At 44.4% G+C, this 117537-nt stretch overlaps 1 protein-coding gene across 1 annotated transcript; it reads left to right on the top strand.

Moving 5' to 3' along the window:
* Window positions 1-10012: 10012 nt before the first annotated feature.
* Window positions 10013-108912, top strand: LOC120935696. Its single transcript, XM_040347749.1, has 13 exons — window positions 10013-10058; window positions 48152-48248; window positions 51191-51242; window positions 54516-54648; window positions 60980-61121; window positions 64375-64500; window positions 65294-65415; window positions 88805-88901; window positions 95905-95956; window positions 99822-99954; window positions 104535-104676; window positions 108105-108230; window positions 108790-108912. The coding sequence occupies exons 1-13, from the start codon at window positions 10048-10050 to the stop codon at window positions 108910-108912; spliced, it is 1356 nt and encodes a 451-aa protein (XP_040203683.1). The 5' UTR covers window positions 10013-10047.
* The last annotated feature ends 8625 nt before the right edge of the window (window positions 108913-117537 follow it).

Below are 117537 nucleotides of genomic sequence, written 5' to 3'. Positions count from 1 at the left end.
GGAAATCGACGGAAGCGCCACCTAGCGGTCAGCGTAAATATGTACCTTAGATCTGACGGCGTACTAAGACGTACGCCAGTCGGATCTAGCCCAGCTTCAGGCGTATCTTGTTTTGTGGATACAAAACAAACATCCCCCGGAGCAACCTAGCAGATACGCGGCATATCAATAGATACGCCAGCGTAACTGCTTCGTGGATCTGGCCCTATCAGTTTTCCTGCAGGTTTTCCTCTTCAGGTTTACCAAAACCATCTAATATGAGGTCAAACCTTAATGCCGCGTACACACGGTCGTTTTTTGTGATGAAATAAAACAACGTTTTTAAAAACGTTATTTAAAATGATCGTGTGTGAGCTTCACATCGTTTTTTGTCTTCTAAAAAACGACCCAAATTTTTTTCGAACATGCTTCAATTTTTTATGTCGTTTTTCAAAATGTCGTTTTTAGTATCAGGCCTCCGGATGTTAGGAGAGAGCAAGCCTGCTCTCAGCAATGATGCCAAACAATTCGTCGCCACCTGATCAGGGTGGGTAAAGTGCCTCCGGACAGGCAGTTATCTCAGGCCTGGCAACCGAAGCGTCACTTGCAAAAAATCACTGGGAGGATGCAGGCCTCTGCCACAGGCTGGACAATTTAGGATTTAGAAAAGTCAGGTTGAGTAGATCCTCCCAGTTAGTTCAATCAATGTCACCCACTGACAGTCTGAGCATACCTGTCATACGGTGCGGTGACTGGATCCCCGGTGGTTCGTCTAGGCCCTCCGGACAACCTCTGGTTCTAGGTTCTCCCGAGTCGATTCCCACCGCACAGCTCCCAGCTTGGGATCCCTCCAGCAACAGTTTGGAACCCAGCAAGACGCTGGGGTCCCTGTTTAATTAAGGTGCATGGTGCTTGACCTCGGCATGGCAGGACGCGGTGGCAGGGCCCATGGATGCGCGTACCCTGTGCGCAGACTGACCTACAGGACGATTCTGGAATTGGCAGCAGCCTAAATTCCATAATTCGTGAATGGGAGTGATTAAGCCTCTCATTCCCCACTAGTTTTAGTGTAGCGCCCGTACCAAAAGTAGGGGGGCGCTACATACAGATGATGTACAAAAAAGCCTGCAAACAGTTTACTGAAGACAAGCAGACTAAGGACCAGGATTACTAAAACCATGTCCTGTGGTCTGATGAGACCAAGATAAACATATTTGGTTCAGATGGTGTCAAGTGTGTGTGGCGGTATCCAGGTGAGGAGTACAAAGACAAGTGTGTCTTGCCTACAGTCAGGCATGGTGATGGAAGTGTCATGGTCTGAGGCAGCATGAGTGCTGCTGGCACTGAGGAGCTACAGTTCATTGAGGGAACCATGAATGCCAACATGTACTGTGACATACTGAAGCAGAGCATGATCCCCTCCATTCGGAGACTGGGCCGCAGGGCAGTATTCCAACATGATATTGACCCCAAACACACCTCCAAGGCGACCACTGACTTGCTAAAGAAGCTGATGGTAAAGGTGATGGCCTGGCCAAACATGTCTCCAGACCTAAACCCTATTGAGCATCTGTGGGGCATCCTCAAACGGAAGATGGAGGAGTGCAAGGTCTCTAACATCTACCAGCTCTGTGATGTCATTATGGAGGAGTGGAAGAGGACTCCAGTGGCAACCTGTGAAGTTCTGGTGAACTCCATGCCCAAGAGGGTTAAGGCAGTGCTGGAAAATAATGGTGGCCTCACAAAATATTGACACTTTGGGCCCAATTTGTAAATTTTCACTTAGGGGTGTGCTCACTATTGTTGCCAGCGGTTTAGACATTAATGGCTGTGTTGAGTTATTTTGAGAGGACAGCAAATGTACACTGTTAAATAAGCTGTACACTCACTACTTTACATTGTAGCAAAGTGTCATTTATTCAGTGTTGTCACATGAAAAGATATAATTTTTTTTTTCAAACATGTGAGGGGTGTACTCACTTTTGTGAGATACTGTATGTAGCGCTACCCCCGAAGGAGCCGCTGGTTAGATTTGGGACGGCATAATTAAGTTACCTCTGAGATGTGTCTAGGGGTGATGATGGTGGTGAGAGCAGTGACGGAATGTCCAAACAGTTGGTTGACGTTTTCAATGCTTTTATTTCTGGTTCAACACGACCAACAGTCAACTTGAGGTAGACAGTATAGGTTGGTGAAAGGAGAATAAACTTCGCAGATTCAGGCTATGGATAGAGAAAGCAGTCCCGCTTCCAATAATTACACTTGTCACGTCGCCACTCCTGCCGGAGTGGGTAAAGTGCCCATGGACAGACCCCTCTCACAGGCCTGGCAGCCAGAGCACCACTTAGAACTTCTGGGAAGGAACAAGTCTCTGCCACCGACTTGGCTCTAATAGAATTTGGATTGGTAGTGAGACCTCTGCCACAGGACTAGTATACAAGAACATGAGATAGTAGAGCGAATCCTCCCAGACTATAACTCGCCTGAATCTTTCTCAGGTGGACTTCTTAGCTTGGGGTTACCGACTGACAGTTTGCAGCATACAACCTGTCAGTGTCCGGTCACCCAGATCCCCGATGGTTCATTCAAGCCCTATTGGATCACCTGCCTCCGGGTTTTCCTCAGACCGATCCCCCACCAAACAGCACAACTCGCTTGGGATCTTCTCATTTGAGATGGGGGACCCAGTAAGTCACTGGGGCCCCTTAGCAGCATCAGTTGCTCCGGGCCATGAGGGCCCAGAGTCAGGAACTCCGCGTAGCATGTGCGCCCCGGCCTGGTAGGCCATATCGCCGGGGCCCGTGATGTGCGCACACCCTAAAGGTGGGTGCCGCACCTGGAACCAGGAACCCGCGAAGAACTCTGAGCAATGGCCTCCACCACAGAAATACCCCTCCTCAGCATGCTCCGCGAGGAAAAACTCCTCTAATTGGCTGCTGGGAAAAAGCGGCTCCACCTGGACCCCTCTGGCGCCACCTGCCACCCAGAGATGAAACTGCATCTCTGGAGCACAGAATGACCCACAGGACAGTTCAGGGCTGGCAACAGCCGAAATTTAGCGAATCATAATAGATGAGAGCAAGTAACTCTCTCATCCCCCAACTACATTTAATATAGCACCTGTACTGAAAAGTACACAAAAGGCGCTACATGTATATTTAGCAGACACAAAGGAAACAAATAAGAGAAATTCATTGTTAGGCTTTATATACACTTCACTTGCAACTTTACACGTGTGCAGTGCTATATGATTCAGAATGCTAAGGGCAGATACCACGTGTTAACATGCTTTGTGCTTAGGCTAGGGTGACCAGACATCCCCGACTTCCGGGGACAGTCCCCGGATTGAGAACATTGTCCCCGGACCAAGTCTGTCCCCGGATTGGATTTGAACAGGGGCTGGGGCAATTTCAAAGACTGTCAGTGCAGAATTAAAAAAAAAAAATATCTGAATTACACACCCCCTGCCGCTCCTACTAACTTGAGGGGGGTGTATTTTTTTCCATTATCTGTGCCCCTTTCTGATGATCATGTGCTGGTCGGAGCAGAGGGAATAGTTCTTCAGTTTCGGGTGCATGGCTCCGCTGCCTTGGCTCAAGTCCTGGTGAGCCGCCTACCTACCTATCTCCTTGCCTTCCGTGGCAGAATGTTCTCCCTCCGCTTCCCACCCAATAGTACCCAAGGCCGGAGAGTAAGACTTGACAGGCTGTGAGGCAGGTGGCGACAGGAAGAAAGTCGCCGATTGCCGCCATTACTATAAAAAAAAAAATATGTCCCTTGATTTCATTTTCAAAATCTGGTCAGCTTAGCTTAGGCAGACCATTTATTTTTAATTAAGCTGTCAACGTACTGCTATAATGTATGCCAAATGGGTACATTTTTATAAAACACACTGACGTTGGCTTAAGGACAAATAGACTGTGCACTTTGCAAGTGCAGTTGCTCCAGAGCTTGGTAAACAAGGTAAAGCTTCACTTTACAATTAATACCCAATCACACGCAAGTGGAGAAAAAACAGCATTTTTGCTTACACATGTGTAGCGCTACCCCCTCAGGAGCCGCTGGTTTTGTTTTGGGATCGGCGTATTAAGTTACCTTGGTGTTGTCTAGGGGTGCAGCTGGAGAACAGAGTAGTGAGCGAATGTCCAGACAGTGAATAAAGGTTTTCCAATGCTTTATTTCCAGGCCAACACGGCCAACATCAACATCAAATAGGAAGAAACGGTTGATGAAGAAAAGGGGAGAACTTTGCAGTAATAGGCCTGAATAAGAACCGAGCAATCCTGCTCTCAGTAGTACCAAATTGCAGTTCGTCGCCACTCTAGCCAGAGTGGGTGAAGTGCCCCCGGACAGATTTCTGCCACAAGTCTGGCAGCCGAAGTGTCACTTTAGATTGCTGGGAGGAACAGATCTCTCTCACAGACCCGGCTCTAGGGCCTCTGCCACAGGCCTATTACTTTGAATCAGCTAAATGGACGAATTGAGCGAATCCTCCCAGTAGGTTTTAGCGTAGGTCACCGGATGACAGCAAAGCGTACCTGTCAGCATTCCGGTCACCAGATCCCCGATGGTTCGTTCAAGTTCTGTTGGACAACCTGCCTCCAGGTTCTCCTCAAGCCGACCCCCAAATCGAACAGCATCCAGCCTGGGATCCTTTCAATAGAACTGGGGACCCAGTAAGTCACTGGGGCCCCACTCGGCAACATAGAGCTACGCTTAGCATTCGACCCCGGCCTTGAAGGCCATTGCCGGGGTCCGTTGGATGCGCGCACCCTAAAGGTGGATGCTGCACCTGGAACCTGCGGGACGAACCAATAAAGATGGCGTCTGCCACAGATATACCCCTCCCCAGCATGGTCCGCGAGGGAAAACTCCTCTAATTGGCTGCTGGGGAAAGTTGCCCTGCCAGAACCCCTATAGCGCCACCTGTTGCCCAGGGGTGGAAAAAACACCCCTGGAGCGCAGGCTGACCTACAGGACATTTCTGGAATGACAGCAGCCCAAATTTGACATTGTGAATGGAAGCAAGAATAACTCTCCCATTCCCCACTAACTTTAGCGTAGTGCCCATACTGGAAGTAAGGGGGCGCTACACATTTTTGGATGATGGAAATCAGCAGAGCTTCATCTCATTTACTAAGCTATGGAGCAACTTGCAGAGTGCACAATCTATTTGCCCAATGGTTATGTGGTATGTACACAGCTTAGGAGTGTTCAAACAAGCCCCAGACTAGAATATGTTGGGGATACTCTGACACTTAAACATTTTGCTTTTTTTTTTTCAACAGATTTCGTAGATATCCTTAAATAGCCCTGCTAAAACTGCTCCCACCCCCATACACTCAGAACCCCCAAAGCCTGACACTGCACCCCCACCCCACAACCATCACCCCCATGGCTCTGACACTCTACCCCCCCCCCCACCAACACACACACTCAGTACCCCCATAGTCCTCACACTGCACTCCCTATACCCAGTAGCCCCCACGGCCCTGACACTGCAACACCCCTATAGTACTGACATGCATCCCACCCCCCACACTCACACACAGCATCCCTCATAGCCCTGATACTGCACTCCCTCCATCCCATGGAACCCCATAATACTGACTCTGAATCCCCTGGTCACCCTGCAGCAATGACACCTCCTGTCCCTCATTAGTTCTCCCCAGACACCCCCATGATGCCATGTCATCCTGTAATGATAATTTTACACTCAGGTCTGCCCAGACGCCCTCCTGGTATATAACAGGTGTAATAGTAATTTCTGTATCCTCTTATCTGCTGAAAGGACATTCCCCGCCATCAATTTCCCCACTACATCACCCGACGCTTTCCTCACCCTCCCCCAGGGCCGGATTAACAATGGGGCTGATGGAGCTGCAGCTCCAGGCCCCTTTCTCAAGATAGGCCCATTTGCCAAAAAAAAAAAAAATTCGATCGAAAAGATCGAATTTGGGGGGTTGTAGCTCGATGACCAGAGGTCACAGAAACCCCACATTTGGGGGTAGGCATGGGAAGATCTACCCCACAACTGGTTAAAATATGGGACGGCTATCATTTATGGTTCCGGAGATACGGGCCTGCTTGCACAGCCTGTCAGAAGCTACATTCAGAGCGGCCAATATAAATACAAGCTGACACACTGCAGCAGACTGATAGGATCACAGTGCTTATAATAATTATTTGTATATTACTCATGGTAATTAACCCCTTGCCACCCAGGCCAATTCTGACACTTCTCTACTACATGTAAAAATCATCATTTGTTTTTTGCTAGAAAATTACGCTATGGTGGTCTTTGCACTTTTTATGTTGCAGGGTACAGAGCTGCACGATTCTGGCTAAAATGAGAATTGCAATTTTTTTGCTTAGAAGATAGATCACGATTCTCTCACGATTGTTGCGGCGTAACATCATCTTTCACATAAAAAAAAAAAAAAATGGGCTAACTTCACTGTTTTGTTTTTATGGTTTTTATTATTCATTGAAGTGGGAAAATGCAGTGTGACATAAAATATTGCAGCAATAGCCATTGTATTCCCTAGAGTCTCTGCTAAAATATATATAATGTTTGGCAGTTCCAAGTAATTTTCTAGCAAATAATATTGCTTTCTAACTTAAGAAACAAGTGTTGGACTTTAAGTGGTTAAATTTAGTTACAATGTTTCATTTTGTTTACAAACTTGGCAGACTGCCCAGATTTGTTCTTTACACACAGAAGTGTATCCCTTTGATCTAAGAAGGAAGTGTCAGTTACAATGTTTCCTGTTAAAAACTTGGCAGACTGCCCAGATATTTTCTTTTGACAGCTGAAAGTCTCTCCACTTGTTATATGAAAGAATCAGCAAACTCTGCATTGAAGATCGTCAGGGGGGTTGAATCGAGATCACGATTTTTTTAACGATTAATTGTGCAGCTCTAGCACGGTATTTGCGCAGCAATTTTTCAAACATGTTTTTTTGGAAAAAAATGTTTCATTCATTAAAAAAACAGTTAGTTAGTTAAGTTAGCACAATTTTTTTTGGTATCCTAAGCGATGCTTTACATTTTTTTAGGTTACATGTTTAGAGTTACAGAGGAGGTCTAGTACTAGAATTATTGTTCTCGCTCTAACGATCGTGGCGTATGTAACCTGTGTGTATCTGGCTCTGATACTACCAGTGCCTACCCAGCCACTGACTAGTATCTCTCCCCAGCCTGTCCCCACACACCCTCTCACCTGTCCCCACACACGCTCTCACCTGTCCCCACACACCCTCTCACCTGTCCCCACACACCCTCTCACCTGTCCCCACACACCCTCTCACCTGTCCCCACACACCCTCTCACCTGTCCCCACACACCCTCTCACCTGCTGACCTGTGGATGGGGGAATCACTCCTGCAGTGTTATTGTGTTCTGCCAGTGAGTACAATGATCAGTGTTGCTAACTTTAGCTGGCAGCACTGATTGTTTTAAGAAAAAAAAACAGGCTGGTTGTACTCAAGTTGATTAATAGATTGACTTGTGTAAAACCAGCTAGCCCATACATAGATTGACTATGGCTGATCTCTGCATAATTGGCGTAATTTCAATCCATGTATGACCCGCTTAACCACTACTCAGTCCCTAAATATCCTTCCACTCCTGTACATAGTGCTCACTGTCATACTCTCCACACTCCTCTCCTGTACATAGTGCCCACTGTCATACTCTCCACACTTCTCTCCTATACATAGTACCCACTGTCATACCCTACACACTCCTCTCCTGTACATAGTGCCCACTGTCATACCCTCCACACTCCTCTCCTATACATAGCGCCCACTGTCATACCCTTCACACTCCTGTACATAGTGCCCACTGTCATACACTTCTCTCCTGTACTTCGTGCCCACTGTCGCACCCTCCACACTCCTCTCCTGTACATACTGCTCACTGTCATACCCTCCCCACTCCTCTCCTATACATAGTGCCCACTGTCATACCCTCCACACTCCTCTCCTATACATAGCGTTCACTGTCATACCCTCCACACTCCTCTCCTATACATAGTGCCCACTGTCATACCCTCCACACTCCTCTCCTATACATAGTGCCCACTGTCATACCCTCCACACTCCTCTCCTATACATAGCGCCCACTGTCATACCCTTCACACTTCTGTACATAGTGCCTGCTGTCATACACTTCTCTCCTGTACTTAGTGCCCACTGTCGCACCCTCCACACTCCTCTCCTGTACATACTGCTCACTGTCATACCCTCCACACTCCTCTCCTATACATAGCGTTCACTGTCATACCCTCCACACTCCTCTCCTATACATAGTGTTCACACTGTCATACCCTCCACACTCCTCTCCTATACATAGAGCCCACTACCGTCTACACTCCTCTCCTTTACATACTGCCCCATCATACCCTCCACACTTCTCTCTGGTACGTACTACCCTCTGTCATACCCCCTCACTCTTCCTGTACATACTGCCCATTGTCATACCCTTCACACTCCTCTCCTGTACATAGTGCTTTTTTTCCGTACCCTTTGTACTCCTCTCCTGTACATAGTGCCCACTGTTAGACCCTCCACATTCCTCTCCCTCACCTGCACATACTTCCCACTTATATACCGTCCATACTCCTCCCCTATGTCGCTTACCCACAAAAACAGTTCTTTAAAATTATACTGAATATCCTCAATGTTACCAGCTCTAGAATGGACACACTTTTGTTAGTTCAACTAAAGGAAATATCAGTTCTCATATTTGTTCTGCCCCATTATTAGTACTTATTTAATTTTGTGATTACTACTATGATGTATAGAGGAACATCGGGGATCTCAGCTACTCTAAATATAGCACTTATATAAAAAAGTGGCCCTGAAAATATTTTTTAAATGTTGGCAACTGTGCACTTAGGCACTGCCCAAGGGCCACCGTCCACCGGGTCAGTAGGGGGCCCCATGAGAGGCTCCTGGGATCCTGTCATAATAAAGCGGTAGTAAACTTTCCTGACATTACTACTTTTTAGAGGCCCTGGGGTAGGTTATGCCACAACGTACAAGTATGCACAGCATATTAGCACATTAGTGTACACTTACATTTTCAGACTGAGCCCTCCAGTGCTGCGATGAATCAGGCGGGGCCTGGACACTTCCATCTTCACCCGGTCTTCCTTCTGGGTTCTGTGCCTTTGGTCACTTGCCTTGGCTGGGCTGCGTTCATGTCATTCCCACGCATTTATTTATTATTTATTACACCCCATTCACACCTCCGCGACAAAACGCCCGACGCCGGCCGCTCGTGCCGCTGGAGGGGAGAATTCCCATTGCTGTCTATGAGATGGTTCACATCTCATAGACGCCGTACACCTGCGGCATGAAAAAAAGTCCCGGACCCTTTTTTTCAGGCGGCATTGGCGTTCGGCCATACAAAGCAATAGGAAGGATTTGTAAAAAAAAAGTTACACTATTCGCGGCAAAATACGCCGCGTACGCGGCGTTACTTGTCGCGGAGGTGTGAATGCAGCCTAAAAGGCCCCACCAAAATCCTCAGCACCAGGCCCATGATGTTCTTAATCTGGCCCTGCCCTCCCCCTTCTTCATAATACCGGAACTTTTGCCCCCATTTTATGGTGTATTTCTATGTTCTGATTCCTTGGTAATACTGAAATCTGTCCTTTTTTCCCGCTTATAATGTTCACACATAAAATTCATAAGCCTCTCTTTGCTTCCTGTATCCTATATCTACTATTTCAGCTTAGTCATGATGACTGGATAGCAATAAATACCATGTGTCCCGTCTCATTTTTATCATTTCTGAAAAATAGTTTTATGTATATATTTTTCAAATTTTACTTCACCATCTTAGACTATTGCGTTCTGATCCATCACATACAACTCAGATTAAAAAAACATTGAACTAAAGGCTGTAATGTAACAAAATAGGTAAAAAGCCAAGGGGGGTGAATACTTTTGCAAGGCACTGTAGGTCAATCATTAATCATTATGGTGTCTGAGAGGGGCCAATTACTCTCTTTGAGACAACACATTACTTAAGCACTTGACACAGCACTGCAGTTCTCTCATGAGTAACAGGTATTTTTTGCACTTATTGAACAGATATAACAAATTCTTTCAATTGTATATTTAGCAGACATGAAGGGAACAAATAAGAGAAATTCATTGTTAGGCTTTATATACACTTTACTGGCACCTTTACACGTGTGCAGTGCTATATGATTCAGAATGTTATGTGCAGCTATCACGTGTTAACATGCTTTGCGCTTAGGCAGCCCATTTATTTTTATTTAAGCTGCAAACGTACTGCTATAATGTATGCCAAATGGGTAAATTTTTATAAAACACACTGACGTTGACTTAAAGGCAAATAGACTGTGCACTTTGCAAGTGCAGTTGCTCCAGAGCTTGGTAAACAAAGTAAAGCTTCACTTTACGATCAATACCCAATCACATGCAAGGGAATAAAAAAAAAAAAAACAGCATTTTTGCTTACACATGATTGGATGATGAAAACCAGCAGAGCTTCCTCTCGTTTACTAAGCTCTTGAGCAACTGCACTTGCAGAGTGCACAATCTATTTGCCCTTAGTAAATCAAACCCAATGGTTATGTGGTATGTACACAGTTTATGAGTGTTTAACCAAGCCCCACACTAGAATATGTTGGGGATACTCTGATACTCAAACCGTTAGCATTTCTTTTTCAACAGATTATGTAGATATCCTTAATTAGCATGTATTTTTTTCTCTTTTTTCCTTCCCCACCCACTCTCCCCCACACGCAGTACCCCTATAGCCCTAACACTGCACCCCCGTACACCCAGCACCCCATAGCCTTAACACTGCACCCCTTCACACTCAGCATCCTCCAAAGCCCTGACTGACTGACATTCCCCCCCACACACACACAGCACACCCCTTAGCCCTATAGCTGCATCCCCACCCTCCCTACACCCAGCTCTCCGATAGCCCTGACACTGCACCCTATACCCCACCCCCCATGGCCCTGACTCTTTACCCCCCCCCCACACACACACACACAGCACCCCCATAGTCCTCACACTGCACTCTTTATACCCAGTAGCCCCACGGCACACAGCCATGGCACTGCACCCCTCCCTTCCACACCCAGCACCCCTATAGCCCTGATACTGCACCCCCTCTATCCCATGGAACTCCATAGTCCTGACTCTGCATCCTCCATTTCTGGTCACCCTGCAGCAATGACACCTCCTGTCCCCCATTAGTTCTCCCCTGACACCCCCATGACACCATGTCATCCTGTAATGATAATATTACACTCAGGACTGCCCAGGTCCCCCTCCCGGTATATAACAGGTGTAATAGTAAATTCTGTATCCGATTATCTTCCAGAGAACATTCCCCGCCATCAATGTTCCCACTACATCACCGATACTCCCCTCACCCTCCCCCATCTTCATTATACCAGAACTCTTGCCCCCATTTTTATGGTGTATTTCTATGCTCTGATTTCTTGGTAATACTGCAACAGTGTTTCCAACCGTCCGTATTTTTACGGACAGTCTGTAAGATGGGCACTTTTTTCCCTCGTTCGGAAATGTCAGTGGTTGCGGGAATGTGCCAGTAAAAATGGCCGAGATTGGTTCGGCTTGGAACTGCGCACCGAGATTGGAGGCAGGGGGTGATTGGGGGCAGGGGGTGATGGTGGCTGCGGTGGCACTGCAGAGGGGATTGGAGGCAGGGGGTGTTGGTGGCAGCGCAGAGGGGGATGGTGGCACCGCAGAGGGTGGGGGATGGAGACAGGGGTTGTTGGTGGCACTGTAGAGGGGGATGGAGGCAGGGGGAGATTGGAGGCAGGGGGTGTTGGTAGCACCGCAGAGGGTGGGGATGGTGGCATCGCAGAGGATGGGGATGGAGGCAGGGGGTGATTGGAGGCAGGGGGAGATTGTGGCACTGCAGAGGGGGGTGAAGGCAGGCGGTGTTGCTGGCAGAGGGGGATGGAGGCAGGGGGTGATGTGACTTAATAATTTGCCCTTATTATATCTAAAATAACAAAAAAAAAAAATTTTTTTACCTTAACATCTACCCTAAATCACATTGCTATTTGCCTAGCGTACTTGTTTGTAGCCTAAATACTGAAATTTGCACCTAAAAATTTAATTTAGTAACTTTTGTGAAATGCCAGTAAAAACGTGGCTGCGCCAGTAAATTTCGGGTTTCATGCCAGTAAATTTCAATCTGGTAGGTTGGCAACACTGTACTGCAATAGGGCCTTTATTTCTGCTTATAATGTTCACACACAAAATCCATAAGCCTCTCATTTCTCCCTGTATCCTATTTCTACTATTTCAGCTTAGTCATGATGACTGGATAGCAATAAATATGATTTGTCTCATCTCTGGACTGAACATATGTGATGTTTGTATGCCTGGTTTCATTTAGTATTTCTGCCTAGCATTTACAGGCTGAGAGAGCAAAAACTATAGACCGATGCTGACCACAAATGTCCATAATAAACATCTTTTTCTAAATGCCAACTCATGCTGTATTTTCAAAATAGTAGACAATAAAGGCAGCTTTGCTGCACACCATAAAAAGTGTGCTCAGTTATGAGAAGGGAAGAAAAATGTTTTATGGACTGTAAATATAGAAACCTTTATTGGCAAATTGAAGAAATGTACTAAATCTAAAATCGAATAAATGTTTGATCTTGCAGATGTGCGTCAGTTTAGGGATTGCAGGTTGCAGTTATCTGTCTGATGGTAAGGGGGGGGGGTTGTTTTTAAGGTAATGGGGTGTGGGCAGTGCGTGGGGCGTACATGGTCAGCCACCAGAGAGGGTTGGTGGCAATTTGTCTATTGGAAGCAAGAAGTGGTTCAGTCCAGGGAATGTAGTTTGTAGTATGTGGTCTAGGTGGCTACAGGCAGTCATTGGTCTTGGGTTTATTTAACATGGCCATCAGTATGGAGACGGGGATTTCTATATCAGTCCTGCTGGTTCAACAGTGGCTTGGTGGCTGACAGTCTTAGGTGGAGGAGGTTTTGAGTACATATAGGAAGGCTGCAAATGATACCACTGTAGGGCAAGAAATTGTATTAATTGTATTGAGACTGTAATGGGTAATGTTAGGGTGGGTGGTAAAACCTTTGAGATTGGTCACAGTCCATACCAGAATGTGAGTATGTAATGAAAGTTATGCTTTGTTCTCCATTTTAGTTGATATGTCTACTAACAACAGGTGCATTTCTTAGTAATGGAAATAGTTCATATGGGCCAGCTTGGCCTGAATAAACTATTTAAAGTGAAAAGAAACCTGAAGTTAGGCTTTAATTCTCTACTTCACTTCACACTATAGAATGGAAACCCTACACATAACTCCCAGCATCAGAACTTGAGATACAGTAAAACTTTGGTTTTAGAGTAACTTGGTTTGAGAGCGTTTTGCAAGACAAGCAAAATGTTTTAATACATTTTGCCTTGATATACAAGCGATGTCTTGATATAAGAGTAGAGTCATGTCACAACTGAGTATAAAAAAAAGAGAGGAGCCTCTGAAGCCTCGTACACACGACCGAGGAACTCGATGGGCAAAACACATCGTTTTCCTCGTCAAGTTCCTTGTTAGGCTGTCGAGGAACTCGACAAGGCAAGTTTCTCCATTCCCGTTGAGGAAATAGAGAACTTGCTCTCTTTTTGGCTCGTTGAGTTTCTCGACAGTTTCCTTGACGAAAATGTACACACGACCGGTTTCCTCGGCAAAAAAATATCTCCCAGCAAGTTTCTTGCTGGTTTTTGCCGAGAAACTCGGTCGTGTGTACGAGGCCTAAGTGTAGCAAAATGGTTACATTTAATGAAGGTACAACATTCAGAAACTTATTGCTACACTTAGAGGTGCCTCTCTTCTCTTTTATACCCTGTAAAAAAATGCTTTGATATACAAGTGCTTTGGATTACAAGCATGTTTCTGGAACGAATTTCGCTCGCAAACCAAGGTTTTACTGTACTTGGAGAAGGAAATGTGGTGGAGATCCCAGGAAACAATGGACGTAACTACACTGCGTTGAATGTTGGGTGTGGCATACAAGGGCATAGGTAACTATTAACTAACTTCTCATATTAACTACCATTTGGTCAGGTAAATATATCAATATACAGTAAGTGTTTTGTTATAGCTGTTAAAGCTTAGTTCCACCCAAAAATGAAACTTAAGTGTTGGTGACCCTGTGACATGCCACATTTGGCATGTTATTTTTTTGGGGGGGGGGGGGGAGCGGCTATCCAGTTTTTACAGGCACCTAGCTCCCACTTCTTTCCCTGGCGCCGTGGCACAGTAAGGAAGTTCACCTCTCCCCCCTCCCTCCCTGCAATCTTCTGAGACACATCCCAGAAGATTGTCTGGCTATTCGCAGAGCGCCTCACACATTCGCAGTGCGTGCCCGGCTGTGAAGTCACAGCCGGCAGTTAGAATGCAGGCACCGCAGAGATGAAGAGGAGAGGAGTGAGGCTTCGTGCGCCCGCATTGCTGGACCGTGGGACAGGTGAGTGAGTGTCTGATTATTAAAAGTCAACAGCTACACTTTTTGTAGCTACTGACTTTTTAATGGGTGAAACTCCACTATAAAGCCCTGTACACACGGTAGGACTTTTGGCCAACCAACTTCAAAATCTGCAACTTTTCAAATTTGTCCGACCGTGTGTACGCTCCATCAGACCAACTTTTTCTGGTTTCATCCAACAAAAAGTTGGGTCTGCGAACGGACCAACTTTTCGGCAACAAAAGTCCGATGGTGCTTTGTGTGACTGTGTGTACAGCAATCCAACCAACTTTTGGACAAAGTGCAAATACGAATGCTCAAAACCAATGTTAAAAGCAACAAACAATAGCAGAAGTTAACCAAAGGGTGGCGGTAAAGAGCAGAAAAGAGCAAAAAAAAACACGTGATGTTAGGAAACTTTTAGAAAAGTTTGCAGAAAAGTCTGACTGTGTGTATGCTATGGGTGTGGCAGGACAAATCAATTAGGACAAAAATCCAAGGGAAATTTTGTTGGATGTCCTACCGTGTGTATGAGCCTTTAGTGCAAAAAATATCTGTTATTCATGTCAGAAAAGAGCTGTCCTGTGCACACCTACTGACTTATAGCCCTCCAAACTTTTATTTTGGTCTACAGAATAATTAGTGTCTGCACCTTCAGGTCTTTAATGGGATTAAACATGGAGAAATGTGTATGTATTGCAGAGTTGCACTGCATACGTTTTTTGCTTTATCTTTGTACCGTTATACGCTTTAACCACTATTGTCCACGTTTTTTTTAGTGCAAGCAGGCGGCACATGCACATGCGCACTGGTTCACCCCTGGGGCACCACCGGTGCGATTCTATGACCACTGTGTTCGGTGGACACAGGGTATCATGTGATCACTAATACCAATCATAGCGATCATATAATTACATGTAATCTAAACAGTCATGTAAGGCTTAAAATTGTGATTGCTGGCTTACTATTGTGATGCTGTGATTGGCCCAGATCACATGGTACCTTGCACCCTGTACCATGCTGTAGCCAGTCATAGATCACAATAGTAAGCAAGCTGTCATGATTGAAAGCCATTCATGACATAAAATGATTGTTTATATCAGTGCTCATTACTGTAATAAGCAAGAACGGTTTGGAAAAAAATCCTTGATCACTATGGTGACACTGAACTACTCTCATGAGTGTATGTAAAAAAGAAAAATTCTGAGGGAAGAAAAAAAAATGTAAGAAAAATATGTTTACATTTTTACATCCTGTCACCAACCAGTATCCCTGATCAATGCCCCACCAGTCATATGATAATGCTGTACTGCACTGGTGACATAAAAATACACCCAATCTTTACTTATTTCCTTTAATTTTCCCAAAAAAATTATGACAAAAATTATAGCTTCAAAATCTCACCATGCCTCTTACTAAATACCTTGGATTGTCTACTTTTCAAAAAAGGGGTCATTTGGGGGATATTTGTACTGTCCTGGCATTTTAGGGCCTTAAAAAATGAAATAGGCTGTCAATATATCAGGATTGATAAATTTTCAAATATATATACCATAGTGCGTGCACACCTGGCCCCTGTTGCTGTTGAGATATCGGACCATTCACTGAACATTTTAGACACACCTTATATACATAGACACACAAAAAAGCAAACAAAAAAAAACCTCTTTACAGAGCTTAGCAACTTCAGCTGGAATTTGCGCACATACATTCAATCATTAGCAAAGTGACCCACCCATTTTATCAGATAAATCATTCTAAAGCTGACCATACACTAGTAGAATTGCACTCAAAAATCCACTTTTGTAACGTTTGTTCAATTTTCTAATGGTTAATGGGGTTAGACTGATGTTAGTTTTCAACCGTAGTGAAAATTCAATGAAACAGGATAACAGGAAACAGTAAATGTGATTTTATTTCAGGAAATTCCATTCATGCCAAAATCCATTGTTTGAACCAAACGCAATTTTGAACATCTACCAGTGTATGGCCAGTGTAAAGTTCCTGTTCTGAGAATGCTTTGTATTTTAATACATGTTTATTTGAGGAGGGATAGGGGGGATGCATTTTTCTACCAAGCATTTGTGTTGGCAGCGTTTCAGGCGTACAGGACTGCAATACATTACTGTACACTGAAAACTACAAATATCCCTAAGCACTTAAAGATGAGCTCCAGTCTACCCCCAGAAAATTAGATGTCAGCAGCTACAAATACTTTTAATATAAAGGCGCTTACCTGTCCAGGGATCCAGTGATGTCCGCACCACAAGTCGATTTTCGAATCGACTTCGGGTGCAGACATCTTAGGTAAGGGAAACCAGTAGTGAAGCCTTCCGGCTGCACAGCCGATTTCCTACTGCGCATGCATGAGTCGCGCTGCGCATTCTAAATGGTCCCACAGTCTTCTGGGACCTACGTGTGTCCCAGAAGGCTGCGTGGGGATCACCGTCGCGATCTGGTCTTATAGTGGGAGTGGGTACATGTCAAAACTAGGTACCTGCTCCCCCCAAAAAGTGGCAAAAGTAGCAATGGTAGCAATGAGGAAGGGGGGGGGGGTGCAAACAAGCAGAGCTACGTCTTTTGGATGCTTTAATAGGCACATTGGTAACTTTTTGCTTCGGCATTGAATCCTGGTCTTCTTGATGATTATTATTATTATATTGCAATGCCTAGATGGGTCTCCTTATGAATACAAACCGGGATGTCTGTTTCCAAGCTTAAAGTGTATATAAATCTAAAATAAAACTTTTTATTGATTGCAGCTTACCAATTCATACATGTGGTGGCTACATTAGTTTATTTATTTTTTTCCTTTATTTTCACCTTGTTATCTGACCAGTAACACACTTCTTGTCTTAAGATTTTTCCTGTATGAAGGCGTCATGGAGACAACCTTTGACAGGAGCATTGTCTGGAGAGGGTAAATGGTCTAGTATAGAGTCTTCATGGCACCCTGGGTTGCCTTCTGGGCTCATCAGGGGTGCCACACTGCATTCCATATTTTTGCGTGTCATGTATTTCCATGGTGCAGACAGACCAACTGAGGACTCATGTGGGGGAAGGGGAAGGTGAGGGCCGAGGATTCTGATGTGAATGGGTCGGAGAATGGGGACTCTGATTTTAAAGTGGTGGATTGAACACTGTTGTGAAAGGTGGAGGATGACAGAGAACTCTGATGTTACAGCCTAATTTACAACAACGTGATTCGTTCCCACTGCACATGCGTGAGATCGGGAGGTGCATGCTGGGTAGCCAGCTGCCCCTAATTCCGGAAGAGAGTCCCAGCGGGCTTCAGATGCCCACTATCAGGATCACTGTGTGCTGGATCAGTAGTTACAAGTAAGTCCTAAGAGGCACAGAAAGACTGGAAACTGTATAATATACAAAACATGGTAATTTATACAAGTTGTAACTGTCACTGGGGTTATTCATTAAAAAAATAAAAAAATAAATGGCCAGAACTCCGCTTTAAGGGAAGGGACTGAGGACTTTGATACTATAAGGAAAGGCGAAGGACTCTGATGTTAAAGGAAGGGACTGAAGACTGATGTGGAAGGGGAGACTGAAGACTCTGATGTTAAAGGAAGGGACTGAAGACTATGATGTGGAAGGGAAGACTGAGGAATCTGATGTTAAAGAAAGGGACTGAAAACTATGATGTGGAAGGAAAGAATGAGGACTCTGATGTTAAAGGAAGGGACTGAAGACTATGATGTGGAAGGGAACACTTAGGATTCTGATGTTAAAGGAAGGGACTGAAGACTATGATGTGGAAGGGAACACTTAGGATTCTGATGTTAAAGGAAGGGACTGAAGACTATGATGTGGAAGGGAAGACTGAGGATTATGATGTTAAAGGAAGGGACTGAAGACTATGATGTGGAAGGGAACACTTAGGATTCTGATGTTAAAGGAAGGGACTGAAGACTATGATGTGGAAGGGAACACTTAGGATTCTGATGTTAAAGGAAGGGACTGAAGACTATGATGTGGAAGGGAAGACTGAGGATTCTGATGTTAAAGGAAGGGACTGAAGACTATGATGTGGAAGGGGAGACTGAGGATTTTAATGTTAAAGGGATGGACTGAAGACTCTTATGTGGCAGGGGTAGGGGAGCCTATTAAAGAAGGGACTGAAGACTGTGATGTGTAAGGGGAGACTGTGGACTCTGATGTTAAAGGGAGGACTGAAGACTCTGATATGGAATGGGAGACTAAGGACTCTGATGTTAAAGGGAGGACAGGAGACTCTGATGTTAAACAGAGAGACTGAGTGAGGACTCTCATGTTAAAGGGGGGAAGGAGTATATTAAAGGAAGGGTGGGGGTTGAGTACTCTGATGTGAAATGTGGAGAATACAGAGGGTGCTTATGTGAATGGGGGACTCAGATGTGTAAAGGGGGTCTTCTGATGCAAGGGAAGGACCCCATTTTAGGCTGGGTGCTTTGAGATTTTGCATAAGTTGAAAGGGTACTGTAACTAAAAAAGGTTGTAAAGCACTGGTCTAGTAGATTTGGATGGACCTTACATACAGTAAGTGACTAACAAATGAAACCAGACTCCTGCTAACACCTTTTTAAAGCAGTTTACTGTAAGCTTTTAACAAAATAAATAAAAGCTGACTATTGTAAGCACCCCTGCCAGTGCTATGTTTTAACTCTCTAATTGCCTCTTTTGCTGGACAGCTCTGTCTGGTAAAAATAGCAGATAAACTTTTGACGTCCAAAGTGCAACACTTGGCAGCTGAACAATAACGCAATAACGCAGTTCACTAGAGTGTAGCTTGTGAGGTAAAAAAGTAACCAATAATAAAACATAAATAACACTCTAAAACTGACAGAGTTCATGGATAACGGAACTACATTACTGTGTGTCATGGATATGTGACATTTTCAGAGTACTGTTAACCCCTTTCCTGCCAGTGTCACTGGTCCCCACAAAGTGTCCTTTGGGTCAGATTTGTCCGCCGCAATGTCTCAACCGACCATTATCAGTAAAAACAATAATAAAAAAAGTGCCTAAATCTATCCCATAGTTTGTAGACGCGATAACTTTTGCGCAATCCAATCAATATATGCTTATTGTAATTTTTTTCTTTTTTTTTTACCAAAAATATGTAGAAGAATACATATCGACCTAAACTGATTTTTTGGGATATGTATTATAGCAACATTTTTGCTTTTTGTTTGTTTATAGCGCAAAAAATTAAAACCGTAGAGGTGATCAAATACCACCAAAATAAATCTCTATTTGTGGGGAAAAAAATACATACATTTTGCTTGGGTACAGCGTCGCAGGACTGCGCAATTGTCAGTTAAAGTGATGCAGTGCCATATCGCAAAAAATGGACTGGTCATTAACCGGTTAACGCCCGCCGCATGTATATGTACGTCCACAGAATGGCACACACAGGCATATGGGCGTACATGGGACCCCCCCCCCCCCCCCCGGTACATGCAGCGGTCGGAAACCCGCGGGGAGCAATCCGGGACGAGGGCGCAGCTATTCGTTTCTAGCCGCCGGGAGACTCGATCGATGACGTCAGACCTACAGCCACACCCCCCTACAGTTGTAAACACACACTAGGTGAAACGAAACTCCTTCAGCGCCCCCTGTGGTTAACTCCCAAACTGCAACTGTTATTTTCACAATAAAGAATGCAATTTAAATGCATTTTTTGCTGTGAAAATGACAATGGTCCCAAAAATGTGTCAAAATTGTCCGAAGTGTCCGCCATAATGTTGCAGTCACGAAAAAAAATCCCTGATCGCCGCCATTAGTAGTAAAAACAAAACAAAAAACGATCCCCTATTTTGTAAACGCTATAAATGTTGCGCAAACCAATCGATAAACGCTTATTGCGATTTTTTTTACCAAAAATAGGTAGAAGAATACGTATCGGCCTAAACTGAGGAAAAAAAAAATTTATATATGTTTTTGGGGGATATTTATTATAGCAAAAAGTAAAAAATATTGCATTTTTTTCAAAATTGTCGCTCTATTTTTGTTTATAGTGCAAAAAATAAAAACCACAGAGGTGATCAAATACCACCAAAAGAAAGCTATATTTGTGGGGAAAAAAGGATGCCAATTTTGTTTGGGAGCCACGTCGCACGACCGCGCAATTGTCTGTTAAAGCGACGCAGTGCCGAATCGCAAAACCTGGCCTGGGCATTTAGCTGCCTAAAGGTCCGGGGCTTAAGTGGTTAACGGTGAAAAATCTTCTGGTCCTTAAGTGGTTAAGGAGAACTCTTTAAGATTGATAATGGACATTCATTTATGGCTGAAGCCAAATCTGTTAGTTATCATTACAAACCCAATAACTCGGTGCAAATATTGATTACACACACCAGGGGCAGACCTCCAGGGTTCGCAGGGGGGTGCCATTGCATCCTGGTCCTCAGAGGATTTATCCGCGGATACGGTCCTGCCGCATAGATGTAGTTCCCAGGAGGGGGCAAGCACGTCACTGACCACCGCAGTAAAGCCTCCCTTCACGGTGGTAAGTAACAATCAGAAAAGCAGGAAGTGAACAGAACAGAGAAGAAATAGAGCAACTTCTGAGCAAAAACGAACAATAAGGAAGTGAAAAGAGGAATGTCTGCAGGTAAAGGATGCTTATTATGAACATTTTCTTTTTCCTTTACAACCCCTTTAACCCGCTTTTCCCCAACTTGTTCATTCCCCGACTTAGTTGGGGTAGGCGGGTCAGCCATGCCCTTTGACCTTTGACCTCTGGGAAACACCTTCTGATCTTTGACCTCTGGGGGAGGTCCCTGTTCCAATTCCTGATTCCTAGCCTTATTATTCAAGGGAAAACCCTAAGGCCCAGATTCTCAAAGGACTCAGATTAGGATTTACGACGGCGTACATGGCGCTGCGCCGTCGTAAGTCCTAATCTGAGCCGTCGTATCTATGTGACTGATTCTTAGAATCAGTTACGCATAGATATCCATTAGATCCGACAGGCGTAAGTCTCTTACGCCGTCGGATCTTAAGTGCATTTTTTTTGGCCCGCTAGGTGGCGCTTCCGTCGAAATCCGCGTTGAGTATGCAAATTAGCTAGATACGCGAATTCTTGAACGTACGTGCGGCCGACGCAGTAAAGTCACAACGTTTACGTTAGGCTTTTCCCGGCGTAAAGTTGCCCATGCTATATGAGGCGCAGCCAATGTTAAGTATGGCCGTCGTTCCCGCGTCAACATTTTAAAAAGTTACGTCGTTTGCGTAAGTCGTCCGTGAATGGCTTCACATGTGGACTCTCTGACCAGAAGTGCATTCTTTGATCAAAAGTGTCTGAGTTAAAAAACAGGAGTTTGAAACAGGAGGTAAGACAGGAGTCTTCATTATTTTTTTTTTCAATCACTGATCCAGAACAAGCTTGCAGCTAATAAAGTTGGAACTCTTGCTATATAGATTCAGCGGTGCAGCAGACGCTCTCATCTTAGTCTGCTCACCCCAGGGATAGTGAGAGCAGGACGCTCTCAAACGAGTCGGCTCTCCCCAGGCATAGTGCAGCCAGGCAGGGTCCTCCCAGCTCTCGGCTGCTGCAGACACAGCACAAAAAAACAGGACTAAGACCCCCCCCACACACCCCCCTAGCCAATTGATCCAGGGTTGCACCGATCGCCGTTAAGGGGTCAGGAAGGAATTTTTTCCCCCGATCGCTGCAGATTGGCACAGCACGCCTGGGGTTTTTCGCCTTCCTCTGGACCAATCGGGGAGAGAAGACTCAACGAGTGACGGCTCACTTGGACAGTCTTCCACCCATCACGTCCGGCGTCTCGCGGCTCTTCCCGCATCCGCGCCAGACCAGGCCTCATTCGCGGCCGCCGCAATTTGGAAAGACTGACGACAATGTGACTGGCGACAATGGCTAATCTGCGATACTCTGCGGACTCTATTCGGGGTCTGAGACAATTCGCAACAGCATTACCAGCCGTCACCAAAAAGGCCTTAAAAATAGAGCAACTTTTGAGATTCGATCGACGATCGACCATCAAAAAGTTTAACTATTTAACCCAGCTCAAGCACATATCATGTGCTTTGATCAACACAAGATCGGCAGTAAAACACAGATTAGAAATCCACGATTTCTTACTACAAAACGATCTAGACTGCCTCTTTATTACAGAAAGCTGGCTCTCAGACGACTGCAACACCATTCTCGGAGAATTGGTGCCAGAAAACTATCGCATTATAACGGAAAACAGAATAGGGCAAAGAGGAGGAGGCCTGGCGGTGATCCACAAGAATCACATTACAATCACTAAGCCAGCCCTTCAAAATCCTCTTCCATTCATGGAAACCCTTACTCTTCAACTTCAAACTTCCCCCCAGGAGACTGTTCACATTCTCCTCTGCTATAGGCCACCTGGGCCAAAATCGCAGTTTTTGCCATCTTTAACGGAGTTTATATCCACTTATACCCTTAACAGCAAACACCTTTTGCTGCTTGGGGACTTTAATCTGTGGGCCAACTCCGCACAGGATCCCATTGCGGACGCCTGCATCGATCACCTGGAAGGATTAGGACTACAGCAACTTATATGCGGGCCAACACATGCTTCAGGTCACACACTCGACCTAATTTTCAGACAAAATCTGAAAATAAGCATTTTAGAAAATGAACCATTTCCATGGACAGACCACCATGCAATCAATTTCATAATCTCCAAAATTCCCCCAGTGATAAAAGCACCCAAGCCGGTGACAATACACTGGGCTAGATCTCAGAAGAAGCTCCATTCGGAACTCTTCAAATTTACCTTGGGAAACAGAATCAAAACAATCCATCCACATCAAACAGCCGCAGATACACTGGATGCCATAAACACAGCCCTGCTACAGTCAGCCGATTTAGTAGCACCGAAACGCAAAGCCTGCATCCGAAAAAGAAAGTCTGGCTGGTTCAACAACCAGCTGTCGCTTCTGAAGCAAGAGCGCAGAAGGGCGGAAGCCGCCTGGAAAAGAAGCCCTGCAGAGGATAACCTCATCATCTACAAGGCAATAACAACACGATATCATAAAGAAATCTTCAAAGCCAAGAAACATCATTTTTCTATGGCGATTAACAGCGCCCAACAAAATTGAAAGAATCCGGGAAAGCATCTTGCAAAACAATACCCCCCTCAACCCCACCGTCAATCAACCACAAAACACCCACAGAAACGCTCTACAATCAACAAAGTTCACTCTGGAACCGATCTCCATCAATACCACAAAAAATATCATTGGTGCTTTGCGGAACAGCACATCGCCCAATGATATCATCCCCACCAAACTGCTGAAGGAATGTGCCGACATCCTGGCACCACCCATCACACAGCTTATAAACCAGTCATTTAAGGAAGGCACAGTGCCATCCCTGTTGAAAGAGGGCACAATCCAGCCCATCTTGAAAAAACCTAACCTGGATCCCAAGGACCCAACTCACCGCCGCCCCATAACAGGCCTAAATGTTCTCTCCAAGATAATGGAGAAAGTAGTGGTACAACAGCTGCAACAGCATCTAGATACCCACAATCTACTGGATCCATTACAATCAGGCTTCCGTCCCGGACACGGGACAGAAACGGCCTTACTCAAAATATGGGACGATGCCCTCGAGGCCGCAGACGAAGGAGAATCTTGTCTCCTAGTTCTGCTGGACCTAAGCGCAGCCTTTGACACGGTAGACCACAAACTGTTACTGATGCGACTAGCCAAGGTAGCAGAAGTCGCAGAAGGTGATTTACCATGGTTTTCCTCCTTTCTTGAAAACCGATCACAAACAGTTAAATTGGGTTCTTTCACGTCGGAAAAGCGCACGGTGTCATGTGGAGTCCCCCAAGGATCCCCCCTGTCACCGGTGCTTTTCAACATCTATCTTCGCCCTCTCTTTGATATTATCAGTAGCCAAGAACTACTCTATCACTCTTATGCAGACGATACGCAACTGTATTTTCGCATCTGCAACAAAAAGGATCATCATCTCAGTTTAGAGAAATGTCTCTCTTCGATAGAAAACTGGATGACTAAGAGTTATCTTAAACTCAACAGTTCCAAAACAGAACTTCTTATGTTTCACGCCAGCCGAAAGAGTCAACTGGCAACAACCTGGACACCGCCGCCCATTCTGGGCCAAATCATCACCCCTAGCTCCAAAGTCAAAAGTCTCGGGGTCATCTTCGACACCTTCATGACAATGGACGCACAAATAGGGTCAGTAGTCAGCGGAGCGCACCATCTGTTGCGCCTACTACGCAGACTTATTCCATTTATCCCCAAAGAAGACGTAGCAGTCGTGGTGGGAACAATCGTGAATTCCAGACTGGACTATGCCAACGCCCTGTACCTCGGACTCCCAAAGTACCAAATCTCCCGTCTGCAAGTCGTTCAGAATACGGCCGCCAGAGTGGTGACTGGGAAAAAAACATGGGAATCAATCTCACCTTCGTTGAGAACCCTTCACTGGCTGCCAGTAAAAGGCAGAATTGCATTTAAAGCACTCTGCCTGACACATAAGTGCATCCATGGGAAGGCTCCGCAATATCTTTGCGACAAGATAGAACCTCACAATTCGAATCGCGTTCTGCGATCCACCGACCAAAATCTGGTCAGGGTACCAAAAACCAAATACAAGTCCAAAGGAGAAAGAAGGTTTGCTTTTCAGGGTCCTAGACTATGGAACGCTTTACCAACCAGCATTCGGTTGGAGGAAAACCACCTGACTTTCAGAAGGCAGATCAAAACTCTGCTCTTTTGATGTCATGAGACACGAACAACTAGCGCCCAGAAGCGATTCAGTTCGCATGCGCCGCGCTTTATAAGTTTTTCATTCATTCATTCATTCAATGGGGCTGGACGTCATTTACGTTCACGTCAAGACCAATGATGTCCTTGCGACGTCATTTGGAGCAATGCACACTGGGATATTTTACGGACAGCGCATGCGCAGTTCGTTCGGCGTGGGGACGCGCTTCATTTAAATGATACACGCCCCCTACCCGCCGAATTTGAATTCCGCCGCGTGATTTATGCTACGCCGCCGCAACTTTACAGGCAGGTGCTTTGTGAATAAAGCACTTGCCTGAAAAACTTGCGGCGGCGTAACGTAAATCGGATACGTTACGCCGCCGCATAGATACGCCATTCTACGAGAATCTGGCCCTAAGTCTCAACCCTAACACTAACCCTAACTGACCTATGACCTATAAACTTTAACCCTAAGTGCATCTCCACTTAGTAAATCTCCCCACCCTAAAACCCCTACCTTTCCCAGATCCCGCTTGGTTTGTTGGAAAAACCCTAAGTGCATCTCCACTAGTGACTCTCCCCACCTTAAACCCCTACCTTTCCCAGATCACACTTTCCCCGACTTGTTCATTCCCCGACTTAGTTGGGGTAGGCGGTACACTTTGGTGGGGGATGGTCAGCCACGCCCCGTGAACTTTGACCTCTGGGATCCCCCCTTCTGATCTTTGACCTCTGGGGGAGGTGCCTGTTCCAATTCCTGAGTCCTAGCCTTATTCTTCAAGGGAAAACCCTAAACCCTAACCCTAACCCCTAACCTAACTCTAACCCTCAACCCTCTTATGCATGGAGTTTACCAGAGCTACACAGGTTGCCACTGGAGTCCTCTTCCACTCCTCCATGACGACATCACGGAGCTGGTGGATGTTGGAGACCTTGCGCTCCTCCACCTTACGTTGGAGAATGCCCCACAGATGCTCAATAGGGTTTAGGTCTGGAGACATGCTTGGCCAGTCCATTAGTTTACCCTCAGCTTCTTAGCAAGGCAGTGGTCGTCTTGGAGGTTTGTTTGGGGTCGTTATCATGTTGGAATACTGCCCTGTGGCCCAGTCTCCAAAGGGAGGGGATCATGCTCTGCTTCAGTATGTCATAGTACATGTTGGCATTCATGGTTCCCTCAATGAACTGTAGCTCCCCAGTGCCGGCAGCACTCATGCAGCACCAGACCATGACACTCCCACCACCATGCTTGACTGTAGGCAAGACACACTTTGTAGTCCTCACCTGGTTGTCGCCACACACGCTTGACACCATCTGAACCAAATAAGTTTATCTTGGTCTCTTCAGACCATAGGACATGGTTCCAGTAATCCATTACCTTAGTCTGCTTGTGTTCAGCAAACTGTTTGCGGGATTTCTAGGCAATCTTCTTATAGCCTAGGCCATCTTTATGTAGAGCAACAATTATTTTTTTCAGATCCTTAAAGAGTTCTTTGCCATGAGGTGCCATGTTGAAATTCCAGTGACCAGTATGAGATGTTGCCCATTTAGTTGGTGGACAGTGGTTGATAAACTGTTATTTGGCTCGAGTCTTAGTGATTGGTCTGTTAATGGTTAACAGCAGTTCTGTTTGGTATTAAAGAATAAAGTTTATTTAATAACTAAAATAGATTTAAACCCAATATAGGGGCTGCAGCCTAAACTTTTCCACTATCCTTGTTCTGTGTTTTCTTTATTATTTAGGTATGTGGTTATGGCATGATGGGTGTTAATAGGGTGTACAGTCCCATGAATTTCTTGAATTAGTATGTTGTGCAATATAGGGCCAGATTCAGATACAATGGCGTATCTTTAGTTGGGCGTAGCGTATCCTATTTAAGTTGCGGCGGCGTAGTGTAAATGGGCCGGCGTAAGCCAGCATAATTCAAAGCAGGCTGGTAGGGGGCGTGTTGTATGGAAATGAATCGTGACCCCACGTAAATGACGCGCCTAACGAACGGTGCATGCGCGCGCATGCTCAGTATCACGTCAAATTCTCTCCGTAAATGACGCCGGCTCAATGCTTAGTCGACGTGAACGTAACCTACGCCCATCCCCATTCACGTACGACTTACGCAAACGACGTAAAATACGCCGCTGTTCCGACGTTTCCGACGTCCATACCTTAACATGACTTACCCCTGCTTTATGAGGGGTAAAGTGACGCCGGTCGTACGCCTTACGTAAACAGCGTATTTTAATACGCCGGGCGCAAGTACGTTCGTGAATCGGCGTATATAGCTCATTTGCATATTCGACGCGGAAATATACGGAAGCGCCCCTAGCGGCCAGCGGAAATATGCACCCCAAGATACGACGGCGTAGGAGACTTACGCCGCGCGTATCTTGGCAACAGTGAGGCGTATCTGATTCTATGAATCAGTCGCAAAGATAAGACGGCGCACATTCGGACTTACAACGGCGTACGTGGAGATACGCCGTCGTAAGTCCTTTGTGAATCTGGGCCATAGTGTTTATTCCTTTTGTTTTGAAAATGTAATGGTAAATGCTTTTACTACTTGCTCTCTGTTCTGTATTAGAATGCTAGCTTTTTTGTGCAATGCTAAAAGTATATACAATACACTGTATTCTAGGGGCCGGATTCAGAGAGATCGGCGTATCTTTAGAGCGGCGTAGCGCATCTGATATGCGCTACGCCAACGTAACATAGAGAGGCTCGTACTGTATTCACAAAGCACTTGCTCCCTTTCTTGCGCCGGCGTAACGTAAAATGGCCGGCGTAAGCCCGCCTAATTCAAAGTAGCAAGGCAGTGGGCGTGTTGTATTAAAATTAACCGTGACCCCATGTAAATGCATGGCCGTACGAACGGCGCATGCGCGCGCATGCTCAGAATCACGTCGCATATACTCCCTAAGATACGACGGCTCAATGCGTACGACGTGAACGTAACTTACGCCCAGCCCCATTCACGTACGACTTACGTAAACGACGTAAAATACGACGGCTGTTCAGACGTTTCCGACGTCCATACCTTAACATGACTTACCCCTGCTTTATGAGGGGTAAACTTACGCCAGACGTACGCCTTACGTAAACGGCGTAGCTTACTGCGACGGGCGCAAGTACGTTCGTGAATCGGCGTATCTAGGTAATTTACATATTCGACGCTTAAATCAACGGAAGTGCCCCTAGCGGCCAGCGTAAATATGCACCCAAGATACGACGGCATAAGGAGACTTACGTCGGTCGGATCAAGCTGAAATTCAGGCGTATCTGGTTTCCTGAATACAGCGCATAGATACGACGGCGCATCCTACAACTTACGCGGCGTATCAACAGATACGTAGGCGTAAATTGTCTGTGAATCCGGGCCTAGGTGTTTTTACAATGATCCTTTTTGTCTAAAATGTCTGCCTAAAGCTACCTACATTATTTTTCAGGATGACACTGCTACATGTCTGATGAGGTTTCCTGCACTGCGTCCAGTGCTCCCCCCTTCCATGGGTCTAGCCCCCTAATCTACATGCAGGGCACCGGACGCATGGATTCCAATGTTTTTTTTTGTTTGTTTTTTAGAAGCATGTGATTAGAGCCTGAGGATCTAATAGGCTTCAAAAAAGGGTGGGCTTGGGGCGCAGAGCACCACCTCCTTACACCATGTTTCTACATCCTCCCCCTTCATTAGCATCTACTTGCACTTATCCCAACACTTCCCTTCTGCAGAGCTTCCCCCCAACTACATACTGTCTCCTGTCACCTCCATCCAGGCGCTGACTGCAAGCTTTTGGACTGGGGAAGTATAACCCAAAGGCCTGTGGTGCAGTGACTCGGGCCCCCTTCTGCTCTGCCACTTTCCTGCTTCCTCCTGACCCTCATTCCAGGCTGAAGCTCCACAACCAGGTACTCTCTGCTCATCAGTCGGGTCCCGGCTGGGCAACGCCTTCTGCTCTGACTCTGGGTCCTCGAACTGGCCAGGGGGTGGCCCTCGCGGGGAGCCGGTCAGGGCTGGCCAGGGCAGGAGAGTCTACGGTGGGGCACGAAGTTGACCTCTACTCAGACATGGGGTACATCATCCATGCTGGGGGGGGGGTAGGAGCGACCTGTGCTCAGTTATCGTCCTCTTCCTGCACATGGTAGGACACCGGCAGGGACTTTATTACTCCTCTTCACCAGGAAGCCTTTAGGCATGTCTGTGGCGGAAGCAGTATGACCTTTTTACAGGGCATCGAAGCCCCCCCTTGCCTAGTCTGCCACTGCCACCATAATTTCCTTCCATCAGTACCCCCTTATCCTTACACTCTGCACCCCATCCTTCTTCACTTTCATTCTAGCCTCCCCCTCCCCCTTCCTTGTTGTCCAGCACTCCATCCAACTGATAGAGCTTGCCTATGGCTGCAGGGACAGAAACCTCATGCAGGAAAGTGGGACGAGTGCCTCACACCCATAAAGCCCTCAGTGATTTAGAATCATGGGCAGAATTGGCGTAATTCTGCCTACAATGCCAGATTGAGCAAAAATCGTGGCAAAATGTGCAACATGCGTTTGGGTTCCATTCGTTCCTACAGGCACCCCAAACGCAGTCAGTTTGATTATGCCATGATTGTCACGAACAAAACGCACATGTAAAAACACGTCTTGCACAGGGCAAAAATTTGCTCCCTGAGCTCATTTGACACAACAAATGTGCATAGGGCAGCCCGTCAAGTGAGCGGGCTGCCCTATGCGTGATATGCATGACCTTGTCCTGGAACTAATCTTGTGCTAAATAATGTTTTAAGTGGTTGTAAACCCAGATTAAAAACACAAAAAAAAAACTGCAAGGCAAAGGCATAATGAGCATCGCATACTAGCTCATTATGAAATACTTACTTTAGAACGATGCTGTTGCAGCGGTCCCAGCGCACCACTGTGACCGGCAACATGTCGTCCCGGAATTACTGCCGGGTTCGTGGGCTCTGTAATTGGTCGGAGCCGCGACAACATCACTCCCATCGGTAACGACACAGCAGCAGCACGAACGAGCCGCTTCTTCAGTGTGCATGTGCCCATGACATCAGCACATGCAAATAAAGTGAATATCTCCGAAACTGTGCAAGTTTAGGAGAAATTCAAGGTCGCTACAGGTAAGCCTTATTAAAGGCCTACCTGTAGGTAAAAGTGGTTGCATAGGCCCAGATTCTGAAAGGACTTACGACGGCGCAGCGACATGTACGCCGTCGTAAGTCCTAATCTGACCCGTCGTATCTGATTCTTAGAATCAGTTACGCATAGATCTCCATTAGATCCGACAGGTGTAAGTCTCTTACGACGTCGGTTCTTAACTGCATTTTTTTTGACCACTAGGTGGCGCTTCCGTCGAATTCCGCGTCGAGTATGAAAATTAGCTAGATACGCGAATTCCCGAACGTACGCGCGGCCGACGCAGTAAAGTTACGATGTTTACGTTAGGCTTTTCCCGGCGTAAAGTTGCCCCTGCTATATGAGGCGCAGCCAATGTTAAGTATGGCCGTCATTCCCGCATCGAAATTTGAAAAAGTTACGTCGTTTGCGTAAGTCATCCGTGAATGGGGCTGGACGTCATTTACGTTCACGTCGAAACCAATGACGTCCTTGCGGCGTACTTTGGAGCAATGCACACTGGGAAATTCCACGGACGGCGCATGCGCCGTTCCGCAAAAACGTCAATCACAGCGGGTCACAGTAGTTTTACATAAAACACGCCCCCCTGATACAAATTTGAATTAGGCGGGCTTGCGCCGGCCGATTTACGCTACGCCGCCGCAACTTACGGAGCAAGTGCTTTGAGAATACAGCACTTGCCCATGTAAGTTGCGGAGGCGTAACGTAAATCAGATACGTTACGCGGCTCTACGTGAATCCGGGCCATAGGGTTTACAACCACTTTAGGCTGGCCATACATTATTCAATTTTCTTATTACATTTAGATTTACCAAAACCATATAATACGATGTCAATCCTAAACATTTTCAATGGGGTAGATTCAGTAACATTTGCGCAGTTTTACGTACGTTTTTGCCCTGCGCCCCCGCAAATTTTCTGCGCTACCCTCGATTCACGGAGCAGTAGCTCCGTAAATTGCGTGGGCGCTCCGGCAAAATGCCCGGCGTAAGCGCGCGCAATTTAAATGATCCCGTAGGGGGCGGGAATCATTTAAATTAAGCGCGTTCCCGACGTGCATTGCGGCAAATGACGTCGCAAGGACGTCATTTGCTTCAAAGTGAACGTGAATGGCGTCCAGTGCCATTCACGATTCACTTACGCAAACGACGTAAAATGTAAACCTTGCGACGCGGGAACGACGGGTATCCTTAGCATTGGCTGCCCCTGCTTTTAGCATGTGCAGCCTTACGCGAAACCCGCCGTACGCAAACGACGTAAACTGCATACGCAGGGCTCGCGTAACGTTGTGAATTCGGCATTAGTATGCAATTTGCATACTATACGCTGACCACAACGGGAACGCCACCTAGCGGCCTGCGTAAGAATGCAGCCTAAGATATGAGGGCATAAGAGCCTTATGCCACGCATATCTTAGGCTGCAGTCTGCGTAACGAGCTCTCTGAATCAGGAGAAGTCGTTACGCCGGGGCAAGTAAGCAATTGCGCTGCGTAACTATGGTTACGCAGGCGCAATTGCTCTTTGAATCTGGGCCAATGTGTATACAGTCAAGCAGGCCCTTGCACTACATTGTTGAAGGTAAATCTAAAGAATCTAAGAAAATTGTATAGTGTATGGCCAACCTTAGTATATCAGAAAATGCTGTAGCCATTTCCTACATTATTATCTCTGTTTTCATTTGGTATACTACCCACTTATCACAAAAGAAATAGTTCATCATTCACATCAAAACTCATTAGTAACGTATTGTCGGTTTCCAAAATCCTCAGACGTTTCATTTGTGTGGGTTGCACCTTGGCCTGACGGTACTGAGGACTTTGCTTTGAATCCCAAGCACAACACTACATGCACAGAGTGTCCCTGTGGACTATAGCAGTGCAAGAATCGAACCAAGAAATAATATTAGGATAAAATCTTCAAAATGTATTAACAAAATTATTGAAAAATATAAACTTAGACCCATAAATGTAGTCCACTAACGTTTTAAAGCTAGACATATCTTCAATACATATACAATTCATGCATGCCCTGATTGAAAGGAAATCTACTGAAAGAAATATGTAGACTGCCATTGCTGACCTCTCCTTCTGAAAATGCTAGTTGCTTGGCTGTCACGACTTTCTATTATTCTAAGTTGCTCGCCTAAATCAAATGCGCACTCCTGCAGTTCCTCTGCATGATTTTTTTTCAGATTGATAACTAATTATTGAGGCCGAGGGTTCAGCAAATCAGCCAAGCAAGCAGCATTTTCAAAAGGAGATCAGCAATGGCAGCCCTCCCTCTTCTCTCACTACATATTTCCTTTAAAGGGGTTGTAAAGGTACAAAAATAGCTTCCTTTACCTTAGTGCAGTCCTCCTTCACTTACCTCATCCTTCCATTTTGCTTATTTCTTCTGAGAAATCCTCACTTCCTGTTCTTCTGTCTGTAACTCCACACCGTAATGCGAGGCTTTCTCCCTGGTGTGGAGTGTCGTGCTCGCCCCCTCCCTTGGACTACAGGAGGGTCAGGACGCTCTCTACGTTGCAGATAGAGAAAGGAGTTGTGTGTTAGTGAACGTCCTGACACTCCTGCTCGCCCCCTCAAGAGGCTTTCTCCACACCAGGGAGAAAGTGTTGCATTACGGTGTGCAGAAGAACAGGAAGTGAGGATTTCTCAGAAGAAATAAGGACATTTAAAAGCAAAATCAAAGGATGAGGTAAGTGAAGGAGGACTGCACTAAGGTAAAGGAAGCTCTTTAGGAAAAATTGTACCTTTAAAGGGGTGGTTCCCCCGAAATTCATTTTTAAAAAAAAAATCCTTTCTCCCGCTTTGTACATGTTCAATAATGTACTCACCGTCCCAGGAATCTAGGCGCCAGCATTCTTGATTCATCCAAAAGTAAACTTTTCATAATACAGCGATGGACGTTTCCATCTTAGCTCCTGGCAGTCTGAAGCCCTACGTCCGTGTCTTCCGGGATGCGGCGAATGCTGTACTCCCAGCATTCACCGCTCTATCCCGCGCATGCGCAGTGTTGACGGCGGGCGCGCCGTCAACGCTGCACAGTTACTATGACAACGGCGCAGCGTCCTGAAAAGGACTCGCCCGCCCCCTTCAAAGTAAACACAAGAGCGATCTTTTCTATCAGCTGCTCAGAAGGCACCGAGCAGGTGATAGAAAAGGTACGTGAAAGCTAGCATTCACAAAACTTTTCATATATTTAACTTATTAAAACATCTTTTTAAATCTTACAATTAAAATGTATTATTAAAAATTAAAAATGGCGCTATTGTATCCGCCCTTGTCACATGACTGGCTGCAAGAGTCATGTGACTTGCGGAAATAGCGCGATATAACACAACATGCTGTAGCGATTTCTCTCCCTGAAATCGTGACGCTGCGTGACGCTGCATTCCCAAGAAGCATAGCGGCTATGCTGGAAAGAAATAGACACGCCCAGCCCCACTCAGACAGACCAGGAAGTGCCTGCTTCACAGACCATAAAGAAAGGTAAACAAACATTTTAAAAAATTTTGTTTGGCGAACGGTTTTTAGGCTAACTGTGCCCTTGGGCCAGATTCTTGTCGTTTTCCCGCGGCGGTAGCGTAAGCCATTTACACTACGCCGCCCCAACTTACAGGAGCAAGTGCTGTGTTCCCCAAACACTTGTAGTGTAAATGGCCCGGCGTATCCCCGCGTAATTCCAAGGGGGCGGCTTGTATTTAAATTAAGCGCGCCCCCGTTTCGATCGAACTGCGCATGCGCCGGGCTAAAAATAGCCCAGTGCGCATGCTCTAGTTCTCGGCGGAAAACGTCAATGACGCCGACGTGTGCGTCATTGATGTAAAGTCGTATTCAAGAACGACTTAGTAAAACGACGTACCCGACGGGAAAAGACGACGCGGACCCGACGCCATACTTAACATGGCATATGTGGGACAGGCGTAAGGTTACCCCTCATATAGCAGGGGTAACCTTACGCTTACGCAAACGACGTTAGCGACGGTTACGCGACGCGATTTCGTTCGGGAATCGGCGTATCAGGCTCATTTGCATAAACAAATGAGACCTGAACGTAAACGCCACCGGCGGCGAATTACATTTAGGATCCGACAGTGTAAGTGACTAACACTAGTCGAATCCTAGCCTTAATCCGGCGTATCTTGTAGATACACCGGCGTAACTTGTTTGAGAATATGGCCCTGTGGGCCAGATTCACAAAGAGATACGACGGTGTATCTACAGATACACCATCGTATCTCTGACTTAAACTGGTCCTATCTATGCGCCTGATTCATAGAATCAGATACGCATAGATAGGGCTAAGATCTGACAGGTGTAACTGTGTTACACTGTCGGATCTTTTTTTCAATTTAAAAATGGCGCCGGGGGCGTTCCCGCTGATTTACGATAAATTATATGTAAATCAGCGAGATACGCAAATTCACGAACGTACGCGGACCCGACGCAGTCTTCTTACGACGTTTCCGTAGCGGCGTACCCGTCGTATACTTACCCCTGCTTTCATCAGGCGCAGCCAATGTTAAGTATAGCCGACGTTCCCGCGTCGAATTTAAATTTTTTAACGTCGTTTGCGTAAGTCGTTCTAGAATACGGATGGGCGTCGTTTACGTAAGCGTCAAAACCACTGACGTCCTAGGAAATTCCCCGGACGGCGCATGCGCATTTAAATCGGCGCGGGAACGCGCCTGATTTAAATAGTACACTCCCCTAGCCGCGGAATTTGAATTCCGCCGGGGGATTTAGGATCCGCCGTCGCAAGTTTGGAGGTAAGTGGTTTGTGAATTAGCCACTTGCCTCCTAAACTTGCGGGAGCGGATCTTAATTCACGTAGATCGAGCGGATCTATAGATCCGCTGCGCTACGTGAATCTGGCCCTGTGTGTTTAAGGTTAAGTTGTTAGATAGGTGGAACTTCCACTTTAAGCCAGCAGATGTCACTCCTGCAGTAAATGGACAAAGTTCATAGCATGAAATAAAAATGCTATGACAACACAAAGTCATACTATGTATATATAAAAAGAGGGCATAAAAATGCTATGACAACACAAAGCCTTAATATGTATATAAAAGAAGGGCATACTGCTACACGCAGCGCCACAACATGGATGTGCTTGAAGAAGGGTTACAGTTTTGCACCGTTACCCAGGATTTATCTACTCCTACAGTGAACCCCTTGCTCTACCAACTGAGCGCAGGGCTTCAGGAGAGCTATGTGGATGAGGGGGGAAAGGGACACCCGCCTAGCCAATCAGATCTGCCCATACAAACACTAGCGATCAATGAGGTGAACAGATGTCACACCAAATCACCCTCACATCCACTGTAATATACAGTCGCATGTTGTATATATAGGGTGGAAACATCTGATCTGAACAACTTATGGAGAGAACATTTTTGCACTTTTTTTTTTTTTTTTATTCACTGCCATCGCAGGCGATATCTACTAAACAATTACTAGTTATATTCTCCCCCTCCCACCATCAGTTTATCTTATCTATTACTTTGAAACTTTTAAGATTCAAGGAATCAACGTGCTTTCCTGAAACATGCAAATCCTCAAAGGAACGGGCGACAGGATTGGTAGGACGGACCCCTCCCCACATATGTTAATACTATACATAGGCTAGAACTGCAGCTGCGTCTTTAGTGTGTGAGCAGAGGGTCATTGATATCTCAATTGCTGGGCTTGCTTTTGTCTGGAGGTAGGGTAAGACTTTTACTGAAAGAACAAAGACGGGATTGTCAAAGTTTTACTTGGAATTGCAGATTGCTAATTTACTAGAGTTTGTGTATAGTTTTACTATGTGTATATAATTTAATGTGTATTTTTATATATACATTTTGTATTGGTAGCTGCCTTTAATTTGGATTGCTTTTTAAAATACACAACATTTACAGTATATCCCGAATTACAAGTGTGTCGTTACATCGAGATAAACCGTTACATGGAGATGAACCTACACGGCTCATCTGGTCTACTCCCTGCTCTGTAATTAAAGTGTCCTCTATGAAAATATAGAACATATCCCTCTGGATATATAATGTAGTTGTGTCAGAATAAAAAAAAACAACATTGATACTAAGTAGTTACTGAAGGCACTTGTTTATTAGTTTATGTTTCTCTTTGCTTGATACATTTTTGTAATTTTTTTTGTAAACATTGTTATTCTAATAATTTGCAACAACTTGTAACCAATGGGAAAAGTGTAAGTGTTAAAAATGTATAACGGTTACTAAAGTTTTGTGAGGTTGCCTATATGTTTATTGCTTTTTCTTTTTAGTCCGCTAAACTAACATTTTAATTGATTTACGAATGAATGCCCATCGTTATGTTCTTGCAATGGTCCAGGGGCGTCCATATCTTCTACACCCCCTATATGAAGTGGATAGAATCATGCATAGCATGGATCTAGCCACAGCGGCCCCCTATTCTTGTGTCCGGACCCTTTTGGGTCACCGGGCAGATAACGTTTTTTGAAGAAGAACCTGATTAGAGTCATAGGCTCTAATAGGCTTCAAAATAGGGTGGACTCGGGACACAGAGCATTGCGTCTGGAGTCCACCCAGGTGTGTTGCAACAGCGAAAGAAAATTTGCTGTTGCAACACTGATACTCCTCCTGATAATCAGGAAGCAAGTATGAAACCTGTTTCCAGATTGGCCAAAACGTCAGGCGATTCTATTGGACGCCTAGGGACGGGAGGAGGAGAGAGAAGACACTGCGGAAGCTGCTCCAGGAGAGGACACCGGTCACCGAAATGGCTTTCCCTGAGCCCACCACGCTCTCACCGCCCGAATCCAAGGTAAGGACAGCGGGTGGTGGTGGAGGGGCTGTATTAGCACCACAGGGGGGGGTAGTGTAGTTCCACCGGCGGCCCGGGGGGGGGGGTTGTTTGCCCCCCCCAAAAAAAACACCAGCTGCCACTGCAAAGGTCCATTATAGTGTTTGTAAACCCCAGAGACATGAAATATGAACAAAGCATATCCCTCTATAGTGTGTACTTGTCTCAGTTAAAGTGGAGTTCCACCCATAGATATAACATTACATCAGTAGTTTTAAAAAAATGTCATTAGTCCTTTACGAATTTTTTTTTTTTTTTTAGATGCCTTCAAAGTGTTGTTGCTAGGCAGAATAGTTAATCTTCCCACTTCCTGCACCTAGGTGCTTAATGCTTCCTAACCTACACCACACAGACTCCTGGGAATGTAGTGGGTGTAACTTTCCAGGAGTCTGTGCACTCCCCAGTCTCAAAGAATCATGTGACTTGGACAGCACAGGCGCTGAAACCTGATCTGACACTACTTGTGCAGCACTGAGCATGTGCGAGTTTTGCAAGGCTGAAATCCAGGAAGTCATACAGTCTGGCTTCATGATGCCCACACTTAAGATGGCCTTAGTCAATTTCTATTTTATAAAGTGTCTAAATGCTGTAACAACCTAACAAAATGGACCTTAGTTTACAGACTAACTTTACTAGAATACATTAAGCTTGTGTATTACAGGGGTATTTATATTTAAAATGTGAAATTGTGGCCGGAACTCTGCTTTAAGAGCACTAAAGCTGGCTACACACTATACAATTTGTACACAAGTTTCTTGTATAACGTTCCTTTAGATTTACCAAAACCATATAATATGAGGTCAAACCTTTATGCCGCGTACACACGATCGTTTTTCGGCATGAAAAAAACGAAGTTTTTAAAAACGTCATTTGAAATGATCGTGTGTGGGCTTCACATCGTTTTTCGGGTTCTGAAAAGCGACAAAAAAAATTCGAACATGCTGCATTTTTTAACGTTGTTTTTCGGGTTGTAAAAAATGATCGTGTGTGGGCTAAAACAACGTTGCCCAGAAGCGAGTTATGAGATGGGAGCGCTCGTTCTGGTAAAACTACCATTCATAATGGAGTAAGCACATTCATCACGCTGTAACAGATAAAAAAGCGCGAATCGTCTTTTACCAACAAGGAATCAGCTAAAAGCAGCCCAAAGGCGAATAGAACTTCCCCTTCAGAGTGCCGTTGTACGTGTTGTACGTCACCGCGCTTTGTTCATAATTTTTCAAAAACGATGGTGTGTGGGCAACGTCGTTTTTAATGATGAAGTTGGAAAAACGTTGCTTTTTGGACATGCTGAAAAACACCTTTTTTTTCATCCCGAAAAACGATCGTGTGTGTACGCGGCATAACACTTTTAAATTGTATGCAATCAGGTAGGCCCTGCCCCTTGCACTACATAGTTGAAGATAAATCTAAAGGAAATGTAACTATAATGTATATCCAGCTTATGTGTCATTTCTGTCTGCTGCCTCGTTCCTCTGCTATAAGAATGAGCTACTTCTAAACCAGTTTTCCTGACACCAAGAGAAAAAAGGTGACAGGGGATTGAGCTCTGTTCCTGTGCGAGGGGGGGGGTTGTCTCTCCCCTCCAATCAGCTCTCAAAGCTATACCCACTGATGTAACTTCAGCTCTCAAAGCTATACCCACTGATGTAACTTTAGCTCTCCACCCCCTGCTTTTTTTTAGAGCTGAGAGATTTTGTGTAAGTTCTGCACTTTGCATGGATGTAGGAGAAAGACTGCTGTAGATAAACAGGTACAACTTATGTAGGAGAATTAGTTTCATCTCTGTATATCAGGCCAGTCACTTCACTGGTATATGTGCGGGTTTTAAACAGGAAAAATTAGAATGTGTGTGAAAAAGTTGCGCTACTAGTGTAAAATAAATATAATAGCAACCAGCATTAACAATATAGACATATGTGAATAGAAAATAAGAAACCAACAATGCAGCGCTAAAAAGTAAATGACTCCAAAAAGTCGTGACTAGGAGTTGTTATAAACAACATATGTTATGTGCAGGTAATGTGACATAAAACTCAATCAGAATCTAAGGAAAAAATCTGACACAAACAAAATCACATAAATGTGAAAGGAGATGTGGAGTAAATAAAGTCCATATAATTATGGATGGATAATCATAACAGAGTGAGCCCCATATAAAAGTTCATGTAAGCAAAAGACAATCCTGTGATCCGTCAATATAAAATGGTAACTTTTCGAAACTTATATGGAGGCAGTCAGCAACAGCGCCACCCGGGATAGGGGGGGGGATTAAGTACGCTTACATTGTGTCGTGGATACAAACACCGGCGACGGTCGGTCAAGATAGGCAATGACAAATCCTCTCCGGAAAATGGACTGGCTGGAGCTCCTATGAAGATATCCACGTCTCACAGGCGAAGATGGAAAAAAACAGTGGTTTCACAAAGCACAGTGCAACCGGAATTGAACATCCAAATGCGAATAGCGACCATAGAAAAAAGACAGAAAAGGCCTCCACATGGTGCAGATAAATCCAGTAGTATAGTGTAAAAAAACAAATAAAAGGTACAGGCATCATCAAAATGGGCCCTCAAAATTTCCACTCGCCTGCTAGCATTTGGCGAGTGGATTTAAGCTGGGGGCAAGTGATAACAGTTCTGCATGGCCAACAGTCCAATCTGTGCCTACACTTAGAGCCACGCTGCGATTGGCGGCCGAAGAGGAAAGGTGCGTGCCCAGGAAAAGTAGTCATGGGAGCCGCACACATGCAGAGCAGTACACAGGTGCTCTCCTTACAATTCTCGTTAAGCCATGGGACCTAACAGTATGACCTCTCTGAGCCTGGCTTCCCAACCTGACCAATGTAGCTGGAGAGCAGAGAGCAGGAAGGAACAAGTGAGCTGGAGGACTGCGATTATCACCACTCTCGGTGTCCCAGGTAGGCAGTGCAGCACAGCGCTCACCAAGAGTTGCCCTGACAAGAGAGCGGCAGTATGCTGTGCAGTGTCAATGTGCGCTGTTTTGTGGTGTCAATGGCTATGCAAGTGTGTGAATCACGGTGCTGGATTGTACTCCCTCCCGCTGTGCTGCAGCTCCTCTCCTCACTGCCCGACAATGAAAGGGGGAAGTGGGGACATGCAAGTGTGGAGCCGCACACAGGGGCTCCTGATTATGAGAGTGGGTAGAATAGGAGAGGGAGAGAGAGAGGAGGATGGATGGGGGTTGCAGAGGAGACAGCAAGAGAATGGGGGGAAAGACCTGGTTCTAGAGATAAGGCAGAGGAGAAGGAGGAGGGAGTCTTGTACATAAGAAGAGGGAGAGCAATCTTTGCAGAAGTAAAAAAGTCCATGTCCCTCTGGTTTTCCCCAGTGCCATATCCCTCTGGTTTGCCCCAGTGCCATCCCTCTGGTTTGCCCCAGTGCCATGTCCCTCTGGTTTGCCCCAGTGCCATGTCTCTCTGGTTTACCCCAGTGCCATGTCCCTCTGGTCTGCCTCAGTGCCCTGTCCCTCTGGTCTGCCTCAGTGCCCTGTCCCTCTGGTCTGCCTCAGTGCCCTGTCCCATTTTGTTAAAGTTGTTGTTGGTAATATTTAATTGTAACTTGATTCGGCATAAAACATTTAACAGTGTCATTCCAAGAGATAATCTACAAGGGCGTTTTTAGGGGCGGAATTATGGGCGGGGCAGTGTATGGGTTAGGTGAGGCAACTGGTGGCGAGTAACACTTGAGGCCTGGCTAGAAGCTCAGGGCTTGAAATTTTGAGCCCTGATCAAAATGCATGTAGCGGGTGATCACAAAAAGTTCCATAAGGCGTAATGTATAGGGCCAAGAGCAGGCTATGTACGCGACATGTTTCGCACTAAAGTGCATCAGCTGGGGCTGCCCAGTCCTTCTGCCTTTAGTACCCTGTTAAAGGGTCTCCCCACTGGAGGAGATCAACTTTTATTGTTTGACCATAGCAACAACTGGATTTTTTACAATTGTCAGTGGAATGGGACTAAGGCTGGGATTCCCACGTTTGCAGTGCATTGCTTTGTTTTTAGGAAGCCCATTCATTAGGAGTGGATTTCCATTTTGCCCTACTGGAGAGTGCATTGGGGTGGCATTCCCAATAAATAGCACTACGCATAGAGCAGACTGAATGGACTGACTTCCAACAGTCCAGACCTGCTTGGTGACAACTGTCAAAAGTTGAATTTCCCAACGTATATATGTGTGTGTGTGTGTGTGTGTGTGTGTGTGTGTGTGTGTGTGTACACGCTATCTCAATAGATATGCCAAATGCATATTTATTGGTCCTGTATGATATGTTTGCATGGCTGTGCCTTATCTCAAAGCAAAGAAGTGTGACTTGCAAGTTTTAAAAGAAACATGTTTAGGAAGTAACTTGATGCTTTCTTGCCATTTTATTTCACCTGACTCATGGAAGATTGCAAAATGGGCCAATACAGGGATGCACAGTACAAATAAAATATGACAATCTGCGGCATAGCCAAACTCCTGTTTTCCTTATTGCAAAGGCCACCAAGAATTTTCTACTTCACCTCCCTTTTCTTTTTTCACCTACCATACACACAAACTTTCAGGCCTCGTACACACGACCGAGTTTCTCGGCAAAAACCAGCAAGAAACTTGCTGGGAGATATTTTTTTGCAGAGGAAACCGGTCGTGTGTACATTTTTGTCGAGGAAACTGTCAAGAAACTCGACAAGCCAAAAAGAGAGCAGGTTCTCTATTTCCTTGACACTTTGATCATGCTTCCATTTAGGCCTAGTGCCGCGTACACACGACCGTTTTTGCGATGTGAAAAATGTCATTTTTTTTTATGTCATTAAAAACGATCGTGTGGGCTCCATAGCATTTTTCGCGACGTTAAAGTGGAGTTCCACCCATAAATATAACATTACATCAGTAGTTTTAAAAAAATGTCATTAGTCCTTTAAGAAAAATTATTATTTTTTTAGATGCCTTCAAAGTGTTGTTGCTAGGCAGAATAGTTAATCTTCCCACTTCCTGCACCTAGGTGCTTAAGCTTCCTAACCTACACCGCACAGACTCCTGGGAATGTTCGCTGACACATGTCCGCTGACATCCACAGCCCCCTAGAGTACCAATGGCTGGCCCCATTAGGTCCTGCTGAGAAAAAGTTAAGCGAGACACAGGATAATGTCCGGCTGAGGAGACACCGTTTAACCCTAGAGGATCTGGAAGGCCTCCTACAGGCAATATATGCCACAGAGGAGATTCCAGAGACCCCTAAAGTAACCTCCGCTCTGTACAAAGTCTACAGGGGGCTGAGCAAGGCTCAATCCAGGGTGTTTCCACTCCATCAGTTCCTAAAGGATTTGATCCTACAGCAATGAAGGGACCCTTAAAGGATAATTGTCGGACAAAAAAACATGGAAAAGGAGATTTCCCTTTAAAGAGGGTGATGAGGAGACATTCCGTAAAGGAGTTGTAAAGGAAAACATTTTTTTTGGCTAAAATTTATGTCTGCAAGGTAGACAGACAGAATAGTGTAATGAAAAGAAAGGATATGTGGCGCATGATCCAATGGAGCAAACACAATAGGCTGAGGTATATAAGAGTCTAATAAAAAAGTCCAAAAATAATGTCCATGAAAGTCCTGGATTAAAATAATATGACTGGCTGTAAGGGACACTTGGCGGCAGCACCTAAAGCAGAAGCGATGCTCTGAAAGATTCAAAGAAAAAGGGACAAGATGCGCCAATCTAAGTGCAATAAGCCCAAATTTAATGGAGAATACAAATAAAATAAGTATACATGTGCAATGCCTACTCACAAACAGAGGTAGATAGTAGGCACAGAACCGGAATGGAGAAATGCAGATGATCGGTGGTAAGATGCGTGCCTGGAGTCATTCGGTGATCTCGACTAGCGGGTGTCCAAATCGCGGGCGGCAGCAGGCTGATATTCGATGTCCGGGGATAGGAACACAGGAAAGGCCACAGAGATTTGGCGTGCGCTTCACCATGGAGCGCAGCGTCCCGCCGTCGCACCGGAAGTGACGTGGGAGTCCAGGCCAGCCAATGGGATTACGCGTTTCACAGCGTCAGCTGTTTCTTCAGATCCATGCTGTTTAAGCTGCAGGCCAACGTCAAGGAACCGCTGTGACATTCTTGACTCCCTATCAGTGATAGGAAAAGCTATTACATACCTTGCGCACGCCACAGTTGAACCTGCAAGACCCTTGGCCAAGACGGCTGCATTAATCAATTCAGCTAGAAAAGCTGTCTGCATTAAGGCCTGGAAAGGAGATGTCACATCAAAAGAAAAACATAGTGGACTTCCCTTCCAGGGCTTATTTGCTGTTTGGTCCAGGCCTAGACAAGGTCCTGTCTAGGTCCGGAAAAGGGGAAGAAGTTCCCAGTAAAGCCCAAAAAGGAAAAATTTCAAGAAAAATAATTGTTGCCCCCTGGGACAACCACAGCATAGAGCCAAAAACAGTAAGTGGTGCACTGGCAGGAGAAGGCACAATGTATTTTCCTCCCCCAGAGGTGACGCCAAGATTATGGTGGAGGGCCGGCTGTCCCATTTTGTTCCCCAATGGTAGAAAATATCAGACAGCTCCTACATCTGCCAGATCCTGCGAAGGCTATCATCTGGAATTCACTGCAAAACTCCCTTCCATGATCACCCTCACACATCCCTCCAGGGATGCTCTGAAAAGATCAGCCCTTCTGGAATCCAGGAATTGGCAGAGCAGCAGGTGGTGGTACCTGTACCAAAAGAACAATACCAAGGATTCTACTCCCCATGCATTAATTGTTCACAAGCCGTCAGGAAAATATCGACTTATAATAAACCTAAGAAACCGGACAGGTTCCTGGATGCCTTCTGGACGACACTGGACCTCAAGAATGCCTACTTGCATGTTCCAATCCACTTAGATCATCAGGCATTCTTGAGTTTCACAGTAGTTGTCAGAGGAGATTTTTCACTGGCAGTTCAGAAATCCCCCCCCCCCCCCATTGGAAACCTTTGGCTGGATAATCGGCACAGAAAAATCCTCCCTCAGAACAGCCTAGGAAGGTCTTAACCTATCTGGTAGACACCAGACTACAGAAACTCCTCTTGCCAGAAAACAATGTGGTAAAACTAGCCTCATTAGTGGGGGACCTGATAAAAACCTAGTCACACTCCAGAAGGGAGCCTCATCATTGGGGGACCTGATAAAAACACACCAGAAGGGAGGTGCTAAAACCCTGGGCCTGATGTCAGCAAGCATACCGGCCATCGTCTGGGCACAACTCCACTCAAGAGTCCTCCATTTCTTCCTCCTGTCCTCTTGGGACCAGAAGAGAGAATTCCTGGACTAGGAGCTAGTGCTCACCCCTCAGGTCCTGTCTTCCCTAGAATGGTGGAGAGTGCTCAACAACCTAAAGGGGGGGCAGATCCAGTGAAGGTCACCACCGATGCCAGAGTATAGAAGTAGTAGATGGTTGGACCGCCTAAATTCTTTTGTTCTTTGTAAGTAGGTAAGGAGACACCTTCGTACTTCTATGCAAAGACATTTCCTTTATTTATTTTGGTTTATCACAGAAGGATGGCAATGTTATATCTTGCGTCCTATGTAATAAGGATGCTACCTTCAGTAGGTATAAGGGGGTCTGGCCTTAGGGTGACTCTGTCTGGCTGAATCAGTAAGAAGGGTTCTTTCATGAACAGCCCTTGGAGCTCCCAACCTTCCTGGCCGTAGTAATTGCTAACAAATTATTATTTTAGGGTCTGAAACTTATAACCTTGTCAGGTCCCATGGTGGGAATCCGCCTTTGGAAACCGGGGTAACAATTTCCCTGGCTACCAGAAACTGCTTAATCAGGTCGTCCTTTGCTAGTTTTGTTTCAAGGTAGACCGAGAGCAGCGATTTGTATGCTGTCCTGGAGAAAATTCAGGATCATTGGGACAGTGGTGGAGGTCACCTGTGTTTGTTTACCCCAGGAACAGATTTTTTTTCCCAAACTTTGGAATAGATTTTATTCGTAACAGGTTTTCTGCTCAGAAGTAGAGTATCTATCATTCTCTCCAAGCAGCCCTTATGCTATAAGATCTGGCACTCACTAGCCAAGCCATCAACTGGAAAAATTCTGTCCTCTGGTGTAGTACTGGACCTTGCCTGAGAAGATCCAGCCTGTTTGGGAGCTTCCGCGGCTTTTCCACTGCTATGGATCTTAGGCTTGCAAACTAGGCCCTCCTTGGCCACCAGGGCGCTATCAGGGGGAGCTGACCTGGGGATTGGTTGAGCTTCTGAAGGACGCACAGGATCAGAGCTAGGGGTAGGGAGGCATATGCCATCCTGCACTGCCAGGTCTGAGTCAGGGAGTCTAAGCCCTCTGACTCCCTCTCTTGGGAAATCGAGAACTATCTCTTCACCTTCCTGTCCTGTCGGTTGGCAAACAAGTCTATTTCCAAATTTCCGAAGCGCTGCACCAGGTTTTTAAATGACTCTGGGTTGTTCCCTATTCCCCTGAGGAAGTACGTCTCTGTGTTGCTTGTCCCCTTATGTGGACTGCTGATTTGGAGAGAACCTTCCCCTCAGCCCAGTCCAGGATCTCCTGCGTCTGGACCTGGTACCTCCCTGGTGATTCAGGTAAGCTACGACAGTGGCGTTGTCGGGGTTGACCTGAACCTCTCTGTTTAAGATGCTTACCTTGAAGGCCTTCAGGGCCTCTCCCATCTCTCTGAGCTCCCTGTAGTTGGATCACATCCGACCTAGTGAGCTGTTCCATTAGCCTTGGGCTTTGTCTAGGTGGGCCCCCCACCCCCAGGTGCTGGCATTGATGGTGACCTTCACTGGATCCCACTGAGACCATGGTCTGCCGTCCTTTTAGGTAAGTCTAACGTAGGTTTTCAGAAGAAAAATATTCAGGTAAAATAAAAAAATAAAAAATAGAAGAAAATGTATACAAGTATAGGTTTGAGGGTTTATGTAAGCATTTTTTACTTCACTGAGATGTATTACTTTCACATAACGTTCTACTTACAAGTTGTAGTACCATTGGGCTTCTGAGCCTGGTATGGGCCTGTACTTCAATCAGGTCTCTAAAGCTGAACTCTGGGTAAAATAAAAAGCTACCCCTGTAGTGGGGCTACCCCTGGATTGTGAGGGTTATATGCTCAATTTGGTCTAGGTGGAACAGTTTTTCCTACCGTATCCCTCTCTTCTTGCAGCTGGTGCTCTCCTCTCCACCTCTCCAGCATGTGGGCGGGCTACCTGTGTCCTCACTTACAATACAGGATTGTTGGTCCTGCATTGTTACATGATGATATCAACGTGCCTGCAACTGAGAATCAGTGAAGAGAAGGGGCTTTGGGGAACTTGTCATGCAGCAGTGAGGAAGCCTATTGAAGTGAGGGGTAAGGTAGGTATATTGTAACTACTTTTTATGATACCCCTAGACAAAGACACATTTTAATACCCATACAGTGCAGAGGGAGTCCCACTGCTAGGGTAACTGTTGATTTATACCTGGAGTTGATTTTGTTATATGTTGTGCTTCTGAGGCTTAGGAAGATCTCTGTATCAACAGTTTTCATGGAACTTTGTAAAAATGGCCATATGACAAGAACATTTTATCACATGTTTTTTCTTGTGCTCTCAGGCTTAGGATGACCCCAGTATGAATGAGAACCTTTGTGAGTCTTTGTAAGCTTCAACATGTGAGCAGGAAATGGCCTCCCTGGCTGTTTAGTTGGGCAATAAGTGTATTCTTTGTAAAGGAACATTTATTATTTTTTATTGCATTTCAAACCCGCAAATAAAGCATGGATTTAAATACATTTTATTAAAATCTTAAAAGCAAAGTATAATAAATTTTCAATGACAAATTCTTCTCAAATGTTGGCATATTTTTTTCCTTTCACATTTTACTGCTAATGCTGGTTCATCTATAAATGTATTATATTAAATATGGAGATTTGTATACTGGGGGCCATAGAGGTTGCAAGATTCCCAAAGGGAATTTATTTAATGCTAACTAGAGTACTATACCTAGCGAGAACTTATAGCACGACACTGGATGGCACCGGAGGTACCTACGGGAAGGCAATGGATTCTATATGTGAATTCCCTACTCCTTAGAGAAAGATTAACATATAAACGCAGGGGGGAAACCTGTAAATTTGACAAGATTTGGCAATCATGGCTGGGTGATGCCAGACTTTTGCCGCCACAACTGGTAATTGATAGACTACAGAGTTAAAGGAAGGAAGAGAGGAAGGAAAGGATAAAAACAAGACAGAAGGAGGAAAAATATGAGTAAAAAGTTTAAGTAGGAATAGAACAGGGGAAAAAAAAAATGCACAAGACGTAAAGACAAGGTGGTGTGGAAAGGGAGGGAGGGAGGGAGGTAAATAGAAATAAAGCACAAAATAATGCACAAAAGGTATATAGTTAAAGAAAAGGTAGTATGTTGGGGAACTAGAGTTTTGATATACCTTGTTTTCTTTTTTTAACTATTAAATATGTACTGTATTTTGTACCTGATAAAGCGCACAAAGTGTATTATAAATGCAAATCTTTGAATAAAAAAGAAGTGATTTAAAAGGGGAAGGGGAAAAAACAAAAAAAAAACAAAGAAGAAAAAAAAAAATATGGAGATTTGTAGATAAGCCACTAGAGGGAACTCTAAGAACCTGAGTAGTGTTCTGATATCCTAACTCAACAATAAATAGAACAGTCACATAGGGCAATGTTTTCAATGAGCTGATCCCATAGCTTTGATTTGTGGGAAGGAGCACTAAAATACAATCACTGTGTGACGCTGGCAAGCAGAGTTTTTAAACTTTAAAATGTATCTGTTGTACATGTTACTCTAAAAAAAAAACGTATTGAAAAGACTCTACATTTATTTTCATTTCATATAGATTGTGCATTACACAAATATTTGTTTAAGCGTCTTATGACTTTATATATATATTTTTTTACTCTAGAGCTGCAATCATGTCTGATAAACCGGTGCTTTACTACTTCGATGGAAGGGGGAAAATGGAGTCTATCCGCTGGGCACTTGCTGCAGTTGGTGTCGAGGTTGGTGTAATCTCAAAAGTTGTCAAAAACTTTAATTTCATAACATAATGCGGTCTATCTATAAGATGGTCACTAAAATGACTTCACTGATTGATTGATATCATAAATATTCTGTGTTTGCTGTAGTATTAAGACCAGATTATGTATTCCTATGGTGTAAATCCTTCTATCTCCTTCCATATACTACAAGTGTCATCATATTTATGATCCTTATTTCCTGACCGGAAAGCAGCACATTTCTCAGCTGAAAGGCAGGTATAGGTCTATAAGGCCTGGTTCACACCTATGCATTTTTTATTTTTTAGTGCGTTTTCATTTTTACAGAAACGCACTACAGTTCATTTAACATGGTTTTCTATGGGTCATGTTCACATCTGTGCATTTCATGGAAAGGGCCAGGGATTTTTTTTTCTGTTTTTTGGTTCCATAGACTTCAGACAGATGAAAAACGTGTATTGAAAAATGCACCTGAAGTATGCAAACTGCAAACTACATAGCTGTGAACCAGGTCTTAAGGCACATATACAGGAAGATTGTTTTCTGATATTGTACCTTTAAATATCAGTTAAGCCCTGTACACACGATCGGACATCTGATGGAATCTAGTCCGATGGATTTTTTCGTCAGATATCCGATGAAGCTGACTTTCATCAGTCTTGCCTACACACCATCAGTCAAAAATCCAACCTTGCTAAAACGCAGTGACGTAAAACACTACGACGTGCTGAAAGAAATGAAGATCAATTCTTCCAAGCATGCGTCGGCTTGATTCTGAGCATGCGTGGATTTTTGACCGATGGACTTCCACACAGACGATCGTTTTTTTTCTATCGTTTTTTTATCCATAGGAAAAACATTTTTTCACCGATGGAAAACAAACCGATGGGGCCCACACGCGATCAGTTTGTCCGATGAAAACAGTCCATCGGCCGGCTCCTGTCCCGAGTCCAGAGTCCCTCAACAGGTCGCCGTCGGGTCGCCTCCAGGTCCAGGATGACCCTGCAGGCTGCACTGCCTGCTGGTGCAGGTCCGTCCGTTGCTCCGCCTCCTGCAGCCCTCGGCCTCGCTCCTTCACATCATGCGGCTGAGCGCGCGGCAAGGGGAACCAGGGGTGGGGCCACTTACGTCACTCACTGACGTAGGACGTAGGCGCCGCTGCGTAGCCAAGGACACACACACTGAGACTGAGTGACAGTCAGAGTGACTGCACAGGTCAGCGGGGACAGGACTCGTCCTTCAGATGCCGCCTGCAGCGGCAGCCCAGCCACAGACACACACTCGTCTCTACTATCTCGATGATCGGGCGGCGACTGGTCAATTTTCCGCCCTGTTCCCTGGCGCGCCGTAAGGCAAGTGCCGATGTTGCCTTGCGGAGCATGCGCAGTTCATTTGGCGCGGGGACGCGCTTCATTTTAATGAAACACCCCTAATTGCCGATTTGAATTCCGCCGCCAGAAATGCACTACGCCGCCGTAACTTACGGCGCAAAATCTTTGAGGATTTGAAAGAACGCCAGGTAAGGTACGGCGGCGTAGCGTATCTCTGATACGCTGCGCGGGTGCAGATCTATGTGGATCTGCCCCAGTGTATTCACCGCTCCTAAAGCACTGCAAAGAAGCTAATGGCAGGACTTTTTTTGATGCCCTGTCAGCGCAGTGCCCCAGTGTGAAAGCACTCTGGCTTTCACACTGGGATTGCAGCTGAGCCTTTTTTCAGGCGCTTTACAGGTGCTATTTTAAGCGCTAGGCCTTAAGCCTTAGGCCCCGTACACACGACCGGTTTTCTCGGCAGAATTCAGCAAGAAACTCGATGGGAGACGTATTCTGCCGAGAAAACCGGTCGTGTGTACATTTTCGCAGAGAAACCCGTCGGAAAACTCGTCGAGCCAAAAAGAGAGCATGTTCTCTATTTTCTGGTTGGGCAATGGGAACATTTGGCTCGACGAGTTTTCTGACAGCCGAACAAGGAACTCGACGGGGAAAACAATGTGTTTCGCCCGTCGAGTTTCTCAGACGTGTGTACGCGGCCTCAGTGCTTCCTCCACACAACCCTTTGACACCCCCCGCCCCCCATAGAGGGCAAACAAACTCACCATATATATTTATAACTATAAATAAATTAAATAAATAAAAATATATTCACTGTCGGTGAAGGAGACTGAATGAATGTCTTGATTATAATGTTTCTAATCAGACATTTAGGAATTAAAAAATGCATACTATACACGTGTGTTTTTTTTTTTTTTTTTTTTTTATATTCATAGGAATAAAGTGTAGTTTGTTTTTCATCTTTACCTGAAATTCCACTTTAAGAGATCTGTGTCCATGAGTTAAGACAGGGGTGTCAAACTCAATTTCATTGTGGGCCGCATCAGCATTATGATTGTCCTCAAATGGGCCAGTTGTATCTGTAAGATTAGATGTCCAGCACATCCCCTCCCCTTACATTAGATGTCAAGAGCCTTCCTACCATCAGAAGCTGAGTCCCCCACTCTCCCTTTCATCACAGTGCACCCCCTTTCCTTATGCTGCTGCTGGGAAGAAGTTGGATGTGTTGCTTGAAAGCAGAAAGTAGGGGTCTGGAGTAGGACCAGAGGAGGACTGGAACTCTCATGCCGCAGAAGAGGTGGGAGGGCCACATGAAATGGCCTGGATTTTTTTCTTTTTTTTTATTCTTAATGACAAGGAGGCCTGACGGGGCAGATAATGCCCTAAAACTGCCCACAGACCTGAGAATATTATTGCTCAAATGTACAGCCTGCCCTTCAAACCAGTATTCATTTGTTCATGTATTTATTTATTTGAGGAAATTATAGAGGCCACAATTTCTAGTCTTTTTTCCATTTTGCCTTACGGGTGCTTGGGTATCAACGGACATTTCTTAGCATACTCAAAGGTTTCATTGACCAATGTTGCTGACTTGAATTTTTTTTTTCTTTACAGTTTGAAGAGAAGCTATTTGATACAAAGGAGGAGTATGAGAAATTGCTAAAGAGTACGTATTTATTATTTTTTATCCTATCAATGTGTGCACAAACCATACTTGGACGAACTGGACTCTGACCTGCGTTCTTGTTACTTAATAATATTGTAAATAGTATAAAAACTGTAAGGAGAATGACCTTCAAAGCATAGGACCCTAAACGTGGGTACCATATGGTACTGCACTTGGTCAATATGGGCACAGCGTATTTCAGTCCACCATAGACTTTAACAGGCAGCAGGACTGGATACTGCACTAAAGTGCCAGTATTGCACCCACAGGGGCTAGACACCCCATGGGGCCTTAATGTAAACACAGAGATCCACGTCCTGTCAGGGAGAGGAGACCGATGCTGTGTCCCTTGTACATAGGGACACAGATCGGTCACCTCCCCCTACAGTTAGAATCACTCACTAGGGTACACATTTAACCCCTTGATCGCCCCCTAGTGTTAACCCCCTTCCCTGCCTGTCACATTTACACAGTAATCAGTGCATATTTATAGCACTGTTCGCTGTATAAATGTGAATGGTCCCAAAATAGTGTCAAAAGTGTCCGGTGTGTTTGCCCCAATATCGCACTCACGATAAAAATCGCTGATCACCGCCTTTACTAGTAAAAAAAGAAAAAAAATGCTATAAATCTATCCCCTATTTTGTAGCCGCTATAACTTTTGCGCAAACCAATCAATATACGCTCATTGCGATTTTTTTTGTTTACCAAAAATATGTAGAAGAATAGGTATCGGCCAAAACTGAGAAAAAAAAAACGTTTTTTTTATATATTTTGGGGGATATTTATTACAGCAAAAAGTAAAAAATATGGATTTTTTCAAAATTATCGTTCATCTTTTGTTTATAGCGGAAAAAAATAAAAACCGCAAAGGTGATCAAATACCACCAAAAGAAAGCTCTATTTGTGGGGGAATACACAATTAAAATTTCATTTGGGAAAAGTGTTGCATTACCGCGCAATTGTCATTCAAATTGTGCCAGCGCTGAAAGCTGAAAAATGGCCTGGGCAGGAAGTGGATAAAAGTGCTCAGTATTGAGGTGGTTAACGTTCTTCTCAGGCAAAATTTCTAGGGTTTTAAGAATATTTATCTGTCCCATTTTAGAACTTTGAGCACACAGCTGGGTCACTGACAGCCACAGGTCTATAGAAAGGGTCAGACACCCTGATCATGTTATCACTATGACAGCCAGACAAGCCTGTTAGCTGCAGAGAGATGCACAGAAATAGCTAAAGCCAGCAGGTTGTAACTCCACTGTTTTATGAACAGTAAATTCATTAAAGTTTTTACATTTTGTTTATAAGTCGAAATGTAAAAAAAATAACATATTTATTTCTGATTTTCTATTTACTGCACAATGGCTGGTGCTCAATATATCCTTCTTTTATTATTTTTTTTGTTTTAGACACAATGTTGTGGCAATAGATGGGTGTGTTCTGCTAGGTAATCTGAACATCCACCCATCTGTAATAAATAAGTATATAACTGCTGCAGGCATTTTGGCATAGACAAATGGCGTTTTGTATTAACCTCTGTAATTAAACCGCATACCAGTAAGACCTGAATAGCCTGCATGCTGTGAGTCTTGCCCATTTTGTGTTTGTGTTTGATTCAAAGACTTGCATTGCAAGCATGCAGGTTCTTTGTTGTAGAAGCGACATGCTGGGGTTTATTTACTAAAGGCAAATCCACTGTGCATTTGAAAGTGCATTCGCTGTAGATCCGAAGGGGTAGATCTGAAATGAGGAGACGCTCTGCTGATTTTTTTATCCAATCATGTACAAGCAAAAATGCTGTTTTTTATTTTCCTTGCATGTCCCCCTCAGATCTACAGAAACTGCACTTCCAAGTGCACTTGTAGTGCAAAGTAGATTTGCCTTTAGTAAATAAACCCTGCTATGTTAATTCTGCGTTAAAACAAACCTACCTGTCTGTTCCCAATCTTCTTAAAGCGGGGGTTCACCCAAAAAAAAAAAAAAAATTTAACATTCGATTCAGGCGAGTTGTTAGAAGCACAATCGGGTGTTTTTTTTTTAATCGTTGCCGTACATACCGTTTTATAGATATATGTTCTCCGTGGCTTCCGGGTATAATCTGCGGGACTTGATTGACAGGCTTCCGACCGTCGCATACAGCGTGTCACGAGTTGCCGAAAGAAGCCGAACGTCGTGCGCAGGAGCCTTATAGAGCCGACTCGCAGTCCGGCTTCTTTCGGCAACTCGTGACGAGCTGTATGCGACGGTCGGAAGCCTGTCAATCAATTAGGAACGCCCAGTCCCGCAGATTATACCCGGAAGCCGCGGAGAACATATATCTATGAAACGGTATGTACGGCAACGATTTAAAAAAAAACACTGATTGTGCTTCTAACAACTCGCCTGAATCTAATGTTAAAACATTTTTTTTGGGTGAACCCCCGCTTTAAGGCTGGATTCACACATGTGCGGTGCGAATTCCAGCTCCGTTTTCTCTGCATGGAGAAAAAGCAATTGTAGTGAAGAGGAGGAGAGAATGCCTGTTCACAACGTATCTGCGAATCAGATGTGTTCCCATAGAAGAATATGTGCCTGAAATTCGCACCGCACTGCCTAGAAAATGAACACGGTTTTTGGGCAATGCGGAGTGCAAATGCATTGCACATATGGGAACCAGACTGAAACAAATACATTTTAAAATGTTCTGCGAATCAATTCGTATAGGTGTCCTCAAAGCCTCCCTATCAGTGTCCTCCTTATTAGAAGCTTTCCCATCAGTGTCAGCATTCGGTATAATAGCCATGCAACTAACTTTTCAGCAGTTGAAGCCTTATGTTTCTCTTTATTTAAGGGTCTACATTACAACTGCCATGATAAAAAATGAATGGGCTGCCCAATGAGCAGGCAAGTGAGAGCCAGTGACAAAGTAGCTCCTACTTCTCGGTCTTCTTTGGCAGGGGGCAGACTGAGTACTTTTAGTAATAAGGAAGCCCTGCGGGGAGGATACCTGCAAATTAAAGGTGAACATTGCGACCAATGCTGTTTTGTTATAAATACTGTATATCAAGCTTAGCCCAAGGTTGTGGTTTAAGCCAAGGCTAGCTTATTCCATGACAGTAGCTGACTGCCTGTGTTTACTTCACTGAGCAGTTGCACTTGGGCCCTGGACCCCTCAATACAAAGCATGTACCTTTTCTAGAGGCTGATTACAGCATGTTGACTGTGTGATGCAATGGATATATCAGAGTGATCGACTTTGGCTCAGCTTGACTCGTATTTACTTCTTCTACATTCTAGGTGGAGATTTGCTGTTTCAGCAAGTTCCAATGGTGGAAATGGATGGCTTGAAACTAGTACAATCAAAAGCCATCCTGAGCTACATAGCTGGAAAATACAACATATACGGAAAGGACCTAAAAGAAAGATTATTGTAAGTATTTACTGAATATAGCATACTTGTATATTCTGAATATTCAAAGTGTGTGTGTGTGTATATACACACACACACACACATATATATATATATATATATATATATATATATATATATATATATATATATATATCTTCAGAGACATCACCCTACCGACAAAGTGCCATATAGTTGAAGCTATGGTATTTCCCAGTAGTAACCTAGTAACCCATGGGTGCTCAACCTGTGGCCTTCCAGCTGCAGTGGAACTACAAGTCCCATCATTGCTTCAGCTTTTGGAAGTCATGCTTGTAACTATCAGCCTTGCAATGCCTCATGGGACTTGTAGTTCCGCAACAGCTGGAGGGCCACAGGTTGAGCACCCATGTAGTAACCTATGGCTGTGAAAGTTGAACCATTAGGAAGGCTGAATGCTGAAGAATTTATGCTTTTGAACTATGGAGTTGCAGAAGACTCTTGAAAGTCCCTTGGATGGCAAGAAGATCAAACCAATCAATCTTGAGGCAAATTAACCCTGAATATTCACTGGAAGGACAGATCCTGTAACTGAAACTCAAATACTTTGGCCACCTAATGCTAAGAGAGGACTCCTCGCAATCGGCCATCTTAGAGAAGTTTTATTATAAGCTTAATAAATGAACATGTCAGGCATGTATAAATCGTAGAAATATTGCTCTGTCACTGTTTTATGACTTGAGGTTATGTTTGTAAGTAATAAGGGGAATTTTCCAGAAACATTAAGAATGTCAATTCTGCAAAGTCATGGATCAGGGCATGCTGTTGACATGGGCATTCATGAGTCTAAATATTGCAGTAGGATGGAAATTGTTTATTTAACTGATATATAGACCAATGGTGTGTGATTTGTTTTTACAGTTGAACCTCGGATTACAAGCATAATCCGTTCCAGGAGTATGCTCGTAATCCAAAGTACTTGCATATCAAAGTGAGTTTTCCCATTGAAGTCAATGGAAACTAAAATAATTTGTTCCGCATTGACTTTAATGGAATGCAATACCGAATGCGGCCAAAGGTGGGGGGAGCCAGAGAGCGCCGAAAAGGCCCGAAGACACTTCGGCTCTTTTCCTGCGCCCCTGTACCTCAGGCCAAATGAGGTACTGCAGGCCAATGTTCGGCTTTTCTCGACTCATGCGCCCCCGTAACTCTGGCCAAATGAGGTACTGTAGGCCTATTTAGCTTGAATTCTGCTCGTCTTGCGAGTCAACACTCGCAAACCAAGTCAGAATTTAAAAAAAGTTGCTTGCAAATCAAAACGCTCTCAAACCAAATTACTCTTAAAACGAGGTTCCACTGTATCTTGATTGCAGAGTACATACATGGTATATAATTAGCATGAGCCTGCGATTGTTTTGCTTGTAAGCTGACCTGTGTAGCACCCTCTTGGTATATAGGTGCTAGAGATAGGATTTTGGAGGATAGGTACATTTAGGCAGGCCTGGCTGGCAGTCAGGCCTGTTTGTTTTGATCTGGGATGGGAGTGGCTCAGGGTAGCAGCTGGTGACCCTCAGGCAGCATCACCTCCCTCTTCTTTCTGGAGTTTGCTGGAAAGAGAGGAGGAGAGGTGGAGCTGCCTGATGTGTTTTAGGGAACCCTAACCAATCCCCAACCTGGACTAGCAAGGGGCAGGCCTCTTTAAATAACCAGGGTCAGCCCAGCTGGGGAGGAATTGTTCGGGTGGAAGAGCTGGAGATGGAGTACTAAGCTGTTGGGGCTCTTGTGGGAGCTCCCCAGTCTGGTAGGGGCGGGTGACCTTGAGCCTGGGCTTGGGTGAAGATGGGACCCTTGTACAAACCACAGGAGGAGAAAGAGGGGAGCAGGAGGAAGTCTTCAGGGATAGGAACAACTGGTTACAGCCAGGAGGGCTGGTGAGTGACATGCACAGACCTGAGAGGACTGGGGAGCCATGCCTGAGAGGACTGGGAAAAATGCAGTCTGGGATGGGTGCAGAACCAGGTGTGTGGTGTCATGGGCAGTGGAGAAGAGCAGCTGCAGCCAGGGGAGGGCTGGAAGGGCCTGAAGATAGGTTACTGGGCAGTAGCCGCATGTAAGGCAGCTAGCACCAGGAACATTTATATTTGCTACATTATAGGGGCCCGTGATCCCTGCCTGCAAAGGGCAATTGCTAAAGCCTGGCTGAGACAGTGTCAGGCCTAATCACTTTGTGCTAGCTGTGCCTCAAGATTAGAGAGGAAGCAATGTGCAGGAGAAGGAATGGAGTGTATATACCAGACTGTATATAGGTATCGCAAGCACTGGGCATCCCATACTTCCCTTACCCAATCCAAGTTTAAACCCCTCAATAAAAATACAAAAAACAAAGCGCATTGACTGTTCTATGTCTGAGCATTTGAGAGATGAATGCCGGGCTGGGCAGGGTGACAGGTGGTCCGGTGGAACACAATACTCAGCAGCTCCTACGGGGGTACCGCCCTGTATGTTTAATAAAAATCCTATCTGATTCAAAGCTGCTCACAATCTCTTGCTATGGGAAGAATTTATATAGCCGACTTCTCTTTCTATAAAGGATGATTGTCATATTGACTTTTTGCTTTCAATATGCTGTCTTTTCCCCACACCAAGTATGCTGATTAGGAGTTCTCCTGACATTATTCTGACTTTCCTGGTCTGCATACTTTTTCCAGGTCAGTGACTCGGCAGGTATTCCAGCCTAAAGCTGGCCACATAATGTCACAATCTCATTGTACAATTTACTTTTTTGTGTAGTGTGCAAAAATCCTAAACTGTATGGGCTCACATAAGTTTTAAAAATATTAAATCAGGATGAAGTTGTAGGATACATAGGTATGTTTGAGACAATTTCATTAGATCTTGACTGCACTTTATCATTCAACAAAGTAGATTTAATAACTAGAATGTGTCATTAGAATCATTAGAATTATAAAGTTACAATGTTGTGGTAGCTAGCGCTTTAAGAAATGCGGTTATTTTTTGGGCAATAATTAAACGCTTCTAATACTGCGTTTAGTATTTTTCCAAAATATGCAGTACTTATCTCATGAAACCATGTGGTTTATCTCAAGTGATATCCAGTGGGATGGATACAGTGGAAAAGAATTAGAGACCCTGTCAGTTTTATATTTTTATTTTTTGCCATCTGTGTCCCCATTGGAAGATTTCCCTCTATTACTTTTCTGGGGATATCCCAAAATTTGAGATTTCCTTTTACTTTAACCTTCAATGATAATGGTAAAGGGGACAAATGGAGAGGGTGAATCTCCCTAATAGAGAAACGGATAACAAAAACGGGACTCTATCCCAAAAAAAAATTTCCCCTTATGCCACATACATACGACCGTTTTTCATGACAAGAAAATGCTATTTTTTTAATTAAAAATGACCGTGTGTGGGCTCCAGAGCATTTTTCTAGACGTGAAAAATGGGCATTAAAAATGTAGAACATTCTCTATTTTTTTATCGTTGTTTTTCACGTCGTGAAAAACGGTTGTGTGTAGGCTTTAAGGACGGGGAAAAAAACGTGCATGCTCCGAAGCAGGTTATGAGAAGGGAAATTTAAATAATCAGCCCAAAGGGTGTCGCCAATCGAATGGAACTTCCCCCTTTATATTGCCGTCGTACATTTTTTTTTTCACGATTGTGTGTATGCAAGGCAGGCTTGACAAGAATTAAGTCGAAAAAAAAAAGGTTGTGTGTACGCGGCATTAGTTATACATAAAAAGGCAGAGACTACTCAAAATTATTATATTTTTAGATTCTTTAGATACCGCATGCCCATGCCTGAACCACTACTTAACCTACTGGGCACTTTTACGCCCTTCCTGCCCAGGCCAATTTTCAGCTTTCATCATTGTCGCACTTTAAAGCGGAGCTCCACCCTAAAGTGGAACTTGCGCTGATTGGAACCCTCCGGTGTCACATTTGACACCTTTCAGGGGGGAGGGGGGTGCAGATACCTGTCTAAAGACAGGTATTTGCACCCACTTCCGGCCCAGCATTCACGGGCAAAATATGGGCATTGCATCACATCCCGTCGCCCCCCCGTTGTGTGCTGGGAACACTCGGCTCCCAGCACACAGCGGGAGCCAATCGGCGGGTGCAGCGCGACTCACGCATGCGCCGTAGGGAACCAGGCAGTGAAGCCGGAGCGCTTCACTTCCTGGTTCCCTCACAGTGGATGGTGGGGGGGGCAGCAGAGTGACGAGCGATCGCTCGTCCTCTACTGCCGACGGCGCTGGACTCCAGGACAGGTAAGTGTCCTAATATTAAAAGTCAGCAGCTGCAGTATTTGTAGCTGCTGGCTTTTAATATTTTTTTTTGGCCGGACATCCGCTTTAAATTACAGTTGCACTGTCATGCAACACTGTACCCATATGACATTTTTATTTTATTTTTTTCACACAAATCGAGCTTTCTTTTCTTCATAATTTGTTATAACAGACGAAACAAGAAGAGAAAGAAAAGCGCACCAGCCTAGTGTGTTACAGTTGACAGTTTAATAAAATAGTATAAAAATGGAAAACTACTCACAAAAAAGATAACAAAGTAGGCTTGTCAACAACGATGTGGTAGATACCCCCCGAACCACACTCCAGAATAGGGGGGATAGAGGTGTCACTGCCGGCTTACGCGTTTCGAGGCGACAAGGACCTCTTCATCAGAGCCCAGCCTGAATTATTGTTGGACAATCCACCCATACGCAGGAGTTTGTTTTTTTTCTGTTTTTTTTGTTTTGTTATAACAGACAATTTTTCTCCTTCACTGATGTGCTCTGATGATGCCACACTAATGAGGGAGCACTGATGGGCATTGATAGGCAATAGTAGGTGGCACTGATAGGTAGCACGGATTGTCAGCACTTGTGGGACTGCACTGATATCAGTGCAGATATTCCATTAACAGAAGCTGGTTATCTGCTCCCCTCTCCTCACGCTGACAATGTGAGCAAAGGAATGCCAATAACCGGCTTCTGATTACATTGTGATCAGCTGTCATTGGTCAAAGCTGACCACGTGGTAATGGGCCGCTGTGATTGGCCCTTTACCCTGATCTGTGATCAGCTGAGTCAGAAGGACTCAGTAATCTCAGAGCGCTGAATGTTGAAACCACATAAGTGAAGACCTATGCAGTGCGGTGAGAATTGCACAGTGGTAAAAACAAAATAAGTGAATATGAACAAATGGTATTGCACCACTAAAACACACAATATTAAGAAAATGGAATAATGGGGAAAAATTACACCATTATAATACAATAAATTTGTGAAAATCAGTGCACAATATATACACTCAAATATATAAGTGAATGAGAAGTCCACTATAATTACGAAAAATGGAAAACTCCACAAGCAACAGACACCGAAGTCCAATGAGACAAAGGAGGACGTTCACTTCAGGATGCAATTGACGACCTATAACAAAATGAGCTATTCAGAGACTTCTGGTCACTCCAGCAGACTCTCAAAGAAGCTTGGGTACACTTACCGAATAAGGTGGTCACACGTACCGTACGGCAGTAAGTCTCTGGATCCTTAGTTCCTAGTGCCCCAGGGCTGCAAAGATGAAGTACGAGTTGACAGCTATGGCAAAGCCGGCAAGAGGGTCGATCCATGGGCCAGTGATGATGATAGATGTTCTCACCAACGATATCAACCGAGGATAGAATATAAAAATAGCTCCATATGATGCAGATCAACCAAAAAACGGTTTATTTAAAATACCGTACATATCATTTCACATGACCGATGTAAAAATGGGTAAAAAGTGATCACAACGTTGAATATAAAAGCAATTTTTCCCACTTTACTCTAGACTTTGTTTGAGTGTTAGCTGTTTCACCTTTTGTTTTCTGGGTTCAGCGCAGTATTTTCCCCTTTTTCACAATCTCAGAGTGTGCCACCCACATGCCGCGCGATCACGGGAGGACGTCATATGACTCCCTCCCTGCAAAGTAAGCCTCTGCTGTAGCTGTCTTTCACTATAGCATTGGTGGGAAGTGTTTTATTTATTTTTTTACTGCATGCATTTATTTATTTCCTTCTGTGAATTGAGTTTAAAACCATTTCATGTGGTATTTACCAAGTGTTTACTTTTATTGTGGCAAATACAGCAAAACATGCATGTGATATTTAGGGAAAATGTGTCCTGATACCTAAATATCGCATGAGATCTGCTTTAGTGAATCAAGCCCATAGTGAATTGACAGTTTTAGGATCGCATGCGATATTTCGGGAAAATAGGGTTCTAATGTGACTCAGTATTAAGAAAGGCTGTACTTAGAGAGGGGTACATTGGTATAAGTGATAATTACTGTGCATTTTCTTGTGTTCCAGCATTGATATGTATACCGAGGGGGCAACAGACCTAATGGGATTGGTTATACCATCATTCTTTATGGCTGAACCTGAACAGAATAAACAACTGGACCGTGTTAAACAAAGAGCTTTGAACAGATATTTTCCAGTTTATGAAAAGGTATGATTTATTTTATTTTTAACAATGGTCTAGCCTGTCCATAATGTATTATGAATCAGGATAAAACCTGTCCCCATCCCTACACACTGCCTACACCCTCATGTTCCGTGGGTTGGTAAACACTCCTATCTGTTACCATAGTCAACACAGAACCTCAAGAACGCTTCATTAACTTTGCAGCATATCCATTTTTAACAAATCGGAGGTGGTTTCGTTTTCTACCCATTTCGTAGGGGAGCACTGGCACTTTTATGCAAGTTTTGGCATCTTGCCTAGATGCACAGTAGCTCACAAAAGTGACATTTTTTGTAAATATTTTATTAGATCTTTTCATGTGACAACACTGAAGAAATGACACTTTGCTACAATGTAAAGTAGTGAGAGTACAGCTTGAATAACAGTGTACATTTTCTGTCCCTTCAAAATAACTCAACACACAGCCATTAATGTCTAAACCGCTGGCAACAAAAGTGAGTACACCCCTAGGTGAAAATTTCCAAATTGGGCCCAAAGTGTCACTATGTTCTGTGGCCACCATTATTTTCCAGCCCTGCCTTAACCCCCTTGGGCATGGAGTACATCAGAGCTCCACTGGAGTCCTCTTCTACTTCTCCATGACGACATCACAGAGCTGGTGGATGTTGGAGACCTTGCACTTCTCCACCTTCCATTTTGAGAATGCCCCACAGAGATACCCAATAGGGTTTAGGTCTGGAGACATGCCTGGCCTGTCCGTCACCTTTACCCTTTAGCTTCTTTTACCAAGGCCGTCTTGGAGGTGTGTTTGGGGTCGTTATCATGGTGGAATACTGCCCTGCGATCCAGTCTCCGAAGGCAGGGGATCATGCTCTGCTTCAGTATGTCACAGTACATGTTGGCATGTAGATCCCCAGACCATGACACTCCCACCACCATGCCTGACTGTAGGCAACACACATTTGTCTTTGTACTCCTCACATGTTTGCCGCCACACACGCTTGACACCATCTGAACCAAAAATGTTTATCTTGGTCTCATCACACCACAATACATGGTTCCAGTAATCCATGTCCTTAGTCTGCTTGTCTTCAGCAAACATTTTGAAGGCTTTCTTGTGCATCATCTTTAGAAGAGGCTTCCTTCTGGGACGACAACCACGGAGACCAATTTGATGCATTGTGCGGCGTAGGGTCTAAGCACTGATAGGCTGACCCTCCCCCCCACCCCTTCAACCGCTGTAGCAATGCTGACAGCACTCATACGTCTATTTCCCAAATACAACCTCTGGATATGACGCTGAGCACGTGCACTCAACTTCTTTGGTCAACCATGGCGAGGCCTGTTCTGAGTGGAACCTGTCCTGTTAAACCAGTGTTTGTCTGGTCTTGACCACCATGCTGCAGCTCAGTTTCAGGATCTTGGCAATCTTCTTATAGCCTAGGCCACCTTATGTAGAGCAACAATTGTTTTTTACAGATCCTCAGAGAGTTCTTAGCCATGAGGTGCTTTGTTGAACTTCCAGTGACCAGTATGAGAGAGTGAGAGTGACAACACCAAATTTAACATACCTATTGTCCATTCACACCTGAGACCTTATAACACTAATGAGTTGCATGACACCGGGGAGGGCAAAAGGCTAATTGGGATCAGTTTGGACATTTTCACTTAGGGGTGTACTCCCTTTTATTGCCAGAGGTATAGACACGAATGGCTGTGTGTTGAGTTATTTTGAGGGGACAGCAAATTTACACTGTTATACAAGCTGTACACTCACTACTTTACATTGTAGCAAAGTGTCATTTCTTCAGGGTTGTCACATGAAAATATATATATATTTTTTTTTTTAAAAGCCTATGGCGTGTGAACACACCCAAAAAACTCCACCCGGTGCAGAAAAAATGTGCACACACATAAAGAGTGTTCACAAAAACGTGCAGACGGGTGCAACGTCAAGTGGTCCTCCTGTGAAGAGGGACCCAAACCCTGATCCCCCGGGGCGTTAGGCTCCAGACGGGGACTGAGGTACTGTGGTCCGAGCAACCGAAGCCGACACGGACCCAACTTCCTCGGAGGGACTGCCGAAACAGAACCCTCCCAGTACTAGGTGGGGCTCCCCCGAAGGGAGACCCCATGAGAGCAGGCGAACTAAGCCAGAAGGCCATGTCCACCCACTCCCAAGACGTTCAGGCCGGGCAAAAAGAGAGCTGGTTCTATTTTTTATTTTTGCGGGCAGTTTTCTCGTCGGGAAAACTGCTATGGAGCATACACACGGCCGGTTTTCCCGAAAAAAGCAAACATAGCAGTTTTCCCGTCGGGAAAACCAGTCGTGTGTACGGGGCATGAGACACGGAACAGTTTTCACCCATTGATTTCATTGCACATCATGGGAAGCCTCTTCCCTTCTTTTCCAAAGTGAGAGGTGTATTGTCCTCTTTGATAGCTACTTCTCTTTGGCTGCTAAACACCTTTACTTCTTGCCCAGCTTTGATCCCCCAACTGGCACTCTATTCACTTCTCACAACATAAACTCTATATTGGAACAGCTGGATATGAGGAATGGATACACTTTGCTGAAATGTCAATGTAGTACATAGCATCTAGATCTTTGGGTCATACAAGCAGCTGAAAAAAAATGAATGTGGAACTAAACCCTCCTGTCCTTTGCAGCCAAGGAGGTTGCCATCTTGGCCTCTGTTTAATCTGCAGTTGCCTTGGTGCTGCACATATGATCAATTATGACACCAGCCATTTAATGACTTGATAGTCAAGTTGAGAGCACAAGCAACTGGGATGGTTGTCATTCACGACATGCTTTGAACGTAACTGTTTTGGAAAATGGTTCAATCAGTGGGTTTAGTTCCACTTCAAGGTAATCAACTTGGTTGATTGTTCTTAGAAATGACTGCTACATTTCCACAGATCCGTTTCTTAGGCATCCCCATAGGAATTCCCGGGGGAACTCTAACCCTGTCCAGGGTTCACGTTCTTTAGAACAGGGAAAAACTCTTTACCTCATGGCAGGTCAAGGTATAGTATATCCAGCACACAGAGAAAAAATATATATTTTAGTGACTGCCTTCAACACCTAACACTTCAACTGGTGCCCTTTTCCCTGATTATAAGAAGATGTTGTCCGATCATAGAACAGTAACTTGGTTGCTATACAGTGGGAAAATTGGGGCAACATTTTGCAAGCTCTCTTTACATGACATTCTCTGATTACATTTACATTTTTTTTTTTTTTTGTGTAACGAATCCTATTTTATTTGTTTAGGCTTTGGAAAACCAGGAATATTTAGTTGGAAAACAATTTAGTATAGCAGATGTGCAGCTCCTGGAAGTCATTTTAGCAGTGGAAGAACTACATCCTACTATCCTGCAAAACTTTCCTAATTTACAGGTAAAAAAAATGACATGCTTTATGTGTAAGTTGTGCTATTTATATTTAAAGTATAGATTACCTTATGAAAAACCCTTGTGATGGTACCCTGCCACTGTGATAATGTAGGCGATAATGACACAGGAAATGAAAGTGCCCAACTTTGCTCTTCTATTTATCTCTATAGAACATGTAGCCATACCTGCATACTGTAACACAGTCATTAGGGGGAAATGTAATGGAAAATATCTGGAGCAGGCAAACAGTGGGGCCCTACTGCATCTGAGGTTTAAAGTGATTGTAAAGTCTGTTTGTTATTTTTAGAGAGATAGAAAAAACAAACATGTTATACTTGCCTGCTCTGTGCAGTGGTTTTGCACAGAGCAGCCGAGAAACTCCTCTTCTTGGGTCCCTCTTCATAGTATGCATTAAGATAAAAACCTTCTGCCTTTACAATCACTTTATTTTAACTATAATGGCTAAGGGGAGGACGGGGGACACGAACCGTGTGATGAATCATTTTGTATTATGATTGATGAAAAATGTTCAGCTGACAGGAAAACTACGTCTTGTCAATTACACCATTCCAAAGTGGTTGTTTTCCATTATTTGTTCAATATGTACTACATGAACATCACAGCTGAATATCAACCATGCATTATGCTTCCAGTGGTCTTCAAGGAATCCCAGGATATTAACGTATTACCTTTGTGTTTACAAAGCTAATTTTTTTTTATACTTTCTTTGTTATCCTATTTAAACTATTTAATTTATATGAATGGGTTTTAATATACTTACATTGCTTCTTCTATAGGCTTTCAAAGCAAGAATATCTTCAGTCCCAACGATTGAGAAGTTTTTGTCCCCAGGAAGCAAAAGAAAGCCTATTGCTGATGCAACATATGTAAACACTGTAACCAAAATTCTTTTCAGCTGATGTGAAAAAGAAATATCAACACTCGTGTTTAAAAAAAAATACAATGATTTATAGGCATATTTATGAACTAATACGAATGTGTGCAGTTTTATATGTGTTTTAGTTTATATTCCAGAATTTTTCATTAAAGACTCTATGGAAATACTATCTAATTTATTTATTTTTTGAGACTACATTACCCACAAGGCCACTGTACTCAAAGTACAATGCACAGCCTGGGCTGAGGACACCGGCAAGGCGGGGTCTCATGTGGTGAGAAGGCACTTGCCTACCAACATAGTTAACTGGGTCGCAGGAGCGAGGGTCCCACTTTGGGTGTTTGGGGGATTGATTATCCCATAAGCTTAATAAGGAGTGAGAAGATGTTAGTTCAGAATGGTTGGGCCCAGAGGAGCTGCTCAACACGATTGGCACTGCGCTGACAAGCCATTCACCTCTGCAGCTAGGGGTTCAGATCCCGGTCTCGGCTACATGTCAATTGAGTTTGGTGGTCTCAGCCCGGCTCCCGGTGGGTGTGCTATGCGAGGTAAGCCTGCGCTTAGTATGCCCACCCCCCTCCCACAAAAACCACCACACTTACACGCACTCGAAATTGGGTTAACATGCACGCACTTTGACCATGCGGTCTCTAAAAAGAGAGGCGAAGGACTAACGGGGCTGGTTGAGCAGGCAAATCCTCTCACTCCCTTATAGGGAGTCCCTCTGCCCCGTTGGGCTTCAAAACGGAGCAGGTAGGGCCGGCTGTGTGGGAGGACCCCCTCACACACCCGCCATTGCCATTGGGCATGGAGAAAGATGTCAGATTGCCTTTGGGGGAGGCCTGCCTACTCCCAACTCCTGCAGTCCGGCTCCTCTGTCGAGTACACGCACAAAATACACTTTAAAAAAAAAAAAAAGAATGGTTGGGCCCTGGACAAGACCACCAAATATGATAAAAAGTACCTAACTGTCTGCATAAGCAGAAACACGAGGGACAATACACAGGTTCATAATGTGTAACCCTGACTCATTATATCCGTGTAGTTAGCTTCAATGGCCAATACATTACAGGAACTATACTTCTTTGTTTTTCAGATATGGCTCCATTTCTCCTCCTCTATAGATTTCCTCAAATCTTTGTGCCATTTTTGGGTATATGAGGTGTGACAATTAGATTCCTGGCATGCCCACAACATAGCACTATGATATGCCATTTACACTCGAGGGTGGTCTGACATGTTCGTTCTAACTCGCCCGGGTCGCAGACAAGTTGACTTATTCTATGGGGAGCAGTAGAAGAAATAACATGTGTGCGTTACACTGTTGGTGGAAAATAAGTGACAGTGAAAATTGGCAAAAGTGAAACTTTAGCTGTTACAACATGGTGAACATTCCTTGAAGAAATCAAGTGTTTTTGAATGGCATAGGCACAAATGACAGAAAAAAAACACAAATGACAGATGCCAATGTGGACAGACTGTGAACCCTCATATGTGCAGATCAAAGCTTGAGTGTGCGAATGATGGCATAGGAATTGAACAAGAACAGGAAAACCATGTAGCAGATTCTAATGGAAGATTTGGGAATGAGAAAGATTTCTGCAAAGATGGCGCCTTAAACAGAAGATCAGAAAAAACCTTGGGCCAGATTCACAGAAAAAGTATGCCGGAGTATCTGCTGATACTCCGGCGTACTTTCAAATTTGCGGCGTCGTATCTTTATTTGTAATTCACAAACAAAGATACGACGGCTTTTGGCTAAGATCCGACAGGCTACGGCTTCGTACGCCTTGGGAACGTAGGTGTAATTCTCCGGCACCCGCTGGGTGGAGTTCGCGCCGCTTTCCAGCATCGGGTATGCAAATTAGCTGATTACGGCGATCCACGAAGGTACGCGCGTTCGTCGCATTCTCTTACATCGTCGCTAGTCGGTTTTTCCCGTCGCAAACATAAGCCTACTTTTTCATGGCTTACATTTAGAACAGCCATGTTAAAGTATGGCCGTCGTTCCCGCGTTGAATTTCAATTTTTTTTTTTTTCCGTAAGATGTCCGGGAATACGAAACGACGTAACTCACATCGCCGTTCAAAAAATACGTCGGGGCGCCGTAATTTCACACAAAGCACGTCGGGAAATTTTCACACGGAGCATGCACAGAACGTTCGGCGCGGGAACGCGCCTAATTTAAATGGTACACGCCCCATTTGAATTAGGCGAGCTTGCGCCGGACGGCTTTACGTTACACCGCCGTAAGTTTACACGCAAGTGCTTGGTGAATCAGGCACTTGCGCAGAAAACTTGCGGCGGTGTAACGTAAAGACGATACATTACGCCGCCGCAGATATCTGTGAATCTGGCCCCTTGTGTTCAGCCGATTCTTGGAAGAATGAAGAGGTGTTTAAGGTTTCTGAGAATTAAATTGTCACACCTCATTTGTTGGAAGCTGAAAAAAGGTGAGGAAAGCTAATAGGATATACAGCATACTGCATAAGCGGGATTGGTGCTTAATCTACTCCGCTGATGGAAACTGATATGTCAGCAGTAGCTCAGGGAATGGTTAAATTCCCTTATCTAGCAACCTGTGAAAATTAGTCGCTTTGTACCTAACCCAACCATAAAGGGGGTTGTAAACCCTTGTTTTTTTTCACCTTAATGCATCCTATGCATTAACTACCGCTATTCTGGCACTTCTCTCCTTTATGTAAATAAAAATCATAATTTTTTTACTAGAAAATTACTCAGAACCCCCAAACAATATAAATATATATATATATATATATATATATATATATATATATATATAATCGGTCACCACCGTTTACGACCTTCCATCCCATCCACGACAGCTCATCTGACACACAGACAAATCAGCAGGCATCCCACTTTCCCAGAATCAAGTCTTTAGGCCCGCAGCCTAAAGACTAAAAACTACTTTATGGACATTAGACTACAAAACAGATACCTTCATCAAAGTCTGACACCTAATATTCATTTAATCTTTGATAAAATGGGACTACAGATTGCTACTGTGAAGTGCTTCTTGAGAGCTAGGGGATTTTGAAGGATTAAACTGCAGCAAAATTTCTAATAAAATACACTTATTTTATGATGTGAAGAGACAGTGGCATCCTAGAGAGATACAGTACAATTCAGAAATCACGCCAAAATCTGTAATAGATGAATAACAGCAGCGACTAACCACGTGATATAAATAAAGCGGCCTGCTACTTTTTAGCCAGCGCTACTTTAAATTTAGAGGGTAGTCTGAGAGTTAGTTGACTCAGACCGTATGATTCTTTCCAAATTTGGGCCTCTGTTCCAGCCATGGCTGTACTGTGAGTGACCACTATTGTTGTCTGGGGTGCCGTTACCACCCCAGGCCAAGGGTGGCAGCAGTCAGGTTAAGGTGTTTTGGGTGTTCCCTTCGGCAGCCAATCAGAGGGAGTTGATCGTCCCGCTTTACATGCTGGGGAGGAGTACTTAAGGGACAGACACCATTGGACCGTCGTCGATCCTGAGTCTGTCATCCCACCACCCCCCATGAGTGGCCCTCCTGGCCGTGGGTGCGTGTTCATGTGTTCCTGGCTCCGGGAACACATTGGTCGGGGGTTGTGATCTACTAAGTAGGCCCGGTAGTCAGACTGGGTCTACGTTTGCAGAGTGGTTCTATTCTATCCGTCTTGGAGGAAGGAAGCCACTTGATGAAGAACCTATCTTGGAGAGCACCGAGCAAGAGGCTGGTATATCAGGAGAGGCCTTGAACTTCATCGAAGGATGCACTATTACTGAAAGGCTGAATGATGGTCGCCTGTCAGTTCTATGTTTACAAAAAGTTAATCTGGAGAGATCCGGGTGCTGAATCCTGTGTTGAGAGGATTTTGGACCGAACATACCTCCATCTGTGGGAAAATTTGTGGCAGAGACTGTACCATATTCCGTGTGCTATCCTGGCTGCTTGGCTAGTGAGAGAGGCCTATCTGGGTGTGCAATACCCACTCTGGCTAGAGTGGCGACGAAAGCTGTGTTGCTGAAAGAACCTATTACCTGTTACCCTTCCACCTCTTCAACTACCTATTTTATTCTTTTACCAAGTTCAGCAAATAAATCACAGTTTATAAAGTATTCCACCACCAGACAATTCCACCACCAGAGTGAAGAATCCTTCTGTGGTGTTGGAAGAACAGAATAGTAACTTTTTATACTGTGAACTATATATATGCATTGTACCTGTCTAAACATGGTAATGTAATGAGAGGAAGTGTTTGTCTTTCCTCACTGTGTATTTTTTGTGTTCTCTTCCTGTTCCCTGATAAAGGCATGCTGTAAGACATGTTCTGTAATCCTCTATAAAAGCAAAGCTATTGCTGCAAACAAGACGATTCTAGCGCATGATTTCAATACTCGGCTAACATGTGGCACCCACCACCTTATTAACCACCTCAAAACCTATTCGGGCACTTCTCTCCTTCATGTAAAAATCATAATTGTTTTGCTAGAAAATTACAAATTACAAAATAGCAGACACCCTAGGGAATAAAATGGCGCTCATTGCAACTTTTTATCTCGTACGGTATTTGTGCAATAATTTTTCATGAATTAAAAATTAGCTCAATTTTTTGTAAAATCTGAAAGATGATGTTACGTCGAGTAAATAGATACCCAACTTGTCACGCTTTAAAATTGTGCACACTCATGGAATGGTGCCAAACTTCGGTACTTGAAAATCTCTATAGGCGACACTTTAAAAATGTTTACAGGTTACCAGTTTAGAGTTACAGAGAATTGTTGCACATGCTCTAACGCACGCGGCGATACCTCACATGTGTGGTTTGAATGGTGTTTACGTATGTGTGTTCACTTCTGAGCGCGAGCTACCAGGGACAGGGGCATTTTTACATTTTTTTTTTTTAGCACTTTTATTCCTATTACAAGGAATGTAAACATCCCTTGTAATAGGAATCTATTGTGACAGGTCCTCTTTATGGAGAGATGCGGGATCAATAAGACCTCACATCTTTCCTCCAGGCTGGAAAACATGAGATTGGAAAAAAAAAAATTCACTGATCTCATGCTGACAGCTTTGTTTACTTCCGGGGTACCCGGGCGTGATGTCATAATGTCACCCCTGGGCCTCTGACGGTCATAGAGATGACCGGTGACCATCTGGTCACCTGTCATCTCTATCTTTGTCATCTGGCGTCGGCCGATTTGTTTTCTGGGCCCCCGATGGCACGGTCGCCTAAAAGAACGATCAAGCGGCGGAACTGCCGCTATGATCATTCATATGGTGTGCAGAATCGCCGGCTGAAAATAAGTATTTCTGTAGCTGCAGGCATCATTCAGATATCCCCCCCTAAGGTCCATGACAACATATGACGTCCAGCGGTATTAAGGTGGTTAATAGGGGTGCTTGCCAGATATTGTGAACCCTCTATCGCTAATAAATGGAGATGTCCTCCTGCAGTTCCAGATTCCCACTAGAGGTAGGGTGGGGTCTTCCTATATTCCCAAACTCCCACTAATCATCTCCAAGATAAACGTAACAACAAACATGGGGTTTGGTATAAAGGAGAAAATTAAATATTAACATATACTATAATTAAATTAAATAGTGAACATCACAAACATGGAAAGCATGTAAATCCAAACAGCTTAGTTGATGTGCATGGTGCCAGAAAGTTCAAATTAAACACAATCCAGGTGGAGTCCCAGAAGTCCCAGAAGAGGGAAGATGTGGGACCGTAATAAGGTAAAAAAGTCAAATAACACAAATAAAGTCTTAAACCCACCACTGAGTAATCGCTAAAACCAGTGGGGGTGGGAGGTCTGTGGGTCAGTAATGGTGAACAGCAATAAGCATAAATTAGATATTAACATACACTATAATTAAATTAAATAGTGAACATCACAAACATGAGAAGCATGTAAATCCAAACAGCTTAATTGATGTGAATGGTGCCAGAAAGTTCAAATATAACACACTCCAGGTGGAGTCCCAGAAGTCCCAGAAGAGGGAAGATGTGGGACCGTAATAAGGTAAAAAATTCAAATAACACAAATAAAGTCTTAAAGTGCACTGTGAACGATAATAGAGGCCCAAGGGGGTATCCCGTGGTAGAAGAGCAGACTTCGGTGCGCACACCTCTAGTGGTGTAAAAGGCTCACCTCCAGGCCATAGCACGAACAGCCTAAAACCAATTAAACACTGTATGTTCACAGGCTCAGCAGGGTAGAGGTGACATCAAAATCTCCACATCAAATGGTCATGTTGAAAGTGAAAGACAAGGGCAGATATGGCATAATACTGTGACTGCAGGTATGGAAGATAATATATCACATGCACATGCACTCACATGGAGGACTATAGCAGTGGGCCTATCCTCCTACGAACGGCGAGTTTGTGCGATCCGTCTTGATAGGTGCACTTCCTCTATCTTTCGTTACCACCTAGGCATCCACTGGGTGTTGGGTGCTCGGAGGGGTATGTAAACAAAAAACAAGAGGAAGGCAATGGTGCAGCTCCGCATAAAAGGTTTAATATAAAAGAAAGGGTAAAACAACTCACATTTCCAGTGGTAAGGTGTTTCCAAACAAAACGAGCGCCGTGCTCGTGTTCCTCCCGTTAGGATGTGTGGGGTCTGGTACTTACTGTCCCTAACGGGAGGAACACGAGCACGGATTGTGTTATATTTGAACTTTCTGGCACTATCCACATCTACTAAGCTGTTTGGATTTACATGCTTCTCATGTTTGTGATGTTCACTATTTAATTTAATTATAGTGTATGTTAATATTTAATTTATGCCTATTGCTGTTCACCATTACTGACCCACAGACCTCCCACCCCCACTGGTTTTAGCGATTACTCAGTGGTGGGTTTTAAGACTTTATTTGTGTCATTTGCCTTTTTTACCTTACTCAGTGGTGGGTTTTTGCTTTTCACTTCCCTGTGCATCTGCTCTTTCCACTTCCTCACACAGCGCAGTCACCATCATTTATTTCATTCACTGTTCCCGACACACCTTCATTTCTCACTACAGAGTGGATTCTGCTCACTTGGCTACTGCCGACTTTGGCCGATCCGTTATTAGAGACAATTCCTCAGCGCTATAAGGAATAAATATAATTTTTTTCTTTCACCCTCCCGACTGGCAAGTTATTTCCCAGTGTGTGCTGCCATGAATGCGTCAGGAAAACGGAAAATTGTATACTCACCTTTCCGTAATTTTCCTTTCCTGACGTATCTTCATGGCAGCACACAGATGCCCACCCAAGTTTTTTATGATGATATATACAGAAAATGGTGTGGGGCGTCTGCCCTTCAAATTTATAGCTAACCAATCCTGTCAGGTTGTGGGGGCAGAGTCACAACCCAGTGTGTGCTGCCATGAAGATGCGTCAGGGAAGGAAAATTACGAAAAGGTGAGTATACAATTTTCCGTTCTTTGTCTTCAGGGTTTTTTTTTTTTTTTGTAAATCTGTTTATTGAATTTTAAAACATTCAACAAAAAAAGAAAACAAGACATTGGTCATGACAAATATTGGCTAAGGCACATACCGAAATATGATTCGAGGCAATCTGGTTACATAAAATAAGGTGGGGAGCTCAAGTCATCACAATGGTCTCAGCGGGCCATCATTCATGGGTAAAAGGACAACTCCGGAAAAAATAAATAAAAAGAAGGGGACAAAAAACCCCTGCAGCTCAGAGACACATGATATACTACAGTCGTAGAATCCTATACAGCAGGGAACAAAGAATTAAGTGGAGTTTGGGTCTGTGGCTGTGGAGGGATCCGCCAGCCATTTGGACCAAACCTTATCATATTTTTGAGGGCAACCCCTATTAGCATAGCAATCTTTGTAAAGAGGCAGGCTGTTGTTGACCAATTGCTTCCACAGGGAGAGAGGAGGGGGGGTAGGTTTACACCAGCTAAGGGCTATGGCCTTGCGGGCATAAAAGAGAAGCAACCCGACCAGAGTGCGATCTGCCACAGTGGGAATCAGTTGTTCTATGAGACCTAATATACACACTGCTATAGAGGGTTGAAGCGATATAGTGGTGATCTGCATAATGACCCGTAATATCTCCTTCCAGTAATCGACAATGGCTGGGCAGGTCCACCCCAGGCCAAGGGTGGCAGCAGTCAGGTTAAGGTGTTTTGGGTGTTCCCTTCGGCAGCCAATCAGAGGGAGTTGATCGTCCCGCTTTACATGCTGGGGAGGAGTACTTAAGGGACAGACACCATTGGACCGTCGTCGATCCTGAGTCTGTCATCCCACCACCCCCCATGAGTGGCCCTCCTGGCCGTGGGTGCGTGTTCATGTGTTCCTGGCTCCGGGAACACATTGGTCGGGGGTTGTGATCTACTAAGTAGGCCCGGTAGTCAGACTGGGTCTACGTTTGCAGAGTGGTTCTATTCTATCCGTCTTGGAGGAAGGAAGCCACTTGATGAAGAACCTATCTTGGAGAGCACCGAGCAAGAGGCTGGTATATCAGGAGAGGCCTTGAACTTCATCGAAGGATGCACTATTACTGAAAGGCTGAATGATGGTCGCCTGTCAGTTCTATGTTTACAAAAAGTTAATCTGGAGAGATCCGGGTGCTGAATCCTGTGTTGAGAGGATTTTGGACCGAACATACCTCCATCTGTGGGAAAATTTGTGGCAGAGACTGTACCATATTCCGTGTGCTATCCTGGCTGCTTGGCTAGTGAGAGAGGCCTATCTGGGTGTGCAATACCCACTCTGGCTAGAGTGGCGACGAAAGCTGTGTTGCTGAAAGAACCTATTACCTGTTACCCTTCCACCTCTTCAACTACCTATTTTATTCTTTTACCAAGTTCAGCAAATAAATCACAGTTTATAAAGTATTCCACCACCAGACAATTCCACCACCAGAGTGAAGAATCCTTCTGTGGTGTTGGAAGAACAGAATAGTAACTTTTTATACTGTGAACTATATATATGCATTGTACCTGTCTAAACATGGTAATGTAATGAGAGGAAGTGTTTGTCTTTCCTCACTGTGTATTTTTTGTGTTCTCTTCCTGTTCCCTGATAAAGGCATGCTGTAAGACATGTTCTGTAATCCTCTATAAAAGCAAAGCTATTGCTGCAAACAAGACGATTCTAGCGCATGATTTCAATACTCGGCTAACATGTGGCACCCACCACCTTATTAACCACCTCAAAACCTATTCGGGCACTTCTCTCCTTCATGTAAAAATCATAATTGTTTTGCTAGAAAATTACAAATTACAAAATAGCAGACACCCTAGGGAATAAAATGGCGCTCATTGCAACTTTTTATCTCGTACGGTATTTGTGCAATAATTTTTCATGAATTAAAAATTAGCTCAATATTTTGTAAAATCTGAAAGATGATGTTACGTCGAGTAAATAGATACCCAACTTGTCACGCTTTAAAATTGTGCACACTCATGGAATGGTGCCAAACTTCGGTACTTGAAAATCTCTATAGGCGACACTTTAAAAATGTTTACAGGTTACCAGTTTAGAGTTACAGAGAATTGTTGCACATGCTCTAACGCACGCGGCGATACCTCACATGTGTGGTTTGAATGGTGTTTACGTATGTGTGTTCACTTCTGAGCGCGAGCTACCAGGGACAGGGGCATTTTTACATTTTTTTTTTTTAGCACTTTTATTCCTATTACAAGGAATGTAAACATCCCTTGTAATAGGAATCTATTGTGACAGGTCCTCTTTATGGAGAGATGCGGGATCAATAAGACCTCACATCTTTCCTCCAGGCTGGAAAACATGAGATTGGAAAAAAAAAAATTCACTGATCTCATGCTGACAGCTTTGTTTACTTCCGGGGTACCCGGGCGTGATGTCATAATGTCACCCCTGGGCCTCTGACGGTCATAGAGATGACCGGTGACCATCTGGTCACCTGTCATCTCTATCTTTGTCATCTGGCGTCGGCCGATTTGTTTTCTGGGCCCCCGATGGCACGGTCGCCTAAAAGAACGATCAAGCGGCGGAACTGCCGCTATGATCATTCATATGGTGTGCAGAATCGCCGGCTGAAAATAAGTATTTCTGTAGCTGCAGGCATCATTCAGATATCCCCCCCTAAGGTCCATGACAACATATGACGTCCAGCGGTATTAAGGTGGTTAATAGGGGTGCTTGCCAGATATTGTGAACCCTCTATCGCTAATAAATGGAGATGTCCTCCTGCAGTTCCAGATTCCCACTAGAGGTAGGGTGGGGTCTTCCTATATTCCCAAACTCCCACTAATCATCTCCAAGATAAACGTAACAACAAACATGGGGTTTGGTATAAAGGAGAAAATTAAATATTAACATATACTATAATTAAATTAAATAGTGAACATCACAAACATGGAAAGCATGTAAATCCAAACAGCTTAGTTGATGTGCATGGTGCCAGAAAGTTCAAATTAAACACAATCCAGGTGGAGTCCCAGAAGTCCCAGAAGAGGGAAGATGTGGGACCGTAATAAGGTAAAAAAGTCAAATAACACAAATAAAGTCTTAAACCCACCACTGAGTAATCGCTAAAACCAGTGGGGGTGGGAGGTCTGTGGGTCAGTAATGGTGAACAGCAATAAGCATAAATTAGATATTAACATACACTATAATTAAATTAAATAGTGAACATCACAAACATGAGAAGCATGTAAATCCAAACAGCTTAATTGATGTGAATGGTGCCAGAAAGTTCAAATATAACACACTCCAGGTGGAGTCCCAGAAGTCCCAGAAGAGGGAAGATGTGGGACCGTAATAAGGTAAAAAATTCAAATAACACAAATAAAGTCTTAAAGTGCACTGTGAACGATAATAGAGGCCCAAGGGGGTATCCCGTGGTAGAAGAGCAGACTTCGGTGCGCACACCTCTAGTGGTGTAAAAGGCTCACCTCCAGGCCATAGCACGAACAGCCTAAAACCAATTAAACACTGTATGTTCACAGGCTCAGCAGGGTAGAGGTGACATCAAAATCTCCACATCAAATGGTCATGTTGAAAGTGAAAGACAAGGGCAGATATGGCATAATACTGTGACTGCAGGTATGGAAGATAATATATCACATGCACATGCACTCACATGGAGGACTATAGCAGTGGGCCTATCTCCTACGAACGGCGAGTTTGTGCGATCCGTCTTGATAGGTGCACTTCCTCTATCTTTCGTTACCACCTAGGCATCCACTGGGTGTTGGGTGCTCGGAGGGGTATGTAAACAAAAAACAAGAGGAAGGCAATGGTGCAGCTCCGCATAAAAGGTTTAATATAAAAGAAAGGGTAAAACAACTCACATTTCCAGTGGTAAGGTGTTTCCAAACAAAACGAGCGCCGTGCTCGTGTTCCTCCCGTTAGGATGTGTGGGGTCTGGTACTTACTGTCCCTAACGGGAGGAACACGAGCACGGATTGTGTTATATTTGAACTTTCTGGCACTATCCACATCTACTAAGCTGTTTGGATTTACATGCTTCTCATGTTTGTGATGTTCACTATTTAATTTAATTATAGTGTATGTTAATATTTAATTTATGCCTATTGCTGTTCACCATTACTGACCCACAGACCTCCCACCCCCACTGGTTTTAGCGATTACTCAGTGGTGGGTTTTAAGACTTTATTTGTGTCATTTGCCTTTTTTACCTTACTCAGTGGTGGGTTTTTGCTTTTCACTTCCCTGTGCATCTGCTCTTTCCACTTCCTCACACAGCGCAGTCACCATCATTTATTTCATTCACTGTTCCCGACACACCTTCATTTCTCACTACAGAGTGGATTCTGCTCACTTGGCTACTGCCGACTTTGGCCGATCCGTTATTAGAGACAATTCCTCAGCGCTATAAGGAATAAATATAATTTTTTTCTTTCACCCTCCCGACTGGCAAGTTATTTCCCAGTGTGTGCTGCCATGAATGCGTCAGGAAAACGGAAAATTGTATACTCACCTTTCCGTAATTTTCCTTTCCTGACGTATCTTCATGGCAGCACACAGATGCCCACCCAAGTTTTTTATGATGATATATACAGAAAATGGTGTGGGGCGTCTGCCCTTCAAATTTATAGCTAACCAATCCTGTCAGGTTGTGGGGGCAGAGTCACAACCCAGTGTGTGCTGCCATGAAGATGCGTCAGGGAAGGAAAATTACGAAAAGGTGAGTATACAATTTTCCGTTCTTTGTCTTCAGGGTTTTTTTTTTTTTTTGTAAATCTGTTTATTGAATTTTAAAACATTCAACAAAAAAAGAAAACAAGACATTGGTCATGACAAATATTGGCTAAGGCACATACCGAAATATGATTCGAGGCAATCTGGTTACATAAAATAAGGTGGGGAGCTCAAGTCATCACAATGGTCTCAGCGGGCCATCATTCATGGGTAAAAGGACAACTCCGGAAAAAATAAATAAAAAGAAGGGGACAAAAAACCCCTGCAGCTCAGAGACACATGATATACTACAGTCGTAGAATCCTATACAGCAGGGAACAAAGAATTAAGTGGAGTTTGGGTCTGTGGCTGTGGAGGGATCCGCCAGCCATTTGGACCAAACCTTATCATATTTTTGAGGGCAACCCCTATTAGCATAGCAATCTTTGTAAAGAGGCAGGCTGTTGTTGACCAATTGCTTCCACAGGGAGAGAGGAGGGGGGGTAGGTTTACACCAGCTAAGGGCTATGGCCTTGCGGGCATAAAAGAGAAGCAACCCGACCAGAGTGCGATCTGCCACAGTGGGAATCAGTTGTTCTATGAGACCTAATATACACACTGCTATAGAGGGTTGAAGCGATATAGTGGTGATCTGCATAATGACCCGTAATATCTCCTTCCAGTAATCGACAATGGCTGGGCAGGTCCAAAAAATGTGGGTAAAGTCACCTGGTACTGTACCACAACGCCAACACCCCAGGGGGGAGGCGGGGTTCATTTTGTGCAACCTGTGCAGGGTAAAGTATGCGTGGTGAGCCATCTTGAACTGTATTAGTCGGTCTCTCAGGGAGACCAGGGATCTGAAAGGGAAGTCCCATATGTCGTCCCAATCGTCATTGTCAAAGTCAGGAATGCCGTGTAGCCATTTGTTTCTGAGTCAGAAACAGGGAGGTCATTATTAAGTGAGAGTACAGTGGGTGGGTTTGTCTGCACACCCTGACCTGAGGAGGGTCTCTAATGAGGACTGGACGATCTGAGGGGGAGAACTGGAGAATTGACGACCGAAAGCATGGGAGAGTTGTAAATATCTAAAAAAATAACTCCGCGGGATGTTGAAGTCCGAAATCAGTTTGGGGAGTGGGGCCAGAGACTGATTGGAGACCACCTGGGCCACTGTTTTTACACCAAATTTGGTCCAAGCGTGGGGTTCAGGCAATTTGTAAATGTGCTCAAGGGTGGGGTTCAACCACAAGGGGGCAGCTGGAGAGAGTGCATTTTTAGGGAATCTTTCAATCCTAAGTCCCGCCCCCAAGCACGAAGCGTGGTGCGCATGGAGGGGGTCAATGAGTATGGGGCCTTGGGACCGCGAAAAAGCAAAAATTTCAGCGCTTCCAACGATTTTACCACCGCCGCCTCAACCATGGTGACGGGGTTTGTCGTATCGGGAGTAAGCCACCAGGCCGCTGTAACTAGTTGGGCGGCCAGGAAATATTTATGTAGGTCAGGGCGCGCCAGCTCTCCCTGGGAGGACGGGCGTGTTAACGTTGACCACTTTACCGTACTGCGTCCCCCAGATAAAGGAGGCGAAGAGGCTATGCAGCCGGGTGAAAAAGGATTTAGGAATCCACTGCGGAGACTGACGGAGTAAGTAAATAAATTTGGGCAGGATTTTCATTTTTATGAGATTTATCCGACCGAGCAATGATAAGGGAAGTGACTCCCACGCCTTCAGTCTCAGCCGTGTCTCCTGAACTACAGGGGATAGATTTAGGGGCAAAAAATCTGAAGCCTGCCTCGAGATCACCACTCCAAGGTATTTGAAGCTCTCAACCCATTGTAGGGGTATATCGGAGGGGGCGGTGGAACAAAAGAGATTTAGACCAGTTAACCCTGAGGCCCGTGACAGCTGAGAAGGAGTTCAGGATCTGCAATGCCCCCGTGAGCGAAAAGTCTGCATCATTGAGGAAAAGAAGGAGGTCGTCCGCATACAGGGCGACCCTCTCCTCCAGCCAGCCGACACGCAGGCCCCTGATGTGCAGGGAGGTGCGTAGGGCCTCCACCAGCGGCTCCATCGCAATGGCAAAAAGGGCCGGAGTGAGAGGGCAACCCTGCCGCGTGCCCCTGGACAGAGGGAAGGGCTGTGACAGTCCCCCCCAAGCTTGACAGCCGACGTAGGATGCTTATATAGTGTCTGTAACCATGCGATAAATATCATGGGGAACCCCATTCTACGGAGGACCTCCCACAGAAAAGGCCATTCCACAGTGTCGAAGGCCTTCTCTATGTCCAAGGAGGCCACCACACGGGAACCTTCATTGAGGTGTTGTGCGTGTATGTTGGTAAACAGGCGTCGCAGGTTGACATCAGTGGCTCTATTAGCCATAAAACCAGTTTGGTCAGTCTCAATTACAGACGGCAACAGGGATTGTAGTCTCGTAGTCAGCAGTTTGGTGAGAATTTTGAAGTCTGCGTTAAGTAGGGCGATAGGCCTATAAGAGGCGCAGGAAGTGGGGTATTTAGGGGCTTTATGGATTAGAATTATGTGTGCGTGGCTCATCGATGTGGGAAGGGTGCCCTCCGTCAGACAGTGAGAGTAAAGCAGGGCTAGTTTGGGAGCAAGTAGGTCCCCGTGTGCTTCGTAGAATTCTATTGGGAGGCCGTCTGGGCCTGGGGATTTTCCAGCAGGAAAGGATCCGATGGCCTTCACAACCTCCTCTGGGGTAATGGGTCTCACTAAAGTTTCTCTCTCGGCATCAGAAAGCCAGCCGAGTGCCAGGGGGTCCAGCCAAGGCGCCAAGTCCTGTGGCCTGAAATCCGAGGGCAACACGGAGGTGTAGAGGGAGCCATAGTATTGCCGAAATACGTCTAGTATGTCCGGGAGAGAGGAGACCGACTCACCCGAAGGAGACACCACGCTGGGTATCACCGTCAGGGGTAGGTCATGTTGTGATAACATTGCTAGGAGGCGACCGTTATGGTCCCCTTGTTCAAAAAATCTCTGCTTGTTGCGGTAGAGGTCCAACCTAGTAAGTTCTGTCAGATGGAGATGAAGCTCTCGTTTTGCTGCAGCGAGGGCCTCAAAGTTAGAGTCAGTGGGGTCGGCCGCGTGGGCCCTAGCCCAGTCGTCTACCCCGCCCTGCAGCTCAGTTGTGGTAGTGGCCTGTTCCTTACGGATCCCAGCTATTGAGGAGATGTACTGGCCCCTAGTGAAGGTCTTGAAGGCATCCCAGGTGATCTCAGGGGAGGAGGAGCCTGCATTAAGTTCCCAGTAGTCGGTGAGGTGAGGTGGGATAGAGTCAGTCAAGTCGGCGTGGGAGAGCCAGTGGGTTCCCAGGCGCCAAAGGGCGGAGGTTCGGGAGGCAGGGGAGCGGATGGTAAGAAGGAGCGGGCAGTGGTCCGACAGCCCGCTAGGCAGGTATGTAGCATCTAGGACGTCCGTCAGCATGGACGGATTGGCAAAAGCCAAGTCAATGCGTGAGGACATTTTATAGGTGGCGGAAAAGCAGGAGTAGGCCCTAGTCGAGGGGTGTTTCCACCTCCAGACCTTGGACACACCTACTGCTTGTGCCCAAGTGGATGGGTCTGATGAGCAATGTTTAGGGGGGACAGGTCTGTTCAAGTCCGGGGCTAGGATGGCGTTAAAGTTGCCCATAAGTAGCAGCTTGGCAGGGCAGTATGGGGTAATTCGTTCCAGGACAGTGTATAGGGTGGAGGCCGAGAAGGGAGGAGGGATGAATATACTAACCACAATATATCTCGTTCCCCAGACTGTGAAAACCACTAACACATATTTGCCCTGAGGGTCAGTGTGAATCTGTTCCACTACGCATGGAAAGGATTTGCTGACCAACACCGAGACCCCCCTGGCATAAGAGGAGTATGAGGCGTGAAAGGCTCTCTGGATCCACGGCTTCTTTAGCGCCAGTAGTTTACTGCCCGTAAGGTGCGTCTCCTGGAGCAATACCATGTGGGGGGAATGCAACTTAAGATACTTGAAGAGTACTGCCCTTTTAAATTTGGAATTGAGCCCCCGGACATTCCAGGATAAGACATTGAAGGTGGACATGTCACGTGTGGCCATTAGGGGATTCCATTATGACATTAAGGAGATATGTGTTGACGTCAACAGTGTGTAGCAAGAGCTGCATAGATCCAGAGAGCCCTCTGAAGGAAGAGTCATGACCAAACATTAACCGTACAGACAAAAAAAAACATACCATAACAAGAAACAAAAGAACCCTTGCTGGTAGCAAGGTGTTAACCCTGCCCTTATCTGATGGCATCCCTGGGAACTTAGGAGCGAACAGATTGGGCTTATACCCAGAAAATAACAATGTAACCCCTTAAACTTTTCTCAGCAACAGTTCAGTGCTGCACGTGAGAACTTGTGGGAGTTCTCCGGGGGGAAGCTGGTACAAGTTGGTAACAACACGTCGTGCTGTACCTAGGTCCTCAGAGTGGTTCCCAGCTCAGGTTGGCCTAAAACAGTAGGCGAAGGCGGAGGGCGTGATTCCCCGCTAGGCGCGCGGGGCCTGGTGAGCAGTCTGCTAAATATGTAGAAAACACCAGGCCCCCCGCTGCTTGTGAAACAGCTGAACCGTGGGGGGTTCAATGCAAGACTCTTGACGATGTGCTGGTCAAGGTGAGATGGCTCCGGTACTTACAGGAAGTTTTAGTAGGATGCGACAGGCAAGGATAAAGGAAGTTCGTGCATCTAAAGGCTTCATGAGGAGGGGTCCACAATGCAAGGTGGTCAGTCAGTCGTCGGCATCCGATGGGTTGTCAAAGAATCGGACCGCTCCATTGTGTTGGACTCGCAGGCGGCTGGGGTACAGCATGCTATATTTTATGTTCTTGTCCCTGAGTCGTCTACGAACATCGTTGAAGGTCTTCCTCTTCTGCTGTAAATCGGCCGAAAAGTCAGGGAAGAGAAGAATGGTGGCGTTGCCGTAATTGAGAGTGGGATGTTTGCGGGCTTCGGATAGAATCTTGTCCCTGTCCCGATAGTTGAGGAAGCGGACTAGGAAGGGCCTGGGGAGGTTCCCCTGGATGGCGTGGCCGGTGGGCACCCGATGAGCCCTTTCAACCACGTAGGTGGGAGGGATATCTGTGAGACCCAGGAGGTCTTTGAAGAACTCCTCCGCGAATTCGGCTGGGTGCTCCCCCTCCTCCCTCTCAGGCAACCCCAGGACCCGAACATTGTTGCGCCTGAGCCGGTTCTCAGCGTCGTCAGATTTTGCGACAAGGGACTGTACTGTGCGCTGCAGCTCGGCAATGGAGGAGGCATGGGTGGTGGTAAGATCTTCAGTAGCGGATATTCTGGTCTCGGCTTCAGCCATTCTCCCCCTTATTTTATCGAGGTCATTCCTGATAAGATTGCACTCCTCCGCAAGATGATCGATGCGCACAAGCAGTGAGGTCTTACTCTGCTCGATCGCAGCAAGGATTGTGGCTGTGTTATCTTGCGACGGTTGGGTTGGCGCTTCCGCCACTGGAGCCCCTCCCGGATCCATCTTCAAGTCAGCCAATAAGGCCCGGAACCTGTCAATCAATATGGGGTCCGGCTGCGGGGTAGAGAGTTGAGGCTGCTGGGGCGATGAGCCGGTCCCCGCGGCCCTGGAGTTCCCCTTCTTCCCCTTTTTGTGTGGGGGTGACATCAGACGGGACGCTAGAGGGTGTCCCCAATGCAGGGGCAACACTTGTCCAGGGCAATGTCCAGGAGGCAACGGGGGGTGGCTCAAATCGCAGTGGGGGATGAGCTCAGGATAGCACAGTCTAGGCAGATAGGCTGCAGTGACCCCCAGCCCCCCCACACACAGTCGCCCAGGAGGAGGCAGTTCAGTATGGGCAGTAAGGAGGTTGTCTTCAGGGTTTTTACTTGCATTTCTTTTCACCTGGTGATCCTGCAAGTAACATATTTCCTGTACAATAGTGACAATAGGGTGGGGGGGCAGCAACCCATCAATCGTGATCTACCTGTTGATCGCAGGCAGGTGACGGGTAGATCTTCATCCTTCTTTGCCAACCCACAGGACCTGGACAGGAGGGGTGATGGGTTGGTAATTACTGGACTACTGTTCAGTCCCCCCTGTGTACTCTCCTGCACCCCCCCCTCCTTTTCTCTCTTCTCCCACTGGCTGCTGCAGGGATCTTTTCAGGGATTCTTTTGAAGAATGGGGGGAACTGGGAAAAGGACCTGTAAATAAGTAATTTACTGTAATTTACCGACCCCTTCCTTTTCTGAATGACACAGTGAGTGATCGATATATGTGTTGATTCATAACTAAAGCATAGTAAACTGTACTTCACACTACTATACTATAACTGGTTTTATCTCTACTATTCCTTAACTGTTTTTATCTCTACTATGCCACAACTGGTTTTATCTCTACTATGCAACCCTCCATAGCAACCATCCATAGCAACCAGTCCATAGCAACCAGTCCATAGCAACCCTCCATAGCAACCAGTCCATAGCAACCAGTCCATAGAAACCAGTCCATAGCAACCAGTTTTTGATGGGGCAAATAGGATGGTGCAGTTTTGATGGGGCTGTTTTGATGGGGCAGTTTTCGATGGGGCAATGGATCGAAATGGATCGACACACTGTTGGATCACAGTTACATCTCCAGGGGCACTGTCTCCAGTCAGGAGTATTGGTGGAGGCAAGAACACGTCACACAATTTCCCCAGAAATTGTATCTAGTCTAGTTGGTTTTATCTCTACTATACCATAACTGGTTTTATCTCTACTATGCCATGACTGGTTTTATCTCTACTATACCATAACTGGTTTTATCTCTACTATGCCATGACTGGGTTTTACTTATATTACTTTGAAACTTTTAAAAGTCAATTATCTTTCTGCTTTCCTTAAACATTCAAATCTGAAAAAACAGGATTGGTTGGGTGGACCCCGCCCTCCATATATTAGAACTGTGCACTTGCTATAACCGCCACTGTGTTGTCAGTGTTTGATCAGAAGACTTCACATTGAATTGCTGTGCATTCCTTTGTCTGGAGGTAGGATACGATTTATAATTCAAACATATATAAAATATTTCAAATTCCAGATTGCTATGTTACCAGTGAACAAAAGCTTTACACACTTTTCTGCCAAACAGATTGTTATATAGGGGCTGCTTTCTCTGTTCTTGTAGACATCAATGTGTGCAGCAGGAATACTAGTGTGTGTATTCTTCTTTTCTACTAATTGTTCATAATATATTGTGCATTTGTATATCTAGATGGGTATGTTAACTGCTTCTAATATATCGATTTATTTTTGAAGTACAAAGCATTTGCAATATATCCCTAATTTTAGCTATTTATTTTTCCAGTAGTTTAGCTTTTATTCTTATAGCCTGAGGAATAAGTTCTATTACTGTGGAAAATATTTCAACATCAAAGCAGGGTGTGCCCTAGATGAGCCATGTAGGATCAGACAGAATTGCACGCTTATAAGTTTGCTGTACCAGAAAATACACAGATGAAATGCATATATGGGATCTGTTTTCCTGGCCAAAGGATTTTGTCTATCAGTACTGTAATTTACACTGCTCTGCCACTCGCCACGTTAGTGGTTGTGCCAGCAGTCGTCGTGGATAGCCTCATCTCTTTGCACACACCAGTGCATTCCAGCCATGGGAATCTGCAGATTTTAAATCCCCCGTGTGAGGGCCTGGTCTTGTCCCTCCCTTTTAAGCCTAGTACACCTGGGCGGCTTTGGCTGGTTCAATAGAAACCGGCTGTCATTCAACCTGTGTGTACGGCAGCCAGTCCAACAGAAGCCGGATGAATGGGGGATGACTGAAAAGTCTTCCAATCGAAATCCAATCAGCGCTCTCAGCCACAGAGTGTTGACCAATGTGTTCTAGCAGGGGGGGGGGGGGGTTGCTGTACTAACATCAGATTGTTAGTACATCGGCTCCTCCTGAGCTCTTCTATGTGTGTGGTTCTGCCACTGGGCTGAGCGAGAGGGAAAAAATTCAATGTGTACCAGGATTTAGCCTGCGACTGCTCAATGGAAGGAGACCTACACTAAGGAGTTTGTCTCTATCAATGACTTTATCTCTCTCGCTATGCTTTCTTCTTCTATCAGCATGCTTTTTCCATGCAGAACAAATGATTGTCTCTCCATGTGCTGCTTTTATCTCTCCCAGTCTTGCTGTACAGCAAGATGGTAGAGTCAAATCCTTACACTACTTGTATTTAAAAATAAATAAAAATAAATGCTAAGATATATACAGAGCCGCATTAAAGCGGAGTTCCACCCAAAAATGGAATTTCTGTTCTTTGGATTGCCCCCCTCCGGTGTCACATTCGGCACCTTTTTAGGGGGGAGCAGATACCTGTCTAATCCAGGTGTTTGCTTCCACTTTCGGGGATAGATCGTCACAGGCGCTGTGGGGATCTATGCCGTGTCCGCCCCCCCACTGTCTTCTGGGAGACACATGGGTCCCAGAAGACAGCAAGGACCAGTGAGGAATGCGCAGTAGGGAACCAGGCTGTGAAGCTGTAAGGCTTCACTTCCTGATTCCCTTAACGAAGATGCCAGCGCCTCTTCCCAAGAGCCGAGGGACAGATTGGCATTGGGTGAGGACATCATGGGTGCCCTGGACTGGTAAGTGTCCATATATTAAAAGTTGGCGGAGCTTCGCTTTAACCGGTAACTTTATTTATTTTTTTCCTGCCTGGAGTACAGATTTAACCACTAGACCCGGACCAAAATGCAGGTAAAGGACCAGGCCCCTTTTTGCGATCCGGCACTGCGTCGCTTTAACTGACAATTGCACGGTCGTGCAACGTAGCTCCCAAACAAAATTGGCATTTTTTTTTCCACACAAATAGAGCTTTCTTTTGGTGGTATTTGATCACCTCTGCGGTTTTTATTTTTTGCGCTATAAACAAAAATAGAGCGACAATTTTGAAAACAATGCAATATTTTTTTCTTTTTGCTATAATAAATATCCCCCAAAAATATATAAACTTTTTTTTTTCCCTCAGTTTAGGCCGATACGTATTCTTCTACCTATTTTTGGTTAAAAAAAAAAACGCAATAAGCATTTATCGATTGGTTTGCGCAAAATTTATAACGTTTACAAAATAGGGGATAGTTTTATTGCTTTTTTTTATTTTTATTTTTTTGTGACTGCGACCTTATGGCGGACACATCGGACACATTTTGACACATTTTTGGGACCATTTTCACAGCAAAGAAATGCTATAAAAATGCATTGTTTACTGTGAAAATGCCAATTGCAGTTTGGGAGTTAACCACTAGGGGGCGCTGACGGGGTTAAGTGTGACCTCATGTGTTTCTAACTGTAGGGGGGCGGGGTTGGACGTGTGACGTCATTGATCGCCTTTCCTTATATCAGGGAACAGACAATCAATGACAGCGCCACTGTGAAGAACGGGGAAGGTATGTTTACACACAGCTCTCCTCGTTCTTCAGCTCCAGGGACTGATCACGGGACTCCGGCGGCGATCGGGTCCCGCGGCCACGGTAGTTTCGCCCACGGCTGGGCATTTAACAATCATGTACAGGTACATGATTGTGCCCAGCCGTGCCATTATGCCGACGTATATCGCGGTTGGGCGGTTCTTAAGTGGTTAAAGCTGAATTTTGGGGAAATAAAAAAACAAACTGGCAGTGGGTCTCCTCCTAGGGTATCATTAAATGGCAAACAATAAACAGGGGATAACACTGCTCCAGGTGATGGTAATACCTTCTTTAACGATCAGGTGCAAGTCCAGTCTGTGATCTGGGTAACTGGTGCAGGAGACAAAATGATTGCCCGCACTCCAAGGATAAGGAAAATTGCTTTATTGGTATGAAAAACCATTGAGGTTACAGCATCATGACCGCATATCCCTTGTGATAGAAATAAGGCATGACAGATCATCTTTATAGAGAAATCTGGCGTACAAGACCCCAAATCTCCCCTCTACCCTTGAAAGCATGAGGTAAAAAAATAAATCTTCTCTAATTTCCAAAAAAATTTTTTTTAGTGTTTACTTTTGCCAAAACTGGATGTAACATGAGGTCACTTCCAGCCCCCCAGAAGCATAGAGATGGCCGGGGACCATCTGGTCCACAGCCGGCTCTGATAACCTGGCGAAAGCACCGAATGGGATCCTGGGCTCTCCGATCACATGGGGAGATCCTGGATGGGGTGATGTCTCCTCCTGCCGCCTGTAAAAGCAATCCAGCGGCTAATCGGCCCCTAGTAAGGCTTTTATATGCAAGGGAATCACTGAAAAGAAAAGATACTAGGATACTGCCTGTAGCTGCAGACATCATGGTATAACCACTTAAACCTAAGGAGGTCCATAGATGTCCTACAATGGGGGGAGGAGTTGTCTCTGTTGCAAAAGTGAGACATCAGGGCTCTGTGTATACCCTTAATATTTCACCAAAGCACCCAGTGGGGCTCCTAAAAGAATTGTAAGTACCGTATTTATTGGCATATAACACGCACCCTAACTTTAAGTGGGAAGTTTCAGGAAAAAAACTTTACACAGCCCCCTGCGTATAACACGCAGGCACAGTTTACCCTCTATTTACAGGGTAAGAAAGTGAGTGTTATACGCCAAATACAGTAATTTTTTTTTGTTAAAACTGACACTGCCCAATTGAGAACAATCTCTACCGTACTGATACGTCCACGTTTTAATACATTTTAAAGTGTGTGTGATGGGGTGTTTTTTTTTTTTTTTTTTTTTTTTTATATTATACTCTCTCTCTCTATCACACTGTATATGGCGTTTCATGACTGATCTCAACACTTTGTTACCAGGTGGTTCTGCAGCACATGGTAAAATAATGGCTCAGCTGCCCATTTTTACCGATGCCACCCGTCTGAAAGAGCCCTAATTCCACTGCTTATAAAAAAAAGTTGGCCAATCCGAGGGCTTGCATTGTGAGAAGGAGCAGTAAAGTAGTCATTGTGTAGAGTATGAAATTGATAAATAAGAAATTGATAAATATGAAATTGATAAATATATAAATATGACTGTTCTCGTGTGTGTGTGTGTGTGTGTGTGTTGTGTGTGTGTTGTGTGTGTGTTGTGTGTGTGTGTGTGTGTGTGTGTGTCTATCCTATCTATCCTATCTATCTCAGAGATCTTTTACACGTTAATCCAAATAAAAACACTATATTCACTGTAATTCCATATAGATTTTGCATCACATGGATGTGCTATAATCTTCACATATGTTTATTTCCCTTGTTTTTCTTAGGCCTGTAACCATGTGTGACAAAATAGTGCTTCACTACTTCAATGGAAGGGGTAGAGCGGAGTCTATCCGCTGGCTGCTTGCTACAGCTGGTGTCAAGGTTAGTATGAGAGTGAAATTTCTCTTTAAAAAAAATAAGCCATTAGTGTAAGAAGGGGGAGGGGGAGCAGTTTTAATTGTAATGTAGTGCCCCCTTTACTTTCAGTAAGGGGAGAATGAGAGAGATAAATTGCTCTCATTCTTAATTTTGGTAAATTTGTCTGTTGCAAAATCTAGATTGTTCTGTGGGTCAGTCTGTGCGTCCAGAGATATGGTCTCATCTCTGGACGGCAGGTGGCACCAGGGGATCCAGGCGGAGCCACTTCTTTCCAGCAGCCAATGAGAGGAGTTGAGCCTCGCTGTGCATGCTGGGAGGGGGTATTTCTGTGACGGAGGCCATTGTTCTTGGTTCTTCGCGGGTTCCTGGTTCCAGGTGCGGCACCCACCTTCAGGGTGTGCGCACATCGCGGGCCCCACCACTATGGCCTACCTGGCCTGGGGTCACACGCTACGCAGAGTTCCAGACTCTGGGCCCTCCTGGTCTGGAGCAATTGATGCTACCAAGGGGCCCCAGTATCTAACTGGGTCCCCACTTCTACTGAGGAGATCCCAGGCTGTATGCCGTTCGGTGGGGGATCGGCTTGAGGAGAACCCGGAGGCAGGTTATCCAAAAGGGCTTGAACGAACCATTGGGGATCTGGTGACCGGAACATTGACAGGTACACTTGCACTGTCAACCGGTGACCCTAACGTAATTTACTGGGAGGATTTGCTCAATCATTTAGCTCATCCAAATACTAGGCCTGTGGCAGAGCTCTCATCTGAGTCAGGTCTGTGGCAGAGGCCTGTTTCTCCCAGCAACCTTAAAGTGGCACTCCGGCTGCCAGGCCTGTGGCAGGGGTCTGTCCGGGGGCACTTCACCCACTCTGGCTTGAGTGGCGACGAACTGTACTACTACAGAAAGCAGGATTGCTTTCCTTCTATCCAAAGCCTGATCCTGCAAAGTTCCTTTACTTCAGCAACCTTTTCTGTCTACCTCAAGTTGATGTTGGGCCAATAAATAAAGCATTCAGAAAACCTTATCTATGAATTGGACATTCGCTTATTGCTCTACTCACTACCTTCACCCCTAGACAACACATAGAGGTAACTTAATACGCTGATCCCAAAACAATCAGTGGCTCCTGAGGGGGTAGCGCTACAGTAATAATCAGCTCCTCTCCACTTCTCTGCAGACTCACAGCTCTAGTACTGTTTCTCTTGAGTATAGGTGTGCACCCTTAAGCTCAAACACGCATGCATGTATGTGTCTACGTATATATGACCTGACACATTGATCTCCCTGACAGTGAAAGAACAGCGTAAATCCTTTTCTTATGGCAGAGCAGGTAAGAGGGAGATCTTTCCCATGTTCCTGCTGCTACAGTGAAAAACACGAATGCACATGGGGTGATTAGGGTGTGCCTGGGCACAACCTGTACGCACGCCTATGCTCTTGAGGGTTGAATGACAGCCTTCATCATCCAACCAACTTCCTGTAAGCCCAGTGTTAACAGTTCTCCCATGTAATTAAATGAGTCTGCTCACTGTCCGGAAGGACCGCCTGACCAACTCCTGTTGGAAAAGGATCCCCTGATGTCAAATGCAAACATAAAGTGGATGTAAAGGCAGATGTTTTTTTATCTTGATGCATTAGGGTAAGAGTCCTTCTGTGTGCAGCAGCCCCCTAATACTTACAGTTCATGAGCCCCCTCTCTATCCAGCGATGTCCACGAGTGATTCGGCAGTCCAGGACTTTCTCCTGATTGGCTGAGACACAGCAGTGGTGCCATTGGCTCCCGCTGCTGTCAAAGTCTGTTAGCCATTTAGGAGAGAGAGGAGTGGGGCCAAACAGCAGCTCCATGTCTGAATGGATACACAAAGCTGCAGCTCGGATCCGGTGTCCCCATAGCAAGCTGTTTGCTGTGGGTCATTCAACAGGAGGGAGGGGCCAGAAGCTCCTTCCAGGGACCTGGAGAAGAAGGCTCTTCGCTGCCCTGTCCATCCTGTTTGCACAGGACATTAAAGCGGATGTCCGCTAAAAAAAATATATATTAAAAGCCAGCGGCTACAAATGCTTGCCTGTCCTGGAGTCCAGCACCGTCCGCAGCAGAGGACGAGCGATCGCTCGTCACTCTGCTGCCCCCCTGCCATCCTCGGTGAGGGAACCAGGAAGTGAAGCGCTCCGGCTTCAAAGCCCGGTTCCCTACGGCGCATGCGCGAGTTGCGCTGCGCCGTCTGACTGGCTCCCACTGTGTTCTGGGAGCCGAGTGTTCCCAGAACACAACCGGGGGGGGGGGGACGGGAACTGACGTTCTGCCTGCAGTCTACTCGCAGACTGTGTAGCGGGAAGTGGGTGCAAATACCTGTCTTTAGACAGGTATCTGCACTCCCCTCCCCCTGAAAGGTGTTAAATGTGACACTGGAGGGGGGGAGGGTTCCGATCAGCGGGAGTTCCACTTTAGGGTGGAGCTCCGCTTTAAAAAGAAAGTAAACCCTGATCGGTTTTACTACCTCTTTATTTCCCTGCAAAGGTAAAGTATAATGGGCTACTAATGCATCGCATGTGACTGGCCGAAGTCATGTGACATCACTTACGGCATGACCCCTTTAGAAACGCCACGATCTGCCCTTTCTAATGTGTGAATGGGCCGTAGACATTGGCACATGGCTTTATTGTAAGTATCTCCAAAACCATGGAAGTTTAGAGATATTTCCAGCACCTACAGGTAAGCCTTATTATAGGCTTACCTGTAGGTAAAAGTGGTTGTACAGGGTGTACAACCACTTTAACCACACATTCAGTGCAAGTCCCTTTCCATCTATTGCTATATACTATGGGCCAGATTCACAAAGAGATACGACGGTGTATCTACAGATACACCATCGTATCTCTGACTTACACTGGTCCTATCTATGCGCCTGATTCATAGAATCAGATACGCATAGATAGGGCTAAGATCTGACTGTGTTACACTGTCGGATCTTTTTTTCCATTTAAAAATGGCGCCGGGGGCGTTCCCGCTGATTTACGATAAATAATATGTAAATCAGCGAGATACGCAAATTCACGAACGTACGCGGACCCGACGCAGTCTTCTTACGACGTTTCCGTAGCGGCGTACCCGTCGTATACTTACCCCTTCTTTTATCAGGCGCAGCCAATGTTAAGTATAGCCGGCGTTCCCGCGTCGAATTTGAATTTTTTAACGTCGTTTGCGTAAGTCGTTCTCGAATACGGACGGACGTCGTTTACGTAAGCGTTGAAACCACTGACGTCCTAGCGACGTCAGTGGGAGCAATGCACGCCGGGAAATTTCGCGGATGGCGCATGCGCATTTAAATCGGTGCGGGAACGCGCCTGATTTAAATAGTACACTCCCCTAGCCGCGGAATTTGAATTCCGCCGGGGGATTTAGGATCCGCCGTCGCAAGTTTGGAGGTAAGTGGTTTGTGAATTAGCCACTTGCCTCCTAAACTTGCGGGAGCGGATCTTAATTCACGTAGATCGAGCGGATCTATAGATCCGCTGAGCTACGTGAATCTGGCCCCTTAAGTATAATTGCATTCTATTGCATAGTTAGCTATTCTGGTTGAAAAAAGATACAAGCCCATGTAGTTCAACCAAGAGAAAAAAAGAAAACCAACACACTCTTATAACCTCCATATACACGCGACTACCTCTTAACTTGTCTCCTCCCTGGTTGGGTATCCTAGGCGTTGGATTATTTGCATAATATGATTACATCCCTCTTTTGAGTTCCTGATACCCTCTGCTTTGGTCTTCCCATCCCAGCCAGTGATACTGTTTGGACGTTTTTCTTTCATTGCTCTAATACTTTAATGTGAATCCTATAGCTTTTAAAACATATAAAAATGAAGGAACACTAGTGTCATTTAAATGTTGCCAGTGCCGATCCTGACCTCCCTGGGGCCCTAAGCAAAATTACATGGCACATTAAAAATGAGAAGCGGGGGGGGGGGGGGGGGGGCGCTGACGACAGTGACATGTCACATTAAAGAAAGTTGAGAAGCGGGGGAGGGGTGTTCTGCTGTCGGAAATTACCTCTTCTCCCATGCAGCCAGCGAGTTGAGAAGCGGGGTGAGGGGGCGAAAATGACTTCTCACCAGACGGGGCCTCTAGTAATTTGGGGGGCCCTTCGCAGCTTGGCATGGCCCTAAGCGCATTGCATAATGAGCCTATAGGGCGGATCGGCCCTGAATGTTGCAAAGAATATAACGGAATATGTGAAAAGGAAATCAAGGATGCAAAAACTCAAAAACAACGACTGATTGCAATATAGAAAGGACAAACCCCAAATGCATAGTCTGAAGTTGAGAAAAATTCAGTTGCCAAGCCCCTTCTACACTGCTCCTCCTGTGTCGGTGTCATTGTAAAACGAAGCTTGCAAGAATCTCTATAGCGCTGTTTTTTTCTGGCTGCTCTCCTCCTCCGAGTGTAGCTTTGATTGGAGGAGGAGAGCGGTCACATGACCATCTGTGTAACATCAGAGGAGAGCAGTCATGTGACCAGGTCAGTGGAAAAAAACGGAGCTATTGAGGTATATGGAAGCTTTGTTTTTCAATACAAGTGACACAGGAGGAGCAGTGTGGAAGGGGCTGACAGTGTTTATTTTTTTTCCTAAATAGCTTCCTTTACCTTAGTGCAGTCCTACTTCTTACCTCATACTTCCATTTTACTTTTAAATGTCCTTATTTCTTCTGAGAAATGCTCACTTCCTGTTCTTCTGCCTGTTCTTCTGTCTGTAACTCAACACCGTAATGCAAGGCTTTCTTCCTGGTGTGGAAAAAGCCTCTTGAGGGGGGAGGGGGCGAGTGTCAGGACACCCACTAACACACAGCTCCTTTCTCTATCTGCAAAGTAGAGAGTGTCCTGACTTACCAACTAAGGTAAAGGATCTATTTAAGGAATTTTTTTTTTTTTTTCCTTTAAGCAGATGACCTTGATCAACTCCACCCAGCACTCAATCCTAACACCCCCCACCCAAGGAGTAAGAGTGAATAAAAAATAGAATACATGAAAGGGTGAAGAAAAGAGGTGGAGGAACAAATAAAAAGGAAGAGAAAGAACAAGAAAGATGGCTAGTGAGAGGGGGAGACAAGAAATTAGGATAGAGAGAGATAAAAGGGAAAGAAAGGTCAACAAAGAGAGTGGTACATCCTAAAATGTACCATAAGGAGTTTTAATACTGTACGAGTGGAAGGGACACAGGAAGCGCTAAATGTCCGTGGGTTAGGGGTGCAACTTACTTGTTTTGGGTGCTGACAACCCACACTACGGAAATAATTTTACTGTTAGGGGTCCCCACAACTTGTGAAATTCTATCAAGGGGTCACGGCACTTCAAAGGTTGAGAACCACTGCTCTATAGGATGCTGCATGAGAAATGAGCTACCCTGAAACGGGGTAACAGGCACCAGTCATGGCACCAGCTTAAAGTGTTAGTAAAGTCATTTCTGGTACTTATAGTTACAGGTAGGGTTGTCCCGATACCGATACTAGTATCGGTATTGGGACCGATTCCGAGTATTTGCGGGAGTACTCGTACTCCCGCAAATACCCCCGATACCGAAATAGAATACTACACACCCCCCCCCCCCGCCGTTACGCCGCATCCCCGCTGCCGCCGACTGGTTAATACGCGCGGGGAACATTACAGCTTTCATTTGAATAGCTGTAATGATTCGCGCCGCGTATAGACACTCCCCCTTGCTCGGGTGAACTGTCCAATCCCGAGCAAGGGGGAGTGTCTATACGCAGCGCGGCGCGAATCATTACAGCTATTCAAATGAAAGCTGTATGTTCCCCGCGCGTATTAACCAGTCGGCGGGATGCAGGTAAGGGGGACATGGCTGGATATGGGGGGAGACATGGCTGCATATGGGGGACATGGCTGGATATGGGGGGGACACATGGCTGCATAGGGGGGACATGGCTGCATATGGGGGGGGGGACATGGCTGCATATGGGGGGGGGGGGACATGGCTGCATATGGGGGGGGGGGCATGGCTGCATATGGGGGGGGCATGGCTGCATATGGGGGGGGGCCATGGCTGCATATGGGGGGGGCATGGCTGCATTTGGGGACACATTTAAAAAAAAGTATCGGTATTCGGTATCGGCTGGTACTTGTACTCGGTCCTAAAAAAGTGGTATCGGGACAACCCTAGCTACAGGTAAGTTTATAATGAAGCTTTCCTGTAGGTAAAATCACAGCATTGTAGGTAAAAATCAATGTATCTCCTAAACATGTACCGTTTAAACTTTACTACCACTTTAAACTGGAACATAGAAATGGAATACAAAAAAAGATGCTGCATACTCGGTGAGTGATCAAATCTGCTGCTGATAAATGTGTAAAAAGGGTTTAATATTACTTTAAGTAAAACATGCACATACCTCTTGCATTATTATATATATATATATATATATATATATATATATATATTATAAAAAAAAAAATAGTCTGGATTTAGGGCCAGTTCACACCAGACGCAGTTCCGTGTGCTTTTTTTTCTGCACAAAATGCATGCACAGTGTTTTCCATGTATTGGAATGGCTCTAGTTCACACCATGTAGTCAGTTTCTGCACCAGGAACTGACTGCATGGTGTGAACTAGAGCCATTCCAATACATGGAAAACACTGTGCATGCATTTTGTGCAGAAAAAAAAGCACACGGAACTGCGTCTGGTGTGAACTGGCCCTAAAGCTTAATTTAAAAAAATAATAATTGTGTACCTGATTATTCATTTATTATATATTTAATGATGAGAAGGCCTGGTGTGAGACTGGTATTGACCTAAAACTGGCCACAGATTTCAGGAGATAATCATTCATACAAGTGTACAGCCTTGCAACCGCCCTCTGTCTGTGGCCACCATTAGTTTGGGTCTCCAATTTGCCTTCCAGATACTGGTTTTAGGTAGATACAAAGAAAATTTCTAGCATAAATAAATGTTTTATTGCCTGATGCCACTTTTTTTATTCATTTTATCTTGACAGTTTGAAGAGCATTTTCTTGATACAAAGGAGCAATATGACCAGTTGCTTAAAAGTACGTATTTGTTACTATTTATCCGGTCCATGCTGATTTCTCAAGCAATACTTGGCTTGGTTGGGCTGTTATGTACCATGTGCTTGTTACTTGCTAGTACTCTAAAAAAAAAAGTAAAAAAACAAATGTAAATTCTTATACAGCAGGGATATGCAATTAGCGGACCTCCAGCTGTTGCAAAACTACAAGTCCCATCATGCCTTTGCTTCTGGGTGTCAGGCTTGTGGCTGTTAGCGTCTTCCTATGCCTCATGGGACTTGTAGTCTTGCAACAGCTGGAGGTCTGCTAATTGCTTATCCCTGTAATACAGGGTTTATACAGCACCCATAGTTTACGCAGTGCTTCACAGCATAAGGGCAGACAATACACTTCCAATACTGTTTTAATACAGTTGGAATCAGAGGGCCCTGCTCATTAGATCTTACAAAATGTAGTGCTGCAGGGGTCGCTGATGGCATTCTTCTCGCAGATTAGTGCAGAGCCCCCAGGCACACAGCAACAGTCCCTCACTCTGTCTCAATGACCAGTCTAGAGGTTTGTCTTTTTGATATTTATTGCTGAATAATATTGGGTGGGGTACAGGGAGCTGTGGGATGCTCCTGCAAAACTGTACAGTAATAAGAGTACACTCTGCACTGTCAGTGCTTCTTAGAACAGTCCCTCTAGTAGCGGCCAAGGGAATGAGGAGCACTGAGACATTGTAAGAATTGTCAGTCCAAGCCAGTGTTGCCAACCTACCAGATTGAAATTTACTGGCACGACACCCGAAATTTACTGGCACAGCCACGTTTTTACTGGCATTTCACAAAAGTTACTAAACTACATTTTTTAGGTCCAAATTTTAGTATTTAGGCTACAAAAAAGTACGCTAGGCAAATGGCAATGTGATTTAAGGTAGATATTAAGGTAAAAAAAAACTATTTTTGTTATTTGATATAATCAGGGCAAATTATTTAGTCCCATCACTCCCTGCCTCCATCCCCCTCTGCGGTGCCACCAACAACCCCTGTCTCCATCACCCAACCTCTGTGGTGCCACAATCCCCCTCTGCGGTACCTCCAATCTCCCCCTGCCTCCATCCCCCTCTGCGGTGCCACCATCACCCCCTGCCTCCAATCTCCATGTGCAGTTCCAAGCCGAACCGATCTTTTTTTACTGGCACATTCCCGCAACCATGGACATTTACGAACGGGGTAAAAAAGTGCCTGTTTTTACAAACTGTCCGTAAAAATACGGACGGTTGGCAACACTGGTCCAAGCAATACTGCCACTTGTGCCCAAGGGGGAAAAAAAAGGCACACAGTAACTGGGATCCTAGACTCAGGTCTGTACTCGCAATGTCCTTGAATGCCTCCTTCCAATATCAGCCAGACATTTACCTGTGAGCTCTCCAGATTCCCAGTGAAATGCCTTTTAAATAGTTCCAAATATTCTTAGAAAGATGGGGACCCCCCCCCCCCCAGGAAGTCTGAGATCACATAAATATTCAGGCTGCTCGTGCAACTACAGCATGCAATGGTGGAGCAGCTATTCCACTTACCTAGAGGTGTGAAATATCCACATGGATAAAAATGAGCAAAAGGATGATGGGACTTAAATATGCCCATGAGAACTAAATTGATGCTGTATTTATATAATTTTTTTTTTTTTTATTGATTAGTTTTAAAATGGTATCATACGTCCAATGGTGATGTATGAACTAGCCTCACTATTGGACGTATGATCTGCTGGCAGGAACCACAGCTTGCAGTAGGGCACTAGATATTTGATCCACCTGACTTATCAAATAATGCATTGGCCAGGGAGAAGCAAAGCAGCAGTCTTTAACACATGGGCCACAAAATAGGAAAATATAGTGGGGGGGGGGGTTATTATTCTCACTTCTGCATAGAAACCAAACCGCTTCCAGGTTTTATTGCCAAAGCCTACGTGCACAAGCTGAGGTTAGAAGCTGATTGGTTTCCCTGCAGCAGTGAGACTGATTTTGCACTCTTAGACTTTAGTAAATAAACACCATTGGAAACAAAATAAAGTGTTGGGACTTTAAATGAAGCAACACTGCTGAGTTGAATGCATCAATAAAGCGTGGTTTAATGAGTACAAAGGAATAAAATAAACCCTATTGTCTCTTCTTTTTACATAATGGGCATTCTAGCCAAGTGACCCTGTGGTACAGAGACGCTGTAAGGCCTCTTGCACACTGCAGCTTGAAAAGGCTCAGTACAGCTTTTTTTTCCCCTAAACAAGTAAACGTAAACAAGCAACGTGCATTCTTCAGTAAAGGGTTTTTTCAAAAATCTGCTTTTTTGGTCAGTAATTATGCCTCATATGTACAAATATCTATTTACATATTGTGCAGAAGTAGAATGTGAGTAAGCTTTCGTGCGTGCATGCAAAAATGCACATAAATGCGTCCAAATACATAAAAAAAAAAAATCTGAAAAAGTAGATGCTCAAACAGGAGTATCGTGTGCAAGTGGCCTTGGTCTTTACTCTGGAGAAAATGCAAACTTGCCGTCACAGTGGAACCAAGTGCTTCTTTTTGGTCTTGGGGAATATTAAATATCAGATTTATCAACCTTATACCTTGCTCTTGCAGGTTTTCTGCATGACTAGTCCCATGGAGCTGCTTCTCTTCGCAGCTCTGTCAGTCACAGGAACTGTGACGTCATGCACAATGTAGGATCAGTAGTCCTACATAATAAGTGGGGACAGCAACGACCAACCCAAAGTATTAGATAAAGGGGAGCGAGAGGTTAATTTAATGTTTTTAAAGTGGACCTTAAGTCATATTTCTATATATATATATATATATATATATATATATATATATATATATATATAATTTTCAACTTTCCATCTATTACATCTTCTGCCCTTTTTGTTTATACCTTCTACAGCCCACTTCCTGTTTCTTGTCTGGTGAAAAGCCTAGACTTATGACCTCATGCACAGCTCTATATAATTCTCGTGAGCGTTTGCCAGCAAAAGGGGGGGGGGGGAGTGATTCATAGGTGGGACAATCAGAGCTGGAGGTGTCTGTGTAAATCCAGGAAGTGAACAGACAGCAGCTTCAGCTGCCCACAGTTAAAATGATTGCAGCCAGACTTGGTGGACGGAGATTTCTTCAGCATATTTGGCAAGTACAGAATCGCAGTATATACGTATAAAATAATATGCCAAGTGGTTGGAGGAAAGCTTCAGAATGGCAAAGATGTTTTTTATTACAAATTATGCGAGCAGACTGCAGTTTCTCTTTAAGGTTAATGTTTACCTAGTCGAAAGAAAAGCCTCAATTTAAGTGCTATTGTGATATTTCCCCAATGTTTGTTTTCTCCTAAAGTGAATTTCTAGGGGAAACTTTATTTTGTGTGTGTGTTTTTGTTTTTTTGTGGGGTGTTTATTTTATTTTTAGACCAATTTTATTTTATACTGGTGATCATTGTTGCCATGAAAAAAGGGGGACATCCAAAATGTTAGCATTGTCCCCAGAACAATAAGTGTGGGGAAATCTTTTAATGGGGACATCCCCCTACTCTTTGGAAAAAAAGAATATAAAAAAAAGTGGCTGTACCTACACTTTAAATCCAGTGTTGCACTTCTTCTTTATTACCTCTCCCTACCCTGTCATCACTAAGACTTCCTAATTTATAACCTGATAGTTGCCTGTGTTTACTTCATTGAGTAGTTGCTCTGATATACTGTAGGCCTTATATCCTACAATACAAAGCATGAGCCTCTGTAGAGGTTCATGGAGGCCTGTTCTGTGTTGGTTCCTGCAAGATTGTTCTCGTGATTAACTTTTGCGCAGCTTGGAGGTGACATTTGTTTACTCGGGATAACATTTTGTTCTTTTTCACTCCAGATGGAGATTTGATGTTTCAGCAAGTTCCAATGTTGGAAATTGATGGCATTAAATTAATATCAACTAAAGCCATCCAGAACTACATAGTTCGAAAATACAACTTGTATGGAAAGGACCTAAAAGAAAAAGCATTGTAAGTATTCAGTGAAAATGTTCCTCCATGTATAAATACATATAAATCACAAAGTGGTACTATGAACATGACTTTTTTTTTTTTTTTTTTTAAATTTATTTATTTATTTATTAAACAAATATAGATAATCAGGAATATTAACATGTACAGTGCAATTCACAAGGCTGACAATATTACACTTCTTGTACAAAGGAAAGCAAACAGTAATAATGCATTTATTCCAGTCTTGTAAAGATTAAGAAATATCCAGTTCATATAGAAATTGGGGATCCTCTGAAGGGAAGGGGGACTGACCCACACCTGAAACCCTGACTTTTACCCATGTTTATATCATGGGGACCCTACGAGCCCAAGGACCATGTCAACCCTCCCCTTTGGGTTGACACCACGATTATCCTCCCGTCCACAGTGTAGTTCCCATTAGGGGTGGACGTTTTGAGATTGGGATTGGCGATGGTCTCTTACGCAATCTTCTATGAACATGACTTTTAACACTTGTGCATTGCGTGTGGCTATTTGGTTGCTTTCTCACAAACTCAATGGGGGGGGGGGATATATATATATTTGATTCACTGCAGATTTTGTACGTTTACCCACTTACAAATGTAGCTCTACCCTCGTAGGAGCTGCTGGTTTATATTTGGGCCTGCCGTTACCTTACTGTTCCTTGCGCTCATCTCAGGGGTCCCTCCTTGAAGAGTTATCCGGAAGAAATGTCTGCACCAACAGTCTCTCTCAAGGGTTTTATTTAACAAACTTTCCAATAGAGGGATGGGAAGGACTCGGGTAACGGCGACACAGGATCATCCCTGGATCAGTAGGCACCAGTGGCTCCTGGGCCTACATCTCAGTTGCGAGGCCTCAGGCCAACATGGCCCCGAGGTGGAAACTGCCAACACAACCCTAAGGCCAGGAGGGCCCTCAGGTGAGGATCGGCCGATGAACCCCACAAAATGATGTCTGTCCCTTAAGTACCCTCTCCCAGACTGCACAGCGGGTTCACCACTCCCCCCTGGGCTGCTTCTGGAAAAGAGGCACCCAATGTATCCAGCCTGTTGCCTTTCCAACCCTGACCAGCGGTGACAGCGGCACCCACCGTCAGGAAGAAAATCGTGCAACCAGCTGAACTGACAGCCATAATTTAGACACAATCCTTCTGAGCCAACTACTGCTCAGATAACTACAATTTTAACACATAGCGCCCACTCATTGGGAGCAGGGCGCTACACAAAGAAAGAAGGGTCTATCTTTTTTTTATCATAGTTGTATTTTAAATGATGGTGACAGAATATCAACCAAAAATCCAGAAAAAAAAATACAAATGTTTTATAAATTGGGTTGCACTTCAGTATTTATCCTGACAGAAATATACCATTTCTTCAGCTTCCTTAAAATAATTTACACTAATCCAATCATCCACACTGGGTACCCATGTTTTCTTGACCGCATTAAGCAGGTTGGAAATCATGCTACGCTTGCAGGCCTCAATAGATGCTATAGAGTAGCATGCAGCAAACATTGCGCTGAATAATCATCTATCTTGAAAGTGGTGATGTCCACATTCAATTTTCCAGTAAGGCTTAATTTTTGGGCTGTCCCACCAGAAATGAAGGTTGGAACCATGCATGCCAGAGCCCCTCAAGCACCTATCCAGAACCAAGTAGTATGCTAAAGCCAGTGTCTTTCTGTACCACCTCATAAGTAATTTTCTAATAAGAATTCTTGCATTTTAGAGCAAATTGTGGAAGTATGTGTCAACTTAAAAAATAATGTGTCTACAAGGCTCTGATGGTATGCAGTATTTTTTTATTTATTTTTTCATTCCTTGAAAAACCTCAAATTTGTAGAGGAGTTGATTGTGAGTCAGACAGGAGTCCCTTTTCAGTTTGTCAATTTGAGCCACAAATATTTAAAAGAGGTTGGGGGATTAGTGGTGTCTTATACCTTTTCAGGCTGTCAACTGTCTTTCTCCAGGCATTCATGGGGGGAAAAGACCCAAATACTTTTCCTCAGCTAAGGTACGGAGCTTTCCAGTAACCAAAGATTTGCAAGAGCGGGTATCTGTCTAGGGCCCAATGTCTAAAGTGCAGGAATTCACTGGGGAGGGGCACCACAAAGCCCCCAAGTTGAAGAAAGTGGACATGGGTGGGGATATGTCTTGATAAAATCCCACGTTCTCAGGGAATGCACATTAAAAGGAGAGGTGGAGTCTAACATACCCTTATAAGACTGGGTTACACATGGGGCAAATGCTAGGTTTCTAATTGTTGACTTTTTCAGGGCCATCCAGGTTGAGGCTCACATGGTGCCCCCAACTATGTATTCTAAGAATGCAATATTTAACTTTCAAAAGTGTTATGCTATACTAAACCCTTCATTTAAACTCTAAATTATTGCATCTGTTACCTTGAAAAACAAGTATAAAAGAAAAGGGGTGGTGAGGAACAATACTTGCAGGCTTAACCAGTCAGTTTTTGTGTATTCTTTATAGTTCTTGTAAAGTCGTCTCTCTATGGTAGTGGTGTTTTGGCATGACTGGGATGTGTACTTTGCATACATACATTTCAGTTGAAAGGAGTCCCTGTTTCTCATCTCAGAAAGCTGGAAGGTATGGTATCTGTAGTGCTTACTGCGGACTGCAATGGCCATGAATTTCAATAATGTCTCATCCTGCTTTGGAGGCAACCCAGTTTGCATGTGATACACTGTGAGCCTCAGCCTGGATGGAAGCCAATGTACTCCCCATACTGTACATCGGTGAGGTCGGTTGCTGGTACGGCACTGGCTAGTATCAGAGCCAGATGCACAGGTTTCATACACTGCGATCACTAGAGCAAAGGAAATAATTCTAGCACTAGCCCTCCTCTGTAACTCTAGACAATTTTAAACCGTCGCCTATGGAGATTTTTTAAGCACTGAAATTTGGCGCCATTCCACAAGTGTAAAAAAGTGACAAACATGTCACACTTGCCAGATCCTCCTCTTCGGTGCTCCTGGCGCACTTGACCGGAGTCTCAGCTCCCTGTGTCCATTCAGACACAGAGCTGCGGTTCTCTCTGCAAACAGAAGGCTTTTTATCGTAATGTATAGAATGCATTAAGATAAAAACCTTCTGACTTTACAACCCCTTTAAGGATCTGAGCAGAGTCCTTGCACAAGCAGTTAATTGACTGAGCTTGTATATAAAACATAATACTCTTGTAAAGTACAAGTTTATGAGGACGCCTCAAATTCACATGTATTAACCACTTCAATACGGGCATTTTCACCTTTTTCCTGCCCAGGCCAATTTTCAGCGCCGTAACACTTTTTCAATGACTATTGCAACACTGTACCCTAAGAGCTTTCATTTGGTGGTATTTGATCACCTCTGGAGTGTTTGTTTATAAGTTAACATTTTGAGAAACACTAACTTTTTTTTCTATAATAAATGACCCAATGTGATTTTTTTTTCTCAGTTTAGGCTGATATGTATTCTACATATTTCTGATAATAAGCGTATATTGATTGGTTTGTGCAAAAGTTATTTGAAAGATGCATACATTTTATCTACCATTTGTGGAAAATGTAGTCTATTTAATAAAACAAAATGTTTGGTCAACTTAAATTTTTTTTTTTTTTTGTATTTATTACTGCACATAGTGGACTACTTAGAGCAGGCATGTCCAAAGTCAGCCCGGGGGCCAAATGCGGCCCCCCTGTTGATTTAATATGGCCCCCCTGGGAATTTGGATATATATATTGTTTGTGGCCCCCAGGGCCACACAAGATATATACTGTATTTATTGGTGCTGCCTTGGAGGGGACAGGACGAGCACCATCAGATTACATGAAGAGAATCTCCTGTTTACTCAGCAGCGTCTCAATTGGAAGTCCCGTCTCCTGGGATGCCATTGGACGACTGTTCTGTCTATCATAGGAGGCAGGACTTTGTATTAAAGAGGCTACAGGGTAAACAAGACATTCTCCTGTTTGTAATCTGTTGGCACTCGTCCCGCCCCCTCCCTCTGCCCTCCGAGGCTGCAGATGGGCATCGTTCAGGCTGCACTGATGGCAATAGTAAGGCTGCATTTATGACACATGTGAGGCTGCATTGGTTGCAAAGGTGAGGTTGCAATGGTAAGGCTGCATTCATGGCAATTGTAAGGCTGCATTTATGGCAATGGTGAGGCTGCATTCATGGCAATGGTAAGCCTGTGCGGATTATACGCCGATAAATACGGTATATCCAAATAACACGCCCAAGCTCATCCTTAGTCCTAAGCAGCGCTCTGGGATTCGTTGGGGCCACAAATAAAATATATACAGTTTATCCAAATAACACGCCCAAGCTTATCTCTTCACCACACACAGCCACAAAGGCAAGAGAATTCTTGTTGGGCCGTGTATTAGTGCTCAGACAAACACACTTAGACAGAATTTTAATGGTTCAAAGAATGTCAGGCAAAATAGTCGGCCCTCACGCATGTTCACTTAATCAAATCTGGCCCTCTTTGAAAAAAGTTTGGACACCCCTGACTTAGAGGGCTTAGTTCGTGATAATTGCCAAGTATCGATTTTATTTTTATTTATTTTTTCAGCATTGACATGTATGTTGATGGAATCAGCGACCTATCGACACTGATGCTATCAATGCCCTTCCAAAAAGAAGAGGAAAAGCAGAAGCAAAGAGATCTTATCAAACAAAGAGCTTTGAATCGATATTTTCCAGTTTTTGAAAAAGTATGATTTTATTTTTTTAACAATGTTCTCTAATGCTAATGTGTAGAATTGAATGTCTAGCCATGATGTATTAGAAATCAAGATAAAACTGTCACCTTGTAATGTCCTGATCGCTACACATTGCCAGCACCCTCTGTGTTCAAGGTGTTCAGTCTAAACACCTTTTAAGAACTGCAACATACAAAGGGCAAAATGCCAAAAGTTCTGTATGATTTCAACTTTTTTATTTTGGGGTGGGGCACTGGCACACCGAAGACAGTTTTGTCCCCCTGCCCAAATGTAAAGTTATGGGTGTTCTCCTAGCTTATCTTGGTTCAAGCACCATCTACCTATTTGTTTGAGGGGTTTCTCTTGGTATGCTGCATTTTGCTTCCGAAGTTTGATGGTGGCATAAGCAGTATGGCATTGGGTATTTATACAAACCCAGGAGCCTGCCACAGTGGGAATGGAGTGTTGCATGACCTTTTGAGGAACCAAAAAGCTAAAGCTGGCCCCACACTAGTAGAATCAAATTTGATATTCTTCTTTGAAAGACAATTCCTTTGATTTTCTTATCACTGTCTGGGTCAGATCATTTGTTTTCAACCAGTGACAAGATATTTTGAAGGAGCAGTGTGCGTGTGTAATAAAAAAAAAAAAAAAAATTATATATTCAGGAAAGTCGGCTCATTCCAAAATCAAATGTTAAAACGCAAATGGAGTTTTATACAAATATACAGAGAATATTTGTAGGTGTATGGCCAGCTTTAGGCCACAGAGCAGTGTGCCTCAGTCCTCCCTGTGTGACTTGGAGTTGAGCAGCTGGTGCTTGCTGCTTGGACTCTGGTATGTGATGAGGCTGGGGTGCTGCTAGTAGGACATATTTGTTTAACTTTGATGTGCAATTGGCCCAGCACTGGATACAAGTTATTCATTTAGGCAGTAACATAAGCAAAGATGCTTGCTTAAACTACTGAACCGATGAGTAGCTGATAGGTGGGCATAAAGAATTTGCTAGAGCTTTACTGGACCTTGCTCCATGTGCACTAAAAAATCTGTGTGTTGGAGAAATGGTAATTTTTCCATGAAGGACACTTTACTATAACTTTAGCATTTCTGTAACTAGTCTGAACTCAAGAACCAATGCCATCTGGGTATCTCAAAAAACAAGGGTTAACTGGTATTGTGTACCTTCTAGAATGATTGGTTCTAGGTGGTGTTTTTTATTTATTTTTTACAAACACCTCTGTCCTTTTATAAATGTGAAATGACCCTTGGTGTAAGGATGCATTTTAATAGTTTACCCACCCTCTATAAAACTTTTTTTTTTTACATTGCATATAAAGCATTGGAACCTCTTTCATGCCCTATTTATACCATTGCCCTGTTACATAAACCAAAACGCATGTTTGGTTTTTATGTAATACCAACATAGTTGGTCAGGTTGAAAAAAGACACAAGTCCATCTAGTTCAACCATAAAAATTAAAAGTATTCTACAATCTCATATACCCAATTCTATACCCACAGTTGATCCAGATGTAATGTGGTGCCATTTATTTTAAATGGCCCTCAAACACATATTGCCAACTGACATGTAGTGCACCACAATGCAAGGTAACATAGTTGAAACCAAACGCACACTGTGCCCGCACTACTACATTCTAGCTACTAGAAAGCAATCAATTGGCCATGCATGTGCAATGCACACTCCATGCTAGCTATGGACAGCAGGCGCAAATCGGGCAGAGAATGGGCACAAGGCAGCTGACCCATTCTACTTCATAAATTATCAACTGGGGAATGGGGCACACTTCTGCATCTTACCCTGGGTTCTGGACAAACTTGCCCTGGTTCTGGCTACACAGGCCTAGAAAAAACTTCACAAAAGTACACAGGACACATAGAACATATCCCCAATGGTTGCTCCCCTGCCATGTCTATTGGTGATTTCCAGCTGTCAAAGTGACAGCAAGGAGTTGTTGTGTAAATACAGCAGTTATTAGCAGCTGCTGTCAAGTCTTTGGACAAAGTGTCATAGTTGTTAGTTTTGTATTTACTGCTCCATTCATCTATAGATCAATAGGATAAGCTTTGATCTGCAAATGATGTCACTTAAAGTAGAACTAAAAGCAAAACATTATTTTTTTAATTTCAGAGTAAGGAAGGAATATCACTCTTGTGTTTAAATTTTCTCCACTACTTGTTTCATAGTCAAAACAGGATGTGAGGAAATCTCTGCAAATTAAAGTATATGTAAATCATTAGCTTGTAAAACAATCCATTGCCTTTTAAAATAGAAATGAAAGGCAAAGTGTGTGTGTGTGTGAATATATATATATATATATATATATATATATACAAAAAAAAAACCCTAATGCAAAAAAAATTTCCCACTCCTTTTTTTTTTTTTTTTATGTAATCAAGTTTTCTCTGCTACATAGGAGCTGGGGGAGGAGAAACCGCATTACACTGAGCTTCCCAGTGAAAGCCTATATGGTGGGGGGGTGTGTGGAGTCTGATCATTGGAGAGTAGGTTTGAGTTCCCATCACAGCCAAAGAACAGACCACTGTGTTCTTCTGCTTAGTGTGGTCAGTTTTTTAAAAAAAATAGGAAAACAGAGGGACCGGCAGGAACACCAGGGATATCATACAAAGAGAACAGGATACTTGTTCCTACAAGCACGTAGTACTGCAGGCACTTATTGGGAATATGAAATGTTGGGTGAAATCTTGGGGTGCTCCATGTCACTGAAACTAGTGTCCCCATTGGAAAATGTTCCCTCTATTCCTGTTCTTGTGACAACCCAAAGTTTGTCATTTTTATTTCATTTTGACAATTGCAGTAAATGGCACACGCCGAATGCTGCATTTATGAGCGTCAAGTGTTTTTTTTTTTTTTTACTGCCTTTAAACTGTAACTATGCACACTGGGCAAAAAAAAATCATATACAGTGTGTGGTGTGTGTTTTTTTTTTTTTTTTTTTTTTTTTTAGGTAAAAATTACAAATGTGGTATCCTTACCTGCTCTGTGCAGAGGTTTTGCACAGAGCAGCCCCGATCCTCCTCTTCTCGGGTGCGGCACCCGAGCCGAGTCACAGCTCCCTGTGTCTGGCCCTGCCCCTTCTCTTCTCATTGGCTGACTGACTTTGTTTGCCAACAGTGGGAGCCAATGGCGCCACACTGCTGTCTCAGCCAATGGGGAGGGAAATCCCAGGCAGCCGAGACATTCCTACATCGCTGGATCTAGATGGACCTCAGTTAAGTATTAGTGGGGCTAAGGGGCGGCTGCTCACACAGAAGAATTTGTATCCAAATGTATAGAATGCATTAAGATAATAAAAACCTTTGCCCTTTAGATTGTCTTTAAAATATAAACCTGACAAATTTGTTTTGCTGACCTCTGATTATATTTACCATTTTTATTGTGTGGTTAATCTACACTTTTAGGCTTTGGCAAATAAGAAATATTTAGTTGGCGACGAGTTAAGTTTTGCAGATGTGGGTCTTGTGGAAGCCATTTTAGCAGTGGAAGAGGTACATCCTAATATCCTGCAAGACTTTTCGAATTTACAGGTAAACTAACTACATAACATTCATGGATGTTTATGCCATTTTTATTACAGTTGTTGGTAAACTTGGTCTGAATAATTTTACTGTCTGGCTGCATGACGATGTAGATTTATCATGGGTATGCACAACCTATTGCATCTCAAACACACATGCATGTGTATGTATACTGACGGTGTCAGTTTTTAGATGTGAACAGTAATAATGGCTGTGCAGTAAAATAATTGGCCCTATACTATAATTACTGCTGGTAATTTTGCAAACCATTATGAAATAAACTGGTGGAAAAGAGTTTGCATACAGTAAAACCTCATTTGCACTTTTTTTTATTATTGATTACTAATACAGTATACTACATGACTATTACAACTGGATCTCAACTCCTTATGGAAAAATACTCTATACTTCCAGTGCTCACCAAGGCATTTTTTAAATATTAACTTTGTTTAAAATGGTTGTTATTTCTTTATAGTTTATACTTTTTTTTTTTTTTACGTGATCCTAAGATACAATATAAAAACCCTTGCATTTTTATAAAGCTATGTATTACTTTCTATTTCTTTAGGCTTTCAAAGCAAGAATGATTGCAATACCAACAATTAAGAAGTTCCTGGAGCCAGGGAGTCAAAAAAAGCCTATTGCTGATGAAACATATGTAAACACTGTAAAGAAAGTTTTGTCCTTGTGATATAATTAATAAACACATTTATAAAAAATAAAATAAAAAAAGATTTGATGTGAAGAAAAACTAAAGTTTTCATTGTAGTGTATATTTTTGAATTGAACAGTTTATAGAATACTTAAACTCTTTTATGTTAAAACCTACGTATAAACTTGGAATTTAAAAACAATTTTTTATTAAATTTTTTTTTTTTTGAGAATGGCTATCATTAGATGTGTGGCAAAATTGCTGAGCCTTTAAAAAGCAATCTTCAATCAGATTCATTTTCAGAGGCGTTGATGAGGCAATATGGCCCCATTCCACCAAGTGGGATAATTTTTGCCGCATCTATGAAGCTAGGCACCCCAGCTATGCAGCTATGGCATGTGAACACTCTAGTCTGCTGCCTTTTGCAGCTTATGAGAGCACATTTGGAAAGTGGTAAAAATGTGACTTGGCCACCTGTCTTTGCTGCCTCCTAACCGCAAGCGTACATGAACCTAGAATCCTAAATTGGGGTTTGTTACACATGCATGGTTTTCCTTTTTAACTAATTTATCCCTACCTCCCTCCGTAGCTAGGGTATGCTCCTACATGTAGAAAAAAATAACAAATTCTGTGCTGGGAAAGATTTTAACACATAAAAGCAGCCTACGCAAAATTTGTGCATGAATAAAATGGTGTAGCGCTAAATCCCCCCCCCCCCCCTTCCCCAATATTAAACATTTTTGCACTTTATGAATTGAGATTTTTATATTGGAGTTGTATGCACATTAAGAACAGTATTTTCTATTATGTTGTATTAATTTGGTGCCAAATTTTTTATTTATGCTCCTATGTCTTTTTTTTCAAAGAGACAGATTTGATGAGGTGAACATGCGTGAGGGCCGACCATTTTGCCTGACATTCTTTGAACCATTAAAATTCGGTCTAAGTGTGTTCGAGCACTAATACACTGCCCAACAAGAATTCTCTTGCCTTTGTGGCAGTCCATCACAGATTTCCCCCCCCCCATCACAGAGCCTACTTCATAGACCCCACTCCATCTCGGACCCTTCCCCCATTAGACTCCCTCCATCACAGTCCTCCCTCGATATTGGACTCAGACTTTCCCTTTCATCAAGGCAGCCATCCCCCTCCCCCACACTGCCCTACCTTAATCACATAAGTTGGGAAGCACGCACGGCAGGTCCAGACAAAGGGCGAGACTTCAAGTTAAAGGCGGGTGATTGGTTGCTGGAAACGCCCCACTGTCTAGCAACCAATCACCTGCTTTGTAACTTGAAAGATCCTGCCCTTTGTCTGGACCTGCAGGGCTTTCAGGCTTCTGTGAATAAGGTGTGTGTGTGTGTGTGTGTGTGTGGAGAGGGGGAGTGATGTAGGAGACCTGCAGTGCCTCCCATGTAATGAATGATGTTGGCGACGGGCAGGATTCAGCCTGCAATGCACCATTTAGTGGTAAAAGTTATATATCTTTTGTGGCAAAAGATATATATGTCCAGACAACCAGGTGGGCTGTTCAAAACCGGAACGTGGGCTGCGATTGGCCCGCGGGCCGGATTTTGGACATGCTTGTCCTATGTAGTTAGTCCCACCCTTCTCCTTCATGCTTTAGCATCCATTTATCACATGTACTGTACTCTGCTGGAGCTAGACACACTGATTTTTATTTATTTCTTTGACCTATCTGATGTTCATCTGTTATGATCTGCACAATATTTTGGATTACAGCTTTCTGTGCTCTGCAAGCTGTGCTTTGTATAGAGTCACTGTTGGCTGTATTTAGTCTTAGTAGAATAAGAAATCTCACCAAAACTGGATCAGGTATAGTAATAACACTTTTTTTATTTACAGTCATTTTTATTAATAGTTCTCACAATGGCAATGAACAAAGAATTTAAATTGACATGAAGAAAAGCGATGTAGGGTGTGTATGGACAAAGTCCCAAACATTCATGGGGTGGAAAAGAATAACAATACATCATGGAACTGTCTTTCCAAGGGCCCTAGACCACCACCTGGGATGAGGTGTTAAAGGTCAGGAGTCGTGCACCAGGGAGTGGTTGCGAAACATACGGAGCACAATCAGTGTAGAGTTTATTGAACCCAGGAGAAAGGTGGTCCATGAAATCCCCGGGTTGCCTAATCCAATCCCAAAAAAGGAAAGGGATAAGGTGTCAAAACATGACAATGCAATGACCCAGCTTTCTGGGAGACCAGGAGAGGGCGAGAGTTCCCAGCTCCCTCCCGGTCCTGCTGCAAAGAGTAGTGAATGGAAAGTCACTTCAGATTACCATGTGTAACAGCACTGGTGAAGGGAGTGAACCACAACTGCAGTAGCAAGGATTTCAATGCTCTTCTTTATGTGAGAATTCAGTATTAGACCCCAGGCTTTGCTCCACACAAACAGGAGTTTGGGGGTTCTCTATATCCTCTCTCACATAAAGAAAGGCGTTGAGCTACTAAGCCTGGATGCATTCCAACATGCGATCAGAGCTTGGCGTTTAAAATTATAGCAACAGTTTAAAGATTCCAATGCACCTCCTATATGCAAGTGATTATCAGTAAGGAACCCCAGGCGTCACTCCACGCAAACAGGAGTTTGGGGGTTCTCTATATCATATCACTTAAACATATACTGATTCATTAGGCCACTAAGGGAGTTGGTATGAGAATAACATCAACCCTTAGCATAGAAAAAGTTAGAGTGAACATGTTTAGTAAGCTAGGGCAAAGCACGTATTAAATTGGAGAATTGTAGAGACAACTAATAGTTGCACGTGACAGGTAATTATAGCTTAGGTACTTTGAGAGTACAGGTAGTATATAGGAGTTGTAGTGACAACTAATAGCTGTATATGAAAGGCGAATGTAGCTCAGGTAATTTGAGTGTAGATGTTCCTTTAAGATATTCCTTAGCAAACAATCAAAGGTACAACAGTCTATCCCAAGTAATATGTTAATAGCCACAAGTCATAATGAATAACAGCAATTGTTTCACATGAAAAGTATGCAGCAGATCTTTCTATGGCACTACAAGTGTCACAATGGCTACTTATCCGTTTGCAGGGCTTCAGTGTAGTAAATAGGGATTCCGTAGTGTAGGGTGTTCAGCAAGGAAGGCCTCAAAGGTTGTCCCCGGCAACGACAGTCTGTAGCAGCATTGATGTAGAAGTTGCTGGCTGGTCAGAGTTCCTGCTTGGAACAATGGCACCATATGTGTAGCGTGGCCGAGCTACGGCTGACAATAGAATGGTGTGCAGACAGCACACGGCTCTGTTTAAAGGATAGGCCCAGGTGCAGTGCGTTAGCACTGATTTAAAGAAAAGCGCTGTTTATGACGTCACCGTAATGCGTTCCAGCGTGGAACGCATTACACAGAACAGGCGTGAAGAGCGCCTGTCACACCATGTCAGAACAAAATACTTTGAAATCAAATGAACAATAAAAGGAGGTGAGGAAGAGGTATCGGAAGAGTTGTCATTTGGTGAGTAATAGAAAAGTTAGCAATGGGGAAGAGAATTAGACAGTCACCGGAGGGTTAGTGGTATGATACGTGGTATGATCACAAGGGGGTATTGATGACGTTTGCCCAAGTTTCCCAAGCATGCCTAAATCTCTCGACAGTGATCACACTTTTTTGTGCTTAGACTGCGGAAGCATAACAGTCAAATCTTTTAAAGCGCCAGCAAAAAATGGTCTATAGCTATGGAATACACTGTACAATGTGATAGCTTTTTGGCTATACAGCAGCTTGGGACAGTGCAGCCATTGTCGCACAAGCCTGTACATGCCTGCAAGATAATCACAAAATCCTACAGCCTACAAGACAGCGATTATTACGGTGTTTTTCTAATGGGATTGTGTTACACAAGTCATTTTGTACATTATACATGTATACAGTAGAAGCTGCCTGCATTACTACATGCAATTGTGCATTCTGCTTATAATGCCTTCTCAAACAGTTGAGACAGAAAGCGGTCTGTGCTCACTAAACATACACAGAGCCAGTTCCCCTGATCCCACATTGTGACAGTGGGCAGGGGATCCCCCACCCACTGTCACAATTTTAAAACAGTGTGGCTGTGCGGGGGTTTGCCCACATGATCGCAGGTGCAGTGCTCTGTAGGCTCCATAGAAAAATAATAAAATAAATGCACATTTACCTGCATAAAATGTGCATTTTTTTTTTTTAAATGTGAACTTGGCCTATAACTGGTTCCCGATGATATACGGTGGCAGAATGGCTCTCCTGGTGTAATCCCGTACATATATGGCTTCGCCCAGGAGAGCCACCAGAGGCTCCAAATTACCTTGTGGTATACAGGAAAAATGGGCATCACTTGGATCAAGGTATGAGGGGAAAAAAAAGCTTCCATTCCTACTTCTGTGAGTTCATTAGGAGAATTCCAGATCCTAAGAATGATCCAAGTTTCTGCTTTGGGGAGTCCGACCTTCCACCTTCTCCAAGCTTGCTTGCTTCCAACCCTTGCAAGAATGCAAAAAGCTTTTAAAGGAATTCTGGTTTTCTTCAAACACTGTGCTTACATGGAAAACCAGGCTAAAGACTGTAAAGGTATTAATAAGTGCTTATAATAAGGCAGCGATGATCACATTCAAGATTGTGGGCCAATCCAGGTAGCTGCCACCTAAGTTGGAAGAATGGCGGCACACAGAGTCTAAAGGAAGGTTGAACAAATATTATTCAGTTAAGTTGAAGGGAAACAGATAATCGCAATCACCAACACTGGTAATGTGTTAGCAGCAGTAACTGTAGCCAAGTACTTACCGTGTCACTGATACCATACTAATATACTAACACTGGCACCACAGGTGCAGATTTTCTCAGAAATCTTAGTGGCACAATGGCAAGTTTCTAGTAGCAAGGTTGTCCCTTTGGTATGGCTTACAGTACCAGAGCAGCATCTGCATAGTGGTGGCTGTTAAGGTAGGATGGCGGTGCAAGTAGCACTTAGAAGAGCAGTGCAAGTCCTGTGTCACAGCCAGGAGGATAACAGAGCAGACAGCAGTGTCTTTAATCTGTCCCTGCTCGAAACCTTTCCCTGAGCTATTTCACTGTCCCTAGCAGGCGGGGTTCCTTTCCCTAACCTAGAAACTTTTCTACTCTAGCCAATGCAGCAGGGCACATGTATATATTACACTGCCTATACAAAGATGGTTGTCAAAGGTCACTCAGTTTTGTAGTGTCCAATCAAATCGCTGCTTCCCCGGTGACTTCTACAAAGTCTGCAGAGGAACAATGTTCTTTCCAGCCTCTGCTACATCTGTACAGTGGCGCAGTAACATGGCGCCACCAATGGGATGGAGGACAAACTGCACCTGCTTACAAGCTCTTCTTCCATTTCAAGACAGTACCACTCTGCCCAGTGCCGGCCCAAGACATTGTGCTGCCTGGTACCAAGAATTAAATGCTGCCCCCCCCAAAAGAAAAAATCACGCCCACCAAAATGCCCCCACATTCTTTATTTTATATTATAACTAAAGAGGACCTGTCATAGCTCTATACATGTATAGGAGTATAAACATGACCTGTCAGGGCTCTATACATGTATATAGATGTGTCATGGCTCTATACATGTATTTAGGAGTATAAAGAGTACCCGTCATGGCTCTATACATGTATAAAAGGACTGTGCGTGACGGGTGGCCGCAATGTCAGCTGGCCACCCGCGATCACTCCACAGTGATTAGGAACAGAGATCTCTCTCCTCCTCCAGTCCCATCCCCCAGTTAGAAACACCTCCCAGGGAACACATTTACCCCTTCCCTGACAGTGACATTTACACAGTAATCAGTGCATTTTTATAGCACAGATCCCTGTATAGATGTCAATGGTCCCAAAAATTTTGATCTGTCCACCGAAATGTCTCGCTAAAAATCGCAGATCGTTGCCATTACTAGTAAAAAAAAAAGAATAATAAAAATTCTTGAAGTGCATTATTTCTATTATTACATTGTTATATAAAATAAAAAAACTCAACTCACCATAAAGCAGAATCAGTGGGACCCCCGAACGTGTCACTTGCCAACGTCACCTGCCTTCAGATGCGGATTGTCACTTGCCACGTCGCCTGCCACACGTAGCGGATTGTCACTTGCCACAACATCACCTGCCACACGTAGGGGATTGTCACTTGTCATGACACCTGACGCATATAGCAGATTGCCACTTGCTGTGTCCCAGAGTAAAGGCAGGCAGCAGAGAGATAATGTAATCTCTCTGCTGCCCGCACAGTGGGGGTGAAACTTTCAGTGATGCAGGGTGGGCAGTCAGAGTGGTGGCAGAAGTGTGTTTGGGGGTACAGAGGTATGCAGGCTGGATGGGGCATTAGTGACATTGGGGTGCAGGGGTACAGAGGTGTGCTTGGGGGGCAGAAGTGAGTTAGGGGGTACAGAAGTATGGGTAAGTATAGTGATGGCAAAGGTATGCAAACACACTTCTGGCACCACTGTACCTCCCAGCACACCTTTGCCACCGCTGTACCCTAATGCCCTATCCAACCTGCATACCTTTGCCATCACTATACTTACCCACACTTCTGTACTCCAGAGTAAAGGCAGGCAGCAGAGAGATAATGTAATCTCTCTGCTGCCCGCACAGTGGGAGCGAAACTTTCAGAGATGCAGGGCGGGCAGTGAGAGATGATGTCATCTATCTGCACCCCTGCCCACTGATTGGCCAGATAACCTGCTTACCTGCTGCCTGTCCCGCCCGCTCCATTCACCTGTGTACAGGTGAATGGTACATAAGGTTCACCGACAAATCAGTGGGCCACATGATTTACTATATACCCAACGCTTGGGTCACCATAAACAACCTCTGGTAATGTCAGGAGTTTTCCACGGTTTCTTCTTTCAAGACATGTGTCCTGCCAAATGGTTGCAATACTTGCTTTGAATAATGCTCACTACCATGCCAAATAAAGGCTTTGCAGTAAAAGCATGCAACAGTTCTTTACACAAGACGATAACAAGGCCCTTCATTTCTGGGATGATAATATCGGCACCATAGTGTTTGGTGTAAAGACAAAAGAGTAAAGAGTGCAGAAAAAGTCTAACAGCTAGGTGGCACAGCTACCAATTTATGCATTAACCACTTGACAACTGGGCACTTAAACACCCTTAATAACCAGACCAATTTTCAGCTTTTGGTGCTCTCACATTTTGAATGACAATAACTCAGTCATACAACACTGTAACCAAATGAAATTTTTGTCCTTTTTTTCCCACAAATAGAGCTTTCTTTTGGTGTTATTTGATCACCTCTGCGGTTTTTATTTTTTTCGCTATAGATGAAAAAAGAACGAAAATTTTGTAAAAAAATGAATTTTTCTTCATTTCTATTAAATTTTTTTGCAAAAAATGAATTTTTCTTCATAAAACCTACGTATAAACTTGGAATTTAAAAACAATTTTTTATTAAATTTTTTTTTTTTTGAGAATGGCTATCATTAGATGTGTGGCAAAATTGCTGAGCCTTTAAAAAGCAATCTTCAATCAGATTCATTTTCAGAGGCGTTGATGAGGCAATATGGCCCCATTCCACCAAGTGGGATAATTTTTGCCGCATCTATGAAGCTAGGCACCCCAGCTATGCAGCTATGGCATGTGAACACTCTAGTCTGCTGCCTTTTGCAGCTTATGAGAGCACATTTGGAAAGTGGTAAAAATGTGACTTGGCCACCTGTCTTTGCTGCCTCCTAACCGCAAGCGTACATGAACCTAGAATCCTAAATTGGGGTTTGTTACACATGCATGGTTTTCCTTTTTAACTAATTTATCCCTACCTCCCTCCGTAGCTAGGGTATGCTCCTACATGTAGAAAAAAATAACAAATTCTGTGCTGGGAAAGATTTTAACACATAAAAGCAGCCTACGCAAAATTTGTGCATGAATAAAATGGTGTAGCGCTAAATCCCCCCCCCCCCCTTCCCCAATATTAAACATTTTTGCACTTTATGAATTGAGATTTTTATATTGGAGTTGTATGCACATTAAGAACAGTATTTTCTATTATGTTGTATTAATTTGGTGCCAAATTTTTTATTTATGCTCCTATGTCTTTTTTTTCAAAGAGACAGATTTGATGAGGTGAACATGCGTGAGGGCCGACCATTTTGCCTGACATTCTTTGAACCATTAAAATTCGGTCTAAGTGTGTTCGAGCACTAATACACTGCCCAACAAGAATTCTCTTGCCTTTGTGGCAGTCCATCACAGATTTCCCCCCCCCCCATCCCAGAGCCTACTTCATAGACCCCACTCCATCTCGGACCCTTCCCCCATTAGACTCCCTCCATCACAGTCCTCCCTCGATATTGGACTCAGACTTTCCCTTTCATCAAGGCAGCCATCCCCCTCCCCCACACTGCCCTACCTTAATCACATAAGTTGGGAAGCACGCACGGCAGGTCCAGACAAAGGGCGAGACTTCAAGTTAAAGGCGGGTGATTGGTTGCTGGAAACGCCCCACTGTCTAGCAACCAATCACCTGCTTTGTAACTTGAAAGATCCTGCCCTTTGTCTGGACCTGCAGGGCTTTCAGGCTTCTGTGAATAAGGTGTGTGTGTGTGTGTGTGTGTGTGGAGAGGGGGAGTGATGTAGGAGACCTGCAGTGCCTCCCATGTAATG

This window comes from Rana temporaria, chromosome 4 (genome assembly GCF_905171775.1).
Source record: "Rana temporaria chromosome 4, aRanTem1.1, whole genome shotgun sequence".
In the NCBI taxonomy this organism is placed as follows: domain Eukaryota; kingdom Metazoa; phylum Chordata; class Amphibia; order Anura; family Ranidae; genus Rana; species Rana temporaria.
The sequence above is the reverse complement of the archived record's forward strand: the minus strand, read 5'-3'. Positions and strand labels throughout refer to the sequence as shown.

Bases quoted from the DNA above. Each gene is read 5' to 3' on its own strand.
- LOC120935696 (XM_040347749.1), top strand. The intron at 61,122-64,374 runs GTATGATTTATT...TTATTTGTTTAG, and splicing joins ATTTTCCAGTTTATGAAAAG to GCTTTGGAAAACCAGGAATA. The intron at 95,957-99,821 runs GTACGTATTTGT...TTTTCACTCCAG, and splicing joins ATATGACCAGTTGCTTAAAA to ATGGAGATTTGATGTTTCAG.